Here is a 101,998-nt window from a genome sequence, read left to right on the forward strand (position 1 = left end):
CGGCTGTGCGCTGTGAAATTGTCAGCTGGGACGTCGGCAGCGTGTTTTCGTCTCTATAAGGAGGTTGAGCTGAGAGAGAAAGATCGTTATCGCCCGTCTTATTGGTGCTTAATGGAAACGCGCAATCATAAAAAATGGTTGCATTTGGAGAATATCCGTGAATGCGATCGTCTCCTTCCGACATCGGTGCGTCAGAGGAGACACCTCAGCTAGCTGGACTCCGGGTTGGGTGTGAAGTCTTCACTGTGCACCGTGTGCTGCTGGAGTGAAGGTGACTTGCGCCCCGTCGCAGTCGAGGCAATGCGGAGAGGAGTCGCAGGCGCTCATCCGGTACTTTTCCTGCGCTCTGAGGCTCGTCTAGGAAAATATTTGCTCCGTCTCCCACTCTAGAGGGGAGGAACGTGAGAGATAGACAGAGCAATAACTACAATCGAGGTACAACCCAGCCAGTAGTTGGCGAAGGTGAATTGAGCGTGAGCGGAGGAGAGAATAAGGTGAACAGTGAGGTGCAGGGTGGTGAGGCAGGAAGAGAGAGCGTGGTGGAGTTTGAGGGGGGGAAATAGGACAAAATCGTTCTGTATTAGGGCTGTTTTATTAGTGGATGTGTATGCATGAGTTCTGCATCGAATGGGCGCAAAAACCGCCCCAGATCCGCCGGGAACATCTTCCAGATCGGCAAGCCTCCTTACCGAGACCCACAGAGGAGGGAGAGCACCGAAAGTACCCGCAAAGCCCAGCGCGCAGTGGCCGACTGCAGAATGGTAGGTTTGCGACACGTCAATGCCTGCATGGTGCCTCTAATAAAGAGTGCTATGTTATTATCCCAACCTTTCTTTGTTCTAGGACGATCGGCTATCCCGTGCATGCAGGATGCACAAGCGACAGCTGTTAATAGCTGCAAAAAAAAAAAAAAAAAAGACTGTAACCCGGTCTGGGAGCCTAAAAATAGCTGTATGCATTTGCATTGCTTTGTCGGCAGTGCAGCCTAACAGATCATCTCCGTGTGCAGATTGACTGTGTGATTTGCATTTGGAGTGTGTAAAGCTGCTGGTGATTTTTAGGCTGATTTCAAAATTGCCCGAATTACAAGATCATCCGCGGAGGTGTTCGTGACCGTGGCACGGAGGTCCCGTGTTTTGATAGATGCTGGCAGGAATGATCATATGTGCAGCCTGCTTCACCCTTTCATACATCAGTGAACGTCATGGAGCCTCGCTGTTCGTGTAAAGGAGTACAGCAGGGTGCTATGCAGGAGTTGCACAAAATGAGCGAAATGTTTGTGCCCCAATCTCAAGCTCCGATGTGCAAACAAGCAAACTTAGCATAATGGGACCCCGTCAATGAAAGAAAATCAATTCATTCATCGTGCACTCTGACTTTGCGGATAATTTTAATGGCAATGCTTCACTTTTTTTTTTTGCTTAATCACATGTTTCTCTCTGAGATCCGATGGCCTGTGTGACCGCATATGTGCAAGGTTGCAATTTTTGAAATACTACTTCCATTGAAGCACACCACCATGCACCTGCACTGGCACATTATTTGTCCCCAGTGTGTGCGGAGGAAACAATAGTAAGGCTGGATAGAGTGCTGCTCAGTATTTCCGTCTTGGCTTGACACGTTTTCATGTTGACATGTCAATACGCTGGCCGAGGATAAAAGCTTTTCCACCGCAATGCACAGAACTGGGAGCTTTATTCCAGCAAATGTCGTGTGTTGTGTCTGTGTGGTGCTTCCTCGACTGTAGGTCACTGCACTTTGTGTGATGTTTTTTTTTATCATGTCATTGTAACACAGATCGTCCAAGAATTCAATACACTTGTGGCTCTGTACCGTGAACTGGTCATCTCCATTGGCGAAATCACTGTGGACTGTCCTTCTCTACGGGCCGAAATGCTGAAGACCCGAACTAAAGGCTGCGAGATGGCGAGAGCGGCGCACCACAGTCTCTCCTTGATATCGGGGTGAGTTGGCACAGACGCTGTCCATGGTGCTGAAAATGGGAACCGCACCAAATGGGGCGCTCTGCAATACTGCTGCGCCCAAAGCTGTGAAGTAGCTCTTTTTTTTTTTTTTTTTTTTAACCAAAGTATGTCTCTAATTTGCACAAGCATTTCCATTTTGGGTACTAAAGCCTGCTCTTCCACACTTCAAAGGACGTATCCAAGTGTCTGCGCCACGAATGTGGGCTTGAAGTGGTGAAAGAGTTTGGTGAAACAGAACACGAGATCAGCTTTTAAAAAACCACGTTGTCTCTAATTGGTGGTGGGGCAGCTACACCAGGAAGCAATCACAACAACACGCTGTAACTGACCACTTCCCATTAGCCGGGCCTAAAACGTTAATGCATGAAGTGGAATGCTTCCCAGGATGAATATCTGAGATAATGTGCAGCCAATGACTTTTGCATTGTTGCCTTTAATGTATTGCGGGAGTGGTTGTGTCTCACTTATGGTCATTTGAACATTTAGATTCATGTGCGGTTTTCAACAATGGATGTTATTGTTTTTTTAGAGTGCAGAATGTTTATGAGAATCCAAATCTTTGGGGGCGTTTCTTTCATCAAAAGCAAATGACAGCATAGTGAAATAGTCAGCGCAAAGTGATTAGATTCGAATCTGCTGAATCATCCGTGTTAAGAAATAGTTTGTTTATGACAGAAGTTTGGGTTGAAGGTGGGGAAAAAGCCTGTTGACTTGGCCTGCACCCTCCATTTAGTACAACATCTAGTCCACATTGGTGCCAGTGGAAGAAGGGCAAAGTGAGGCTTGGGATTTGAAGGTCCTGAGTGAGGCTAAGACGCCAGCTGACTTGGCACTCTCAGACTTACTTAAATAACAATCGGACAGACTGAAGCCAGTGGTGAGAGAGATTTGGAGGATGTCTGCAGTGCTATCTGCTTGCCAAAGCCTGAGCACCGTTGGAACAATAACAGCATCAGGTTCACTGTAGCTACAGCCCATATTACTCCTTACAACTGGTATACACATTTGTTGGAAACGACTGCTCTCCCATTTAACATTTTAAATTTAAATTTTTTTTTTTTACAAGGACAATTTTAGCTGTACTTGTTTCTGCTTTGTAACCTTTTTCCTGACTCAATAATTAATCCACGTGCTATATTTCGCAGTGATTTAAGAATGCATATCCTTCACTCTCTGTTACATGCATGACAAAATTTGCACATTTAATGCACGGGAGTTTGAACCGCACATGCGTGACACACTCATATGCTTAGCCAGTAAACATGTCTTCTGCTTGTTTCCTTTCACGCAGAGGCATGAATCATACAACAGCCATTAAACAGGGCCATCTCAATTGCTTTTCATTGCAAGGTTTTAATAACAGCTCATTTAAATATTTCGAGAGACAGTGCAGTTTACGGAGTTTGTGCTCTCCACTATTCTTATTCCAATATATGGATTCTAATTATACAGCTGGATACACTTAGGCTATACCTGTCTCTCCAAGACAACAAGTACCATCCATTATAGTCCTGTGCTTGAATTTCGTGCTGCTGCTGCTGCTGCTATAGAAGTAAAAGCGGAGCAGCAGCTTTAGAAAACATTCTCACCAATGACAGCATCAAAATCATTGTCATAATCATCATCAGCACATATTTCAAGCTCCTTTTCTAAAAGCTCTCCAGGCCATTTCAATGTCCATCTGTGCTACAAGAGACACAGAGCTCGAAGTAGACAGCACAGGTCATTCCCCTTTAATCAAATAAAGCCAGTGTGTCTGAATGGTTTGAGTGATGCGGGGCCTCTCTGATGTGCTAGAGGAAAGCTGATAAGCAGGATAGCATTGAGGACAGCTGTGCTTTAGCAACAGTACTGTAGAAGGCAGCACTGTGACAAAACAAGGATGGGAAGAAGAGGCTTGCTGTTAGAAGAGGGGAACGCTACAGCATGATATGTGTGAGAGATGTTCGTACCAGGTGCAAGTTTCACGCCTTTCATCACTATCACTTTCCCATGTGATATCACACCCACTGAATATCACCTGCTGTAGTTTCCCCTTAAACACCTGATTTATATGGTTGTGAAGCTGCTGTGGTGTCTCATAAAAGCTAGTGATCAGCTCAGGGTAAATAAAAAAATACTCAAATGGGATTTTTATGTTTGAACTTGTGCATTACAGTTTATTTACATATTCTCAGACTGTTAAACAAACCAGAAATGTGGACACACACTGGCTCAATAATAACCAAGCAAAATCCAGCCAGTAGCGTTTTTGACCTTGTCTACTGCAGACACAAAGCAACAGAACCGGATCTAAACAAGCAGATTACTCCTACTTGCTTGTCATTAATGCATCAGTATTACCGGGGCCACTCTTTATATTTGTTAAAAGTTATGACATTTCAAAATAAAAGCATCTTAGTGACATTTGGCATTTCTGGTTGACTGTTAATGATGGGGCGTTGAAGATGTGCACGCCTAAAAATGTAAATATTATACAAAAGTACTGCTTTTGCTATCTTAGCTATATAAGTGATCATATTCCTCTAACATATACTGCACTCTTTGTCAGCTCAAACAACAATAACTGTCTTTAGACTAAGACAAATCAACTACTCAGTGAACCAAATATCTAACATATGATAAGGTCATATTTAAGGAATAATTAAGTTAAGCAAAATTTCCTGTTTTTGATTTTTTACTTTACTAATTGTTATACTGTCTTTTACTATTTTACTTTCTTGCTTGTTACCCAGTTTATTTTTTTCATATCACTGAGTGCAGTTTCAAAGTTATATGCTGAACAATGATCTCAGTCTTTAGAGAGGAGGTGCTATTAATGTTCCAGCCCGTGATAGCTCATACATATCAAGTAACTGAGCTCAACAAGGCAAAACTCATCAGTCTACCACTATTAACCTTTACACAGACACGGTGTAAAAAACAGAACAGTAATTTTCATTTTTATCCATGAAGTTGGTCATTGTATACAGAGTTCAACAAGTTCCAGCTAGCCAGTAACCTTGTTATGTTCCATCTATGTGCCATTTCAGGCCAGAGGACGGGGAAATCCACCCTGAGATCTGTAGGCTCTTCATCCAGCTGCAGTGCTGTCTGGAGATGTACATCACTGAGATGCTCAAATCTGTGTGCTTGCTGGGCTCCCTGCAGCTCCACAGGAAGGGTAATACACGAACACGCCTCGTGGCGTAGCTTTGTACAAACTATAGAGTTTGTGTGTAGGTATGAGTTAACATATGTGTGCTAGTTTATATGCAGCATGATTTGTTTCTCGTTATTAAAAGTTTAATTGATTGAAAAAAGCAAGAAAACCTGTCAGAAGACACAACACTGAAATATATTCACAGATGTAATTATTCATTGACTGCTTTCTACCACAATTTTTGATCCAGATTGAAAAACGTGATCAACAATCCTGAATGTAAATGACCAAATATAAAGTGATATTTTTTAATGAAGTTTACAATGATCATGTGATATGACAGGTAATTATTCTAGATAATTCTAGATTTTTCACCTGTTTTTCCATATGTTTATTGGTGACACATGTTAAAGGTGAGCTGCTGTGTGTGTGATCCAGGTAAGGATTCCTGTGGACTTCCTGGGGGCGACAGTAAGATGGAGGAGAGCTCAGACATCCCAATCCTGGAGGACACCTCCTCCTCTCCCACTGACTGTCCTCAGCTCTGCTGGCTGGTGGCCACTGACATAGAAAACATAGAAAAGTAGGTAGACAAAAAAGTGTTGTAGTGTGTGTGTGTGTGTGTTATGGTGTAAGTAATTTTACGTGTTATATTACAATAACACAAAGGACTGAAAAAAAACATTATATATATATTAACATTATGTATAGTAACAATTAAAACATTGTCTCACCGCATCCTCCACCTAAAATGTTCCACTTTTAGCCTCTCTAATATTGTAATAATTAATAATTTACTGCTGGAATTGTAAAAGTTTTTTTATGAAGACGTATTTCTTTATGAAGAAAATTGTACATGTTTTTTCTGAAATCATTAGAATTAGTGTACTACAGAGCAGAAAAGCAAAATACGATATATATTTTTTGTTATAATTTTAGATGACACTAAAGTTGTGGGCATGATGTTTGTGTGTGAAAATATATTCTGTTATAGATGCTACACATACACTACATGAAAGCCCTTATTTGTGTTATTGCAGGGACATGAGGGAGATGAAGAACCTTCTCAGTAAACTCAGGGAGACAATGCCTTTACCATTGAAGAACCAAGGTAAGATAGAAAGTGAACACTTCATTTACCTTCGACCTCTTATGTACGTGTATCCAGACACACCTCAGCCTCATAGTGACACTTTAAAAATCTTTTATAGTCAAAAAGTTGAAAATATTCATTGGGATAAAGAGTGATTGTGACTTGAAAAAACGCTGTGCTATTGTTAAAACTCGCAAAAGTGTCAATGGCCTTGTATGTTCTTGTGCCCAGATGACAGCAGTTTGCTGAACCTGACTCCCTACCCACTGGTCCGACAGAGGAAGAGGCGGTTCTTTGGGCTCTGTTGCCTGGTAACCAGCTAAGGGGCCCCGCCTTCGTGGGTAGGAGGCAGCAACAAAGACACCATTACCCACTGTCCTTCACCAATTGTGTCTCCCACCAATCTATTACTGCCATTTTCAAATAAATTGTCCCTTTCTCTTTTTTTTAAAGGCTGCCCATTTTATAATTTTATTTTGTAATACAAATAAGAATTGTAACTGCAATGTATGTAATGAAAACAAAAGTCATGAACATATATTTTAAGATATTTTGCAACAAATTTTCCCTTTTTTGGTAAATGAAGTCAGATATCTGCTTGTCCGCTGTAAAAGAGAATGAGAGGTCATTTGAAATAATGTCATTGTTCAATTACTTCCGCAAACCTGAGTGAATGAAATGAGGATTCACGTTAAAAAAGGGAATATAATTGTCTGTTTTTGTCAGAAATAATGTGATAACTGAATAGACGGCCATCCGAAATATTTGAGGATGACACTTGCAAAGACCAAGTTATACATTTGTCTGTCTAAGCTGAGATGACAGGTTTGTGCAGAGTAAGTTTGTTGTGTATTACAGTCTCTGTTTTCTGTTTCTTGCTGTTTTTTCTTCTTAATGTACTTAATTTAGTCTTCCATAAACCAAGAACCTGTACCCAACTTTAACTTTCCAGCTTCAAAATGGAATATATGATACAATACTCAAAAAGAAAACTTCTTTGCACACAATATCTATCTATAAATTGAGACATTAGACTTGTATATACACATACTCTTTACGCAATGCTCTCTGAATTATTTTCAAAGTTGGAGTTGGTTTGCAAAGAATCTGTTGGTTGTTATAAGCGGGGAGGGTCTGCCTCTGTCTGCTGCAGTCAGTGCAGGCAGAGGACAGGCAGCATGGGTCTGGCTTATAATTGATAGTGATCAGTGTTTAGGGCACGGTGATGGTACGGTAGTCGAAGATGATAAAGGTCATTTTACATTGTTAATAAAACTTTTGTTATTGAAACTGATCAAGTAGTCTGTTTTTTGTTTTTTGTTTGCATGTAACCCACTTATATATCCACTGGGTGGAGACAAACTACCAAAAAAGACAAACTCGTGTGACACTTCTGGTGTTTGGGATCTGGTTAAAATCAAACTGTGCATCGAACTGAGTTAATTTAATAGGTTGATTGCATTTTAGGTGATTTCAGGTTATGTGAATGATTGCAAATTATGAATTCATGTTTTGCTGCTGTATTTCCTCTGGTTTGCTGTGGATTGTGCCACTGTTAAGCCAGTTTGTAGAGTAAACGTTCTCATCTGTGAGAGTTTGAGCGGGAGAAAGAGAAATGGAGATACAGAGGGGGAGAGACAGAAAAGCCGGACAATCTTTAAGCAAGTCCATAAGAAAAAGCTATTGTTCATACTGTACCAAGGTTCAGAAAAATAAAGTGAAAAAGAAACAGAGAGAGAATGATTATCCCAAGACCTCAGACGTGCTGGTCAGCTGCATTTGGAATGAAATGTATTTATATCAGTAAATTGAAAACTTCCTTAGTGTGCAGTGAACAGAGGCTGACATGATTTATTCAATAAATCCTTGATCCAAAAATTGTACATTTACACTCTTTATCATAATTTAGGCACGTAAGTTAGATGAACTAAAAACTCTAAATTGCCTGCGGATGTGAACATGAGCATGAACGTGTGCTCTTTGACAAACTGACACATGCATGGATACACAGTGCCCCACACACTGGAGCAGCATAGGCACAATTAAATGCATATTATTGTGGTTTTATATGTAAAACATTTATATTACAAAATAATGGCAACCTCTTTAGTGACATTAACAGTGACATTTTTAGACTGACAGAAAAGCTTTTGCAGAATGGAAGATGTGTTACAAATTAAAAGAAAAAATCGAAATGCTATGGCTTGGGCTGCATTGACTCTCAACATTGAACAGCTTTTGAAGGTTTTGATTGACCACCATCATCAAAATACCAAATGAGGGAATATCTTTTGAAAGAAAGGTGTGCAACCCTCCTATTCAGGTATACAAAATTGAAAGGTTCATGTAAAGAAGTACTGAAGCTCCTCTGGCCCAACACGTTACTAATGCTGTGTTTTTTCCTTCCATTTTGTCACCTGTCTATACCTATTTTGAGATCCTTGGATTCAATGAGGTTCAGAGCTTATAGGGTGTGATAGCCTGTCCGTACATGCCTGACCATTCTCTGACGCAAACAACTCTCGAGCTTTTTTAGCATCTTCCTCTCACCCACTAGCCTTTCTGTACAACACGGTGGAACTGAGAGATGCACATCTGCCTGACAATAAGCATTTCGGTGTTAAGAGGAGACATAAAGTAGCTGGTGTCTTCACACAGTTTCACAAGCAGGTTCAGACACACACGCATACATGCACTCACACCATGAGAGGGCAGCGAGCCAGAGGCAGGAATAGACTGTCAGCAGGGGTTTGCTTGGCAGGCTGAGCACTGTCTGGTTTAGAAAGTGCAAGACATCTTTTGAAATAGACCATATCAGTCCAGAGCACAGATTTTCAAACATTATCTCGAGGGACATTCACATTTACTTCAAAATCCAGACTTACTTTATGGAGTGTATCGTGTATGCAACAATTAAGAAAATCAACCACTCCACCAATCTCTTTGTAATAATTACATCTGCACGTAATTAGTTTTGGGGCACATCTGTCATCAGATTAAATACAATAATGAACATAAATTCTACACGGCTGATATTTTGCTGTTTATTTCTTGTTTTAATACAGTTTTACATCATAGTATTATAAAGGTGCTACAGTGTGCATGTGTTGAAGCAGTGACACTTGATACAATACTAATTCACTGGAAAAATACAAGGAGAGAGTTATGCAGGATTAATGTGTAATGGAAAGCAGAGATAGAAGCTCACAAAGTCAAACCCTCCTCCTGCATCCTCAGGAAGTGCAAGGCAGGATACTGACAACTGACACCTTTTCTCCTTTACATCGCTGAAGTCCTGCTTCACACTCGCTCATGGTCTGATTAGCTGCAGTCGCATCCTCCCCAACATGGACACACACATTTAATCCTGGGGTCAAGCAGTCTGCAGAGCCCCTACAGCGGCACTCGTTGGTTTGATCTGAAAGAATGGTTTGTCGACAAATGACATGAGTAACAAATTGTACATTTTGTACAGTATCGTGGCTTGTTTGCAAGCTTGGGCGTCCCTCCATACCGTCACAGGTCTCCCATATGTGACACTTAGTGCAGCCTGCTGTTTTGCGCGCTGGCCACTTGCAGGTGCTGTCCTCTGCTATCATCATGATCTTTCCCATACACTGCAGCGCATGCATTTTGCACACATTCAGAAGGGCTGATTTTCCGCTCTCAGGAATAGTGGTGCAAATCTCCAAAGACGAACTGGTGACAAAAACAAAACAAAAAACCACAGCAACCATAAGAACAAGAAAATCAATCCACTCAGTCCAATTTGAAAAGGTCCTATTACTGATTTGCAGAGTAAACATACGTGCACTCAAAGGGCATTTTGCAAACACATCTTCCTCTGGAAGACTTCTCCCACGGTTTACATTGCACCAAGGGAGAGATGCTTTGTGCCATAACAACTGTGGGATACACAGAAATCATTCTTCCACAATGCTAATGGACTAATATCCATGCATGCAATGATAATAAAAACATACTGCATGATACAGTAATGCATGAGAATATGAATGTAGGGTACAAATGCTGCGCATCATGTTACACAGCAGTTCCGCAGATCATTTATGTGAAGTAAAATTTACTTGGGCTGCATTTGATTTCCGCTGGATCTGGTGAAAAATGCAGACTGGGGTTACAAATAATCGCTGCTTCCCCTACTAGCTGCATCCCCGCTGGACAGGACAAGGTGACTGTCTCCCCTATGTCATAGCCCTGCTTCAAGGGAGAGGCTATGACATCATCAGCGAGGGACTTAATCATGCACCTTGAGACTGGGAGAAAAAAGTTGGACTTTAACAAAGTAGCGCCGCAATTCATTGTGCTTCTAAATGTTAAACTTGAAGTAGACATGCTCACCTTTGCACAGTCCAAGGCTGGCAGACCAGGTTTGATTAGCAGTGCATTCTAGGATGCTGAGACCAATAAGATGGTAGCCTGCTGTGCAGCTGTATTCAACCTTGCTGCCCACAAGGTAAATGTCTTTAGGGTCCTGTGGAGCAAGTAGTGACAAAAATGAACTTAAGTTTCATATTTTAGTTCTGACATTTGTACAGAAACCTCTTGAATAGGAGACTGAATGGAGACTGAAATATGAATGACAAATGCGACCCAATGCCATTATGCCAGGCTCATGTCACTTCACATGAGACACATTAAACATTTCATAGCATAGCCCTGTTGTACAAAGTAGCTTTTTAAAGCTTTGAATGCAAATATTGATCATTAATGTCTATACCCATGCACAAAAACATCTCCCACATTAGTGCCATGTTGGGTCTCAAATGTGCTTTAGAATATACTTTATTAGGTTTACCAAATTACATTTCTCCATTTCAAAATCTGGGTGTGTATTCTTTTGGTAAATTAGGCTTACTGATGCACTGACACAATATTGGAAAATGTGTAATTAGTATAATTACAAAAATGTTAAATATTTGCAATAAATTGTTCCACAAAACACAGTAAATTCAAGTCTGGCTTTATCTTTACCAGGATGTAGCCATTGATTAGAGCAGGCGGGGTTCCACACTTCTGAGCTGGTGAGAGTGTTTGGTCAAAGCACTGAGGCTCCATGGATCTGGAGAAACAGATAAAAATAGGTTGTTGTATAGCTGCATATTGATGAGAATCTGTGTGAAAGTTTCTCAGTGACTGGTGGCGAAAACTGCTCTCACTGACTTTAAGTGTTGCAGCTCTTGGTCTTCACAGTCAGATGTCTCAGCTGGTTCTCCAACACAGCCATCCCCGTTCTGAGGAACAGGATTAGAGCAGGAACGACTTCTTGACCTTCGACCCCCAGAGCATGATGACCAGGCAGACCAGCAGGCCCAACTACCGTGGATCACTCCTTAATGAGTAGATATACAAAGGAAGAAAGAGGGAGAAAGTGAGGAATACATTACAGTACATGTGATATTATCCAGTAAGATGTTACTTCAGTACTGTATTTAGCCCAATAAAAGCAAAAAATTACTATTAAACCATACGCCCACCAAGTGGCTTAAGGAAACTTCATTTAAACAATTTACACATTTAGACATAACCAAGCATAATCATACAGCAGCTTTATATGTAGGCTGTTATAGGGTGTCCATCTTCAAATCTAATTCCCATTCAATGAGATTATTCATTATTAATTAAATGACTCTTTTAAAAATATCGCAAAACCACCTTCACCAAGACCAATCCGTAAAGAAACAATTACCCTGCTGACCCTCTACTTCAGTTCCCTTCTCACAGGCCAGTCCCGATGTGCCAAGCTTACAGATGCATTTGCACTCATCTCCATCCTTGACGACCACACCATTATTGCTGCAGGGCCGGCAGTGGCAGGAGTCGCTCTCAGCAAGATACTGCTCTGTGGCCCTGCGAAGGTAGAGCTTCTTCAGCCCGGCACACTGAACCTCCTTAACCAGCTCTGAGAGAGGCCTCAGCTGCCGAAACAAGAGTTGGCAAAGTGAAGGGAGATGGGACGTGGTGGCGTTTCTTGATAAAATGCCAAACTGAAGTGCATTTAAACTGAATCAAGCATTACGTTCATGCTTTTAAAGTACAGAGAACATATTTTACTTTCCCTCACCTTTTGTTTAATGACATTTGGAAATGATTGAACAGATTCAGCCCAGTTAGAGTACTTTTCCCAGTTCTTGTCTGGCTCAGTGAGCTGCATGATCTTCAGGGCTGCGGTATGTGCGACGCCTCCTCCCTCCACATCCACTGTTTTCAACTGATTCCTCCTGGCATCACCTTATTTAAAAGGGTTTTCAGAAATGGATGACAGAGAGATTCAGAAATTTCAAATGCTTTGATAGGTTCTGGTAGTTTGTAGAATCATCAAAGCTGTACCCCTGAATTTTGTGTTTTGATCTTGACCACTTCTGCAGGTCACAGAGGTGATGGGGAACATAAGAATCCAACGTTGAGTCCTGTCACATTCATTAAACTGCAGGCTTTTACTGACTTGAAAAGAATGGAGAAGAAAACAACATTTTAGCATCTGACATTTAGCTTCAGCTTAGCTGTGGTATGTCAATGGTGAGCAACATGGACTAATTCTATTTTTGTGCTGTTAATTTTACACATAATATTTCTTATGACAAAAACGCAGCCACCGCCCTTAGAAGAAATATGAATGTGAATCACCATGAATGTGAGAAAAAGGTGCTTTGCTCCCTACATGCTCCATCGTAAGTTTTAAAGTTTCTTAAAACCAGGACAAGCTGAACCCGTCAGCTGCCATTCTTTGATTTCGGCCTGCCATGATGATTTGTGAATCCTTACCCATCTGATTTTCAGTCTCTTCATCAATGCTGGCAATGATTTTCAAGGAGCCTCCAAGGTTTCCCTCAGACAGGTAATGTGTTCCAAACCTCTCCAAAACCTTCCTGTAGGCAGCGTAGTCATAGACTGAAGGGAGTCTGGCCAGCGCCTTCCAAAACTCTTCAGATATTGGGACGTACTGAGGAGAGTTGCTCTGGAACTGAGCTACCTCTATGTCATTCTTTAGGACCAAAAGTTTATGGGTCTGGAAGAAGTCAAGTGAAAGCAAGTTTAATGTTATCATTTGATTGTTTCTTTTCAAAATGAGATGCACTGTCACTGGGATTTGCTGTTAAAGATGCAGTGACAGCATTTCAGGTTCCTACACACCTGACTCCTGTCATCCGTCTCGCGAAAATTGTAGTTGCGATATCCTGTCGTGGTCCCGGACACCTTCTGTCTGTTGACTATGTCCTTTGCATAGTGCCATTTACTTTTGTATGTTTCATCACTGAAGTCATTCTGAGCTTTAACCTGAGAACAACACAGGTTTAGCAATGCAATGTCTGAAATCAATGTGCACTAAACTGAAATGCTGAACCTTTAAAGGTACCCTGTGGAGTTTTTCACCACTGGTGGTGCTGACGAGTAATGAGTAAAGTTTTCCATCAGTCAAAAAAGAACCTACATACACACCACAAGATTGTCCTGATCAGTCAACAGATTTAAAAGAAACTATGATGGGAAAAGTGTTTGTGAGAGTAATTATTATCCTCTTTAAGTAGCATGGACAAAGGTAGCATTGTTATACCTTCAGATTTACCCCCCTTTATGCCTAGAATTAACATGTAATTGTATCTGTTCATCTTATCTGAATAAGTAAGCCTCATGCTTATGCAGGCTGTGAATACACACAGTTCCACATTACTGATTTGCATTTTGAGATCTAAAACAATCTAACCTCCACAGGCTACCTTTACAGTATTAAGTGACCAGGAGAAGTATTAATCGCAATTTTAGGTGTTTCCAGAATTGCCAACCATAAAGCTATACTGAGTGGTACTAAGGGGCAGTCTGTAGATGGTGCTATGGACGCCGCTGTAGATGGTCCGACACTGTCCCCCAAAGCTCTTTGTGTTGATGACACTGGCCTTCCGCTTCCCTGACACCATATCAAACCTACAGAAGCGTTAAAAGTGTCCCACTGGTAAGCATATGGTACTGGCTTGTTTGTGCTTATATTGGTGCACAAAAGCCAATAGATTTGTCACTTACCCGAGTCCTATGAGTTCAATATTAGGTGGAAGAGCTGATTTTGTGCATTCATTGTATTCTTTAATGTCACAGCCATGTTCGTCATGTCCGTCCTCCTCGCAGTCCTGATCGCCATTACACACCAGAGACTGGCTAACACACTTCCCTGAGGGACAAACAACAGAGAGACCGCTATATAATTATTCTTTAATTATTTATGATTATTTTAGCAAACAGAGTTTTATTCCTAACCCGATCGACAGCGAAACCTGTCTCCACATCCATCCTCTAGAGGGCAACCTTGTGTGGTTTCACAAGGCCTGGTCTCAGCCCGCTCTCCCTCGCAGGGGTTCCCTCCAAACTGAGTGTAGACAGCCATGGACCGGCTTCTTGTCTGTAACATAGCACAATGTGACAGAGAAGTGTGAAAATAATAGTGGTAACAAAAAAGTTATGCTAATCATTACCTAAACAGAAAAGTGCACAAGTCAATACTAGAACTGGTCTCAGTTCAAGCAAGATTATATGGTTGAAAAAACCAAGTTAAAGTATTTTATGAAATTATATAAAATATTTGTTGATCAGCAAATCCTCCTGACCTGTAACTTGGTGCAGCCATCACATTCTGACCAGTCACCAAAAGACCCCCACTGGCAATGAACTCTCTGATCACAAAACCTTGGAAATGAAATTTAAATCAAATATGATAATAATCAACAAATGAAACAGAATAATCATTGCATATTTGTGTCATGTACAATGTTATGCTTTTAATATGGAAACAGTAAAGGAAACAGATTTACCCTTTACGAGTAAACAGGAGTGGCAGCCATAGCGAGACTGCTAAAAAGAGGTGCGTGATGCTCTGAAGATGAGAAGAAAAAAAGAGGAAAGAGAAGAAGATAGGAGAAGAGAAGAAGAAGGGGAGTCAGTTGTAAACTGAGGACACAAAGTAAATGTAAAAATATTCTAACTGAAATGAGATCTCAGTTACACCGTATATCAAATGTTTTGCAGAAAACCGAAAAATGTGTTTGTAATTTCCCTGTTATTGACAATAAAATCTACTTACCTTCATGGTGAGCGAGGAGCAGCAAACAGAGGAGTGTAAAAGGGGCAGTTATTTATACTAAGTTTTCCTGTTGTTTGTGAGACAAACTCTTGGAAGGACATCCCATGGAGCTCATCTGGTTTGAGGGAGGGAACAAAAAAGAAAACTATTTTCATGGCAACTCCTGCCAAACAGCTCCGCCAGAGGATCATTGTGAAACCAAAAGCAAAAATTCCTCTTGGAGTGAGGCTCTCCGTCTGCTCTACTTCTCCTGACATACTGTCACATCTATTATTGAGCTAATAGAGCTCTTTCACAGCAGACATTTTCACTTGTCATAGCAGGGAACTAACAGCACTAATTACTGCTGTGTTCCCTTTAGGTGCGCCATAAATAATATATGCTATCGCTCACAGCATCAGGACCCTGTTGAACATCTAATAAGCCTGTCTGAACTCTATTTTGCTGCTTCGCCTCTAGTACCTCTCGTCCACACTGGCATGAAAGTTGGGGCTGTTTGAAAGGTGAAGAATGAACCGTCAAGCTAAACCTTTAAGCAAATATGGACAAAAATTCATAGTGGTGCTCAGAATAATGGAAAGTTTGAACATATGCATTTCCACCCTAAATGAGTAAACTCTATCTGCTGATTAAAAACATGAGACATGACAAAAAGTCCCAGAACGAACGAATAAATGGACCTCGAGTTGAGAATTCTTTGGTAGCTTTCCAAGGTCGAGCATAGATTGTCAAACTCAAGCTCAAATGTCCTAAACTCACATAGCAGAAGACACAAAATGAAAACAGACATTGGCTACAGCAGCTATGATTACTGGGCTGTGATATAGTGTAGCAAACACTGGAGGGCAATAGAGATTTGAAAACCATTTCCTCCTTGTGGCTGAAATGCGGTTCAAGGCTGAGCACATTTGTGGAAATGGTAAGTAATTAGAGGCAATTTTATAATGCTTTTGAGGAAAATAGCCACAACAAGGCTTCATAGTTTATTGCAAAGGAGCTACAGTTTTAGCGCATTGCCAAAGGTTGAGCATGGGTTTTAGTTTAAGTAAATTAATATAATTTACCTAATTCTCCACATGCAGGGAGAGAAGCTGGATGACAGAAGTCCAAGAGAATGAGCAGTATATCTGCAGGGAGACATCTCTTGAGATTTTCTGCTATTTAATGAGGAAGTGTTCCCATATTTGTATGTGGTGTTCACATCTCTGTCTAATTATGGACATATATCTGCTGTCACAGCCACACAGGGGGGCATACTGTGAATATCTATCACATGCTGGCAGCTCTAGAGGGAATACAACTGAGTTTGAGTGTTCAGATGAAATGATTTTCAGCAGCTGTAGGGCAGACAAGGTTTTGTTAGTGAGCACTGATTCCTGCTGCCAGTCATTTCTGGAAATAAGTAAGAGACAATCTTGTCCTGCCAACACATTTAGGATGCCAAATTAATGTACAGCTCAATTTAACGTGAGTTACAAAAGAAAGAAAAGGTTACTTTTACTACAGTGGCAACGAGGGTTTGGAAATGAGGTTTCGCATTTTCTGTTTCTGAATCGGTAACAGATGTATGAAATGGAGAAAACTGGGCATCTCAAACTCAAAAAAAAGGGAAGAAAAATAACACTTTGTCCTCACAATCTCAGCCCTTCACTCACAGTAGAATGAAGACTCCTCAAGGTCTTATTCCAGGGTAATTTTCCAGGTACAGCAATTTTAGAGCAATGTAGCAACTGTGTGGCATTTTCTACTTGACTGTCTTCAATGATGTGCAAGTGGAAAAGTGAGCCTTTTATTGAACAATACACAGTAGTATACTTTGTTATTGCATTGGGTGAGTATATCATTTTCTGTATCATATGCGATATATAAAAAGGTGTCTAAATAACTACATCATTCGAGAGACTTTGAAAATCATAAAAACTGGGAGAAAACTTTTATTTGAGCACAGTGTCATTTCAGGTCAAATACTAGACAATCGAAAGATAAGCCATGCTCATTCTGTGCATAATAGACTGAGATAATAGCAAAAGTGATTTCCTGTATTTCTAAAATGACCGCCCAATGCTAAATGACTCAGCTACTGTACAACAACAAGCCAAGTCCCAGCACCTCAGGCTAGAATAACAGTTGGCTCAGACAATAGGCCACCAGACCGTGCCCTCCATTAGTGCCGCTTCTGTGGGTCTCATGATGTTCAGAGGGCATCTTTGACCGCCATCTGCCCTGGAAGTTTGGGTCTGCCAGAGAACGACAGTTTGTGAGGCTCAGACAGAGAGAGATAACGACTTAATGAATATGCAAATTACGTGTTTACTCTCCTCTAGAATAAACTGTATACCATTTCCAACAAGTTTGATTATGTCAGAGAAGTGATTTGTATGCGTGTCCTTGTGGTTAAAATGCATATTATATATAACTATTATGTCCCTGGTTTGATTTGCTTGGGGACATTTGCTCCCTATCATCCCTCATATTTCCTGTTTGTATAGGGTATATAAGAAGTTGGTTTTTAAAATATTTTGGACTTTATGAACAGTCAAAGTCACACATCACTTAACAAACTCTCCAACAAGTTTGTTCAAGCGAGTTAGACGACATACTGTCAGTGAATGGTTCCCAACCTGGAGAAAGAACATATTTTTGTATCTGCAGTTTCTGTCTTTCTCAAATTGTTCTGTTTTATTGTGAAATACTGGATCATTTTACCCACTCAGGCATCTGAAAACTATTCAGTGCTCAGTGAAAACAATATATCTCCATATTTGGTGATTTTAAATGTTACTTAACTAAACTTCCTAAACCTGTGCTGTATGTCTTAAAGTCGATTGAATTATCTAAAAAATGTATGGAACAGTGGAAAAGGGTTACAAGTTGCTTAACAAAAAGAGCCACACGCAAAAAGGGTGGGAGATCATTGACATATAGGCCAGAATGAATTATCCTTTAACAATTTGTGATACGTTTTGGTGTCATTTAGAAATGTCTTTGAGTTTAGTTTCACAAAGCGGTGATGTTGTCTGTGATGAACAAGGTCATAAACCACCAGTGGTCTGATCGATGGCCCTTTTAGACAGTTTACAATATAAACTCTATTATTTCTCTCTGTCTCTATCTGTCCCCTTGCTGTGAGTGTTGCCTGATGCCTCCATTTGCTGTTAACATGTCTGAACGACTAAAAGAATCCCTCTGTCCCCACTAATGACCACAGCTTTAATGACTTTTAATAATTATCTGTGTATCCCTGCCTCATTTAATTGAATTTTATATGAGGGAGAACAATGCTTGTTCTTTTTGGCAAATTTTGATGCTGCTTTTCACGTCTCTCTCGCTGTATTGTTGTATTCCAGCTTCTATCCGCAGACAAATTGCCACTGTGTGTCATATAACCTCATAACTAGACACCTGAGTGGCTGATGAAATACTCTTCCTCCTCCTCACACTCCAAACTTTTCTGAAAACTGCGCATTTCGTTACTGCCCCTCTTTAAACTGTCTGAATGCCATCATCCATCTCTACCTCCCACACCTCTACCTCCTCCTCATCTGTGTGTTTGCCTGTGTGTGCGTGACAGAGAAAGACAGACAGACACAAAGATGCACGCACACATAAGCACACACTAACGTTTGCACTTTCAATAAAGTCGAAGGATATATAAACATAAGTGCATTTACTTACACTTTTTGCTTGAAAGCATTACTAATGACCTGCAACCTGTCGGTGAATGGAATAAAGCACAGTAATATGCCTCAAAAACCAAATACAACCCAGAGGAAAGTAAGATTTAAAGAACCTTCGCATCATGTCCAAAATAATACAGAGAAAGTGAACGAATCATGCCTTTTCTTTCCCTCTACTGTAATGTGCATGCAGATGCTGAAGTCTCAGAAAGTCACCCTGGGTGCCACTGCCCACCCGCCTCCAGGTCATCTCCCTGGAAACTGGATGATTTCAGGATGCTCCTCTGCTGAGATAGGTAACAAAATACTGGTATGTCAGCTTAAAAGCTGCAAACGTACTCTAGATTTAGAACTACCATTTGATGATTTAATTAAATTTCAATTTTATTATAATGGCTCCAGGACTTTTTGTTTTTCTTCAATCAAACAACTCATCAACCACCAATCGCCACAGAAACTGGTCATGAAATGATGCCTCTCTTAGTCACTTATTAGGCATAGAAGCTTTATTTGATTGGCCATTTTCCACTTAGAACAGAGTCACTTTCATTTGAACAAAAGTTTGAGTTTTACAACAGAAGGACTCTTTTCACACCAGAACATAAAAGCAATGACAACAGTTTGGACCAGGGAAGACACAAATGTCCTTACAACACAATTTGCAAGCCTTTTCAAGTCTGCTCTTTGTGTGTATTTATTCCTAATCAGTATGGGGTAGTAGCAGTGCAACATTTAAAAAATAAATCAATTTGGAGATTTGTCTTAAAGGGTAAAAACATTTCCAGCTGAGATGCACCCATGCACCTCAAACAATATGCAGAAAATTGCTGAAGAGATGCACAAACCTAACGGCTCTTATTGGATTAAAACAAAAGGTGTATCTGTAGGACATTTTGGCTCAGCCACAAAACTGAAAACATGAAAAACAATGACAGCTCATTTAAGTTATAATTTAAGAAACTGTTCAATGACTCTTTGCAACAATTAAAGTCATTTACAATTCATCGGCAGTATACTATTTGCAATTACAATATGTACAAACTTTCCACGATATAAAACATTTTAACATGAAACCACATTGAAGTGAAAGAAGTACTGTTTGAACTTGAACTCGTTTCCACATTGAAGCACACAATACAAATATGACTTTCTAGCTGGTCACTCACTCACTCAATCACATGAGACTTTTAGAAATGGCACAGTTACTCACAAGACACATACATTCACAAATCCAAAGAGTTGAGTTTCCTGTTTTGGTTTTACATTACCAAACTAGACAACAATGTCCTTACCAAATACATTCTCTGCAGAAAATGCCACACTGATCATAAGGTATGTGGATGTTTGACTACATTTTTTTTTTTTTTTTTTTCATGCATAATGCGTAAAACCTTGCAGTAAAATATTTCCAGCATCTTTCTGGGTGCCATTTCGAAGTACTTTTCCAACTTAATGAAATATTACAGGGTATAGAAAGAAATGCCTTAAACAAAACAGGAAAATTAAAGTGTTGTAAATGTATTGCACCAGTACTGATAAAGCAGAAATCGGGAGAGATTCAGAAACATTCAGGAACATGAAACACCTAATAAAGTAGACACCAAAGAGCTACAGCTAGACTTTAACTAAATATTTATCATATTATTTTCCAAGTGTCAAAGCACTGCTGTCACATCAAGACCTCCTGACTCAGAATTATGATGTCTACTTTTTTCTGACTTTAAGTAAAATGGGTCTCTAGGTGAGCGTTTAGCAACTTTATGACCTGTTATTATGAAAGACACAACACTATGATACATTTCATGATGACTCATATATGCAGTAACAGCAGTAAGTATAGGTGCACACACAAGGGGAAAAAATTCTGCGGAAACGCAGACACAGTGGATACACTTTTGCACCCAGATCTACTGTATTTTTATACCTGGCCATCACGATTTCCCACCCACCACAAAATCTAATATCAGCTAGCCAAGCTGCGCTGTCACTCTCTATTTGTCAATGGTTTTCAATGAGTGAATCAATGGTTACCAATGCTAAAAGGTGTCCGATCAATGTCTAGGCCGCAAGCTGACTTCACAGGTAACGATTACTGGAAGTAAACCCCCTTGATAGATTACTGCTGAAGAAACAAATAGGAAATGGGTTCATTTCTTGTCTATGTATTGAGTAAACACATTGTAATAACACTTCCTAAACACACTCTGCATTCATGCTGCTCAAGGCATTTATTCAGAAACACCCGCAGTGATCTGACCAGGGATGCATATTGTTTGGGAGAAAAAAAAAACTTGTCTTGGACAGATTTCCCAAACAAGACAAACAACGGCTAGCTACTTACACCGGCCTACAATTTGAGTGGTTTCAGTACCACAGACTTATTTTAAAACAACCGCTGAAAAAAACCTGTCACTATCACTAGAATACTGAGAATGATGTACCACTACATTTAGCAGAAAGTTGGTATGCTCTGAGGAATCTACCCTTGGTGTACTGGTAAGCTTGAAAACAGTGCATTTGAACTGTGGAAAAAGCAGTTATTTTTACAGCACAGGAAGTAAAGGAAATGAGCAACCCCCTTGAAAAACACTATTTTGGTCACCAAAATAGGAAACAAACGTATCTTCACTCTCTTCGTGCTCCAAGCAAACACATGTGTTGTTTCTCCTAATCCCAACTTCTCTTTCCTCAGCCCCCATTTGATCTCTCAATTCACTATAGCCCTAAATAAAGTGAGAGGAGTAGTGCAGCTCCCCTCCTGAAATAAATGCCAAAGAGAAAAGAGAGAGAGCACAGACCACCGCTGGTGACTGTGCTCCCTGATGCTCCCTACAGACTCTCAGGTGGCGTCATCTTCATCATCATCCAGGTGATAGTTGAGGGTGATGACAGCACTGATGAATTCTCCGAGCTCCACAAAGTCAGCTGTGATAATGTTGATGCCGCTCTCCCCGGGTCTCTGTGATCTGATCCACTGCATCATGCCTGGTAAGGCCCTGGGAGGATGCACGGAAACACAACACGAAACACACGTTAGGGGAAAAAGCAGGAGGAAGGGAAGGGGGAGGGGGATAAAGTCACAAAAGATATACAGAGGGACAGGAGAGTTGATTCATGGTTGGCTGGTTTAACAAAGAAATGGGCACACTGTGATAAAAGATCTCTGTGACGCAGCATGAGATATCCGAAAGCCAGACACCAGCTGTGAGGATGACACTCTGAACACTTTGTGGACATGTCCATGTGAGCCATGCACCAGGGGAGGCTGTTACTACTGCAGTTGCCTCGCCCAGCTTTCTGCGTAGCAAAATTGCGTTGCTTGCTTTCTTGCTCCGTTGAGCCCAACACTGGTGGTCTTTGTGGCAAAAACGAATGGATGGAATGCCTACATCAAAGTAACCAAACGCCTGGTGAGAATAGCTGATAACGGAGTTATCAAATGAATAATTCATACCAGGAAAACTGAAGGTTTCGCTGCTGAGGCGTTTAACAAACGGGTGACATTAAGAGGGAGTGAAATACAGACAAAGCTAAGGGTAGATCAAGAAAAAAAAATCCTCAATCAGAACTGAGAAGGGGAGATATAAAAAGAGGGAGATGGAGGAAAGGCATTGCCTCGGGTTTATGGCAGCTGTTAAAAAAAAAAAAATCTGAATGAAGTCAGTGTCAAATGCCTGAGGATACCTGTACAAACCAACATGCCTCTAGATGGATTTAGTTATAAAATGCCACTGTGACTCACTGTTTATGTGTATGTGTGCACATACCCATGAATTGTTGTTGTGAGCTGTTATGTCTAAATTGTGTCATTTCTGCCTGAGGTGCTGCTATAATTTTGGTACCACAGTGCCTGAGTATATGTTGTATAAAACTGTGTGCCACCACCGGTGCTGCGTCCTATTCAGTCTTAGTGTTATACTGATCATGAAAATAAAACATTTTGCGTTACCTTTCTGTGATCGTCTCCCTCAGTCCGCTAGCCACGCCCTTCATCACAGTGCTGGCCTTCGGTGTCAGAACCACCTGGGAGACAAAGAAGGTCCCCTTCCTCCTGCAGGAGACACAGCAAGCATTTACAGTTTGTTTTTTTGCATTTCGTTTATTTATGCAAAGCACCTTACAACATCTGCTGCAGATACGTGCAGCATATAGAAACAAACTTTGCTTTACTTTTGAATTAATTACTTTAAATGCCCAAAAGAAACAAAGCACTCTGTAAGAACAAGAACAAGAAGTATGAATATTATGACAATACATGGAAACTATGCTAGAATGAACCATAATGGTTGGACTTTTCGACATTCGTAATGCTGTAAAACATAAAACACACGTTATGACACATCAACAGTTAATTAAGGCAATAATAAAGCCCAAAGACTGTGTCCCATTTAACCTCATGGCGTTCCCACAGAGGAAAAAATGTAGAGGCTGACCTGCGGTCAGTGACAGATGCCTGGAGAAACTGAACTAGCTTCTCTGGGTCGGTGGTGTTGGCCCAGGGAGAGGGCATCATCTGGCCTGGCCACAGGAAGGGCACCTCCAGGGCCATGGGATGGTGGTAGAAGACAAGCACCTGGTACTCCTTCTCCCACAGATACTGCAGAGTCACCTGGGGATGGGGGGAGGCATGTGTTTAGGGGACATAAGGGGAGAAGTGTTGGGAGGTGAGAGAAGAAACAAAAAGGTTACAACTGTTGGGTAGTAATTTTAAAAGAGCCCCTTTTGTGCTGAGTGTTAAAAAACATCTTAAACAGGTAGCTGAGATGTAAGTGGTAGCTTACTAAGTACCCTGTATCTTCATTTCAGTGGAATCAAATAGGAATAAGTGGTTATGATTGCCTGGTTGAGCAGCTTCATTCAAAAATCTGTGGTATATTATGTATTAGGTATATTATTTCTAAGGACCAACAGCTTTATCACATAAACAACCACTGTTGTTGTTTAGGAGAGCAACTGTGGGGCTCAGGTGGGAACGGCAGAGTTAGACAAAGGAATGGAGGACAGGGAAAGGGAGGAGTGAATATAATACCTGTGGAGGAAAGAACACCAGTCATTTGTCTAGTCTAATTTAAACATGACCCTAGATGCCCAGAGCCCACTAGTCACTGTTTGCCTTCTCTTCTTCTCTACGCGTCATCCTCGCTCAACAGCAGCACCTGATGGGAGACTATCAGCATGGAGTGGTGACGCTGCCATGGGAGTTGGCTAAAGGGCTGATGGATTTAGAGGCTGACCGGTATTCCAGGTTCTTCCTTCCCCAACCCTCCCTCAGCCCTTATGTCAGGGTGGACCAAGTAGTGGAAGGTAAAAAGGGTCAGAGGAAGGCAATACAAACGGAGACAAATCTGAGCATGGGATGACTTTTTTTTACTCGACTTCTATGCAAAAGGGCATGCTCTGAGTGAAAGAACGAACAGTGATTAGGGATGCGATAACCATCATTGTGCATCTCAAGTAATCAAAACACAGAACTCACTGTTGTGTAGGGCTGAGAAAACAATAATTATCAAAAGCCTTTTGAACACAGACAGAAAATGTGTGCCTGAGACGTGTCCTTTCTCAATCAAAAGTGAAGGTGATAGAGGCATCTGAAATAATAGCTTCTAGGTCACTGAATTGCTTTTAATCCCACTCCCTGTTAAGCGTGTAGTGTATCTGAATTCGACAGTACCTCCTGAGCGAAGACGACTGGGCAGAGCTTCTCTCCAAACACATCTTTTAACATGGCCACCAGTTTTTCATGGTGCAGGTTCTGCACGCCATAGAAGTGGTTGAAGTCCAGGAACACAACCTCTCTGGCATGAGCTGACAGGAAACTACTGATCTGCTCAAGACCTTCTCTGACCTAAAAAACACAAATATGAACAACACGTGTTGATTTTTTTTTTAATGACATAATGATACGTAACATAGGCACACAAACAACTGTGATGTACTTGAAATCTCCTTGTACCTTGTGTGATTAGGCTCTCAGTCTGCACTCACACATAAACATGCTGCACCGTACACAGAAGAGCACAAAAATCTCTTAGCAACCACAAGCACTGCAAAATATTCATCACATCAAAAACCTCCAAAACTCTGTGCTGACCGTGGCGCTGAAGAGCCCGTGGGCGAAGAACAGCTCGTTGTCAGGGTCGCGGGGCTTCGTGGAGATGCGCAGGTCAAAGAATCGGATCCCAGCCTCCAGTTGGCTGGTGAAGTTCATAGTCTGTGTAGCTAACCACTTCCTCATTAGCTTCTTGGCCACCGTGCCAAACACAGAAACAAAGTTCTGCACCGTCTCCGGCTGCTCGGGGCCCACTGGAGATGCCTCGTCGATGTAGAAACTGAAGGAATCATGGGAACCTGGAAAAGACACAAACATGAGTCTGCGTGCAGGTATTGACCGCTGCCTGTTTTATCTCTGTGGTGGGACACAGCTGTGAGAGTGGGGTCAGAGCTGGAAAACAGCCCGCTGCCATGGCAACAACGCCGACTATGTGAAGAACAGCATCCATGGTCGTAAGCCGTGAACTCGATGAACTTGAGAAGAAGCAAATATGTGTTCTCCGATGCACTGATATTTTTCATCCCTCACATTTCTCAGGCAGAACAGAGCTCTGCTTATTATTTTATGTTTTTCAGTATTTATTTTTCACAGTAAATCCTCACATGCCATTGTCAGTTTTGGTTTCTTCCTATTTTGTCCAATTTCCAAAGTCTCAAGTTTCTCCCTTCACACTGAATCAGTGATAATTAAGTAAAATGTGGTAAAATATTTCTTCATTTGCAATATTTGGGAGCTCTTATGATCATTCTTATCTCTTATTGTTTCTTAGCAGTTTGAAGAACGAATAGATATGACAAGAGTACGTCCAAGGGGTGTCAACAAATAGATAATGGTCCTAATTGAGGCAATTTTGTAAGATCGCTTTTTTCATCCTCTATGATACCATAAGCCCTAGTTGGTGGAGACTTGGTCTGATGCTAGTCTGACGCTCTGCCTCCATAACTATGCCTTCAAAATCTCTTGCATAACTCTACTCCTCAATGACTTCATTTGCAATTTCAGACCCATGGAGATTTTCTAAACCCCTAGGGAAGTCTCATTGGTATTTTTCCCAGTTCCTTCAGACTTGTGTATTTTTTCGTAGATAATAGGATCCTTCATTCTGTTTCATCTTTTTTATATAACACAATTGTTATATTCAACCATACTCCTGCTTCATTGATTGTAACAGAACATGACCAACTGGGTGTTTCTATCTTGTTAGTAACTTTTTAGTGAGACCAACTTTTTCTCAAACAGAAATAAGTCTGTGGACATCTCATCATCAATTTAATTGGAATATTTTTAGACCATTGTCAGTAGGTCAGAAAACATCTTGCTGAGCTTATGACAGAAATTTAAAGACAAGGAAAGACAAAAATAACTATCCACTTTAACTCAACATATTTCTCAGTTAGATGACACCTGTTTCACCCTTCATTGAATATATGAAGAACACATAGCTTTCCAGGCACAGTTGCATATACCTCCTCCAGACAAGGTTTCTGAACTGCTGCTTACATTGAAATGTATTGCGTGTGCTGTGAGGAAGCTGACATACTGAACATTTCTGCCCTGCCGAACAGGGTTCTCATTATCATCTCACTAAGATATCGTCTTCTGTAGAAGGCAGTCCTGATTCTTGTGTTGATAGATTAAACTGAGTGACTCGAAAAATATGCTGTTCTATTTCTCCAAAGGCATGTTTCAGTGCCTTGAGCATCACAAACACACGTCCCTTTACTGCCACTGTTTTGTAGTAACAGCAGAAATGTCAGAAACATCTCAAAACCTCAGCAGATACAATAGAAACTATCCGTATGGATTAATACCACTATTTGTGAGAAAGTCATATGCGTCGCTATCATTTGGTTGAACCAGCCCTTTAAACAAAAGCTCATTTTAGTTTTTATTATGTGGCTGCAGTAACTGCTATTCAAGGAGCTACACAGTAATAAGGAAGTTCTACAATCGCCCCATTAGTGGCAGTAAAAATAACACAGGACTGATTGTGAAAGTTTGTCAATATATTGATTCAGCCATTTCTTTGCACACGATCCATAGGGAATTCTGCTAGTTAAGGCTGAAGATTGTGTGCTCTCCCATGGCTACTTGAGATTGAGAAAAGAATAAGTGTGCGTGTGTGTGTTTGTGTTATGCAAATTACTCTGAAAGTAATTCTGGTGTCCCCCTCCTGCTCTCATCACTCCAATCAAACTCTCATCCTCTTTTTATCTCTTCATCATGTTCTCTCACTCTTTCACACCAACAAACATATAACCTCCCCTTCACCGACACACATGCACACATGCACACATGCACACACACACACACATACACACACACACACACACACACACACACACACAGCCTAAATTGACCTTCAGCTAATCCTCCAGTGCCAGGTCTTCGCAGTCGGCCCAGAGAATGACCATAAGCAGGGTCGACAGCTGAATCCTGGGGTAGGGCAGCAAACAGCATCACTTCAAGGCCAAACCCCACTGCCAGGGTCATGGCATAACGGAGTATGACCTTAACCAGTGTCAACAGCTGGCTCTGCTGTTGTTGCAGAAAACAAATTCTCTTTGGCTTTGAAGGCTTTGCAGCAAAACATTATTACCATGGTCATTATCCACTAATATACCAATCATTTTGTCCATTAATCAATTAATCGCTTGGTCTATGAAGTGTCAGAAAATGGTGGAAAATTCCTCAATCACAATTTCCTAAAGCCCAAGGTGATGTTTTTATTTTGCTCATTTAGTCTGGCTAACAGTTCAAAATCCAAAGATATTCATTGTAATATCACATAAAACTATGAAAAGTGGCCATTCCTCACATGAGCAGCTGAAACTACATAGTGTTTGGCATTTAAAAAAAATACTTTAAGGTCACATTTTCAGGTTCATACTTTTATTTTAGGTGTCCACCAGACAATATTTGCATGCTTTAATGTTAAAAACCACATTATTATTATTATTATAATTATTATAATTAGTAGTAGTAGTATTATTAGCTGCTATCAGCTAATTAAATCGACAAATTGGTTCAGCTGTAATAGTAAGGACCTTGCTGCACGATTCATCAGGATGCTCCTCGGGTATTTATTAATATGATATGCTATGGAAAGAAGAGCAGCTCATAAATAAATGAAGTTCAACAATCCCCTCGGATGATACGACCGATCTCAAAAGATTTTAATGAAATCTAAGCACTTATGGCAAACTAATAAAGCTTATTCGTGCATTACTAACCAGTACTGCCTTAAATATGTATGACAAAAAAAACCCCTGCATATTATGAGATCATGCAGAGAGAAACAATCTTACAGGAAAAACAGAGACTGAAGGGCCAAACATTTTGCAGAGTGTGCAGAACATCTATAAGAATGCAGAGAAAACTGTGCAGAGAGGTGGAAACTGCATTCAAGCACAATCAAGCTTGGCTACCTAAGCTCCGAACATGATTAATTATTGTTTATGCTATAAAATAATTTGCTCTACCATGTCACTGAGGCAACACAGTCATTTGGAACTGTGTTGAAACTATTTTCCATGCTCACATAAACAGACAAAAAAAAAGTCAACATTAAGCATCAGATGGTATAAGTATATGTACTGTAGCATATATGGCATAAACATATATAATATAATACTATATGATGTTTGCCATTTCTTTATCCTCTCTTTTCTGTGTTTAACCAACAGAAATGAGACCAAAATACGTTATCCAAATAATGACTATAGTTATGGTGTGTGTTTATGTACCATGTATTACTCCTGTGTATGTATGGGTAAGTGTCTGTGTAATCACTGTGACCTCATAGCTTACTATCCACATTACTGTTTCCCTCGTGGCCTCAACCACAGTGAATTAGGCAAACCTTACTACACTGTTTAGAATCACCTGCTTGTTGTAAACAATGTCCAAACTGTCTGCTCCCTGCTGTTGGATTGTTTAGCTTTGATTGACAGTTCAAGAGACTATCCTGCAGCACTTTCTAAAGTGCAGGATGCGAACTTTGGGAACTCCCCATTCCTCACACCAGCAATATAATCACATGTCAGATACAGACATGAAGGCGCTTGTATCCTACTGGGGTGAGGATGTGAAGTGAGTGGAAAGAGAGAGAATGAGCCAGAGTACAAAGGAGACACAGATAAAGGCTGAAACAAACTGAGACAATGATAACACAGCAATACACTTAATGATCATGATGATGATGAGGAAGAGGAGGAGTAGGGGGAGGAGGAGCAGGAGGATGTTGGCTGGTGATGACTGCTACCTTAGAGAATTGGCCTGTGTTAACTGAGGCACTCTCACTGAATGAGAGCAGACCATATAGACTGTTGGTTTATGCCCTTTTCATGACCAATCATTATTGCTCACCATGCACTCTATTTTAAGATGCTGAGGAGAGGAGAGGAGAGGAGAGGAGAGGAGAGGAGAGGAGAGGAGAGGAGAGGAGAGGAGAGGAGAGGAGAGGAGAGAATGTGAAGGAAATGGAACATAACAGGGTGGAGATGAGCTAAGAGATACTAAAAGACGGATATGAGCTTCAGACTCCTGATCCTCTCTCCTCTGCACTTTTCCTGCACGGATCTTTCTATGTGATTTTATAACAATTCTTCAAGAGTTGCCCTTTCCATTCACCTTATGTTGCGCTCTATTCCTCAAACTCCTGTTCAATTTGCTCCAATCTGTCTCCTACCTTGCCACTCTGTTCCATCTTGTTCGGGTGGCAGTGCGCACAAAGCACATTCATTTCCAATGAGTCTGAATTATTTGACTTTTAGAATCAAGATAAATGCCTTCCTGCTGGAAACTCAATTAACTGCCAGAGGTGAGGCATAGGCATCCTTTGAAGAATCCATACAGTTTCAGTGCATCTCCAAAAAAAATGTACCGTAAAGTTTGCAAGCATATTGAGATTGTTTATTATGAGTATCAGAATATACTGATACTGATGCAAAGATTAGTTACTATTCTTACAATGGAATCTCTACACTTGGCTGTCAGTCGTAAAGTCCACATGATACTAAAAGTCATGAGCTGTAAATAGGCCAAATGTGCACTTGGTCAAAGGCAACGACTTTGGTCGAGCCGAAGTTGAGCTAAACAGAGATTTAGGTGGGTCATGACTCAAGGGGGCATATCCATTCCAGAAGACAGCCGTGCCATTCCCACCACTTTACCACACATTTGCTTCATTTCTCTAGGAGGAATATTATCTCTCTCTTTGTCTTTCTCTCCACCAAAACAATTTTCTCCTCCTTTGTTTGTTTTGAATTTCACATCCTCTGTTTTTCAATGGCTTTTAGCTGGCTAATTTCCTGCCCTTCAACCATCTTGCTGCACTACTAGTGTTTATCCTGGCATCTGATATCATTCACCCTCCTTGTTCAGGGGCTTAAGTGGCAGCAGAATGATCTAGTCAAGGGACTGATGGACAGATTTACAGCTAAAAGTCTTGGGCCAGCCTTTCCTCTACCCCAGGGGAGCTGGTAAGACTGCAGATGCTTCTTCTGCAATGGATTCGTTGTTATTGCCTGCAAGGCCATCTTAACTTAATACAAGAGCTTTTACCCTCTCCCCCTGGCCTAAGGTATGCTATTCATTTCTTACCTCTGGTAAAGCCTTAAACTGCTATGGTCAGCCATTAGAGAAGTTAAGTATAGCTCCCTTGAGCCCTCTCATGCAAATCTGACACATTGTATCTTTGTAGGCATTGTAATATCTCTGAGGTAGAGTCAGTTATCCCACCCAGTAGTCTGACTGCTTTGAATTAAGCCAAACAGAATACAATTTCCCCTGTTAGCAAATAAATCCATTTCAGGCAAGTACAACCCACTGTCTAATTTCGTATTAAGAGCATATTTTTGTTCTGATACTGTATACATAATCAGACTATATCTTGGCCAAATTATCACAATAAAATTAGCATGTTATAACGTTAAAATGAATATGGTGTCATTAACCGGCCATAGGCCATGACGATGTGAAAAGACATAGAATACCAGTAAATGCAACAAAAAATATTGTAACAAAAACAAATAAATTGAAAGATAAGTGAAGGTGTTTTACATATTTCAAAAGTAATGTATACTACTGTATGTTGTCTTTAATTAACATTGAAAGAAATCACAGTGTGTAATCTCAAAAGGGGTAAACATAAATATAAATACAATATACAATTATAAGGTTAAAATAATTGATATACATACATACACATATCTGTTTTGCAGGTTTTCTGCCCCCTAGTGGCCAAAAACCGATTAATGCAGCTTTAAAAACAAGTCCAAAAGAAAATATGTGGATTATTCAATCAACAATACCATTTATCTAAAGAGTAAATGTAAATTTTTTGGCCTGTTAAGCATACTTAACACAGACCTTTAGACGTCTAAATTTACGTTTAGTTAGTGTGCAGATCTGAACAATAACTGCATCACAGATACATGGTCATACCAGTCTACACTCCAAATCATACTTCTACATCCACACTAAAAATACCTAAAATCCAATTTAATTACTAGAGTGGTGAAATTCTGTCAGAAATTCCCTTCCCTCCAGTAAAGCTTGTTTCATGGTGAAAGAACCACAGAGAAACAGAATCACAGTATCTCTGCCAGCATACCTTTGCCGACCACCTCTGTGAGACGAACATGCAGCCAGGCAGTCTGCAGCATTCCCCTTCCACATCTAACAATAGCCACAGAAAAACAGTCCACCACGTCCCTCACTGATCAGCCTGGGGAAAGAAAAGTGGTAACTATCCCTTCCTCTTTTCCTCCTTGTCTTCCTTATATGACCTCCATTTTCAATCTGGTAGCACTTCCCCTTCCTCTCGTGCTCATCCCATCACCCTTTTTTGCCACATACCTAAATATTTAAACTGGCGCAGGTAATCTCATTTGTAGACTCAGTAGGCCGGCACAGTGTGAGGCCAAAATGTCAAACACAGAGAGCTGAGTCATGTCTGAAAGCAACCATGTTCTCATCCCACAAACAAGGTGTTTCTGACCAGCAGAGGACCGCCAGGATTGTGTTCATGAAAAAAAACACACTTTTTTCACAAAATAGTTGATACATCTACAATGGACTTGGCTGCTGTGCTGTGCCATGAGTCATAATAAACATCTCTAGAACTCTTTAATAACTCCAAATAAACATCTCACTGATCAATAGTTATGTTCCATGCTGCCCTCTGATCAAAACAATGATCTAAATCTGACTCTAGTCAACCTTTTCTTCTTTTCTAGACACATTTTTTAAGCCAGCTGACAGCACTGAGTCAGCTCTCCTGTTGCAAATGATTTATTGGGGTTTGACAAATCAGTTTTCACCTCTGGGGTTGTCTCAACCATGTTATTGGCAATCAAGAACAGGTTTTGCAGTATTTTGCCTCTTACCCACAAGACTGATCAATTAAGGATAGAACTAATAACTTTTTGTTTTGCTTTCCTTTATTTTTCTGTGTACCAAAGTCCATTTTATTCTTACAAAATATGCTCTCAGTGGGATCTCTTTCCTTTCTTTCCTGTACACACTGAAAAAGTGCAGCTGTTCAAGTCCTTGAAACCTGTTGATGTTTTAAAACTCCTCTTCGTTGTCTGAGGGATTTCAAATGCTAAATGGCTAAAAACGTTCTTTAACTTAACAAGAGCAGAACTTAGAACTTAGTTTTGACTATTTAAACCTTAGAAATTAAGACAGTTTTCTATAGCTTAAGGACCCAGAAACATACTTTTTTATCTCTGTGCCTATTGATTATTGTAACAGTGTCTGTGGGAGTCAGTCAGTCGGCCTTGTCTCGTCTGCAGCTTGTGCAACATGCAACAGCAAAGACCATCCATCCCTTTGTACCGGCCTCCCTTCATTGGCTTCCAATGAAATAAGGAAATGATTTTAGGATTATTTTATTTGTCCTTAAAACACTGCATGAGTTGGGACCAGTGTAAATCTCCACTTTCAGATCCATTTGATTTTTGACCAAATCTATTCTAAACTAGTAAAAATCCAAGGGTGGGTTCCGATCACTCTCTATCAGATCTTTTGTGCTCATGCTTGATGTAAACATGTCTGTGCATTACACTCTCTAGCATTATTACAAGTGATTACTTCTATTTTTCTACATTTTCAACTTCCCTGTTAAGTACTTTGGTCAGCATTCGTTGTTTTTATTTGCGGTGCATAAAATGTATTCACCTGACTTCACATTTAATTGCAGGCACCACAACGGAAACAGATTTTCAATGCCTGCCTACAGATAAAGGTACATCCATATGGTTACATCCATACTGTATATAGGTGGGTAGGTTTGCTTAGATTAGCTGGCACTCTGCCATTAGTGGCACCAAATGTCCACATGATGGACTGAGGCAATATCCAAACCCCTACATACCTCTGAGTGAAAATTAATCTGTTAATTACCTATAATCTGACTAACCATTTAATCATCGTGACCAAGGCAGTTTAGTGATCGTCCATGATCAGCATACACATCACATCACTCACACTCCTTATAGATCTAAGTCAAAGGTAACAGCACATATGGTAAGTAGATACTATCTGTCACACAGCAGCTGTTGTATCTGTCGAGCACCTATGTTACCTTGAGAATTTATAATGTGTTATTTATCATATAGCCATATACAGCATTTTCCTGTCCTAAACAAATAATTTGGCTCTGTAAACTCATACACCAATGCCTAGAAACATGATAAATAGATGCCATTAAAAAAAAATCATAAAAATCAAATACTAATTAAGTCTTCTCTGTCACTACGAAACCGTAAAATAAATTCATTGCCAATCATACAGGAGATTATGTATACTAATGAGTACAGCTGTGCAGTGCTGGCAACACAGACACAGTGGAGACTGTTTAGCTTTTTGGCAACATCAGAGCACCGTGCCATCACATCACCCCCACATGGTGGAATACAGCAAATTGCCAAAACACTTTAGCCTGGATCATTGAAGCTGTCGGCTGGTGCACTTCTTTCTTTTTTTTCTGGAAAATAAATAGCACAGCTGAATGGCATGCCACAGTGGGCAGATGTTGAGGACTGTACAGCAGGAGTGTCACACGAGGAATATAATATTCTTGCAACTAATAGTAAGAGTGAAACTTGGGAGGAAACAGTTGACTCGATTTTTTCTTGTCTGTCCCAGTTTTACTCCTCATTAAACAAAGGCTTGTAATGCTGCATTCTAAGAGAGGAGACAAAAGGATGTAATATGAGGCACACTTTTGAAAGAAATCAAACAAACCACCCAAATATGAACACATGGTTGTTGCTAAATAAGCTCTCCTAAAATCCTGTGGATTAGGAAATATATCTAGACAAACCTTAGCCAAATGTATGCATGCAAACACAAGAAAGTGCACAGAATCTGAGGATGTTTACAGAATCTGTATCCAAATGGAGGACAGACTGAGAGCAGCTGAGCTGCAGGCCGCAGGGCCAATGAAAAGTAATGATACCTAATTAAATGGGACAGAGCATGTTCCCATGCTGCCTTGGCATGGATAACGTGTAGTGTAACACAGCACACGTCATATGATTCAGCAAAATTACAAGCATGAGGTAATACACGCCATGCTGTTTCTGTCTTTCAGTCAATGTTTAATTGGATCTATGATGAACTGCATGTGTCTTGGCATTCATAAGAGCAGTGGTCAGAGCTGGTAATATGCCACGCCTCATTGGACATAAGCTCAAAGCCATTTGCATCTGAAATGGTACCGCTGCACATGCCAACCCTGAACGCACCAGGTATCTGTCATCAGCAGGAGAGAGATTGGGGGGACAGGAAGAGTGAGTGTGACAAAGAGGGAGCAAGCACAAAAGCTTAGAGATACAAGAAAATGAAGAATGAAAGCTCTTTGTGTGATAATCACTAGGCAGCAGATACGGAACTAACTGGCTGATAATAAGCCATGCTATCAGTCAGATCAGTGGTGGGCTTTACAACCTGAATTTCCAATTTGAATTGAGTTTAAGGAGACCTGCACACTGATTGGCTAAAGGTCCAACAGCTCATCTTCTATGGAGAGAGCTGTGATCATCCGAGTACACAGACTGAACCCATCCCACTCCCTGTTTCCTCTCATATGGCCACCACCCCGATACAAACGCCAAAAGTCCAACACAGAACAGAGCAGCATGGCTCATGTGTCTATTCTGAGCCTTTAGAGTGGCTCTGGTGATTTTTTTTTTCTCTCACTTCGGGCATTCTCATCGTTTGGAACATTAGATGAAGAAGACAGAAATCATTTGGGTATCATTTATGACCTTCAGATAGCGGACCAGGAGAGGAGGAGGATGAACTGTTCAAATTACATGGCACTTGTCACGTTGCGCAACAGGTCTTACCATTTGTTCTAACGTGGCACAATGCAACTACCATATTTAAGGTTGGAGGAGTTGCACAGGATACAAAGCAAAACATCAAAGTTTGCGATGCAGTAAAATATTTCTCACAGTCTATTTATTTACTGTATGTCTCATCAACTAGGATAGCTACATGCAATGCGCGCGGGGAGAAAGAGATGGACTCACTCCTCACCCGTTTCCATCGGGGTAACAGAAAGAAACACCTACCCGGAATTGCCAGGTTGGTCAGCGGAATAGTGTGCATGCTCTGCGGTAGACTTGCCATCCAGTCTGCAAACCGCATGTCGCTTCTCCCGTGAGACGAAGCCATGCTGCTGCCTGCACAACGCTCCGTTCTCTCGGACCGGTGCCTGCGCCAACCTGGAGTGCGCGCTCCCTCTCTCTCTCTCTTTCAATCCACACACACAGGGACACACACACTCTCACTCTCTCTACCTCTCTCTCTCTCTCTCTCACACACACACACACACCGAGAGCCAGTGCACACACCCCCTCCCTGAGAAAGTCCACATCGGCGGGTGCAGCAATTATGAAAATGCGGTTTGTTGGACCGACCCAAATATGGCAACAGTCAGCTTTGCAATAATACGCAGTAAGGACTACATGTCTCAGGTGTATAGCCACTTCATCTGACAAAACGATTACAATCATAACCTCATTAATAATTTTCCTAAAGGTTTATATAGCGTGGCGGTCAGCACACCCACCAGTGACAACATGTGAAACAGAATACTTTGGAGTTTCAGCCAAATCTGCAGATGTCCTCAGAATGTATTAGTGCTGTTCATTAACTCCTTACATACTTTATATAGAGAAATACAGTGCTGGCTGCAAATAACGTTGGCAGCAAATACTGAGGTTGCACTTGATATGCCAATTGACTCAGGAGCATATCTGAGGTCGTGTACTTGGATGAGCATATGGCAGTGATTCATAGTCACTGCATTTAATATGGCAGTGGCAATGAATAATTGACATATTCACTGTGGTGATGATAAGCTGGCTGGCCACCTTAAAATGACTCATTCAACAAACTGGGTCATCATGGTATAAAAATGGAGAATGAACCATTAAATGCATATTTATAAAGGTATGCATCACAATGTTTGGTTGAACATTGCATGGACCCCCCCAAAAATGGAGCCATTTTATACCTGTGGCCAGTGCAGAAGACTATCTAGGGCTCCATCGAGTTTTCTTATTTCCCACTTGGTTGTGTTTCTGCATTCACTTTTTAGGGGAAATAGGAGACAGGGTTGATCAAATTAACCTATTGTGGACACACAAAAATCAATACAGAAATGGCCACCCTGCCAAATAAGAAATCACTTGATAATATGCTTTGCCTATAGATATAGACAGAATATCACTACGGTTTATCATTATTGATTGTCTTTGTTCCTGGTTGGGCGCAACATCCATAAATCATCAGCATTGTGAAAACAATTAAAGGAACAGTAACTATACCCTGGAGAAACAGGCCTAAGCCAGTACATAAAACAGGGAAGCTCAAGACCAAATCCCACCGTGGATTGTGCCCAAAATAAGCTAAAGCCAGGAATCAACCTTGTATAAATCACATACAACTGAATGGAGCCACATAGAGAGGAATAGTGGCTTACACGTTTAGGCTTGGCAAATAACTAATAGTCAAGATTGCTGCCTGTCAAAATTATAACACGTTCGTGTGGTTCATACTGTCCTCAATCAACTTACTGTACTGTATCACATTTTAAGTAAAGTCCAGTTACTCCTGTTTTAATGTTTTCATGTGTAATGACTAAAAATGTTATTGCATTGCTGATGTTCAAACCCATTTTTTGGTTAAAAGCCTGCTATATTTTTCCTTTTTCTAGCTTGAGTCATGAAGGGATGTGCTGGATTACCATCAACAGCTAGTGGCAACAGCCCGTCACTCTCTTCCATTTTTCTGCATGATGATCCAATCCAGTTGATCTTCTTGAACCCAGGAACCCACTGGCTGAATTCTCCGGTTATGTAACGGCCCTCAGGTAATGGCAGCGCCTCTCTACTCGAGTGGAGAAATCACATCAAGAATGTCAATGCCAGCGCACCATCCATATATAGAAAGCTTAAACCTGTATAGTGTCAGAAGCCATCACTCACAAAGCAGTCATTTACTTTCAATTAGCGTGTGACTTAATGATTTCAGTAATTTGAATGTACAAGCCAATATTGGTTTCTAAGATACTTTCAAATGATTTCGAGGAAGAAACAATACAGTTCCACTTATTTCACTCAACACACAAGGTTGTATTTTATTTTATATACAAAGGCAAAGGGACAGCAAATGTCTGAGTACAAAATGTTAAGGCTTCCTCTCTCTTTCTAGCTGAAATGCATGGTATGCCCACCAACTCTGAAGTATCTGAGGCTGAGAGAAAAAAAGGACATCAAACAGTTTGACATTGTGGCAGAGGTGATTATTACAAACATGTTTCAGTCAGACAATTATTATTACATCTGTGATTTTCCAAATGGAAAAAAAGCAAAAACTTATCATACAGAGGATGTATAATCCGAGGAAAGATTAGTCTAAACAACTACATACATATTCCCTTCTGCGCTGAATGTAGAATCATATAACCAGGAGCACACATTCGGTTTCTAACTTTAATACCTTAACTTAATTTCTTTTTTTCTATCTCATGTTACGGTAACATATCGGTCTACAGTTAATATGATTCACATTCAAGTTGATGTATCACTTTTGTTCATGGTACTAGTCAAGTTGCATTTTTCTTCAAGAACATATAAAGAATATTACCAGCTTTTCAAGTCAGTTTTAGATAGATTATTTGGTAATAGCTGCACAAATATTAGTACAAATGAATATCTTCATGGTGCGATAGACAATGTAAATGTTCCTTTCGATCGTTTGTCAGTTCACAAGACAGAACCATGGATGTCGGCTTCTGTGAATCCCACTCAGTTAATATTAGACAGAACTAAAACTTTCTGATGTTTGCATGCTGATTACCAGGGAGTTGAACCAAGCATTTGTATTTATAATAATAATAATAAATTTTATTTTTAGGGCGCCTTTCAAGGCTCACAAGGTCGCCGTACAGAATAGCTTATTTGAACCATCTGAGACTGCTAAATCACCAGCTGTTTACCACAACAAAAAACACTTCTCAGATCCACTGCAAGCTCCTCTAGATTTGCTGCATGGCCCTCAGGTTGGGAGACACCTAGAAAACACCAGGCAGATCACAAGGAGGAACGAGACGCCTCGTGGTTATGATTCCGCAAGTTGGAAAATGAAATAAACTGTGGTGGTGTTAAATGTGAAGTTGCTTACCTCAAAATCTGTGCCTGTGCATGCCTTGATATCCTCGGGAGTGAGCCCTTCCCATACTTCTATCAGGGTCAGGCCTTTTGTCTTATCTACATCAAACACAGCCTGGCAAACACAAACAGGGCAGAAAGATAGGGAGGCAGGGAGAGAAAAAAGGATGAGATGTTTAGAGAGATCGGAGTAGGAGATGAGACAAAAAGATAAAATGGTGAGAATTTCTATTTCCTTAACAGATGGGTTTGACCGCTATGATGTGCGGTCACAGACAAGGATGTGGGAGCCTGAATTATCACAGTGACCTAAAAGTACAACAACCTACCTAAAAAACAGCAGTGCTACAGATGGGGGGGGGCAGAGTGCCATTGAAGTGTCATTCATGGCTGACAAAATAGCCACACTTATTGGTGACACATCCACATCCTTCATATGAAAGGCCTCTGAGTGGTCCTCGACTCGCTCGACCACTTGAAAGTAGTGAGCAATTGTAATTTAATTGTTGCACTACTTTTAACAGTTGAAACTTTACAAACAATACATTAAATCAAGAATAAATGGGCTGAAATGTAAAACGTCGGTTAGAGGGTGAAGCTGACAGTCACCTATCAACTATGTGAAGTGGATAAAAACATTTTGAGCTTCTCCGGTTATTCTAAATCCGTTTACCTGTGGTCACACCTCTAAAAACCAGGGATTTGTGCATATGCATTGAGAGAGACTGTGCCGAGTATACACATATTCAGAAGAGTGTGCATTATTCATAAATGAGGTCCCTGGAAATGTCAACATCTCAGCGTAATGAAATGCTGCATACGGCTGACGGCATTGGTCCTGTACAAGAGACGGGGAGGTAGAAACTTTTTGGAAATTACTATGAAGAATCCTGCCCAACCGCCCATTTATGCCGAAGGCTTAAGTACCACAAATATTGGATGTATTGTTTGAAAAGTAGCAACAAAAAACAAAGAATCTGATAGACTGATGTTTGTAGAGTACTTCCTACAAGGCTTACCTCACTGAGCCTTATTTTATGAGCCAAAATAATTCTTTTCATTCTATGTGCCATTGCAAAATCAGAGCGATACAAAGCAATCTGGTCTCAAACACGTTTTGGTTTCTCTTCTTGCTTGGACTCAAGTACATTTAGTGACTAACGACCTTCAACACTGTAACTGTTTACACTGTAACATTTCCTATATTATCATCGTTTGCGTAAAGAATGGGATAGATTTTCAGCATAAGCATGACTTTAAGTCCATGTTTGGTGGTATACTGCTTTCAGTTTCAGTGTGATGCTAAGGTACTAACTGCAGCTTAATTCCTTTCTCCATAAGGCTAATTGTTTAGCTTAACATTTCAAAGGATATCTGTCAAAGTTGGTGTTTGAAATTGAATCAGATGATATTATTAGTTAACAGAACGCTGGTAGGTGTACATACAGTCCAGCTTACACAATTACCCTTTAAAACTGAATCCTGAGCGATATCATTATACCTGCTTATGCACATAATGCAAAAAAAAAAATACATAAAGCTGAACTGGTTCCTGCTGCTTCTCTCAGCAGGGACTGGCAAGCTGAGCCACAGTCACATCCAGGCAAAGCCCGTCAGGACTTTCAGCTCATTAGGACCAGACACGCACAGCGACAGGGCAGGAGGCAGATGTCTCACTCCAGTATAGCAAGACAGATGGAATGTCACATGGAACAAGGGTCTACGGATAACACAAGCACTGACATGTATTTCTAATCCTGACATGTCGTGTGTGAAGAAGAAAAATAAAAGATTAGGTCAAAATGTACCAGAGGTGAGATGCCACAACAGTGTGCATATATGGCAGGTGCCATGTGATGTCCATGTGAGGTCCGACTTAGATGTATTCTGCTTTAAAATGGTCTGGGTAAGAACATTTTAAAGCAATTAACTATCGACTGGCAGGGTCTCTGATATCCACACTTTACTACTGAAAAACAAGCTGTGCTTCCATTTGCGAAGCAGCCTTTTTGTTGTGAAACTGTTGAGTCACCTTTCTTCAAAGTCACCGCCATCATTAACCAGATTGATGCAAGTTAGTCATTAAGAAGCTGCTCGTCTACCCCATGTGTTGTCTGGCGAGAAGTGTAATAACAATAACCCACTGACATTCAGTCCACTTAATGCCTCAGATGAATGTGAAAATCATCAAGTCATGGGAGTGATGGGAGGCCAACAAATAAACTTCAAAAGCTTATCCAGTAATTTATCCAATGTATTACAGCAATTATAAAGGGCACACTTTGAGTCACATTGAGAGGAAAATTCTGTTGGACCATAAAAGAATTACAGTTTGGTTTTTGAATAATAATTGGCACTGTCGCCAATAAAACCAGCAATGCCAGGAATGGTCTGATAGACCATTTGATTTTTTTATATTTCATAGTATTTCAATAAAAACTAAACGCCTTTCAGCCAACTACTTTTCCAAAATATGTGTTTTTGATGTTCTCAGAAGCCTAGAGAGTATGAAAATAAAACACGAGCCTTTATAACACAGGAATTTCACTGGGTATGCCTCAATACATAGCTCGGTAAAACTCAAATAACTAGCTTGACATATTATCTGCTCTCTCAAGGTCAATCGCTTGCAGTAGATTTCGAGATATTCAGCATAGATCTCACCTCACATTTGTTAACCAGCGAAACGCCAAAAATAATAGTTTTCTAATGGATTAACAAGCTCCTGGATGGATTATGAGAACAATTGATGGCTCGCTTTTTTTAAAGATTATTTCTTTGGCATTTTCATAGTGATGGTAGCGAGTGATGGGAAACAAGAGGGAGGTGATGACATGCAGCAACAGGCCTGGGCCATATTAGAACCTGGGTCACTGTGGTGAGGACTAAGCCTTTATGGTATACGCTCTACCAGGTGAGCTACCCAACATGGCAGTTAGTAAGTAAGTTGCTACGTACATCCATTTACAGACATTAAATTACATATGACAGTCTAGCAGATGGCTGCGGTGCCTGTAGGGGGCACTGCAATGCTGGTGGTCCTAGTGTTAAGGAATATACCACAGGTAACAGTTTTTCTAGGTCTATTATGAAGATGATTAGTTAAGGAGTGATTCTGCTTAATTTGTGCGTGCCTTTTTTTTTTTTTTTTTTCCTTAAATAATTCCCTAAATAGCTGTTGAGAAGAGAACATACTGAGAAACTGGCAGCAAGTCAAGCCACCAGGGGCCACGGAAGTGATGTGATTTACTCACTGCAGATACAATGAACAAAAAAAATATTGCAATCCATCATTTCAATGACAGCGCTGCAAGCAAGCAAGCTTGTAAACAGAGGAGCTGTGTTTAAGAGAAAAGAAATGACAAAAAGTGTATAAAATGCTTCAACCATATAGAGGAGCGGACAGGCAGCCCGAGGCAACAGGTTTTCTATCTTCCTGGGTCTCAAATCATTGCAACACTATTTAGGACAGCACTTGAACTGCGATCCTTGGCCATTGAGTGATGCCGTGTTTGTGAGAATATATTGTGTATGTCAGCATCTGTGCGTGTGTCTGTGTAGAGGGGAAAGAACCTGTTTTTGCAGGTTTGACAGGCCCCCCATTCTGCTCTCATTTTGAATTCTAGCAGAGATTTTAATCATGTACAGATAGCAATAATGGAGAATGAATTCAGGATTACGATTATGAGGCTCATTAAACACAACGTTTGCCACCAAGTTTATTGTGCATAATGATGAATGTTTCCTCTGTTGATCATGTCCTTGTCCTTGCAATACTAGGGTTTCTGCAGGGGGCACTTGTAAATGTACAATTGTATTAATCAATGCTTACCAACAATCACTGATAATTGTTTGGCAATCTGTGCTAAATGTTGGTGCCTGAGACTGCATCTGGGTGAGAGAGTAGGCTAAGGTATATGTTAGAGAGGAAGAGAGGGTAAGATGACGCCACCCCAGCAGCTTGTTCACATCAAACACAGTCAGGGAAATGCTGAACCAAATGCTGTTGCAGGTGTGGTTTCACTGTTCAAAAGCGGACACAGCAAATGCTCACTGCTGAAAGGGTTTTTATTTAGTGCAGTGTGTCCCATATATGCATTCAATAGTGACGCTACTGCTCCCCAAATGCAATAGACTTGCTATCTCTACTTTAAGCAGCGTCAGTGACGAGTGAGGATTATAAATCACACCTATAAATAGGTATAAACAATACACACAATAACAAGCATCACCGTTTAGCAATCCGTTGTTGGTTATTGGTTGTTTGAAAAGCACAGTTGCCAGCAATGAAGTCTCCTCTGCCGTTCTCGCTACCTGCCTCTTATTATTTGTCTTACAACAAAATGCACCAGAACTATAGCAAAGTCTATGTAGTCTCATACAAACCTTTCAGCATTCAACTCAGAGTTCAAACTCAGAGTTCAAAATGGTCCAGTGTTTGAATTCAACTATGTTGAGCCATTCATTTGTTACTAACTTTAAAAAGAGGAAAGCATTTCATCTATTTTTATTGATACTATTGGTGTACATTCTGGACATATAGAACAGAATGTTATATTCAACTCAATCAATACTTGACTTATGCATTTCTTAATAATGTATCTTAATATGATAGATTGACTGTCCAGCGCCAGGAGGGGAAGACACGTTGACAGAGTCTGTATATAAAACTCTCACTATCTAAGGACAATAGATTATCTTGCATGGATTTCATTGTAAATTCTGACAACTCTACTGGCATCTGAACAGCCATGCAAATCTCTGATCATCACTGTGTTGGAAAACCAAACCTCTATTATTCAACAGGTTAGGTTCGTAACTTGATTAATTCAATTTGAATAATGTTCTCCTTTTGGGAGGGATTCAAAACTCTTGGGTGATAACTCCCAAAAATTAGGTGAAATGTAAATTGTGCGCATGTGTCACTACCAGAATGTTTCTCTTTTTACATTGCTGCCTGCTGTCACTGAACATGCTGTGGAAGAAAAAAAAACTCTTCTGTTCTAGGGGTAAATCATAATCACACTTTTCTATCAGTATGTACCGATTTGGCCAAAATGTAGTATGCTGTGTGCATTATGCAAATAAAAGCAAAATCTACAGTATGCCAATGATGTCGTACTGATTCGGAAAAAAAAAAACAGTATCCACCGGACCAGTCTACATGTCTCACAATGCAAAGCGCTCCTTGTTGTATGAACAGAGATAGTTCAGAAAGTTATTTCACCTCAGCAGTCCACCAAAATCTGTTTCTGAAGGTTAGAAATAAGCTATCCGGCTGCTGAATACTCACTCATATTAGATCTTTGTTTGTCACAGTGTTTATAGATCAAGCTTGACCGATCCATTAATACATAGCCTATACATTGAATGCAGGTTTCTAACATTGTCTCATAATCACACATTTGAGCAACATTGTGCATCTCATACAGTATGTGTTTTGCTTCTATTAGGTGTAGTAGCGTTGGCATGGCAAACTTTGCTCAGATACAATACTAGAGGAAGACAAGTCAAGACAGGAAGCCTGAGGAAATATAGAACAAGTTCTCCAGCCTGGATTGGTTGGCAGTCAATCACAGAGCTGACACACAGAGACAGGCAGCCATCCATTGCTCACACTCACACCTACGGGCAATTTAGAGTAGGTGAGAGCAGAGTAGGCCACCAATTAACCTAACCTGTAGTCCTTGGACTGTGGGAGGAATCCGGACTACCTAGACAGAAAGGTCCCATAGGAAAGGTTCTGGCTCAGCAAATGCAGCATGATGTCCACACCACCCTGAGCTGTGACTGCTTGTTCTGAAAATCAATATACTGAACTACACGATAAAGATGTTGTCATGCTTCTTTTAGTGTAGTCAAACATAGAACATGTTCTGGCTCAGCAGATACAGTATGATGTCCTCACCAGTCTTCATGGATTTAATGGATCTGGAATTAAACAACCTTGATTGATTTGATTTTTTTTACATGTCTCAAAATGACATAACGATGTGGATTAATGTTCCTTCACTGTATTCTTAGGCCTTTTCATGTTTGTTGTTGACAGGAATGTAGTTAATAGTCACAAAATAGGTTATTACAACCACTATTTGCTAATGAGTGGGGATGAATGACAGTGTTGGCAAAAATGCTGTGATACCTAGCTTGACCTCCATTCTGTTTTCTTCCTGATCCTCATTTTGTTGCTCAATAAAATTTCCATCATGAGCTGCTGACAGCCCCAACACTTCTCTAGTATAACTATCAGAATTTAATTGACAGCCTTGTGACCAGCTAACCAAGCTAACAGTAATTCCTGAGCTGCTGCACTGACACATTCACTCAAATCATTGCTATACTGTTTTACAACAATAGCAAGAAAAATACAATAACAGAAAAACGTGTCAACATGAAAACACCTTTATTGTGTAGTTCAGTATATTGATTTTTAAAACAAGCAATCACAGCAAGAGCTGGAAGTAATACAAAGTTGGCTTCTTAACATTGTTGCCAAGCAGACGTATTTTGGCATTATCTGAGAGGCTGGCAAGCTGACAGTCATGTGTCAGCATTTTTAAAAGCTTGTCAAAGGAAGAGTGTTTTTGAAATGTCAACATTTAGGGATGGACAATGATTGTCTGGTGTGGATGGAAGGCCAAATGGAGAGAAAAAATACTCTCAAATGTATTCATAGTGCAACAGACGATCAGAAGAATGGAGTGGAGCAGGAGGGATGTAGAGGTAAAAAGAAGTAAGGACGCCAGAAGAATAGGAGAAAAATATTTATAATTTGGTGGGGACAGAAAGAAAAGAGGCCATGAATGACAGAATGTAAGAATTCAAGTCATTACAAAAAGGATGTAAAAAGCTGGGGATGCAATGAAAGAGGAGAGTACTAATGGCTAGAGGGAGAGAAAGCAGCAGGAAATGAATTGAGGAAGGTGGAGAGGAGGAGGTGGCACCAGTGTTAGCAAGGCAGTAGAAAGCTTTAACCTTTATAAATATTGACAGAAATCTGCTGGCTGAGAAATGTTGGGCAATCACAACGAGAGCCGGCCAAGCAGAAAAGAACAGATGGGGAAAAAGACAGAAAGAAAGAAAGAAAAAAAGCCAAAGACACACTGTCTGACTTTGCCCCTGCCAGGTGATGTTTTCAATGACTGGTCACTTCCCTCTAACCCCCAAGTGGTTACTGCCATTTGAACTCAGAGTCAACGAGGACACAAAAACCACATCAGCCAACTCTGCTGCTGCTGCTGTCTGGACTTCTTTTCTTTCTTACCTCCCCCACACCTTTTTTTCCAGCATTTATACCTCCTAGTTCTCCCCTTCCCCCTTTCCCTCTAACTGCCCTTTACCATTTCCACATTTCTTTACATTTTTTAACCTTGTACTTTCTCTTACCATCTGCTTATTTCCCCTTTAAAAGGAAAATTCTGCCTTAGGCCACCCTGATAAGAACAGCTTCACTTATAACTGGAATGTTGGTCACTAAAACCCCATTTAGCTGGATTTACAATCCCAGAGGGATGTTAATGATAAGTTAATATCTAGACTTGGGGCAGCTAATGCAATTCAAAATTGGAGCAGAAACAAAGTTCTTCACACTCGCATGATGACGATGAAATTTTGTCTTCGGGCTAAACTTCATAAGCTTTCCGAGGGTGATTGGGCTGTAAGATCACACACTGTGGTCCAACTATTAAAAGCATAGGAACCCACACCTGCCAATCCACAGGCACTGTCTCCAACTCTAATGAAACACTAACAAGGTGTGTCAATTAAGATTATGCAACAATATGGAGAACCTCAGGGTCAATACTCATTCACAGCTTCCTGAGGATAAACATGCCCAAAATAGTGCTTTACATAAATGAAGGAATAATAGCATAAACAAAACAAAAGGCTTCCTCCTCCTCCTCCTCCTCCTCCTCCTCCACCACCTCTTCGAAGGCTTCCTCCACCACTGTTCTGACCTTACTGCCTATTTGGGTTTACAAGGTCTGTCTGGCTTTTCATCAGAGCCAAAGCAGATTGGCTCCAACTACAATCATTGCACAAACATCAAGAACATTACAAGTAGGGCCCTGAGGCTGGAATGGGAGTATCAACAAAATACATAATAAAGGAAACCCAACCCTGACCATGAACATTATAAAAACCCCACAACAAAATCAATAAGCCTCGTTACAGAAATCAACTGATTAAATTAGCATTATTTGAAAAAATGTAATTTCCATCTATCCGTCCCGCTCTGTTGCAACATAGCAATCTATCAGCTGCAGTGTGACTGTTTTTGAATGTGTGTGTGAGTGAGGGAGATGTAATTGAGAGATACAGATGCAATGTGCTTGACTTGTGTTTCATGGTGTTTATTGTCTCCGTGGTCCTTGCTTATTGCCGACATATTCAGGGAACTGATTGGCTGTGAAGTTAGGTTATTAAATTTTGGCCTCATCAATCACTCCTGACGGGAAGGTGGGACATTGTGATACTTTGCAAGGTGAACAGCCAGCCATCAACCAAATAAAGACAAATTAATCAAGAGTTGTAAATGGTAAGAACTGTAAGGCGAGAATACTGACCTACCAATCCTGGCTCAGACTAAAGGCTCTGTGACTGCAGGTGTTAGACCAATCTATCACAATAATTAGCTAGAAGTGACTTCAATCATCATGGAAGGAAATGCACTGAAGATTAGCTTAATGAGAATATACCTCAGCTGGGTGTCCGTATCTGTGTATTCACATAAGAACATTGCTGTTTAACAAAGTTGAATAACTTCAGCTAGCAAGCTATGAGTAAGCAAACTAGGTTTATGAATAACGGCTCATCCATCCAACAATTTTTAGTTATATATTTATATCAAACAAACGTAAACACACCTTTTCTGTGATGATCCGATCCACGCACTGTTTTCCTGTCAATGGCAGGCTGCATTTGTCCAATATCTTGTGCTTTCCTCCCTGAAAGAAAAGGGCGCTTGATTAAAATAAAGACTCAACTGGACATTCCCCGACTTTAGCCAGTGAATCCTTTCTGTCACTTCTACCAGTGCATTAATAGTTTAAGGAATGCAGCCTAAATATTAATATATCAAAGGATGCAGCTGGTTATGTAAACTCATAGTGTCCCCAAAAGGTATGTACACATTCCATGTGAATTTGTCTCAGTTTCTGTACCAGTCACCTTTAAGAAAATGCACACATCCTGATGCCTCAGATGTTGCCTGAAAAGCACACATCATACATCACAGCCCCCCCCTTCCTCCCAATCATGAATGGAAACAGGCTTTTCAGGGGCGTAAATTTATGCTCACCTGCTGCACCATCTGGGCCATAGCTGGGCGCCAGACAGGCTCCCATTAGTGAAAAGCAGCATGCTTCTATGAATGCACAATGTTACGTTACCCTAGCATCATATTGGTCTGGACTTTACAAATTCATTCGGATTGCCTACTGCTATTGTCAGAAGTCCTGTGGGGTTATTCATCTGTGGCTGCAGCACCAGCCTAAATAATCAGCTGGTCCCAATACACGGAGTCCATTTCCAGGCTTGTGTTTAAATTACCCCAAGATGAACGAACAGGAGGTGGTTTGTGTGCAAAACCTCATCAGGATGAGCTGGTGCTTTCTGGTAAAGTGGTATTAAGCAATCCATTAACAGGATTATCCTTAATCAGTCATAACACTCACACTCATTATCGTCGGAAGCAGATACAAGGTGGGCTGGTGAAGGTACTAACATGGGAAAAGAAAATTGCCAATTTAATTTGACCTGGTTTCTGGAGAAAGGGAATGAGTCTTTGGGGTAATTTGTAAATGGTATGTTGGTATGCATGCACGCATGCACACACAGTTGTGTTTCCATCTCTGTGGAGGACTTAAATTCATTTCCTGCTTGCCTAAACCAAAGCCTTCACCCTAGTATTTTATGATTTACGTTATAAGGACTTGCATTTTGTCCCCACAATTTGACTGTGTTGGCAGATCTATGTCCACAAAACATAAGTAATACATGATAAACACACCCACATATACACACCTTAGCCGAGTGCTCCATGGTGACCACCACCTTGGTTCCAGCACTGGCCACCAAATCCATGGCTCCTCCCATTCCTTTCACCATCTTGCCCTAAGAATGGAAGATAACAACACATTGATGTTTCAGTTATCCCACTTATTAAAGGGTGGGCAAAACAACAAGAAGCACCTGTGGGGAGAAATGACAACATTATTTTTTTTCTCTTCAACTGTACCTATTCAAGTAGATAGCTCTCCTAAAAACTTTGTCTCATTTAATTAAAAATACATGCATCTACAGCTCTGTCTCTTCAGTGCAAGGATATCTGTGCCTGGTAAAGACCAATTTCATTCCTGTACTAGCAAGATGCTGAAAATCTTCACACACAGAGACAGAGGAGGCGAAAGAGCTTTGAATGGATCTTCAGCATTGGAAAAATGTGGTGATGTTAAAAGTGACAGCAACACAAAGTTTTGCCAATTAATGATAGTAAAATCCACTAGTAACATCTTTCAAAAATATTAAAAGTATCTCAAAAGAGACCATTTCTTTGGTAGAAAGTAGCTCCAACCGAAACTGTTGGCAGCGTGTTCTGTGGATTCTACAGAGCAGCAGTGAGGCTGTTTCTGGACAAGTTGCTATTAATTTTTTTTATCTGCTGTGAGCACCACAAACTAAACTAGAAAGTGCAATTTCTGGAGAAATTGCGGTGTGAATGCTGTCTGCTGCTGCCGCCAAGCCGCTCCGCCACTGTCACGCTGAGATGCTGCTCTGATGTTGCGCTGCTCCTGTCACGCAGCTCTGCTGCTACCTGGTGGCTCAAACGTCAGTAATATGCTGCTGCTCCTCTCGTGCTCCCTTACTGATGGTACTGTTTACATTGGGATGACACACCTCTGAAAATGCAGGTTTTACGTTTATCAGAGTGATAAAGTAACTACAGAGCTCTATGTTCTGACTGTGTGGTCTCCATATCAGTTATCACGTCAGTAATTACTTAATTAACTAAAACACACACAGTTTGTGTTTATCTGTTTAAAAACTGAGCACACGGTGGGGAGACACTTTTACCGCGAGAACGCTGGAATGTCCGACTGTCCCTGAACGCCCCTCATCGGAGCTCCGTTGAGCTTCGTGCTTACAGAGATTCACCCACCTCTGAAAATGCAGGTTTTACTCAAAACAGTCCAGTCACAGCCATAAAGTGCAGACCAGTGGACATAAGAGAGTCTCCTGAACACGTAGATGTAAGCTAAAGTCTCTATCTGGTGAAATGAGCGCTTGCTAGCAGGTAAGAGAAGTGTTTCTCTCTCCCTCCCTCCTCTGTCATTTTAACATGGCAGTCAATGAGCCGTTCGGTCGGCGCTCCCATCGCTCCAAGGCTCGTGGGACGCGCTACGTGCGTTTCTGTGTGTTGTGAGCCACATGACTGCGTGTCCAAAGACTTAAGCTACATTTTGAGTCATAAACTGTGACTGTGGGTGAATCGGTTCGGACAAACCAGCGAGTTAAAGACAAAAGCTTCATGTGATTTTTCCGCTCCTCCACGCTCTAGCGATGACGTCACCGCTCTAGCGCGGCCACATACACACTCATGTCAAATGAGAAAAAGGAGGGAGAAACTTTATTTTTTTAAAAGACGACTGTGATGAAATGGTGAATGGCACAAAGGAGGTAGAGGTATGTGCTAAAAGAGGGAGAGATGATGAACGTTTTACAGCTTCAATGGAGTTTCTAGCTAAAAGTATGAAGGACCTGTGAGGGCTAGAAGTCGGGGAAAGTTTCACCTTGTGAAACTTTCCTCCATTCATTCCTATGAGGAAATTTTGACAGTTAATATGGAATATTATGGAAACTGTACATGTCAGAGATGTGAAAAGTCATAGTCCTCGATTCCCGATTGAGCTGCACGTCCTCCATTGGAATGAAGTTTCTACCTTGAGCGGTTTGGGTGCTGAATCGCTTTCAGCTTTCAGCATTCACACCAATTAGATTCAGCACCTTTGTATCGGGTCGCTGGCAGAAATGTCACATACAGATAAATGAAAACCTGTGTAAATCAAACCAAAGCCATCGGCACAAATAGATGCCAGTGAAGGTGAGTGATATGCTGTATGGAAATATGCTTTTCGTAACTGTGTGGACCAAATCTTTACGTGAATAACGTTCTCATGGTTCCTGGTACAGCGTGCTTTTAATGATCAAATGCATTAAAAGGCTGCACTACGATGCAGCAGCAACAGGACCTCAGTATTTAGCAGCCAGGTGAATTTAGAACCATTATAAGAGAAATCTTGGTGCTGTGATGGGGCCTTTGTACAAATGCTTTTCACATGTAGTAAGTTGGGTGTAAACAGAGGTTAACTGCCAGGTCACAGTCTTGTAGTAACTGGTAAAGGCTTGTGCTGCTAGCAGACAACAATAATATTGTTCTCTACATCACACTCCAAACAATCAACAGAAACGAATGGGCCGCTGTCTCTTATCTGCAGAAATCAAAATTGCAAGTAGAGAGCAAGTAGCAAAACATCTGAACTGAAACAAATGCTGTTCACTATTCTCTATCTCTTATATGCTTAGGTAATATAGTTAAACTAGGGGTTGAACGTTCTTATGTGAGCACCCTGTGCAGCAAACATTCATCTAGTTCACAAATCAGTGAGTAAATACAATAAATAAATGTTTTCTTTCAAAACTTTAATTACAGTGAGTTTTATTTCAAAAAGGGTAGCAAGAAAAAGTACTTCAAAAAAAAAGATCAGCAGTCTGAAAGATCATCACAGCAACAGACCTGTCAAAAAATGTGAAAAAGTCCCTCATTGTTCCCAATGAAGACGGTTTCCAAATAAGGAAGGCTGACATGCAGATATGGCCACAGGGTGACGGCTGAGTAACTGAATTAAAATCCCATTTGCTCATCAATCATGTGAAGAGCCTGCTTTGCTCTCTGCTCGATAACCAGAGGATATATATGCCAAGTGTGGTGCATCATAAGGATATGGTCTGCCTCCGGGGAGGCCAGCTGGGTGGAGAAGATATCAACAGAGAGTGGAAAGAGGGTTGGGAAAGAGGAGGTGGGGTAGAGGAAATAGGGAAAAGCTTAGACGGAGGATATGGGAGAGGCTGCAATTAATTTCATATACTTTGCTATATTATCTTATAGAACAACTATTAAATGTGGCCTAGAACAGCTCACATAACATCATTAAATGAAACCACCCAAATCCATTTTAAAAACAGTATAACCTTCAACCACAACTTCCTTAGCTTTTTTCCTTCAGTGTTTTAATTCAACACAGTGATTCTTAAGATGATACTTCAAAAGGGAACAGTGTCCTTTTTCATATGATCAATGTTAATGCACTTTCTGACAGCCAAAGGGCTCGTGGTGTGTGCAGAGGCCCTAGACAGATAACACTGTCTGACCTGTTAGTAGCAAGTCTGGATTTAGAGCATCGTGAGCCAGACACATCCTTATGTCATCTGTGTGCTGCTTGATATTGGTCACTGGTCTTTAAACATCGGTGTTAAATTACCAGTTTGGTTATGATCGATAACAGAGTCAAAAACAATAATAAGCATTTAAATTACAAAATTATTTAGGTTTGCTCTGGGAGCAGTCAAACTACCGTAAACCACCCTTTACTATAAAACTTGTATGTATGTTTCTGGCATTTGAAAATGCAGGCATCAAGTGACTGGAATTGTTACAAGCCATTAGATTTTGAATGAACGTTAGCTAGGAAATGAAATGATGCAGCTATGGTGCCTGTGTTGCACTGCAGTGACAGCAGCCAAACACACAGCAACAGCAATCCAGCTGATGGTGTGTGCTTCAGTGTGTGCCTGTGCATGAATCAAATGTCTCACGAATGCTTATGACTTAGTTATTCAGAAAACACTAATAAAATAGCACTGCTGTGGAGACCTACAGGTAGGTATGGGCTCAGTTACTCAGTACTGTGGTGACCTACCTTCTAGGATTGACATTTGTTTGCCTCTGATTTACAGCTTTGCGTGTGGTTATCGGAGCCCGCTTTGATCTAAGCTTCTCTATGCAGCAAAACTCACTCTCATCCTGATCTGTAAGCGCATGACGAATAACACGAAACTGCACGATAGGATAAACTAATAGCCTATTAAATCGTGCTTACTTAAGTGATTTTATTCGATTCAATCAAGCCTCGACAATTGGTTGGCTGTCTGTTGGACTAGTTTTGTCTCGCTCAACTCTTCATATTTGAGGCATTCCAGATTGAGAAATATACTATTTTTCTAAATTGAAAGTTTCATGGACACTGTTGCATTAAGAGGTTGCCATAGCGTCTGGCTTTCGACTGGCAGAACCTGCAGGAATGCACTTAATTGGAAAGAATATATTGTCAGAACAATATCCACAGAAAGAAATATCCTCTGCCTAAGTTGCCAACAACAGCGTGGCTTATTAGTCATTTAATTAACACAGCTTTGATTATATTAACCTTGCTGGTCTGCCCCACATGTTTTTAATTTCCACACCACACTGTGTCCATTTGCCAGCTGTAATCTTATCACCATGGGGGGCACTAAGACACCTGAAAGCGTCATATTTAATAAACAGACACACAAAAACATATAAATAAGTTGTGAGATATCTCTCTTGATGACAACTATTGCTCATATATACATGCCTTTTTGCATGACTATTACAGAGGACCTCAGGCCTAATTCTATTCAAATGTGTAAAATATGCTCAGTAACAGTAAGTATGAGAATTCAAGGTATTTCTGTGAATTTTCAAGTTATTTATTTCACTGCTTAACATTATAGCCAGTAATGAGAAAATCGCCTTGCACTAGTTCCCAGAGACGCTCCCCATTTCCTTGAAACATCAATTTTACTTTTTTTACGGGCTTATTGAACTCTCTCTTTGAAATTAATCCTTGCCAGAGGCAGATATACAGTAGCCTGCCTACCCATATGCTAATTAAGTAGGCGTTAGGGAAGATGTAAGTGATGGAACATCCATTCATATAACGGCTTTAAAAGTGAGAGATAATGTGGGGGACCGCAGGAGGCTGCATCAGTTGTGCAGAGCCCAGATAACACAAGACTTTTTAAGTTAAAGCTCCGCTGAGATGACACCTATCATAACATGTGAGAGAAGAGACAATGACACAGTCAGTCCCACTCAACCGACAAGCTTTTCTTAGCGAGCCACCAATGGCACACACACTAAGGCTATTTATACATGGCTTTAAAGGCATTTTGCTAGAGTGAGCATGAAACAGCAATGAAAGTGCACTAAAATGCTTTTATACTGTGACTTCCTCTATATACAACACAGTTGGTCTGTCCAGGAAAATGGGGCAACAGGTGTAGCAATTCAAAGTCTGACATTTTTTCCAAAGCAACCTCCCTGTAGAAAAGTGCCTTTGTCCTCCACCCTGATAAGAAACATTTAGAAAACTAAAATGCGGTTTCCTTTTATCCAATATCAGTGAAATGGATTGATTCAGAAGCCAGTTGTTTCTATGACGTACAGTAAGATTGGTGTTCCAAAATATGCTACTGTGGCACTACTGCATGAGAGATGAATCATGGGAATCAGCCTTTGACTACCACTGTATTTCTTTTACTAGGCAATAGGGGTTGCTTGCATTTTTTTGTGTTGCCATGACAACATAATACAGTTTCCTCACTTGTGTGCAAGTGTTCACTTTCCAGTGAGCAGCAGAAACACAGCAGAAAACAACCCCCCTTCACAATCCAAGAGTTCCCACTTACCAACTGGCTTCCTTTCTCTCCCCCACAAATTCTCTGTCAATCTACGCTGTTTGATAGAAATGGCTCTCTATTTAATAACATAGCGACGGACTGCCAGAAGCCTTCGTTACCCAGACAACTAATGACAGGAATCAGAGGGAGAGACGGGACTGACACGAAGACAATGGACACTGCATTCAAAGTAACTGAAAAGCATAACCGTTTACAGTGCATTGCTGGTGAATACATTTACAATCCATCACTAGAAATTACAATCAACATTTCATCATCATGAGCCATAATTTCTGACCTGCAGAAAGAAGTTTCTTTTGGGTATAGTATTACGCCCAATAGCGCTGGAAATACAAGGTTTACGGGAGCACAAACCCAGTCACATACATGTGAGAACAAAACCTAAACAATTACAAATGTATCAAACAGAAACAGAAACTGAGAGGCTTTTGCTTCTTCAAATACCTAAAATGGCATCATTCACTGATGATAAGCTGGCAACCATGTCCAAAATCTGCAAAATTTGTTCTTGATACAGCAGGAAAGTAAGTGAAAAAAAAAATGACTATGGTCTTAAACAGCGCCTTCATTAAAGCTGCCATCAGGCCTTATCACGAGCACTTCAGCTCGTAACTGCATTTTAATAGTCAGTGGCTCGAGCTATTGCAGCACTTAAGCTGCAGTTATACTGAGCCTCCAGGGGTTTGGAATATATGTCTGACCAAGTGCTTGTTTTCTCTGTTTAAACTCAGCCATTATCAAACTAAATTCTGTTGTGTAAAACATATAGCTGTATTTGACTAGATACTTATCTTATCTTATATGTTCAGTGTTCCTCCATTCACATTATCTGTTTATTCCCCTCAGATTTGAAGTGAAAACTAAAAATAGCACTGCTCAGGAAGCCAAAATCCAATTCAATAAAAGTCAAATACAGTTCTCATTTTGAAAGGTGTCTGTGTCTGGCTGTTAAAATCTGTGTCCAGATATACTGTACGTGACAGAGTTGTATCTGTCTGCTGTGAACTGCTGGGTGCAAGACCCCCACGTGTAGGACATGCTGATAAAGCTTCAGCTGCTAAATGATAAAATAGCACACCAAATCCAAAATGTCATCAGCCTTTATTCTATTACCCCTTTCTCTCTATCTATTGTTTTTCCAGATGTTTCAGGCTGAGTGGAAATGTAAAAGCATTTCAAAGCCCTCAAGTGGAAAATGTTCATCTGCATTTCGCATATTAAAAGCGTTCAAAATCAACATAATCATGCTGAGAGAACTGCATCCCCAACTCCTACGTAAAGCATTTCTAATTTCACGCCATGTACCCATCTTTAGATAGTGAATAATTTTCATTATCACAGAAGGTGGGAAATGTTATTCTCTTCATCCATCCTCTCAAAAGAGGGGACACTGAGGATTGAAGCGTAGGTGAGGATGGAGGTATGTGTGCTGGTGCGGTTGCATTATTTTGCTCTTCAAACTGTCCAATGCCAGAATGGCCAAGCAAGATAAATTCCCTGCCTCTGAATAACAGCTCCACTGCAGGCCTTCGATAACTGCATAACTTGCTTAATCAAGCACCAGTTAATTAGCAATTACCCTTGGACAAACAAGTACAACCGGAGAGGTAAAGGGAAAATAAATTATGTTTCAAAATTTAGACATCACCATCAACAGTATTGCTGTGCACACTTCACATTGTGGCTTTAGGATTATTACAGGATTATTAGGATTATTACATATACTGCCTATTGTGTTTAATTATGAATGTTTTACTCTCAAGGTCTCTAAGTAAACATCTTCAACACTCTTTGTATGTACCCACTTAGCTACAAAGCGATGCACTGGCTGAAACAACCTTGCACGTGCACTTCAGCCAAGCAGAAAACAGCTGTGTGCCATCTGAGGATGAACCCTCCCTTAGTGTGAATTGGATTTTAATGGGTTCTAGACCTTAGTAATCACTGAGGAGGACTGTCGTCTTAAGACCAACTGACCTGATGAAACATCTAGCAAAAACCTACCTATTATATCGCAGTGCTCAAACAACCCCTACCCCCTGAGAAGCACAACCCAGTGCTCTTGAATAACAATCCAACCAAGACAGGAGAAGACAGCTGTCAACTTCAGAATCAGTTCAACATATGAACTCAGCCATCAAAAAACACACAAATAAAATGCATATTTTCGCAATGTTCCCCTCTCTGCTGTTTTCTTTATAGTAGAATGTGTCACATGTGAGGCCTCCATGCAGAAAAGAAGCAAGAAATTACAATTAAGTCTAAACCGTATAATAATATACCAGAAGAAATGACAACAAATATTTCTTCCCCACAGTAACCAATCGTGTATTCGGGGCAGAGCTTAAACAATTAACCAATTAGTTGAAGCTAATTGATTAACCTGCAACTATTTTGATAAATGATGAATTTTCAGCCAACAATACCACACATGATGATGATGATTTGCTGCTTTACTTTGTCTTATACGATAGCAAGCTAAATTATTTTTGGACAAATGGTCAGACAGAACACGCCATCTGAACATGTCACTTCTGTCAGATTTTGAACTATTTTATATTACATACAAAATAACAAAGAAAAGAATGTGCGGATTAAGCAGTAATGAAGATTATTGTTTGCTGCATTGTGCGGATTAAGCAGTAATGAAGATTATTGTTTGCTGCATTACTTATTCAGAGACTACCTCAACAGTTTTTGTTGCTGATTTCACAGCTTCATGTCAAGTGCATTAACTGACAGTCAACATGTTTTAACTTATATTAAAGCAGAGAAAATATCAAGTGCTATACATTACTGGAAAAGGGAGAGTGTCTGACCTGTAACAGGACTGAATAGAAAAATACACAGCTACAAGGACACAACATGTCCTTAAAACAACATGTATACCAGTAAAATATCATGCACTCCAACAGAAGAGTACCGCAAGCTTTATAGCAACAGAAAATTAAAACCTCTGTGATACAAACTAAAATAAATCCTTTGGATTTTGCCTATTGTGCTGATGTTGTTGTGTTGACTCAGACAGAGCAGAAAGCATGAATTTGAAAAAAAGGGTGATGGATGTGTGCCATCAAAACCAAGCTTACTGGGATCATCCAGTTGGCTAGGTCTCCATGTTTTGACACCTGCATGGCTCCCAGCATTGTCAGGTTGATGTGACCCCTGAAGAGAATGACACAACAGAAGAAGACAGCTGTCAACTTCAGGATCAGTTCAACATATGAACTCACAAGTCCAGCCATAAAAAAAAACAGAGATATTTGACAAAGACACACATCTTCACCATGTTTCCATGTCTGCTGTTTTCTTGATAGTAGAATGTGTCACATGTGAAAGGCTAGTGACAATGTTTTTTGATGCCTTTTCAAACTACAGTATCATTTTACAATAGCTGTTTTTCTCAAATACCATTTGTATTTTGCATATGTACTCTCTGGTTGGGGTAAAGGTCTTATCTACTCCAGCTGCCACATTAAATGCCTGTTACACACAAGTGAAATTCTATTAACTAGTTTATTTGTGATCCTTTGTCCTCAGAGAGCAGGTTCTTCTCCTGTTTCTCCTAAATAGTGAGTCCAAAGTCAGGTATTAAACAGTACCTCAAGAATAGGTAGGACCATTGTTAGGATGCGTGTAGAGGCATAGATCTATAGCACTGGAGCCTACACTAAAATAAACAAATACCTTAATTCCTTATTGTTTTTCCATTACCCATGGCAACGCATAGCAGGTGTGAGGCCACACACCAACACAAAGACTGTGAAGTTGTAAAGCTTTGTGATAAAGCAGTAAAAGTCTTATTGTAATCCCAGTACAAGAAGTAACTTGTGTGGTATATGAAGCAATGTTGTTGTTGTGTTATTCTTTTTCAGCTACTCTGGACTAACTGTGTTCGCACAACAGCAGACACGCAGTCGGCTTGGTTTGACTTAGTCCCCACCAGTGTGACTGGACAGCGCTATTTATGAGCACTATTGGATTTCCACTGGGTGGACAAACAGACCTGAAGCTGCAGGGAGTGCGGGTGGGCAATCTCAGACAGCTGGCAAATCAATAAGAACCAGGGACCTTGAGAATATTGGCAAGGCTGCTGTCTAGTTGTGCTGGTGACATATTTGTTAATATCCAGTGTTACAAATCAGGGCTATGTCCTGTGGTAAGTTCCAACTTAGTTAGAGCTGGCTTATGGTGCAGGTAAAAAACTATTAAGGGAAAACACATTGAGAAAATTATATTTGAAAAGATAATGTGGTTTTGTTTTTGTTGTTTTCAAGACAATTTTATTATGAAAATCATTTTTTGCTATTAACATGTCTACGAGTAAATCCAGAAATGTCAGGCATATATAACATTCAATCAGCAAATAAGTTTTCAGAGCTTATGTGTCATGGCCTTACCCTCGGATCATGGCGAATGACTCATCACTGGAGAAATAGGCAGCCCCAGGGAGCACAGTGACAGTCTCCTTCCCTGCGGGACAGAGTGTCGACATGTTTGATGAATTTTTTGGGCAAAATGAACTAGTAGGATTAATTTATCATGAAATGTTAACAACACACTTATCTGAGAGCAACACATTTTACAGACATCATAAAGGAGGTAAATGAAATGATAAAGACATAAAAACAAAAAATAAGGGTAACCCCAAATAGTTGACTATTTGACGATTCGAAGAAGAAGTCTGATTTGACGCCAATCTCACGGTCGAACTGCTGCAGGGGCATGAAAATGTGGCCATGAAACAAAGGATTGTTTTATTTGGGCTATAAAGTGGTGCTGACTGTCTACATTTACATAGAGATGTATGAGAGGTTAACACTGCTGGTCTCTGAATATCCATGTCTGTACCAGATGACATCCCCTCTTCCACAATATCAACATGAAAAGTAATGCAGAGAGATTACTCTACCACATGCCCACAAGTTTACTATCTTACATAATTTGGATCATAGGAATCAGAGTGTCTCTGCTGAAAAAACACTGTGCCTCCGAAGTGCTCCCAGCTGTGCACTTTCAGAGGAATTGCTGGAGTTTTTTTTTTTGGTGGACTCAGGCGACGTGTTCAGTCTGTTTGTCCATCTCCGCTCACTTCAGCATTATGGACAACACCTCGGCCTGCAACTGCACACACTTCAGGCACCCCTGACCTTCTTTCAGTCATTTTTCTTTTTTTTAAAATCAGATGTAAAATGATTCTAAAAACATGAGCTGTGTGGGAGCATTTTAACAGGGTGTTTTGGCTCTATTGTCTTATGCTGAAAAAAGAATGAAATGTCGCAAATGAGAATATGGATCAGTGAGCAAAAAAAGAAAAAAAAAAAAATGGTTTGACAATCAGTCCATGATGGGCAAGACTTGACGAATCAGATTTGACTGGAAATCAGGCAAATAATGCAAATATAAAAGCATATATATATCATAGCATTTCCATATATAAAGCAAATATATGGAAATAAATGAATGGATGAATGTTGAAAAGCTTACTTTCATCTGTAATTCAATTAGACAAATGTTTCCACAGCCTTTAATTTTTTACATGAATGTATCATTGGCAAGGTAACCCTTACCAGCATTAATCAGGTCTGCATCGACTGCATCCTCTGTGGGGTACGGACCCTATGGGGAGAGAAATGAAAATAGAAGATTGTACACACATGCACTCACACATGTCGCTTAGCCGGACCAGCCATGATCTTGCAAGGGCGAGACAGACACAATCACATTTTTCTGATTTGATGAGACATTGATTTTCTCTGTGTTCAACAAAGGGAGCAATCCTTTTCGACCGAGAGGAGAGGAGAGAGGAGAGGAGAGGAGAGGAGAGAGCAGCACCTCAAACCTTAAAACTGGCACTTCTAATTAATAGAAACTTTGACAAATAAGGCATTAGCATAGGCGCCTACATTCTCCTGTCAACACAACTGATTGTGAAGTCCTTCCATAACTGCAGCAGCAGCCTTTGTTGAAGGCTCAGCCATCCAATAATAATTGTGAGAGAGAAAAATGGAAGAGAAATTGTCATACTGCCACAGTTTGTTACATAACAAACCCTGCACATTTCGAACGAGGACCTCAACTAGGAATGATACTGCTCAAATTATTGGCTATTCATCTTCCTGAATGCTCAGAGCACAGTTCGGTTTTAAAACACTGACTGTTGCTTAAAGCGACCGTCTGAAAATATGCTGCTCATTAGCTTGTTTAGTTGAGATTCAAAGCACTGAAACCTGAGGGGGAGGAACGGTCTCTGTGGGCATCTTACCAGTCCCAAAATTCCATTTTCACTTTGGAGGTGTACAGTGATGTCGGATTTTATAAAATTGCTGGCCAGCATGGGGATACCAATACCAAGGTTCGCTGATTGGTTCTTGTTAAAGACGGTAACTACTGCATTTGTAATCACACAATGGAAATCAAGCATTTAGATGAAAAGAATCATGTATAGTATTATGCTGAAAGCTGCTTTAACAGCCTCCTTTTCAAGGACCTTGAGCATTATGGTGGCCTCATCTTACCTGGCATGTTGTGTGGAGAATTCACACATATCCACAGATATTTTAAAATCCTAACATTTCCAAGATACCAAAATGTGTCATGCTGAATTATACATGAGTCCAAAAATCACTGAGTGGGTTAATCAAAGATCAGCCACTCAAAAACGAAGACTGCTTTCAAGAGGAAGGAGGAATGCTATCACAATAACATGTAAATGTGAAATTCTGAAAAAGAGGATGTGCATAATTTGCCAGTGCAATCAACTGGTGCAAAGGCTACACTTATTCTCATTAACTGTGCTGACATGAAAGGAAGCCAGGGCACAACTATCTTTTTTCTGTGACTGTTGGCCAACACCTGGTTTGGTTTTGGTTGTGGTAATTAAAGGGAGGAACCGAGAGCGCATGTAATGTGCTCACAGCTTGTATTCTTTTAAAAAGGATACCATACATCCCATTTTCAAACTCCAGAGCGGCCCGGCGAATGATCCTTTCCCGGACAATATCGGAGTCCTTCTTCGGTTTGGGCTTTCCTTCTTGGCTTTTCTTCACTGTGCGTTTCTGGAAGCACACAGAAATATATGAGCAACAGATAGATAGCATCTTGAAAGGCTATTTCTAGAGTACACAGTCACATATGGGTAAGAGCTAGTATGTGTGTTTCTGATGGAAATGATGGGACGTGGGTTTAACTCTACACTTATTATAGGATTTTTTACTAACCAATTGCTGAATGGAACATGATTTTCAATACAGTGACTCTCATTTAATGATATAATTGTAATTTTCTCCAATTTATGAAGGCCTTGTTTTGTACCTCAATCCTTTTTTCGAAGCTGGCTCCCTTGACAACCCTGTGGACGTAGATGCTGGGTATGTGGATGTCCTCTTCAGCAAAGGTCCCAACATCCACCAACTCTTCCACCTACACAGAGACACAGAGTGATAAGCTCTGCCTTCACCTGTAAAATGTCTCACGACCCTTGTGATTGGAATTCAGATAAGGAAACCATGAACTGATGGAACTGCACTACCAGGAAATAACCTCTGCCAACCCAGCTATCAAATTTAACAGATTACCTGATAAAGACTCACAGATTCCTTGATATTCTGCAGGCTAATCTCAAGAAAATATCCTAATTGTGAGGTTACTGGATAATTTTTACCAGGCCACTCCTGATAATAAAAAAAAAAAAGGAACAGAAATGCTCAAATATTATTTTTTATCTGAAATACAGCAGTCTTTTTAAATTTGTTTGATTAAATCATACTTTGAGCTACTAACAACAGTGAGGGTGACGCACGAGCAAACATTTGTTCTCCAAATATGATCTCACAGGTTTAAAAATTCTGCTACTGTAATGTCTTTCACAGAGGAGCGAGGGTAAATATTTGTGGGGGAAGGTGTTGCATTTATTCTTTTAGCAACTCCGCTGAGTCCAGTGAAAGCCGCCTGCGTTCTCAGACCCAGCATGGCTGACTGAAAACACAAGAGGATCATCAGACACACCGAGCCGAGGGGAACGTGGCTTGATCCCAGGATAAAAGGCGATGGAGAGTAAGGGAGCATGGAGGAGATTGTTTAGGTGTTGGGAGGACTTTGATCGAACTAAAGACAAAAGGTCAAAAGAAACGTGTAGTTTTTACTACTCTATGTGGAAAATAATGTTTAGCCACCTATGTTTAAGTCTATTACACATGCCTCAGGACTTTCTACCAAGGTTTGCATGTTAGCCCACTTTACTCCTAGGATCTCAGTGCTGTATCATTGGCCACGTATGTTGTCTAAATATACCCTTGTTACACTTACATTACCCTCACGCTATATGTGTCTCTGATGCCTGCCAAACAATATATCCCTGACTCTGAGACAGGTGCATTACCTTTAGTGTCCAGCAGTAGAAGAAGAGCATAGATAAAGGGCTATTTCTATCACGACACAGATGGAAATGGCTATTGATTTAAGCAGAGCTGGGTCAAGATGACTTGGATAAAAATCCCAGAGCAAATGCACCTGTTTCCTTTTTCTTAGGTAACATAAGGAACAGCAATAAACTGAGCCTTCAGCCTTCACTTATACAGGTGTTCAGGGACAGCTGCACAGCATGTGTGGGCTGCTCTAAATCTTGCTGCCCATTTTAGCTTGCTCCACCTTCTAAAATTTCACAAGTCATGTTCATATATATACACAACGGGCTATATTATTAAGCAGTGGTCCCTGAGATTTTAAATCAAAAATCAAACTAAGCAGAGAAATCTGATTTTCCTTAATCAAACAGAAAAAACTCTGTGAAGGAGGAGGTGCAATTTCTTTTCTGCTGAAGATTCTTCAAGGGGGGAAGCACTTGAAATGATAAAGGAAATAAGGACCAAGCACAAGAGTTATCATCACATCTCTGGGGACCAAAAGGGGTCTTCACCATGATAACACAATTCTCGCCCTCCCTTCTGCACTTCTCTGCTTCACTCCTGTGTGGCTCAGAGTGTAACCTATTTATTCCATTTACATGAGGGGCAAGCAGCCATTCAGTGCAAATTAAATTGAATCTCTCTTTATCTACACTTCCTCCCTCAGCACTCAGTGCTGACTGAGAGGAGTCAATGGCTAAGAGTGGATCCCATCTTAGCGTTGTCATGGATACGCAGGCTTTGGTCTGTGGTGAGCAAGGGCCACTCAGGACTGTAAAGTGATTTTAGACTCTTTTTTTCTGGTTCTCTGGGTCCGGTTGTGGTAAAGCTCTGATTTACAGTGAAAACGAGGCCATGCAAAATGAGACTGGCAGCACCAGGGAATTGATACAGCGGTCCCACACATCCACCCACGTCTTTCTCTGGGGGCTCGATCTGTCTTTTGTGAGAATGATGATTTCCATAGACATCTTCATCAAGCACGACTGAGCTCGTGACATTATAGAACAGTAACTGTGATAAAATAGGGAACACTGCGGGGCAAGGAGAGCACTATACATATTTGGTAGCATGAATTTCAAGATGTCAGATGAATTACTTTAATTAACAACATCAATCCTTAATTTTGTCTTTTTGCTCAAAAAGCACCAAATAGTGTGCCCCTCAAAAACTAACAACAGCAAAAATGCACCTCAGATATATGTATGTTTGTTGGGGTCTCACACACGTGTGTAAAAAAAAAAACATGTATTCAGCTCAGTTTTCAATTAGCCTTCCAAAGCCAAGTCACAGCACAATAACAAGCTCATGCAATTTAAATGTGCTGTGTATGTACATAAAAAAGCCTCTGTTCCTTTCATCTAGGTGATGTGTCCTGGCTGCACCGGTGCCCAGATGCAGTTCAGACAGGAGCTTCAACGGATAAAGCATTAAAATAAAATAATAGAAAGACACAAGAATAACACGTAGACACACACACACACACACGCAAATGAGCAGGTGTTGAGTGTGGAGCAAGCAAACAGGCACAGGCAAAGACACACACATTGATATTCTCATATCTGTAGAACCATTTTCACATCAATGAGAGCTGAGCAAGGCATGAAGTGAGCTGGCAGGAGGACAGAGGTAATCAAAGCACCCTCTAGGGACACAGCAAGCGTTTTTTCGAGTGTTTGTGCTTTTTTAGTCTGAGCTTTGTCAAATCTTGTTAATCTCAAACTGATGGGATGAATGTGACCGGATTCCTAGAATAAACCACCAACAGTGGTGTTGCATACAGTGTTTCCTCTTTGGGTATTAAACAATGCTGGGAATATGCCAAGCTTTTGACTAATGTTTGTTCAACCAAAATAAAAACAAACTGTGCCACATTTACAGTGCGACCACATTTGGAGCTAAAACCAATTATGATTGGTAAATGAAAAACACCAACATACTTTTCATGCAGGAATTCAGGTACAAAGAGAACCTTTCAGTGCCAAGCAGACTCTCTGACTAATGGTGTTCATTTGAGCGGATGCATTCAGATCACCAAATCTGTAACAGACAGCATATGTGTTTTATGTATTCATAGTATATGCACATTATACTATAAGTCTGTCCGTTCTGAGAAAATGGCTCCTAGAGGCTCCAATATTCATTACAGCCATTATTATAAAGGCAACAGACTGAATGAACAGAGAGCATTGTTAAGTTTACACTTTAAGAGCCTTCCCTGTGAAATTTGTCCTGAGGGTGGTGCCAAAGGAGAGTCTAGATTTTGGAGTCAACAAAAAGCATGAAAAGTGTCCTCTGATGACCATTGCATGGCAGATTTAATGAAAATTAGGTCATCTGTGATCATTTTGTGCACAAACAATATCAACATCCAGTGCACAGGTTTACAAAGTATTACTGAGCAAATTATTTCTCAATGGAGAAAGGACCATGTCCTTCTGGGACCATATAAGCTTATCCAGTTTGTATGCAAATAGATATCTGACAGTGCAGCAGTATGAAGGTACGGTCTGGGTGTCACTCAGATCATAAGGAATCATATGCTTGGAACTGTAATATCTACATCAAATTTGATGTCAATCTGTTAAGTGGTTGTTTGGCTATGCTATTTTGGATCAAAGTGGATCTGGATTTGAGCAGACTAACATATCCACCCTTAGGCTCAGCCTAAAATGGAGTCTAAACATGAAAGAAACTTTCATTTAACTGACAAAAATGACCTTAATACAACTTCATTATTTCTGTCTATTGGTATGGTATTGTCAATTAATGTTTCAATTTTAAATCAAATTAATATAAAGACCTTGTCAAACTGAAATATTCCAGAATAAGCAGCTTCACTAGCTAATAATTTAATTGCAGAGCTACCTGAGTTTATAATCCGTCAGGTCTGTGCACTGTGTGCGCACTGAGATGCGACACTCGGGAGAAAGAGATGGTGTGGCTACAGGCGACAGAGGATGAGGATGACAGCAACACCACACTCTCATTACCCTGTGTATTTATAGCCTCTCCATCTTCCTCCCAGTGTGTGCGCGTGTGTGTTTGTGTATGTGGGCACTTGGCCATTCTCTGCCACCACTTTCGGGGCTCAGCTCCGGCTTTATCCTCTAACCCAGAATACTGACAACACAAGCAATCTGTTTCCTCTCAGTGGAAGCTTGCCTCGCCTATGACAGTCTTTATGGTATCCAGAAAATGAGAGACGGCCAGCCAAAGCAAACCCTGACAACATTAGAGGAAATAAAAATACATTTTTTCAAAACTACACATGGACAACTTCACTCCTGGCTCAATGTTTGCATTTCAAAGAACATGTAAGCCTTTGCACAAAGTGCTTCAGATTCAGGTGATAGGCAGTAATCAGGGAACTTTGAACTTATAGTCAGAGCGTAGAACATGCAAATTTGCCATTTCAAACATTCCGTTTGTACATATGTTCAGTGAATCTGTCATCCTTTCTCCTGGCTACCATCATCTCTTTTTATTTATATTCTCTGTCCCCTTTTCTATCTGTCTGTTAAACTACTTCTTCAGTGACCGACAGCTGACTTTTAAACCTCAGCACTACTGTCTGTCATTGGCTTTTGGCATTGCACGTGAACTTGAGTCTATGCCAAATCTGACACAATCTTACACTCCAATTCCAGCCTAAGTGATGTACTGTTCCATTTCAGATTAAACCTGTCCAAAATTGACCAAAACCTAATATTCAGGAAGAAGTATTTCAAATTAAAGCAATGATTTAGCAACATTTTTCTGCAATGCAGATGGACAAATTTTAATAGAAATACACCTACAAAGGTAAGCTGTAAGATGCACTTGTCATAAGATATTAATCAGCTTTTCAGTTACACTCAACATGAAACTGTATCTTTCAGTGTTTTAATTAATGCAGGAAAGGTCTGACCAGAGCAGCTGCAAGCCTACAGACTACATTCAGCCAAATGCTTTAATCAGAGGCCAATAAGAATTTTATGTTTATTATGTGCACAAATTTACACACTGCTGCCTAAACAGATGACCTTGATTTATTTTCAGAGAACTGGTCTGGTCTCATAACTCTCTGCTACCATTACTTTTGGCAGACAAACACTCCATTAGGAGCTGTTGACGATAAGTTAAATTAGCTATTAAATTGTAAGCAGAAATGTGACACATTAGAAATATTTAACAATCAAATCTTATTGGTTGGCTTATTAGATATGACCTCATTCATGGACTCGTTTGTTGGTCATGTGCTTACGTGGCTACAACAAATGAATTTCATTGTCCTCCATCATTATCAAGGCTGCCATGAAATGATGTGTAGTCTCACATCTGAAGATATTATTTGATAAGTGGATGTGCATGTACAATATTAATGGTATCACTATCACTGTGATGCATTTCCTTCTCATACACACATAAAACAAGCATACACACTTTTGGGGAGGGGAAAAGATGTCAAAGGCTCTTATACCCATTTGTCTATTAATATTACAACATGTGGTTGGAGACTCGCCAGCCCCGCAATTACCACCATTTGTTCTAGAGAGGCTTCAGCTCAAAGCAAAACAAGTGAAACTCTACTGAGGACAATGTTAAGTTTGTTGGGTTACTGTCAAAAATGAGTACACAGTAGTGTGCAGTGCCTTTTAAGAGTCATTGTTTAGAAAAGTGCCATTACTATAAAGTACAATTAAGACGTTTAATCAATTTGCAAACAGCCTTCTACACACATGAATCCTGTTAAACTAAAGCTACAGCTCGATTAAGTGACGATGTGCTGATGATCCAATGAAGGACATTAATTGCACACAAAAGCTAATTCATGAACCTCTTCAGGCAGGAAATGGTGGGGGTAGGGGTTAGTGTTTTGGTGAATTATTTGCCAACAGTAGCTTGATTAATGAAGTTAGTTAAAGGCAAAAGTCAAGACTAAGGCAAGAAAACTCTACAAGGCACAGTAAGTGCTGTGAAATAGCATGCCAAATGTGGGCTGTGATTAATGATTAAACTGCAGCAGCGAGCAAACTAGGAATTATGCAGCAGCTTAACAGGTCTATGATCTTACCATCATACAACCATCATTCCATGACCAAAAACTACAGTAAAAATAATAAAACATTCTCTACACCTAGTTGCAGATTGCCTGTTTTCTGTTCCATGTTTTTCCTCAACACAAATATACAGTAGAAGGTTGAGGCTGAAACCCCAGAGGACAGAGGTCATTTCTATCCATTTATGTCTCTAGAACAGTCACAACAACAACAAAATGCAGTTACAATACACGGAATACATTCCTTCAGTTCATGCACACGTGACTGGCTGGTTGTGCTTGCACGCCAACACCCACACCGCTGCACTGCATTGCCACCACAACAGAATACAGTTGAGTCATTTACTGTGACTGATTGGCCAACAACAGCAGAAACCACTGCTTTGATTCAGTCTCTGGTGCTTTGTATACCAAAATGCACGGGGGCCTTTCACTGTACCTGCGATAAGGGAATAACTTGGACCAGATGGATACCGTGGAACATTCAACAATTGAATAGCAGGGTTTGGTTGCCTAGCAACCATGGTAGGAGCTGGCAATGACCTGGTACTTCTCAAAGTGCTTTTGTATTATCTTGTTTTCTGACACCCTTCATGCCTTTTGTACTTTTAAATCCAGTGCAAAAAGAAAAACAGTGGATGTATGTATCAGAATTAGGACTACGATAATACGCCAGTGGGCACTGACCTGACGATATGAGGCAGTAGTGATGCCTATCATTAAAGTTTCATCCGCTCATAATGGCACATGTATAAGAAGGACTTTCCATGATGGAATGTATGATAGAAAATAACAGAAAGGCAATCCATATATCTTCAACACAGAAAATGTGAAGTCTCCTGTGTGAGAGTGAGCCAGCTGGTGACAATTGTACGGTTATTGATTAACTAGCGGGAGATCATTTGAATTCACTTCCCAGGATTGTCATTAATGTTCTCCAAAAGTGGAGTCAAAAGGTTACATATCTACATGTCTGTTAGCCCCTTAGGGCTTTAACACATTGAACATATATTAACTAAGTCAGTTGCTCTGATTCAAGTTAAAAAGGACACTCTGACAATCAATGATTGGGGTATGTAAATATTTAAACTTAATATGCCTTTTAAAGAGTAAAGCTACGATATTCTGGCACACATGTTGAGTGCAAGTGAAGAACTTGCAGATTTACAACAAAAAAAACTGTCAGCTCATACAGCAAATTAAGAGTTCAAGTACAGGTATTAACAACCATTACAGAGGAGTGGGTAGGCTAAAAAAATATCCAAGAGGCTAATAGCTGCCAGTTTTTGCAATGTGTCAAGGGGAAGCTCACAAGTATGGAACTCACTTTGACATACTTCAATGTGGTGATTTTCTATTAGTTGATAACTACAGTGATGAGAATCATACTTATAAGGAGATTTGAATTTGAGTAGAGGACTTAATTTCACACTAACTCTTAAAAATATAATAAATCAATCTAGTTGTTTTTGCCCAGTTATAACTGCTATCCAACTTGCTGCCATTTGACTGAAAATGAGAAGTGCATCATCAACCCAACTTTCCCCAGCCTTGCCAGTCTCCTGTCACAATAACCTTTTTCGCCCTTTGATGACAATTAATTGCACAGCCCCAGAGCAGCCTCAGCCAACCTGGCTGTGTATAGGCTTCAGAGAAAGATATCTGGTCCAGCAGACAAGCAGCATACTGTGAAACATGATTGTCAGAGAGCTTGCAGCGCACTGGCCTGAGCTGCCAAGCTGAGCTACAAGTTAAATGAATAGCTTCAAAAACACCTGACCCTGTCTGTTGGTTTGTTTCCCAGCCTTAACCAGTGCAGAAAGACCGCAGGGTCAATATTGACAGCACATCACCAGATTTATGACTCATCGTGCACTGAATCCTAAAGATAAAATAATTTTCAGTGAGAAGGTAATTGCTTCGGTATCAGAGATAAAAGGATCTTAATGGGTTTTGCTATACAGGCCTATCAGTTTATTGTCATCAATAAGTAGGCTTGTCATAGATAATGTTTATATGTTACCTGCACTGCCATAAAATAGGCACCATAAAAAATGGTGGATACAATCTGACAAATTGCCTGACTGGCTGATAAGACAGCTTTAATGGGAACCCAAGCACTTAGACACACACCAAATGAACGTCAATCCAAATACACACTGCATATACTATTTAATTTTACATTCGATGTTTTTTTATATTCATTATACCTCAGTATAGAAGTTTAAGAGAAAAGGATTCGCTCCTCAGTTTTCGCTGTATTAATTTCAAAATGCAGAATGTGAGGAAGACAGTTTTGAAATGTACTGAATGCCAATTCAACATTTGTCTGACTGCAGCAGTATTTACAATGCCTGCTGAATAGAGACACTTAGTTGACATGTTGATGACAAGTGTCTGAAAGGACTATTTGTTTTCAGAACAGTGAGTTCTGAAAAGGAGTGAAATGTCAAATCTTCAAAGGCTCGGCTGAAACTGACACGGTTTGACACAGTCTGGTTTTGGTGCTGGCAGGGAACATAGAATCCATTTAATAAATTTAAAATGGATTTATTTAGATCCAATGGAAATGCAGAGCTTTCCTTTTCCCAAAATAAGAGGATTTGTGTCACCTTCTGGAATGAGGTTAATTGATTGAAATGTGACATTAATTGTTTTCATAAATAGGCAATTTATAATAACGTTTCTTTAGGCTACACACTTATGTCTCCGCTCCATTATAAGCTCATATATAGTGTGTTCTGGTTTGAAAAATGAAGGCAAGTAATTATTTCTGAATTGATGAGAGTTTGCAGAGACTGTTTGTGTTCATAAGTTTTCTCAGACCTTGTTAACTGAAGTATAACAGGTGCATCCTGGAAGCTTGTGATATTGTGGAATCTAAATCTCGCTTTCAACTTGAAATGCCATTCCTTCTCTCTCTCTCTCTCTCTCTCTCTCTCTCTCTCTCTCTGTCTCGTTCCCATCATTCCTGCCTCTCTTCACTGTATGCAAGGAGAAATGCCACAAAAACAATCTTAGAAATACACCTGGGCATTGAAAAAAAAACGTCTGTTCCGCAGTCCAAATTCAGCCTGAGTCTCCTGTTAAACAATTGTTTCATCCTCTCCACTCACTATAAACACCCTGAGCAGATGATTCTGGGTGCACAAAGGTTGAAGCAGACAGTTCAATATATAATCCAACCAATTATGCTTGCATCTCATAAAGTTGCTCTCAAAGCAAAGCTGCATTGTCATTCATGTCACTACCGTCTACATCACAACTCCAGTGGATGTCACACAAACACATCTCTTGGAGGCATCACTGCCGTCTCATTATCCCTGTAGAAGAAAATTGGGCAATTTCTACTATACCATAGCAATGGTTCTCAATAATTCACCGTTATGAATCTTTGGCATCATAGATGTTGTCACCACACTTGAACTGAATTGGGCATGATGCAAAATAGTTGTATTTAGTCTGTGCACAATACTATTGTCCAAAAACCCATTAATACTTGTTGTATTTACCCCTTTGAACCAAATTTTAGAGATCAATCAACCGTAGCTCCAGACTGAGAAAATTTACTCTCCCAATTTTGGTCCCAGACATCTCTAATCAACAGCAGACTAAATCTCAGGTCCAGCGACCCTAGAATAATTGAAAATGTGCTTTGTGGAACCCTGTTAGATTTATGAGAGACCCTTTGCTGCCGATTTATTTCCAGAAAGCGCCTGTGTTTTATGGTTCTCTCGCACAGTTTTTCTCCCTGCTGCTATCTGAATCAAACTGTGTCTATATGGAGGGTGTGAAGCCGTTTGTGTGTTGGAGGGGTGGAGAGCGAGAGAGAGATGGAGGCGCGTGCACACACACGCACATACAGAGGAAAGAGACGAGCGATCATATTTCTACACTGTCAAATGCTAGACAGGTGGGTAACCAGACAGATAGAATGCAGCTAGGTATGACACAGTTAGCCCAGAGATAACGGGATATTCTCACTCCATTTCTGGCGATACAGATGGAGGTCGAGATCATAAAACTTTTAATCTACTCATAATGTCTGAGGACTTAGAGTTACATTCAGAGAAATATAAACTATTCCCAATTCAAGGTGATCGTTTCAGCCAACGACAGTGAAAACCTGGCCATACATCTGTAAGACACCTGATTCACATTTCTCCTTCTGACCTCGAGTGTAAAAAAGCCTCTATTTTTCCTGCCCTGTCCTTTGACAACTGTGTTTGTTGCTTTGCTGCCAATAGGATATATAGGGGACTGTACTTTTGTGAGGTCGAGTTCAAATGTCTAATGTTTTCTTGATGGTCAACATACAGCTCACCATAATTAAGATGCTCTTTACAACAGGTTATTTACATATTATAGGTGGTGACGATTTTAGTTGGGTGAAACACAAATCAACACTTTGGCTCATTACAGACCAGTTCCAGGAGTGGCTAGAATACGTGGAAATGTGTTCCAAAGTTTAGTTGTTATTGTATTGGGCGTGCTGTAGAATTTTATATTATTCATATTTTGCCTCGGGGGCCTATTTCAGCAGTGGGGGCCAGAGTGACAAAAAAATGAGAGTCTACATAATGCATGAAAACCTTTAAAAGGAAAGTCTGGATTCTAAGATGACTCCACTGATAGATATGTGTCAGTGGACATATTCCAGGCGGATATCAGCTTTACAAACAAATATTTGTGTTATTGAAAATGCACACCTCTACTATGGTGGTTTGGGCTGCCTTGCACATTGGTTGGTTGAAGTTCCTGGCTGTTTTCCTGCAAGAAAAGAAGAATATTAAAACAAACTGGGTGTAAGTAATAAGAAAGTATATCATCCAAAAGCAGAAATGAGCAAATAAACTCAGAAACTCTCAATGTAATATCCAGTATCTAAGATCCAGAGAAAGCAGATAGTTTACTGAAAGACACTGCTCTCTTGTGGAGAACCACTTTACGACATCTAGTAATTTCCATCATTCACATACACCAGAGTGGTACATATGACTTTACTGATTGTAGATGGGGGGTCTATACTTTATTCAAACTGTGTTACTACTGAGGATATCAATGAACAAGTCTGATTAGTGATTTATTATTCAGATGGGTTTTTTTTTTTTAATTTTGCACAGCAGCCATGTATATTGCTTAACTGAAACCAAGTTGGAAAAAGAGATGAGAGATGGTTCCATCCCGTGCTGTCTGAATAATTCAAAATACAGAAGCGGATGCAAATATTCTGTTCACAAACCCAGAATAAAAACAAAAGAAAAACATGGAGATGACACAGGCTGAAAATGTACAAATTAGAATCAGCTCATACAGTGCCTCCTTCAAAGACCTTATCAAAAGTAAGTCAAGGCTCAACTCAGTGAATGCTCACAGCCAAAGTGAAAAGAAAGACAATTCCAACCACCTCACTTAAACTACTGTTTCACTATGACACCAGCGGCACGTACTGTACTGATTGTTGTGCAAACACAACCAAGGTGATTAAGTCTAATGTGCTTTGTGGCAGGAAGAAGCTTGTTTCTTCACAACGTAAATACTGGCGTTGCCATAATACAACACGTCTGTGCTAATGATGTGCGATCAGTAGATATTCCTGTTTAGTGCAACATGATCAAAACTCGTTGCCTGCATTTCATCAGTTACCTGAAAACAATGTTTCCAGCCTTATCAGCTTTCCATGCCTTGATCAGTGCAAAGTCCCCAGTGATGGCCTTTTCCATGATGTACTCTCTGCCGTTGAACTCCTGCACCTGTTCATAATGACAACACGAGTGAGTGACACTGAATGCAGTCGAAGATGAACATAGCGACCTGTTTTAGGGCATCTTCAGACTTGGCCCAGATTCTTGAGTCCAGACTCAGCATCTAAATTGTTCTTCGGCTCAGTGGTGTGTAGCCTACTGTGCTACTGGGATGGCTCAGTGAGCAACTCATTGACTCACATGCACGCGGGGCCGTCTCAAAAAAAAAAGAACAGAGAGAGAGGCTTGGATAACAACTCACACCAAGGGACTGTGACCGTAGTCACCCAAGCGGAGCAAAGTTTGCAATGACTCCATATGGCCACAACTACAATTGGGGTGATAGTATTCTCACCTCTCTTTTCTCACTGGCAATTGCAATGCTGCCATCTTTGTTGTACTTAATAGGAGAACCTCCCTCTTGGATCAGTGTGCCATAGCCGGTGGCCGTGAAGAAGGCTGGAATGCCAGCACCCCCTGCCCTGATCCTCTCTGCAAGAGTGCCCTGTGAGGAAGAAGGTGACAGATTGAAAGAGGAAGAGGAAGTGTGACAGATAAATACAGTATGAAATCTATTCATTTGGATTTAATTTAACGTGTGAGGAGTGAATGTGTGTCTTCTTATGCGAGTATCATTTTTTAAATTTGTGTGAAAACATATGCATAAATCTTTCTCTGTGTTTTCTGACCAACCTGTGGCGTCAATTCCACTTCCAACTCCCCCGCCAGATACTGTCGCTCAAACTCAGCATTCTCTCCAACGTATGAAGAGATCATCCTCTTGATCTGCTTAGTCTGGAGCAGCAGGCCGAGGCCAAAATTATCCACTCTGAGGATAACACAGAACACAGTATTATGAACATTTAAAAAGGGACTTTGTAGTCTACAGTATACCGAACAAAAACCATTACAGAGAAGTGTGACTTTATACTCATTATTTACTTAGAAACACAAGCTTCACAAGTAAAAGTTTTTAAGAAAATTAGGAAAAGAATCACAGTAAGTCTGTTTTACACAGCTTTTACAAGTTTAATACAGTAGTTAAACATCCGAGTCTATATAATGTAGGTTCTGCTCTTCACTCATCGTCTCCTTCCAACTTGACAGAGCTTGAGCAGTTTTTCTAAGAAGAATGGGGACAAATTGTAGCATTCAGATATGCAGAGCTGATATATAGACTTAAGGCTGCAGAGGGTGCCTCTACTACAAACTGTCATAAAGGGCAAAAATATTTTTGCAATCAGTTATACTGTGTTTCATATTTGTATTCAATTTAGTACATTTATACAGTCTTTGACATGAAAGTATGTTTTATGTTGATCTGTGCCAAAAATCCTAATTATGTCCACTGTGATTCAATGCAGTTCCCTCCACTTCTTTAGTCTCATTTGCTCTTACTGTTGACCGTGAATGTCATGACTTTCTCACATTACCATAAATCCCTTGAGAGGTTATTTGAGGTTATAATTGGGCCAAACCAAGTGATATGGCTTCATTTTTAGTATAGTCCACCTGCAGGCTATCCACAGACCTAGTAAAAAAGCTCACAAGACCAAACACAGCTGCAGGGCCAGGAGCAAACCCCGAGACAGTCATCTGTGATATTTATCTCCTGGAAAAACTGTGTCACTGTGACAAACTCCAGACTGCGCTTTCATGAAGCTGTGATGCTCGTGTTGGTCGAAAGTCACTCAGACATCAAACCATCACGATTTGAGTGCAAGAGAAACTCATTCCTATGCGTACTGCGAGTACTCATTTCTAACTTTCTGTGACCAAATAAAGTTACTGTGTTACAAGGGTTGTTGAAATTGTTATAAAAAAAGCTAGGAGAAGAATGCCTTTGTGAAGCTGGTTAGTCATTAAGCTATAAAGGCATGGGAGTTTTCATAAAACTTTATAAAAATTATAAAACTGTTTAACAGGGTATTGTCTTAGGACAAGGTAAAACCTTATCAAACATACCTTATTTTATATTTTCTACTCCGCCTCATTACAAGTAACATTCCTCCTAAGAACACACTGTAATCAAATCAATTTCACTGTCCAACATAATAAAATAAAAAGACTGTTTCTCTCTATCGCTGCTCTCTCTCCACTCCTACTAATCAAAGTCAAGAGGAAAGCTAAGCTACACAAAAGAGTGGGTTCTCCTTCTTTTCTGTATCCCAAGAAGCTGCAAATCAGGAACTACTGCTTTGTCCTTAACTCTAACCTCAGGTCAGCTGACAAGATATCTAGGCCATGTGCACCCAGAATACCAAAAACAGATGACAGCGACAAGCATCCAGTCACACACACCACTAGAGTAATAACACCTCATAGGCAGTCTGTGTAAAAAGGGCTTGGCAAGTTTAATTAATGCAAACATTTTGTGATCATTCCTATAGCAGCTAATTAATGAATAAATATAAACCTGCAGAAGCTTCAGTTTGTCACAGCTCACTTATTTCTCATGTGCAGCCGAATCCCTATCATCTCATATTACAGAGCACAAAACGCCCACTCTGTATCAGTGTCCTATGAAGTAACATAGCAGTGTGTCGATTCACTCATCACATAGCGTTGAGACACCACAGACACAAGTTTCTCAGAATGCTACAAAATTCAAAAAGCTGAACTTCATCACTACCTGAGGGTACAATTAATGATTTCTGTATCAGGACAAAGTGGCACACCATATTTTAGGACATTACCATCCAAATGAAAGCAATTTGTTAAACCTCTCAGCTATGATTTGTGTAAATGACACTGCAACCAGGCAGCAATCTCAAAAACAAAGTTACGCTTGCCTCCGACAGCTACAAAAATAGGTCAGCAAATGTCTATTGAACAAATAGCATATACAACCTCCATAGATGAGTGGAATCACTTTTCCTTTATTCATGCCAACATTCAATCTTTCTTCTGTGCCAAAATAGCTTTTTATAATGACCCACGAGAGATGATTAAGGAAAGGACTGTGATATGCAAAACTTCTTCCATCACATTCTTATATTAACATCCATATTCCTTATTTGGCTTATTAGATAAGTGTCCTAAGGTTTAGATTACTGCAGACTGTGAATTTATTATTAATTTTTATGTCGAAATGCTGACAGCAGTAAAGAACGCCCTCTCCATTATCATGTCTACATTACCCCTCTTTTCTGAGATAATACAAGGGCTTTACATTACTTGTATGGCAAGTTTCATTGAAGAGGATTAACAATCCACTCAGGCATTCAACAAGAAGCAAGCAGAGGAAGGGGAGTTTTTGGCTTTAGGAAACTTCTTTCTAAAATTACATGTTACATAACTACTTCTCTCCCCCTCCAGCCCTCTTCACTCTTCCAAAAAAAATTAAACACGTTTCAGCTGTGAGCAAGAGCACGGTGGGTATATAGCACACGGGTCTGATAGCTTTCATTAAAAAAAAAGAGAATTTATCATTGACAGTCATGCGTAACGCATTCCAGCTGATGACAGTGTAAGTCTCAATTTTCAACTACCCTCCCTTTGTTGCAGTGTAAGCCAGACGCAAGCCTGCCTCTTTTTAAAAGCCCCAGTCAAAACAGCACTCATAAAGAGAATAGAAAGAAAGGTGCTATAGTTCACGTTAAATAAAAATGTTTGAAACTTGCTTGTTTGAAACTTGCTCAAATATTAAGGGGAGCAGTGATTGTTAAGACAGTCAGGCTCAAACAAGCATTTTGAGCACCTGCACCAAGAATCAATATATACCAAAAGACCATGAGAAAAGTCTAGTGAAGAGTAATGTCTATTTAGGAAACTGACCCACCATATAGTCCTAGTGTTGTTCAGGCTAGAACTAGCACAGAATTGTATTCAAAAAGTCGGTGTAGAGACTTTGAAGCCATTTTGATCTTCCTACTGCACAAAGCTGTGTGTACGGTGCTGGAAAAGCATCTGCTTATAAACTGCAGTCTCTGGTCAGAGAGGGAAACCTCCAATTTATGCAGAAACTGTTTAAATCCTTAAGAAGTTAAGATCAGGTTTTAGACAATATCTCAAGTTTCAGAGTTGCTATGTAAACAGTGCAGATGAAACCATGTTCTCCGTGTGGCAGCACATTGCGATTCAATTACAGAAAAGGACTGAAACATGACAACTGACAAGACTGTTGCCAAGTCTACAAGAGAGACAACATTAATCTTACTTTTTTCTTTGCATAACTTTCTACTGGGGAATTTAACCCTTAATGAAGGTTGCCTCCCTCTTTATTTTTGTCATTTGTATCCCTTTAAAATAAAATGATTTTCTTTCTATGATTTTCTTTTCTAGGAGTTGAGATTTTACCTGAAAATATTGAGCCATGAACCCTGTGTAGAGCAGAATAAATGACTGCATCTCTAGTGTGACACATTGTACATTAGTACGCATTGAAAATATAGAATATACAATAAACTTCTAACAGTATTTCTGTGAGCAGCGACACACACAATATCACCAATTCTGCAATTCTTGATAACTTATCCAAAGCGACAAGGTCACCAACACCGTCCCATTAAAAAACAGTCTGTAAGGAGTGACAGACTGCTCCAACAGTCCAGTCAACACTTCCTGTTTGCTACCTGGAGAACTACACAGGAGGGGGCGACAGGTGAGAGTCTCACTCCTTGACTGTTGTCAATAGCCTCTGCTGTCATTTGTTAAAGGCAATAAGCAAGACTCATGTTTACAGGTGGGGAAGGATTAAGAATGTACCAATCTCTGTTGGGTTACTTCACAGACATGACAGACTGCACACTGAGTGACCTTGTGTACTTTTATGCATAGTGCAACTCAAAGAAAAACAAGTTCAGTTTTTCTTTTTTCACATGTATGGTACAGCCATGCTTTCTCCCCTCCATACTCCACACTTACCCTGCATTGTTGCTGACTGCAGTCAGATCCTTAACACCAGTCTTCAGTAAACTGTTGATAAGATTCTCTGGGATACCACACAATCCAAAGCCTGTTAACAAGGGCACAATTAACAAAAAATGAAAAAAAATCATAGCAAAAAGTGTGCAACGGGTGAAATATGATCATTAAAGGTGGAACTTTCATTCAGCAGGTGTAGAAAAAATATAATCTCTCCACACAGGTAAAGCCTCCGTGATAACCTTGAATCAAACCGCAGGTAATTGTAGTCATGTATGTTTGTCAGCATTTTTAATTACAACTAACACTGAGTGAGGCAGATTTCTGTTCCATTGGTTTTTTTCTTCTCTCTCAGACAGAAGTGTGACACAGTGGAAAATGTTTAACAATGTCACTCCGAACTTGACTATAAATAAGAGCTGTGGAATTTGAGTGTGCTGTGTGTGTGGATGCAAATCACCCACCGTGCCCGGCGGTTCAAGCTCACTTGGCTGTAAAGTAATCATTGCACAGGCATTGTTGAACATATTTCCATACTTTTCATCAGTTAACATAACATGTATGCTGTTAAAATGCAATTTGCCAGAACTGATGTGTATATAACCATCCTACAACCTTGGAGTCAGATTGTTAAAGTGCCGTATGTCTGACCTCCCACCAGTATGGTAGCTCCACTTGGGATATCTTTGACCGCCTCTGTAGGATCGGCGTAGAACTTTGAACTTCTCTTGCTGGAGGTGGAAAAGTAACAGCCGCAGGTCTGTCAAAAGCAGAACAAGAGGAAAAATAAAAGCAAAACACATTCATTTATTTTTCCCATCAGTAACATGAAACTCACTTTAAGGGATTTTGGATTAAGGCATTTCGGTATTATGCTTGAAAATGTAAAACCTTGCTTGCTTTAAAAGAAATAGCCCGATGCATAGGGGCAGCTAATATGTTTGTACAGTTTCAATGGCTGATCCAGTTTATTCAGTTGAGGAAAGGAAAGATAAGCAAAACTGCTGAACAAATCCTACAACAAAAGGAGTGGAGATTTAGAGCAGCCCACAGCCAAGAGTCCCGACCCAACAGGGTTAGCTGAGGACTCAAATTTAAAATCCTCTGTGTCAACCATGATCAGCTAAAATTGTACCTGCTGTGCTCAGACCTAACATCATTTTGAAAGTAACTGTGCTTTGTTTTGTCACTATTCATTTCCGGGGTAGTGGCTAAAAGGGACTGAAACCACGAGGGACTTCACGTCATCTCGCCATTACCTCTTCAATATTATGGTGCCGATTCTCTGTGTATTGCAATTCCACTGTAAAATCTGTAATACTGACATTCGACATCATATAACTGTGATTTCTGACGGCTTATTACATAGTGAACTATTGAGAGCACTGTTTGTCAGACTTGGAGGAGGAAACTCCACACTGCTTTGCAACGTTCCTCCTCATTCACCTCCAATTAAAGTGACCATTTGCTGTACACCGTGTTCTGCAATATTGCTTCCTTACTGACAACATTGCATTGTTGATTTATTCACTCATCCAAGGCTACATCTCGGATTTAAAAAAAAATCCTTTGCATTTTGCTATTACACAAAAAACTGCAAAGACTCCTTCATACTGTTACAGGAAAAGAAATGGTCAAGGGACCACGATCCCTTTAGATACTGATGTCTAAGAGCGTACCATTCAGAGACTGCATTACATGATGCCCAGACTGTGGGCACTGACAAAAAACAAACATGATGGAAATATTGTAATGAGGTTGTGAGTAAAGATGTGCTGGTAGGGGCAGATTATGCAGGCACCTGTGATCACCTCAGCTACAACACATATGGACACTGGACGCATTAACTGCACTGCATGTAAAGCTGCAGGTTTGACTCATGTGCACAAGGTGCTTTAGGAATATACTGTCTATGGTTTTAAGTCACTGACCCGTGCAATGACATGTGGGCCCAAATAATTAAATTCCCACAGTGCATTACGCAAAGTTGTCAGCAGTTTGTGAAATGGGCGCTAAATGTGTTGATGAAAGTGCAGAGAATCCCACCAGTTCACGATATCAGTTGAAAGCAGACCTAAATGACTATACGTGAAGGTTGGTGAATTACCTTACTTGCGTCCAGTCAAACCTTCATAACATATAACGTTATGACCTTTAAATGTTGACCAGCCGTTTGAAATAATCTCAGTTCAACCTGGTTGTGTCTAGAGCGACATAGTGCATCGCTTATATACCGACCTTGCTCAACTGGAGATGAGTGAAGTTTAATGTGGTTCTGCCGGAACCTGAGAGGTTTTTGAAGAATAAATTCTCCGCTCTGCACAAAGCTTTGAGGGCCGCCATGTTTTGGAGCTACACACCGGGTATAAGCCGAGGAGGAGCGGGTGGAAGCTCCGGTGGACGACAGATGATGTAAGATGAGCCGAGCACTCACAATGTGGCTGCTAGCTGCTAGCTCGCACACACACACACGCGCGCGCGCGCACACACGCCTCAAAGACAGCGCCACGACGGCATTGGCTGACTCCTCAATGGGCTGGACCAGCGCAAGTAGAAACAGGGGGGCTCGGCAAGTTCATTTCAATTTAACACTTTCACCACCAATACGCTATAATAATACGTACGTAAGGCTCTTTGCGTAACTTTCCTACTGAGAAATTTACTCTTGAGTCTTAGATGGGAACACGACTTGTCTAAATCCTATATAATACAATTTTATTATGGAATTTAAGCCTTAATGAAGGTTGCCTCCCTCTTTATTTTTGTATCCCCTTAAAAATAATGTATTATAACATATAATATAATATATGATATATTTTCTTTCTAGGAGTATCACAGTTTAGATTTTACCTGAAAATATTGAGCCATGAACCCTGTGTAGAGCAAAATAAATGACTGCATCTCTAGTGTGAGACATTGCGCATCAAAGTATGCATTAAAAATATAGAATATATAATAAAGGGCATTGGCATAAGCAGCTAATTGCGCTTTACAGAATTTCTGTGAGCAGCGACACACCCTTGTGCCTGCAATTCTTGATAATTTATCTGTAAGGAGATGAAGTGACAGACTGCTCCAACAGTCCAGTCAACACTTCCTGTTTGCTACCTGGAGAACTACACAGGAGGGGGCGACAGGTGAGAGTCTCACTCCTTGACTGTTGTCAATAGCCTCTGCTGTCATTTGTTAAAGGCAATAAGCAAGACTCATGTTTACAGGTGGGGAAGGATTAAGAATGTACCAATCTCTGTTGGGTTACTTCACAGACATGACAGACTGCACACTGAGTGACCTTGAGTACTTGTATGCATAGTGCAACTCAAAGAAAAACAAGTCCAGTCTTTTTTTTTAACATGTATGGTACAGCCATGCTTTCTGCCTTCCATACACTTTCACTTAGCAGATTAAGGGTATGACAGATTGGTTTAGAAAAAATAACTTGATAAACCTTGAATCAAGCATTGCAAACTACTTTAGTGTTAACAGTACTTCTAAATCCATAGGTGAAAGATATAATGCAGTGAATAATGGAGATTATAACAAAATACACAAGGTTTTTAGAGATCACTTTGGAGTATGCGGGAACTTCAGGTTGTGACACGTCCCCGCCCCTTCCTGTCACAAACCACACTTGCTGTAGACTTAAATAAAAAGTAAAATAATTGAACAAAACCTAATGTAAGGAAATATCCGAGTGGCCGAAAGAAAGAATCACTCTGATTGGGTGAACATAAGATCTCTGATCGGCTGAAAGAAAGAAGCTATCTGACTGGCTGAAAGAAATAAGATATCTGATTGAGTGAAAGAAAGAAGCAGTTCAAAATTATTATATTCAGTTCCAACCTGAACTATTATTCAACAGGCAATTAATTTCTATTGAATTATTGGCTACATTGATCCTTAAATAAACTAAGCTGGTCCAGGTTCAAGAAACACAGGTAACTAGTTTCACACACTGGCAGATGAGCGGGGCAAGCCAATAACACACAAGCATACAACATTAGCATGTAGCTTGGAGTCATAAAACCCCTCTATCAGGATCTTTTTCAGGACATGGCGGGGAAACAAGTCAACCAACTCCACAGCATCTCTTTGGGACAGGGTTATTACTTTAAATTGGCTTAAGTGTGGACGCTGTCACTGGGCGGTGTGATGAGAGCTGTGTGGACGATTTCATGCCGCTCTGATCTAAAGCTGCCCTCCTTCCTCTTCCCTTCGCGCATGCCCACACTGAGGCGCTGATGACATCCTACGAGCACGTGAGTAATCCCTGGCTCACGTGACGAATACTTTTTAGTCATGGCCGACGAGTACAGGCGACAAGGTTTCGAGTTGGAGAGAAGGATATTTGAGTTAGACATTAAGTGTTCTAGTCTCAGAGCCGAAAAGCAAGGTATCGATAAGACGTTGATTTTGTTTTGTCTTGTAGACATTGTTGGCTCTTCGTGTGCGTGGGTAGCGTTGTTGTTCAGTTTATTAGCCAGCTAGCAAGCTAGCTAACGTAATTTAACGCAGCTTGCAACCATAACAACAACAGCTGCTGTCTGATGAAATATTGCATATTGACAAATAATACTCCGCTTACAGTTAACTAACAGGCAACAGCATGTTAACTTAGTAACGTTACAGTAACGGTTGTTCAGTGGACGATGATTGTTTTTGATTATTTGGTTGTCCGGTGTGACGGCTAGCTTAAGTTTGCTAACGTTAGCTAAAATGCATCATTGTTGACAAAGGTTAATAGTGACCATTAGCTGACCGTAAAACATAACTGCGCAATACTATATAAACCATAGCTGAGAGCAAATAGTCCAAGTAACATTGCGGTTATTTTATGTTGAATTGTATCTTTTTATATTTGTCATTACATGTCAAGCATTGTTAAACGCTTAAAAATGTTGGTACACAATTATTGCAATAATTGTTTACGGTGTTGTCGCGTAGATTTGTCATTTTAAAACTTGTTCTGTTTTAGCATCAGCCGGATTGTTTTGCATGAACATTGTTGTAAATAATAAGCGCTAATCAACAACAGCAGTACTCGAAAAATGTCTAACCTTGGAGACCGTTTTTTCTTTAGATCTGTAATTGGTAATACGTTAACATTTCGTTTTTCCATAGATGATGACTATTTACAGAATGCGTCTGCCATACTAGACAAGTTGAAAAGCTATTACAGGCAAGGAGGGGAGAGTAGCAACCTTTCCAAGGTGCTGCAGGATTACACGCAGGTACTTCATTGCATCAAACTTCACTAAATGTCTAGAGCTGCAATTAATGATTATTTTCATTTGTTAGTAATAGCTAGTTATTATTTTTGAAATTATTCCTTTAAGTACAACAACATAAAAAAAGCAAATATGCCCATCAGTTTAGCCGTTCGGTTCAAGATCACATGCTATACACTGCCCAGTAGGGGTTATATTTACTTTTTGGGGACAATTATTTAATGCCCAGGCTGCAAGACAAGTTACTTGGTATGAAGTTTTAAGGGTTGCTTAAACTGGGGGAAAGTAAAATCAAGGAGTCAGTTAGTTTTGGATTGTCAGCCACTTTGCCTAATAGTCTAAACTGACTGAAAAGGCTCAATAACATCTTTAGTATCAGGATACCAATATTGAAGCAACTGGTTGCTACTGAACACTCAACAGCTATTGAGAAGTTAGATGTTAGTAAGGACGCTTGGATGTTAAGTTTCACTTTTAGAAGGGGTTTACAAGAGGAGATGAGGCCACAGCTACCACTTCCTGGCAGTTATATTCTCAGTTTCATCCCTGATTTGATCCGCTTTGTTAATGAACTCAGTAAAGTCATTTAGTGGAAAGAGGGAGGTAACTGTTTCTAATAATACGTTCTGATATTTAACAGATTTTTGCAATTTTGAAAATGTTGCCTAGTTTTATTGCACATTGTATTCTGTGTTGGGTGTGAGTGTATATTTGTCTTTCATCATTCAGGTGATCCTAGACATCACATTTTATGAAGAGAATAAACTGGTGGACCAGGAGTTCCCTGAGGACTGTTCACCATTTAAAATCCAGCAGCTGCTGCAAGACCTGACTGAGCCTGAGGTTTTAGCGGGGAGGCTGGCACCAGCACAAGAAGTGTGTATTCATGTCTCAAAATGATTTTGTGTGGCTATCTGATTGTGTCTTATGAGTGTCGTGCAATGTAACATACAATATCTGAGGAGAGGTGAGCACTATTGGTGCCATAAAAAATCTACCAGACCCTGTCTATATATTTTCTTTTTCTGGTTGGTTATCAAGTATTCCCAGTGAGAAGTCTAATTCACTTAAAATTTCTGTTTGGTTTATGGTACGCACTTGCACACACATCTACTTGTCATGTGACAGCAGTCTTTGTGTCTTTTGGTCTGTGATAGGTGCAGTCTGTGTTGGGCCTAGAGCTGCTAGAATGCCTTTACTGGAGACGTGGAGCTCTGCTGTACATGTACTGCCACACCCTTCATCAACGAAAGCAGTGGATCAAGAAAAACAAGGACACATTCCTTAAGGTACTACACTGATGAGATCTAAATAAGTGATTTGGTAAATTATATTTGTGAACAGTGGCGTGGGCAATATTATCTACAGTTTTTTTTCTGGGCGTTTGCTGATGTTAGACCTTGTACTCATCTGACTGATCTGTTAATCCAGTGTATTCAGGAAGGAGTGCGCTACCTGATGCGGATGCTGCAGGTGAGAAACTCTGTGAAACTGAATGATGGCGTGGTGCTCCATGACACTGCTACAGCAAGCTTCCTATCTGAAGGTAAATATTTCAGTTCAGTAATCTTTGAACAACAGTACAGGTCTGTTGCTTGAATCCTTTGATCATACACATTACCTGCTTATGTTTTCGGCCAGGTATCTTCTCAGACACACACCTGCTGACAATGATGTACATTGGGGAAATGTGTTTCTGGGCAGTCAAGTACGAGGACTGCAGCGGTGACACTATGGATCGCAAAGAAGATCGCCTCCAGTTTCGGGACATTGGCACACAGATCCTCAACAAATATGTGCTCGCCTGCGAGGGGCCCCTGCAGGGCCAGGGCTGGAACACAGAGAATGCCAAGGAAATCCTAAGTATTTTACAGTGAGGCAAGCTGCTCCTGCGTTGAAGTTGCCCCCAGGCGCAGATCTAAGTTCAGTAATCAAATGTGTGTCAACCCCAAATAAAAATGGAAGCCATCAGGTGGGGTGTAATGTTGGGCAGGGTTAAGGGAAGGCACGGAGAGAAAAGTGTATGTGAGGAAAAGAGTCTTTGGATCAGTGTCTACAGGCAACCTCATCCCATGCCGAACGGCCCAAGGCCAAAGCAGGTGACTGAAGGGTTAGAAAGTATAAGAAAGGTGGTGTAAAACGGGCAGAGGCTGCACAGGAGGCTGTTTAATGATGTTTTGCCCTGTCCTGCTGGAAAAGCAGTTATCATCCTGATTCCAGACTGTTGACTGGGGCACTTATTTTTGCTCTGAGAATGTGTTATAATAACATTAATATTAATATAAAAAGGTTATTAATAAATTGACCTTTTTTCATTTTTTAAGATTGTTACAAGTTTGAAGATAATCCAGCTGGAAATAAGACATTGCACAGTAACATTGTATTTATTGTTTTTTTTTTTTTTTGCCATTTTGTTATGCTTTTAATATAATTGCAGATACATTATATATGTATGTGTGTATAAAATATACACACTAAAGGCAAAGAAAGGTGTTCAAAAACTGTTTGACAATGATGTTTTCATGACCATTTGAAGTATGTTCAGATTTGTCCATACCAGCTTTGTAATGCGCCACTTGTACTCCATCTATTGCAACCTCCATTTTTCTGCCACTTGAATAATCTTGATAGTATAACTATTAATAGAAAATCTGTGTTGTTTGGACGAAAATCATTTTCTTTTTTATGTCCTCGTTGACAATAAACACGCGACTTGTTTTAAGGAAAACGTCCATTTTACATTTACATTACAGCTCTAAGTTAAGTTTTCAGACGCAGGTCCAGTTACGCAGTATCCTAGAAATACACTTCCCATAATGCCCCGCTACCGCCAGCGACAAGGAAGTGTGACAGATTGGGGAAACGTAACATTTCCTGTCATCTCGCTCGGTTCATGCTAACCTGCTGTGTGAAATCAAAAATTATTCTTCGCAGTTAAAGTCATGGCAGCAAAGACTCAGCAGCTGAACGAGTCTGTAGTTATCCGCAGCCTGAGGCGCTTCAGAGACAGATATTTTCCAAATGGTGGCAAAGTTGTGGAAGACCCGACTGCAGACACGGGAGAAGAGGCTCAGTCGGGATTTTTGGATAGTTTACCGGTGAGACAAATGCTTGTCATTGAAATTTTTCATTTATTCCTCTATCAAATAAAAAAAAAAAAAGTACCCTGTCAGTGCTTTTTGTGCATTAACATCTTATTTTCACAGCTTTAGGCAGGACAGTGTCAGGTGGGAGAAATCAAACATTTGTACAAGTTCGATAAAAATGAAAATGGACAACATGGCCCTTAAAGTGAAACAAGCGGGTTAAATATTGCGAAGAGCAAGTGAGTCAAATGGTGAAAAGAATGTTTTTAAGCAGTGTTGTTAAAGTCTACAGCTTTTAAACCGCGGTGATACCTTCAAGTTGACTTGACAATATTAGTGAAAACTAATTAAAGTGATACAAAATTGAGTTGATTTCATGTAGCATTGCTAATGTGTAATTCCTTGTTATTTTATTTACACAAATATTTTAATAAAAAATAATGGCATTTTTCCCCCAGTAGCTTCCATGTAATGTGAGACAGTGACTCCAAATAAATTATTAGTAGTCTAGAAATCATTAGTACACAGACAGCATAGGACAGACCTCTTCATATTGGATTTAAGTGGCTCTATTTTTAAAAATATATATAAATATTGTATAGACAAGCTATGATTTCAGTATAAATTTCAAATAGGACACACCTCTAAGTACCTAAGCCTAAGTACCTAAATCTGTCCAGTTTAGCAATACTCTTTGTTAATGATTTAGTCATTAGTGTAATCAGGTCAGGTACTGATTTGGGGTCACATTACATGGAAGCTATCGGGAAAAAAATAGCACTTTTTAGAAATATTTATGCAAAAATAGATACATTCAGTATTAGCAATCAAAATAGGAGTGCAACATGAAATTAATGAACTTAAGAGTAATTTGTTGATGATCCCTAAGGCAGGGGGTGAGCTGACTGTCCTCCTACTGCCTATATAATCATTACATTTACCAACAGCGCACTCCTATACATTCGAATATTACACAGAACATATGATCAGCTTGCGACGGATTACAATATTAAAATGCTGTTCACACGTTAAAGCATCAGTGAGATCCAATAATATGTAATAACCGAGAGGGAGCATTCTGCCTCATAATGAAAACTTTTACTTTTGATGTTCAATGTTTAGGTTGAGGAGGGAACAGTCAGGACAGAACAAAATAATAAAGAGGCTTGATGTGTAGTTTGATACGTTGAGAGTTGCAACTTGTTGTCCTTTTCCATGGAACAAGCCCTCAGTTTACTCTGTATTTGCACGTAATACTCAGTAAATCTTTTTATGCATTGAACTCTACCCGATTCAGTGTGATTCATTTTAGCTTAAAGTAAGATAAAATGTTTTGGATGACTTGAGCACATTTTGGCCCAGCTGAAGTTTTTTTTATTTTTCCACAACAGCAGTAAATTAGAACTAAAAGTCATGGCCACTCATACTTGTTCATGGCCTTTAACAGCAAGAAGTGAAATCCTCATCATCATACCCTCCCTCCTAAAGGTGGACGTACAGTTCCTGATCATGACCCTTCTGTCTCCTGCTGATATCTGCTGCCTGGGAGCTACCAGTCGGTACTGGAGGGCCATGGTTAGAGATCCTTTACTGTGGAGATACTTCCTGCTCAGGGACATGCCACACTGGCCCTCCATTGATCATGTGACCATGCCTCAATTGGAGTTGCTGGATACACCACTAATCAATGAAGATGAGACCCTGGAAGACAGAGAAGAGGGACAAGACAATGGGAGGGAATTGAACGTTAACTACATGTCAGAGTGGGTATTTTTTCTCTGGAGTCCTGTCTCAACGTCAATTGGTAGTAGTTGGTAGACAGGGATGCTTTTGACTGCTGATTTTGGCTCAACAGATACCTGAAAGGCTGCCCATCCTACAGACAACAATGGCTTCCCTCACGGCCGACATATGAGGTTGTGACCTCATTTCTCCAGTCTCTGGTGCCCTCATCTGAACCACGTTACGCCATGTTTGGCCCTGGCATGGAGCAGCTGGACATCTCTTTAGTCACAAGGCTCATGCATTCCCCAGATGTGCTCCCTGTGTCGGGTACTCCACACAGACAGATAAATGGTGAGATAACATTGATGTTGTGGGCTGATGATGAAAGATGATCTGGTCCTTTCTCATCATTAGTAACACAGTGATAAAACTACCCCTAAATCTGTTTTAAAGTCTAGCTTCCTCTTAAGATAAAAAAAGGGCTTTTGCTGGAATCATACTGCTGTACAGTTACGCTCCAGTGCAGATTTAATACAAGTATTGCATTAATGCATTTCAATCACACAGACTCAGTCAGGAGACATATAATTGGAAAAAAATATCTTATGTGTTGGTTTATTTGTCCACCACTAGGTGGCAGTGTTGGCCCACAATTGTTATGTTGCCAGCTAAGATCAGTCAAGACAATCCAAGACAGTTACCAAACTAATTTCAATCTTTTTTTTGTTTTGTTTTAGGTATCGGCTCAGGCATCAGCTACATGTTCAACAATCAACACAAATTTAACATCCTGACTCTGTACTCAACCAACAGGTAAGCACAAAGTAAGCACCGTGTACTTTGCACTTTGTTGCAATTTGTTGCAACAAAGTGTTTATTATCGTCATTACTGTGATTACGGCTACAATCATTAAACTTTGTGTGTTTGTGCATGCAGGGCAGAGAGGGAAAGGGCCAGAGAGCAGCAGCAGAGCATCAGTAGTAAACTTTTTACCTTTGAAGGAACAGATGACTCAGGCCACCCAGTCTATAGCCCTGCTCCTCAGGTCCAGCATGTGTGCCAGGTGGTGGATGGCTTTATCTATGTAGCCAATGCAGAGATCGGGAGAGGTAATATAAGAGGACACTTCTATTTTCAGCTTCTGCTCCTCTGCTACCTCCCACATCACATCAAGCGTGTTGGTTGAAAATATGTTCTCAATAGGTGAGGGGGACTCCGAGGTGGCTCAGATTCGGGCTGTGCTGAGCTCTGCTGGGAGTTCAGCCTCCAGGCCTCTGCTGGTGCTCTCCTGTGTCTCCAGAGAAGAGCCAGATGCAGTCGGGACAGCCAGCCTGCACACTCTTACCAGCAGAAACAGGGCCAGGTGTAGAATTCCCTGTGTTGACATGGCAAAGAGACTGGGCCTGCCCCACCTGGCTAACCCCTGGAGGGTAATTGTCTGCAATTTGATTAGCTGACAGGCAACCATTGCATTTCTGTCAATCCAGTGTTAGTCTGAGGAGATTTTCAACCTGTGTTTGTGTTTCTCTCTCTTATTCAGGTGCAGGATACAGTAGCACAATCCCTGTCTGGTCTCCTGGATGGCATTTCCTGGTTGCTTAGATGTTCTGGAGTGAAACTCTATGGTAGCTAGTTACGTAACGTCTGCAGCTGCCAGATGAATTAAAACCACAGACCTCATTGCTGTGTCATCCTGACACCAAGATAAACTATGGCATTTCCTGAGTAATGCGTACCACATGTGCACCGACTGTCTCAGGATAGGAGCATGGATTTTAATGAGGCCGAGCAGCAGAACTGATTGGTTTCCAGCTATTATTCATCTGGGGGATCTGACAGAGACCTGTTTGCCCTTATACCCTATGATCTTCTTATATTTGTAATAAAATATACTGCTTTAATTTCATTTAATTTTTTATGTTTTATCAAAGGCTCATAATGTCACCATGAAGAAAAAGTCGACTTTAAGTTGTGTTAAAAGTAGTTTCTGTTGAATGAGTGTATTTTTTATTTTTTTTCCCAGGAACACTGCTTGTTCTTTGACTCCTGAGGCCAGTTTTCTTTAGTTAGGAGTGTGTGCCATGTGCCAAAAACCTTCCTGCAAAAAGTCAAGTTATTATTAGACAAAAGCCGCTGGTTTCTGATCAGTGATTTTTGCTCAAAGATATGACTTTTACAGTTAAACTATAATTAACGTAATTTTGTTTATTTACTGTATTTCATATATCTTGTGTTTATGCAATGGAGAAATATGACCTTTTCATAAATTCAGAAGACTTGTCTGATTTGAAATGTTCACATCTTTTATTTGTACCACAATCATTTTGTTCTAGAAATGGTTTCAGAATTACAGATATTTCTTATAGTGGATGAGGCACACTTTCCTATTCTTACAAAACCAATAGCTCACCTTGAAATGTCTATTAAATATCTTGTTAAGTAATTAGGCTGACAAAAGTAATCTCTGTATATGAGTCATGTCTTCTGCCTTTTCCTTCTTTCTATCTCATGCACATGTTCACATTTTTCACATCTTGTGAGCGGTGGATGGTATTTCGTCTCTACTCAGTTAAGTAATGTGCCACAGTCTTGCCCTGTGGTTCCCCTCCTCTGAGGTCAGCCCTGGCATGAAAAGGTGAATTCACATCAGTATGTCAGCAAGAGTTGAAGAATATCCTGTTGTGGCCACCAGGCTGCGCTATTAGTACAGTGTGACTCAGTGCTGGGTTACCAGGAGCTCTTCCTCTCTTTTAAAATTAAAAAAAAAAGTTGAAAGTAGCCCACTAACATGTTCACCAAATAGGAAAATCCGGACAAACTAATAATATAGAAAATTACACCAAACACACTTACAAGAAAAATGTACAACTAAAGCCCAGTCGCACAATGTAACACTGTAAATAGACTAAACACAATAGATTCAGCGATATTAAAATGATGGTGCAAACGCACATTTAGTTGTTTACCCATTGAAAATAACTACCTGTTTCATATTCAGTGTCTCTGGCGGCAGAGTTCACATTTCCTAATGGTAGCATGTAAGGCATGACAAGGTAATGTGCTTCACTGGTGCGCTTTTGTTCTAGGCCCCTAGGTGACCACAAATCTTCCTCCCAGCAGCCCCTCCAACTCCATCTCAACAATCATTTTCATAGACATACACATTTAGAATAAGACCATGATTGGAGCAATTTAGGTGCATTAAGCTGAGCTGAATACTGGCGAAGCGCAGATTGATTCTTTTTCTCTTTTTTTTCCCTGGTGAAATTTGAAGAGAAATGATGGAGGAGTCACCCATTGTGTGTATGCATCTGTGTGTGATTTGTATGTGTGTTTCTGAGAGACAGACAGACATCTAACTTTTCATCTCTACACATCTCTCTGCAAACAGGATATCTATGTCATTGGTTCTCACCCCACAGGATTTATCTACAGTGTATGTTTATGTGCCTGTGTGTGTGTGTGTGCTCTCATGCTTACAGATACTGGCAGCAATGAAGGTGGATCACATAAAAAAAAAGAAGCTTATAACCCATGGAACCTTTAGGGCAGGTATGCAGGGAATAACATTGTTTAATCCTTTGTTATTACTCTGTGATCCTGATGGAGCCAATGAGGTAGAGACTTACCTCTGAACAAGGACCAGCACTGTCATTGCAGGTAAATATGTATGGTTATGGTTAGAGTCTGAATGAATGAATAAGTGAATGAGCTGCAGTCTGGAGATTAACTTTTTTTTTTTACCTGATTGCAGGCTAAAGAAAATAAACAGTATTAATGAGGGTTTGCAGCCGAAATATGTTGGACCCATGGCTGGAACTTTCTTGAACTGGACATTTTCAAGGTCTGTTTAGACTGCAGACTGAACGATGAGCACATGTCCCTACATAATGGTGGCTGGGGAGGTTCCTAGGCCATGTTTTGGAAGGGTGAATGAATACCAGACCTCCAGCTGCCTCGTGTCTTCCACAATCAAAAGGGGCCTCTGGGATATGATCAGTGCTCCAGTTACAACATGACTTTCAGGGGAGCCCTATTTGTCGTGGGTGCGGGATGGGAGGGTACTGTAAACATGCACGCACATACATGAATATACCCTCGTAGGTGCAAAAACTATTAGTACATATCAAACTATACAGACATTCTTTAGCCAGGGACAACACAAAGAGAAAAGGTATTTCTTTACAATGTTTTTCTTAAAGGCTCTCCACCAAGAAACAAAAACAGCAACACACAGTGGACAGCCAATGGTTTGCATTACTTTGTGAAACAGATCAGACTGAGGTTGCATCCCATGACAATTTGGGAACATGCCGATGCCCTCAAATGTTACGGAAAGCAACATTGTTTTTCCAGCATCTACTCTAAACACATAGTGGCCTTGGCTCCACTTCTTCGCTCTCTGCTCTGGATTTCAGGATATTGAGAGTCGATGGCTCTAAACATCGTGATTAATGCAAATAGGATGTGGTCAAATCGGTTCAAATGGGCCAATTAAGATCTACAAAGAGTAGAGGTGACAGGCTTTTATTATGCAACTTTTTGTGAGAGTCGCAGTCAGTAGAATTAATGACAGAGAAGTCTCTGTCGGACTCAGCTGTGATGGCCACGTAGGTCAGACCTGCCAGCCGGTACTCTGTTTTATCATTCTGTTAAGTCTCAAACTCTTCAATAGCCTCTTGGGCCGATTCGCCCAGCATCTTCTTGCCAATGCTCGCTCTTTATTTTCCCCATATAGAATCAGCACACTCTGTTCTTGGGGCCAGTAGCATTATCCAGCAGTTTCAGCATCTGGACATAGTCTACTTCAGGCAGTTGCTTTTTCAAGCTGTCAATAACAGATTAATAGCACTGTAGACGACTGATCTTCGGCCTGCCCAAATCTGAGAGTTCAACATCCTTGAACAGATGTGTCTGTTTGGCCTTTTGTGAGGATTTTCCTCCAATAGATTTCATGGTCGTCAAAATGTCAGTGGTCTACTGAATGTGGCAACTTGCATCTACTGAAGATGTCGCTCTCTGTTGAAGTTTCAGCGACAGGCCTTGTAGTTCCTCTAGTATATCTTTTCTGCAAGCCAATCAGCCATAACACCTTAGTGTGTGTGAGAGAGTTTCTGTTTCTCTGTGCCATTACAAGGTACATTATCAATAGCTGCTTTGAATTGGTGTGCAAATGCAAGATAATCTTTCCATATTGCATTTACATTATTGGAACTACTTACCACCCAACGAATAGTAAATATTTGGCCTATTTTCAAGACTTGCATATCTAGATTGGCTACAGCTTCCTCAAGTAAACGAGTGTCCTTTGGTGACTGATGATAGAGGGACACAAATATAGTACATATTTCATTTGTAATCTGGCCAATAATATCAGCACAAGCATGATCACACTCACTTCTTGGCTGCCAAATAGGCAGATCTGAGCAAAAAAGCTGTGTCCTGCATCAAGTTAGAATTTTCTTTAATTACTTTGTTTGGGAGCACATCTTTTTTCCCCATTTCAACTGCTTTTTTATGTACCAAGCTATCTCGACACCTGTAAATGTTCTTCATTTATTCTGTGTATCACTGCTAACTTCTCCATTTGTGTGTATGGAGATAGCAGAATGCGGTGAATTTGCTGTGTATATAAAAGGGACAGACAAAAATGCTCTTCTTCTGTGCTTTACAATTGCTCAGACAAACAAAAGTCAACGCCATTCATCATTATTCAAACGATCAGAAACACATTTGTGATTTACACTTGGTAAATCTAATTCCAAGTAGTAGAGAGGTGCGCCTGCAAGTTTAATGCAGTTCAGTTAATAGTGTTCTTTATACAGCCTGAGGTAATAGATACACATAATCAGCAGTATTGCACAGCCAGCCTGTTTATGTGTATAATATGAAGAATGTTTTGCTAGAGGTATTTCCTATATTCCCGGAGGTTTTCCCTGCTCAATGAAACTTCTTCTTGCTCTTGGACATGTATAGTATCTCAGTTTATGCCAGCTATGACCTTATTTAAGTTGGTCTACATTCAGCTTCAAGTCAAATATTGAATTTGGAGAAGTATATTTACCAGGTAGGCTACAGCGCTACGGTTGCAAAAAAAGTGGCTGTTTTTACTAAAATTTGCACAGAAATGAAATCCAAATATGCTCTCTGTTGACTACATATCATTGAAAACACTATGTCTGTGCACGTACACAAACATTATTGGGATGGACACACTAAAAGCACCGTCTGTACAACATAAATTTATAACTCTGCAATAGCTCCTCTGTTGCCCTACTTATATTAGGTTTTTGTTGAAAATGTATCTCTCTCATTTATACAAATTAAGCTGTATTGGTCGAGCACCATTAATGCATTGTTAGTGCAAAGATATTGTAGAGGTAGAGTAGATACAAAGTTAAGTTCTAACTTCCATTAGTCTAATGAAGATTTGTTGCTCTGTCAATGGGGGTTTGGCACAAAAGAATGAATTTGGTTCTACGCACTGCCATCAGGGTTAAATACAGTAATCATGGCAACTAGCTCTGTCTCACTGACTTTCTCAGATCTCTTTTCATATCGTCCTCTCCGTCTTCCGCTGTTCCTCTTCTTCTCCTTTGTCTCATCCCATCCTTTTCACTCTATCCTCCTTTCATTAGAGTTAAGTCCCTGATTTGTATTCTACAATAACAGCTGAGATTAAAGTAGGCATTGAAAAAAAAAACATCATTTGCATGATGCATTCGCTGATTATAGTAAGCGTCCCTCTTAATTGGGTTGTTTTGCACATGGTGGGGCTCTCATGCTGATACTGATCTTACTCATCCCATGCGATTTCACCAATTCACTTCACTGTGTCCGTCCCACCTACCTCCTGCTGTCATATATATGGCAAGTCAGGGACTCGTAATACAGGATTAGGGTTCAGAAGAATCACTTTAGGTCTTTCAACAGCTCCATAATAAAGAAGATATGAAACCAGGAGCACAGTGATCCGCCCTTCTATTTGATGCTGTTGTTATTTCTGTGTGCGTGTATGTGTGTGTGAGTGTGTGTGTGTATTCCCTTGGTAGCTATCTCCTCTCTCTTATCCTAATCCAATAGGCAGCAGTGTCATGACATAGTTGTGAAGTGCCACACTAGCAATGTGAAACTGCACTAAATGCATTACAGGTGACATGAGGGGGATGACACAAAGGGCACTCCTTCATTATGTGGAAAATGAAAACAGACAGCCACACACAAATAGATCTCACACTTTTGCAGATGTGCAATAAGCAACTAAGGTCAGTTAGGCGGACTACAAACTGAAAACCAAACAATCTCATGAAACAGCCATTAAAAATGTTGTAATCTGATGAAAATAAAAACATCCTGGGAAAAGTCTTGTAATAAATTTCCTTATTGTCAACAAATCCCATGAAAAAAACAGCAATGCATTAATCCTGTTAACAAATATTGCCATTGTATAGCTTTTATGAGCTGTCACCAGCAGCTCTATAGGTTGCTTTGATGATCAGCTGGTTGTTTGGTTGGTTGGTTGGTTGGTAGATAGGTCCACAAAAATTTCCCCACCCTTTGGCAGCCACAGTTTTTACCCTAGGACGCTGACATATGCCATGCAGATTAAGTGTGTTTGTGTTGTTGGCTAAATTGAGGAGTATCAGTGGGAGTGGCTCATCACAAACTGGCTCTTAACACTGAAATTGATTCACAGACTTGTACAAATTTTTGTGGAAAGGTTGGTCCTCATGAGCAAACGGACAGCGGATTAACTGCTCATACCAGAAAGGAGGTGTGGCCGTGGAAGTAGCCGGTGGCAGAACAGCACATAACCTGGATTCACGTCACAAACAAGTAAGACACACTCACACACACACACACACACACACACATGCTGAGAGAGTAATTTTTGTTTTGGCCAAATACAAATTATAGAAAGAATTTTACATTCAGACACAGAATTTTGCATCACAACAATACACTTTAGTTTCCTCAAAACAATAAATTTTTTACACTTATGTAAAGGAAACAGTATTGTGCAACATAATAGAACATGGCACATGGAATTTGTGCTTGTTTCTCTATGCCATAGTCCTCCATTGTTGTCCAAAACCTATTAAAAATAGATGGCAGACTTGGTGGCATGTACCTGAACATGTGCACTGTATGTAAGTTATTGATCCTGCATAGAGGGCACTGTAGCTTTTAGAAAGCATAGATCAAACTGAAGTAAGCACTGTACATGTTGTGGGACTGACTGTTTACAGGAGGGGGACGGAGTATGCCCACCTGTTTAAGGAAATGATGTAGCCTTTTTTAAAAATGTAACTTCATATGACCCGTTTATATGAAACCCATGGGCTTGAGCCACAGGCTGAGACAGACAAAGACATTGTAGGTTCTGGAGATATTAGAAACTACAGAATATCATCAGAATTATCATTTAACACTGATTATTATGTCCAAATTGTGATTGCAGCAGGATGCCATGGCAGTGTTAGCAACAAAAGCACTTGTTCTGTGTCACTTTAAATGAAACTACTACATATTGTGCGCTGTAATAGTTAGTGATCTCAAGCAGAAACAGTTTATTCTTAAAAACCCCAATGACAACATGTGCTATAATGATCAGGAAAGTCAGTCAGGTAGAGGTGAAGAAAATCTAAGAAATTAATCATAAGAAATGTGCAACATTTGTGGTTTTTGCATTCATTTGACCATTTATATCTAATAGTCATTAACAACAATTGACTACAGTTTTATCTTGTTCCACAAGCAGACAGCAAGCACGAGCACCAGCAAACTGCATGTTGACACAGCCACAGCAACTAAGGGAGGAACACTAAAATAATCCATGAAAACTGCGGGGACAGGAAGAGGGAGCGTGACAGCACCTGAACCCACGACGAGGTGCAGTGCAGTGAGGACACATTTCATACAGGAGATGAGTGTATATGTGGACCTACCCAAACCCATTACCCAAGTCTGTGCTGTAGCTCATACACTTCACTGATAGACCTGAGAATTACACAGAGTTACATCAAGCTTCATGGTCAAGTAATCAGTTTTTGTTTCTTACAAAGAGTGGACGTCTCCACTGACGTCTTTCTCTCTCCTCAGGAGAGTCCAGTATGTTTAAACATTATTAAATCAATACTCTGCCAAGCCTTAACAAATTAGAGCAAGCTCTAGTTACCGGATATATTTCATAATCTAGAAACAAATTACTCATCCCGTTGTACTAATGGCCTATGTGTCACTCTAAAGTGGCAGTAAATGTGGTTACCTTGTTTACCCGAGCTGTAGCTGGATTGGTCTATCGGGGTCTGTCTGACAGGGTAAGAAACAAAACTCTTAACTTCCTAAAACACCTTATTTGACTTGCCTTTATTAGGGTTGGAAATTAGGTTATGTCCAAATTGTAGACTAAATACATATTAATGACGAACATCAGATGTTTCCTGTCACAAGCACAACTGCACTACACCTAAAAGTCCCAGTTGAAAAAGGTGAAAGACATTATATTAACTGGTGGTTTTTACTGTGCCTCGGCAGCCCTTTCAGCATGCATACTTCTCAGATAACAGATGACATTATTAATTAAAAAAAAAAAAGCAACATCACTTTGATGGCTGTTCTACCAACAGACAAAACATCCCACAGTGGATGTAGCTGAGGAGGGAACCCAGTTCCAGCGCTCCAGTGCAGGCACAGAGGCATCAGCCTGTGGGCCGGATGCATTGTTCTGTTGTCACATTCAATACAGCAAAAGTCCACATGATCACTCAGAGCAAACAATCACAGGAATGAGTATTCCATAACAAAGGAACTAATTCAATAAACGCCCCCAGTTGGCTCCAATCAGAGCTCTCTGTCCCATAACTGACCAATTGCATGGACATGTTCAGGGGTCACTTAATACATGTACAAATCGGCTGCCAGTGTTTTTTCTGTTTGGTAATTAAAGTAAGGAAGTGCCTCAGGTTTCCTGAAAGGTCAGCAAATTAGAGTAACCCTGTTATTGCTTGATTTCACCTTTTGTTCAAATCTGGAACAAGGAAATAAAGTCACAGTGCTCATTGACAGATGCAACTCAAAAGTCTCATTAAATATGCTTCAGCTGTAGCTTTTTCCTCTGTGCTACAAGTTATGATTTACAGTGTATGTGTTATATTAAAGCCCCACCGAGTGTTTTTATGTGCACTGCAACCAGAAGACTTGGAAAGCCCAACCATAACTTGAGGACCTTGTAAACGAGGCAGGGACATAAAAATACAAGGACGGCACCGCTCAACACAGATAGGCCAATTCCATTTCTTCCCTCTCACATCACAAATTATGTCAAGAGTGCATAAGCAGAGAGAAAAAAAGGCCACTGGAGCAAGAAAATAAAGCCCTCTGGGCCTCATCTGTGTCCCAGTCTGTGATTTTGTATCTCGGTCTGTCTCTCTGTCTCTGTTTCTATCAACAGCTGACCATATTTCTCACTATAGGTACCAGTTTACTCTGCTTTCTTAGCACTACCTTACTATCCACACACATTATAAACTGTATTAGAAGCTACAGGCTATTAAACTTGTTATTCAAGATAAGAAGGCTTAGTTTAATTTTACAGGCTGACATTACGGTCTGAATTCATAATGCGTGGGCACTGAAGCATTGCATGAAAAGTGAGATGTCAGCAGAAGTCCTTGCAAATGTTCTACATGTGTTGCTTTAGGTTCAGTGCAGCAATGATGTTAATTGTTAATTACGCTGATGGATGTTTGCCCTGTGATGATCATCGACTGGAAATCACATCTTGAGAAGAGAAACAGTCAGAAGGTCCACCCCCGGGTGAATGCATACATGCAGTGTATGTCAGGGAACCCTGCAAGCCAGCAGTAACAGCTGGTGGACGGGTGTGTTTCTCCCTCACGTGTCGGGGCGGATCATCCATATTAATTGTTGGCTCTGGTTTAGGGGGTTGTGCGTCCACTAACAGCTGAAGCTAAGGGCGAACCCCTCATGGCGTCACTTCTCCAGTGGACCCTCCACGTGAGCCCACGCATTCCAGACGTGTCAGTCAGATGCAGCCAGTCACAACAGGCTGTTTGTAGTTTAACATCGCAACACGGCTGATGAAACTGCGTCCCGGGTTTGGCTGCGCGCCTCAGTGGGAGGAGGGACGCGGGAGAGGGTGTGGCGACGTCACAATCAAAGCTTCACGTAGTGGTCGTCTTTCCACTTTCATTTTTACAATCCTCAACCAGGTGATCACACATCCACAGAAAGGCTTTCTTCAAATGATGGGAGCCAGATTAAGCCTAAACACACAGGTCACCACAGCAGGCTCTGAGTATGTTACAGCAAAAAAGAACACAGGATTCATCAGTCAGAATTCAGTGTTAAAATGACTGAATAAAAAATGACTGAATAAAATACCATAATAATCACTGATTATAAAATCTTTATACTTGAACGTACAGCCTACCACTTAAAGAGATGCTTCTCATATAAAAGCAATGGGGAATCAAAAGAACTTGATACATCACGGGTTAGATATAACACTACTTGACAATTAATAATAATAATAATAATAATAATAATAATAAATGACATTAATATGGAATCACAACTCCCACCTTGCTTGTCCAATCAATTATTCCATTCCATTCCAGACAATCATGATAACAACAAATTGAAAAATAAGAATTAAAAACCGGTGCTGAGGCTACCTCATAACACGACAGGAATGGATGTATAGCACTTTTAAAAGTAAGATCATTTAAGACTGCGTCCAGCATCTGTCCACTGGCTAAACAGGGTTATAGAAAGATTCACATGAAACCTCGAATTAAATCAATGTAAGAGGCATCCTCATCCTCAGTTAATTAAAAAATCAGATCAAGACAACACAAAAAAAAAAGCCCAAATACATGCAGATCAAACCAAGAAACTGATACATCAGCTAAAACAAGATAAATGGCATTTAGCATCAACATTAAAACATGACTACTAAGCCATTTTAAAAGGGCTTTTAGTTTGCTGTTGCAAAACAGCAAGAAAACTCCAGGCTTGTGTTCATGAAGTAGTTCTGAAATGTTCTCCAAACATTTTTTTTGTAAATCAAAAAACTTGTTGGAGACAGTTTGACACAGTTCATGAAAAACTTCAGACCACTGAAAACTTCTCTCTCCACTAATAATAACCATCTGTTCACAGCTATATCCTCACCAGGTAACCAGGGAAACGGCTGAGACTCATCATCTATTTAATGTCTGAACTAAGTTCAACCTGGAACTCAGTTTTAAGTAAGACGTGAGGCTGTGATGAACAACATGATGTGATGGGAATTGTTCTGCTTGGTGTTTCCCAGATACAAATCAGTGTTACTTTAAAAAGAAATCCCTCATTTATTCATTTACCTAGTTGGTTCTGCTTTGATTTTATACAGCCTATTGCACTACGGTGATGGTTAACTGTATTATATGGATCACTGTGGAGACAAGAAAACATGCTGAGCACAGGATCTCCAACATGTCTACAAACAGGAGTTCAGTTTAACAAGCCTCATCATCTGCTCGTGGTCGTGCTTCTTACAGAGTAAAACATCCTCGATTAAAATGGATCACACCTCTCATGCTGCTAATATGTTATTTCCACGAAAAGTTGTTTATTATAGGCATTAATACGCACTTGCCCACGTATCCAGGGCGGCCCCTCCCACTAATGCACATCCCCGTGGGCGTAGATCTCAATGAATGTCATTTGCATGCAGAAACAGGCCGTGGGGGGGCTTTGAAACATGCTTGCACAGTATGCAGTATAATTACACGTAAAGGTTGCATATCTAACTTTTTTGGGGGGGCTTGGAAATAGCCTGCTGTAAACTGAAGTTGTTGAATTTTCATGTTCGTTGCACCCTAAATTCACAAGCTGCCTCCTCACTGAATGAAAAATAAAGAGAATATAAATTGTATTTGCGTCCAAAACGCAGTAAATGACTGAATCTGTGGAAAGATATTACTGAAATGACTGTAAAACACTACTTTCTTGTATTTAAAAGGGCTGGTTATAATGATACAATCCTGAGGGTGTGTTGTGAGAGTGCCTAATGATGTTTTTCTGCATTTTTTGCATTTTTTCTGAAACAGAAAGTGAGTGTTTGGGCAAGATCACACATTTCAGTCTTCAGACATAAAATTAACTGATTCAGGACAGATTCAGCTTAAATGCGGGACTATGGTTCTCCTTAATAAGAAATAATGCGTGTTTATTTGGTACTTTATTTGACTCTTGCTAGGAAGCCTGACAGCTCCGTGCTAGGGGGGTTTTATTTTGGAGGTTTGGCCCGGCAGTCCCTCTCTGGCTGTCCTCCCTGTGGCCATAATGGAGTAGATTGGATTGTTGGCGGATGAGGGCGC

General features: G+C 40.3%; 6 protein-coding genes across 6 annotated transcripts; 3 read left to right on the top strand and 3 right to left on the bottom strand.

Annotated features, from left to right (window-relative positions):
• The first annotated feature begins 586 nt into the window (after positions 1-586).
• rgs7bpa (regulator of G protein signaling 7 binding protein a) lies at positions 587-6,803 on the top strand. Its single transcript, XM_070834379.1, has 6 exons — positions 587-761; positions 1,798-1,964; positions 5,018-5,148; positions 5,566-5,710; positions 6,168-6,238; positions 6,452-6,803. The coding sequence occupies exons 1-6, from the start codon at positions 612-614 to the stop codon at positions 6,541-6,543; spliced, it is 756 nt and encodes a 251-aa protein (XP_070690480.1). The 5' UTR covers positions 587-611; the 3' UTR covers positions 6,544-6,803.
• Positions 6,804-9,250: 2,447 nt separating this feature from the next.
• Positions 9,251-15,418, bottom strand: c7a (complement component 7a). The gene is made up of 18 exons (XM_070834082.1): positions 15,309-15,418; positions 15,040-15,101; positions 14,836-14,914; positions 14,489-14,630; positions 14,258-14,402; positions 14,023-14,161; positions 13,373-13,516; positions 13,004-13,247; positions 12,569-12,682; positions 12,303-12,469; positions 11,928-12,156; positions 11,402-11,570; positions 11,213-11,300; positions 10,580-10,712; positions 10,306-10,494; positions 10,029-10,125; positions 9,735-9,919; positions 9,251-9,638 (listed from the first exon to the last, which is right to left on the bottom strand). The coding sequence occupies exons 1-18, from the start codon at positions 15,312-15,314 to the stop codon at positions 9,454-9,456; spliced, it is 2,517 nt and encodes an 838-aa protein (XP_070690183.1). The 5' UTR covers positions 15,315-15,418; the 3' UTR covers positions 9,251-9,453.
• A 4,077-nt stretch (positions 15,419-19,495) lies between these two features.
• On the bottom strand, positions 19,496-35,785 carry plcxd3 (phosphatidylinositol-specific phospholipase C, X domain containing 3). The gene is made up of 6 exons (XM_070833842.1): positions 35,627-35,785; positions 25,077-25,333; positions 24,657-24,830; positions 23,419-23,594; positions 22,935-23,036; positions 19,496-21,981 (listed from the first exon to the last, which is right to left on the bottom strand). Exons 1-6 carry the CDS (start codon positions 35,727-35,729, stop codon positions 21,825-21,827), a joined length of 969 nt encoding a protein of 322 aa, XP_070689943.1. The 5' UTR covers positions 35,730-35,785; the 3' UTR covers positions 19,496-21,824.
• Positions 35,786-37,668: 1,883 nt separating this feature from the next.
• Positions 37,669-81,031, bottom strand: oxct1a (3-oxoacid CoA transferase 1a). The gene is made up of 17 exons (XM_070833174.1): positions 80,809-81,031; positions 79,222-79,330; positions 78,571-78,661; positions 74,398-74,533; positions 74,060-74,209; positions 73,607-73,713; positions 72,670-72,730; positions 61,829-61,936; positions 61,458-61,572; positions 60,780-60,874; positions 60,085-60,133; positions 58,915-58,987; positions 57,604-57,679; positions 48,758-48,847; positions 47,599-47,679; positions 38,745-38,846; positions 37,669-38,634 (listed from the first exon to the last, which is right to left on the bottom strand). Exons 1-17 carry the CDS (start codon positions 80,911-80,913, stop codon positions 38,599-38,601), a joined length of 1,584 nt encoding a protein of 527 aa, XP_070689275.1. The 5' UTR covers positions 80,914-81,031; the 3' UTR covers positions 37,669-38,598.
• A 1,837-nt stretch (positions 81,032-82,868) lies between these two features.
• On the top strand, positions 82,869-86,735 carry rimoc1 (rab7a interacting mon1-ccz1 complex subunit 1). The gene is made up of 6 exons (XM_070833176.1): positions 82,869-82,963; positions 83,692-83,801; positions 84,528-84,674; positions 84,956-85,087; positions 85,230-85,344; positions 85,440-86,735. Exons 1-6 carry the CDS (start codon positions 82,870-82,872, stop codon positions 85,673-85,675), a joined length of 834 nt encoding a protein of 277 aa, XP_070689277.1. The 5' UTR covers position 82,869; the 3' UTR covers positions 85,676-86,735.
• Positions 86,736-86,740: 5 nt separating this feature from the next.
• Positions 86,741-90,441, top strand: fbxo4 (F-box protein 4). Its single transcript, XM_070833175.1, has 7 exons — positions 86,741-86,896; positions 88,373-88,647; positions 88,740-88,960; positions 89,347-89,422; positions 89,547-89,719; positions 89,814-90,040; positions 90,151-90,441. Exons 1-7 carry the CDS (start codon positions 86,741-86,743, stop codon positions 90,241-90,243), a joined length of 1,221 nt encoding a protein of 406 aa, XP_070689276.1. The 3' UTR covers positions 90,244-90,441.
• Positions 90,442-101,998: the final 11,557 nt, after the last annotated feature.

The sequence above is a fragment of the Pempheris klunzingeri genome, chromosome 7 (assembly GCF_042242105.1).
Source record: "Pempheris klunzingeri isolate RE-2024b chromosome 7, fPemKlu1.hap1, whole genome shotgun sequence".
NCBI classification, from domain to species: domain Eukaryota; kingdom Metazoa; phylum Chordata; class Actinopteri; order Acropomatiformes; family Pempheridae; genus Pempheris; species Pempheris klunzingeri.

Excerpts from the sequence above, each read along its gene's own strand:
- rimoc1 (XM_070833176.1), top strand. The coding sequence starts at position 82,870 with ATGGCCGACGAGTACAGGCGACAAGGTTTCGAGTTGGAGAGAAGGATA. Across the intron at positions 82,964-83,691 it reads TCTCAGAGCCGAAAAGCAAG|ATGATGACTATTTACAGAAT; the intron begins GTATCGATAAGA and ends GTTTTTCCATAG. Across the intron at positions 84,675-84,955 it reads GGCTGGCACCAGCACAAGAA|GTGCAGTCTGTGTTGGGCCT; the intron begins GTGTGTATTCAT and ends GGTCTGTGATAG.
- oxct1a (XM_070833174.1), bottom strand. The coding sequence starts at position 80,913 with ATGGCGGCCCTCAAAGCTTTGTGCAGAGCGGAGAATTTATTCTTCAAA. Across the intron at positions 61,937-72,669 it reads CCCAAACCACCATAGTAGAG|GTGGAAGAGTTGGTGGATGT; the intron begins GTGTGCATTTTC and ends GTCTCTGTGTAG. Across the intron at positions 58,988-60,084 it reads TGCAGACCTGATTAATGCTG|GGAAGGAGACTGTCACTGTG; the intron begins GTAAGGGTTACC and ends TCTGTCCCGCAG.
- rgs7bpa (XM_070834379.1), top strand. The coding sequence starts at position 612 with ATGAGTTCTGCATCGAATGGGCGCAAAAACCGCCCCAGATCCGCCGGG. Across the intron at positions 1,965-5,017 it reads AGTCTCTCCTTGATATCGGG|GCCAGAGGACGGGGAAATCC; the intron begins GTGAGTTGGCAC and ends GTGCCATTTCAG. Across the intron at positions 5,711-6,167 it reads GACATAGAAAACATAGAAAA|GGACATGAGGGAGATGAAGA; the intron begins GTAGGTAGACAA and ends GTGTTATTGCAG.
- c7a (XM_070834082.1), bottom strand. Across the intron at positions 14,162-14,257 it reads ATTGAACTCATAGGACTCGG|GTTTGATATGGTGTCAGGGA; the intron begins GTAAGTGACAAA and ends ACGCTTCTGTAG. Across the intron at positions 9,920-10,028 it reads AAAATGCCCTTTGAGTGCAC|TTCGTCTTTGGAGATTTGCA; the intron begins GTATGTTTACTC and ends TTTTGTCACCAG.
- plcxd3 (XM_070833842.1), bottom strand. The coding sequence starts at position 35,729 with ATGGCTTCGTCTCACGGGAGAAGCGACATGCGGTTTGCAGACTGGATG. Across the intron at positions 24,831-25,076 it reads ACGGGCTCTTCAGCGCCACG|GTCAGAGAAGGTCTTGAGCA; the intron begins GTCAGCACAGAG and ends TGTGTTTTTTAG. Across the intron at positions 23,595-24,656 it reads CAGTCGTCTTCGCTCAGGAG|GTGACTCTGCAGTATCTGTG; the intron begins GTACTGTCGAAT and ends CCCCATCCCCAG.
- fbxo4 (XM_070833175.1), top strand. The coding sequence starts at position 86,741 with ATGGCAGCAAAGACTCAGCAGCTGAACGAGTCTGTAGTTATCCGCAGC. Across the intron at positions 89,720-89,813 it reads CAATGCAGAGATCGGGAGAG|GTGAGGGGGACTCCGAGGTG; the intron begins GTAATATAAGAG and ends TGTTCTCAATAG. Across the intron at positions 90,041-90,150 it reads ACCTGGCTAACCCCTGGAGG|GTGCAGGATACAGTAGCACA; the intron begins GTAATTGTCTGC and ends TCTCTTATTCAG.